Source organism: Callorhinus ursinus, unplaced genomic scaffold (assembly GCF_003265705.2).
Source record: "Callorhinus ursinus isolate GAN/ISIS: 27379988/994484 unplaced genomic scaffold, GSC_fseal_2.0 scaffold12, whole genome shotgun sequence".
Taxonomy (NCBI): Eukaryota; Metazoa; Chordata; class Mammalia; order Carnivora; family Otariidae; genus Callorhinus; species Callorhinus ursinus.
Window position 1 is genome coordinate 41,124,499 of NW_027397074.1, and position 144,179 is coordinate 41,268,677.

The 144,179-nt window shown below is 40.2% G+C and overlaps 4 protein-coding genes, 1 long non-coding RNA gene and 2 pseudogenes across 9 annotated transcripts; 2 read left to right on the forward strand and 5 right to left on the reverse strand.

Annotated features, from left to right (window-relative positions):
- Positions 1-7,338: 7,338 nt before the first annotated feature.
- CYCS (cytochrome c, somatic) lies at positions 7,339-9,933 on the reverse strand. Of its 2 annotated transcripts, none has more exons than XM_025873045.2 (3): positions 9,796-9,933; positions 8,495-8,672; positions 7,339-8,370 (listed from the first exon to the last, which is right to left on the reverse strand). In XM_025873045.2, exons 2-3 carry the CDS (start codon positions 8,661-8,663, stop codon positions 8,222-8,224), a joined length of 318 nt encoding a protein of 105 aa, XP_025728830.1. In that variant the 5' UTR covers positions 8,664-8,672; positions 9,796-9,933; the 3' UTR covers positions 7,339-8,221. The 2 variants fall into 2 exon arrangements, with proteins under 2 accessions (XP_025728830.1, XP_073755090.1); XM_073898989.1 differs by lacking the exon at positions 9,796-9,933 and adding an exon at positions 9,294-9,725.
- Positions 9,934-10,081: 148 nt separating this feature from the next.
- Positions 10,082-65,166, forward strand: LOC112824998 (uncharacterized). Of its 3 annotated transcripts, none has more exons than XR_012380251.1 (5): positions 10,082-10,219; positions 43,132-43,284; positions 52,763-52,976; positions 62,076-62,486; positions 63,628-65,166. It is a non-coding gene; the product is annotated as an uncharacterized lncRNA (long non-coding RNA). The 3 variants fall into 3 exon arrangements; XR_012380252.1 differs by having other exon boundaries at positions 62,081-62,486; XR_003208583.2 differs by lacking the exon at positions 52,763-52,976.
- On the forward strand, positions 16,202-16,643 carry LOC112824996 (ubiquitin-conjugating enzyme E2 variant 1 pseudogene; annotated as a pseudogene).
- On the reverse strand, positions 22,101-58,009 carry SPMIP4 (sperm microtubule inner protein 4). Of its 2 annotated transcripts, XM_025873047.2 has the most exons (10): positions 57,866-58,009; positions 57,039-57,196; positions 47,502-47,678; positions 40,513-40,584; positions 38,446-38,475; positions 35,224-35,405; positions 33,856-33,944; positions 26,256-26,430; positions 25,885-25,976; positions 22,101-23,151 (listed from the first exon to the last, which is right to left on the reverse strand). In XM_025873047.2, the coding sequence occupies exons 2-10, from the start codon at positions 57,170-57,172 to the stop codon at positions 22,330-22,332; spliced, it is 1,773 nt and encodes a 590-aa protein (XP_025728832.1). In that variant the 5' UTR covers positions 57,173-57,196; positions 57,866-58,009; the 3' UTR covers positions 22,101-22,329. The 2 variants fall into 2 exon arrangements, with proteins under 2 accessions (XP_025728832.1, XP_073755089.1); XM_073898988.1 differs by lacking the exons at positions 25,885-25,976; positions 26,256-26,430.
- Positions 65,167-72,633: 7,467 nt separating the features above from the next.
- LOC112825204 (protein MEMO1-like) lies at positions 72,634-73,743 on the reverse strand (annotated as a pseudogene).
- A 9,681-nt stretch (positions 73,744-83,424) lies between these two features.
- On the reverse strand, positions 83,425-86,954 carry NPVF (neuropeptide VF precursor). The gene is made up of 3 exons (XM_025873383.2): positions 86,817-86,954; positions 84,910-85,313; positions 83,425-83,476 (listed from the first exon to the last, which is right to left on the reverse strand). The coding sequence occupies exons 1-3, from the start codon at positions 86,952-86,954 to the stop codon at positions 83,425-83,427; spliced, it is 594 nt and encodes a 197-aa protein (XP_025729168.1).
- A 29,070-nt stretch (positions 86,955-116,024) lies between these two features.
- LOC112825205 (uncharacterized) lies at positions 116,025-117,181 on the reverse strand. The gene has a single exon (XM_073898987.1). The coding sequence runs from the start codon at positions 117,104-117,106 to the stop codon at positions 116,189-116,191; it is 918 nt and encodes a 305-aa protein (XP_073755088.1). The 5' UTR covers positions 117,107-117,181; the 3' UTR covers positions 116,025-116,188.
- Between the last annotated feature and the right edge of the window lie 26,998 nt (positions 117,182-144,179).

The following is a 144,179-nucleotide window of genomic DNA, read 5'->3' on the forward strand; positions in this document are numbered from 1 at the left end:
CCTTGGCCTCTACCCACTTGATGCCAGCCAACAGCATCCCTGCACAGTGGTAACAACCAAGGATATCTCCAGACATTTGCCAAAGGTCCCCCTCCTCTGCCCAAGGTGGCACATTTACCCCCAGTTGAGAAACATTGTGCTACTATAATACAGATGGAAGATAATGCAGACAAATTAGGAACTGATTTGAATGACAGTTAATACATAGAAATGAAAATACAAAGTGATGAGTGAAGGATGGTAAGAGTGGGGCAAATCTAGGTTATAAGACTAACTTTATATATTTCATATTTTGGATGCTATAATACTCAAGATAGGAAATATAAAAGAATCAGGTTTTGGGGGAAAGTTAATGAATTTATTTTAGGATATGTTAGGTTTGAGGTGCCTGTATCAGTTTCTTATTGCCATTGTAACAAATTACCATAAACTTTATATCTTATAGTTCTGGAGGTCAGAATTCCAAAATGGGTCTCAGTGGGCTAAAATCAAAGTGTTGGAAGGGCTGGTTCCTTCTGGAGATTCAAAAGGGGAATCCATTCCTTGTCTTTTCCAGCTTCTAGAGGCTGCCGGCATTTCTTGGTTTGTGGCCACATCACTCCAATCTCTGCTTCCATTGTCACACTGCCTTCTTCTCTGACTCATCAAGCCCATCCAAATAATTCAGGATAAATTCTCCATCTCGGATCCTTAACTTGATCACATTTGTAAGGTCCCTTTTGCCATATAAGGTAGCATTCATAGATTCTAGGGATTAGGGCATGGACATATTTGGGTGGCCCTTTTTCAGCCTACCACAGTGCCTAGGGAGAAATCCAAATAAAGACGTCTAAAAGGCAGGTGAGCATATGGCTTTTGAACTCGAGAGGGATTTGGACTGTAGTTATAGATATGAAGTCACTGGCATGTGTGTGGATATGCCAAAGGGGGAAATGTAAAGAAAAATATCAAAGACGTAACTGTGGGGGGCACTGACATTATAAGGGGTAGGCATCCGTTAGGATTAGAATCAGCTGCATATAACAGAAACTTAAGTAACAATGGCTTAAATAAAAATGAAGTTTATTAGACTATTAAAGAAGTCTGGGTTAGTATGGCACTTTGGCCACATCACCAATGTGCTAGTTCCCTCCATCTTTCTGCTCCACCATCCATCATCTTCAATGATGCAACATAGTCAAAAATGGCTGCCAGGGTTTTGCCATCTTATCTAGTTTCTAGGCAGGAAGAAGAGAAGGGGTGTGGGCACCTGGGTGGCTCAGTTGGTTAAGCGACTGCCTTCGGCTCAGGTCATGATCCTGGAGTCCCAGGATCGAGTCCCGCATCAGGCTCCCTGCTCGGCGGGGAGTCTGCTTCTCCCTCTGACCCTCCCCCCTCTCATGTGCTCGCTCTCTCTCTCTCTCTCTGTCTCTCAAATAAATAAATAAAATCTTTAAAAAAAAAAAAAGAGAAGGGGTAAAAGGGCAATCCTTCTAGCTGAGTCAGATCTCTGTAGAGATTTCTTGTTAAGTCCCACCCAACTGACCTCCACTTGACCCACTGACCACACCTAGGGAAGTTGGAGAGTGTAGTCTTTTATAGGTATATTGTCACCCTAAAAAAAAAAAAAGAAAAAGAAAAAGAAAAGAAAGAAAAGAAAATCAAGGTTCTGTTACTAAAAATGAAGGGGAGAATGGGTATCAAATAGGCAAAGAGCAGTCTCTTTGAGAATGGACAACACACACACACACAACCAAAAATCTCTACAAATGAGGCTGAGAAGGAATGATCAGTGAAAGAGGAAACAAACAAAGGGCGAGGAGTTTGGAGCTGTGTCCTGGAGGGCAGTTCCCTGTGAAAAAGTAGCTGGATTCAGAAATTGCACCTACATGTAAAAGGCCAAGGGTAAAGTCATTAGCTGTCTACTTTCAAGATATTCTGCTGGAGAATGAATAAGGGTAAAGGGGACAACTGCTCCAGCTAAGAGGGTTTTAGAAAATCACACACCTTACCTGAATTCTCTTGTATCTTCCAATAGAGGCCTTCGTTGTGAACTGCTTCATCAACTTTAGGATGGAGAATAGAAAGAAAGCTATCACAATTTTCAGGTAGGATATCTACAAAAAGAATTTGGCATATGCAGGCTACCTTTTGTTTTGTTATGCTATAAAAGAGCACTGGAGTCTTTACCTTACCTTGATTTACAGTACTTTATCTTGAGAGATATCATGTTGGGAGGGGGCAAAGTGAGCAGGCCCTTCCTGTTTTTCCACTAAACACGTTCCTTAAAATCCCTTTCCCCCCTAACCTTATGTACATACCAAGAAACCAAATATCTTAACCTACTCCGATTCAGGAGACTCACAAATTAAAAATCTTTCCCACAGGGATGCCTAGTGGCTCAGTCAATTAAGTGTCTGCCTTCGGCTCAGGTTCATGATCCCAGGGTCCTGGGATCGAGTCCCGCATTGGGCTCCCTGCTCAGCGGGAAGCCTGCTTTTCCCACTGCCTGCCACTCCCCCTGCTTGTGCACGCTCTCTCTCTGACAAATAAACAAATAAAAATCTTTAAAAAAATAATCTTTCCCACAGATCTCTTCCCATACTGTCTCTAACCTGGGTACGTGTTTGTTTGGCTAAAATAGTGGTATTTTCTTACATCACACATGACCCATCCAAGAATTATACAAGGTGCTGGTTTCCAGACTCAACAGTCTTTAAAAATACACCTACTGAATATTGCTCGTGACAAGTTGTAACCACTGTGCCAAGACAGGAAACTGAAGCACTAGTTCTTCACAGGCAAGGGACTTGCTGGTGGTATCCTACTATGACCTGGATTGCGCCTCCAGATAAATCCTGGGAGGTAGAACAGTGGAGGGCTGGAGTCAGCCTCCTAAACATTGTCCTCTAAGCTGCCTTTGTTATTATCACTTATTTGAGAGAGAGAGTTAGCAGAAGGGAGAGGGAAAGAGAATCCGTGCTGAGTGCAGAGCCCAACGTGGGGCTTGATCCCAGGAGCGAGACGTCATGACCTGAGCTGAAACCAAGAGTTGGATGCTTAACCGACAGCCACCTAGGAGGCCCTCTAAGCTGCCTTTAATGCACATGGTCCCATCTTGATTTGTCTCCTTCCTTGTTGAAATTACCTTTAAAGATTCAGAAGTTGGCAGACTGGCATAATCCCAATAAGTAGGGCATTAACAACTTTGTCTTTATTAAGTTGCTGGAAAAACTAGACACACAAGTGTATGAAAATTAGGTGCCCATTTAATCCTTTGACCACATCTCAGACCTCCCTCCAAAAAGGTAAATGGAATTGATGGACGTTGCTCTTCACTGATTCCTGTTCCTGGTCACGAATAGGGAATGAGGCATCACCCGGTGAGTGAGTTACCACAATTATGGTCTGGAGTCATGGATACAAATCTGATTCTAGGCACTTCTCTTCCATTATACCACTTCAGTTAGGAGTCCGCTTGGTGTCCCTTCCATGCAATCTGTCCAGCTATTAATTTAATAAATTGTACTGCCCATCCAATTAAAAATTAGCTATCATTTCAGTGTGTAGAGTGTCAGGCAGCATGCTAAACACATTCTCTTGTTTAATCCTTACACCAACCCTCAGGGATGTTGTAATTAATGTCAGTTTACAGATGAGTTAACTTAAGGCACAGAAGTGTTATTGTGCAGGAGTCCATTAAGCAGCATCAGCAGAGGGTTCAGATCCTTGGGCTGTCTTCCTCCAACACTCACCAAAAGTAAAATTTATCTGACAGTATGATATGCTCCAACTCAGGGCGGGTGACTTAGAAAACCTATAGATTTCCCTTATCCTCCCCGAACTGTAAAGATTTTTAATCTCTTGGTTCAGATGTATTAACCATGCCGAGCTACAATTTCATTAAACTAAGAAAAGCTGTTAACTTCCAGAACGTAAGTGTATTTGTTCTGTTGGAGTATGGGTCCCAAAGTGAAGCTCCTGCATGGAAATGAAAGCAAGCATTTACCTTTTCAAACTTCTATGGGAGAGGAAGCAGAAGACAGAGGGTTGGGAATTGGGACACATCTGGAGCTCCTGTTGATGTAATTGAACATTCTGAACCATATCTGAATTAAGAACACTGTTGAAGGTGGGGGATGGGAGACAACAAAACCCTTCCTTGTAGTCAGGAAGTAAAGAATTCGTGTATGAAATGGGAGGCAAGGTCATCGATCTACTGCGAGAGGGGAGGGGAGAGATATGCTTGAGGAGCATGATTTTATAACCATGAGGAAGACTGGGAAAGAATGGTTATATAATGACAGTTGTGCTGGGTGTCTGCTCGTTCAGTTGAATGAGAGGTTTACAACAGTGTGCCAGTTGGCAGATGTGTGTGATTTTCTCCAGTAATGCTCAGATTGGGTGTGGAAGTGGAGAAATCAGATAGCTGGGCTGCTCCCAGCCTGGGTGTGCATAGAGCGGATGCCCCAAAAAGCAACACAGATGACAACGGTAGAGGGTGCAGGCAATGCAGTGATTGAAAAGATACAGAGAAGCTGGCTAAGGAAAGCCACAAGGGAATGGTCAGGGACCGGGGTTTTGAGTTGTTCAAGGAAACAGAATAGAGATCAAGAGAGACATGGAGTAGTATGAGGCTGTATAACAGGACTTCAAATTTCAGAAGTGGAGTCGTTCTGGAGTAATGACAAGTTTAAGTTGCAACGAGGAGAAAGAAGCACTGAGTTAAAATCAAGTAAAAAATTTTGAGGTTATAGGGGTGCCTGGGTGGCTCAGCCGTTAAATATCTGCCTTCAGCTCAGGTCATGATCCCAGGGTCCCAGGATCAAGCCCTGCATCGGGTTCCCTGCTCCGTGGGAAGCCTGCTTCTCCCTCTCCCACTCTCCCTGCTTGTGTTCCGTTTCTCTGTCAAGTAAAATTAAAAAAAAATTTTTTTTGAGGTTATAGTTGCATTAAGGACAGGTCATTCATTCACTTTTATGTAGTTATTACCAGTATAATTTTTTTAAGAGTTGGAATGGAGTATGTAAATTTTCAGTTAATGTAGTGAACGTCCGGGAGTACAGAAAACAGAAGGATCCACGAAGATGTCATGAATCTCACACAGGTAGTTCTGCCTGTGAGAAGAGTAGTAACGATCTGGAAGATGCCAAGACCACAATGGCCTCTGTTGTGGACAGCGTTAAAGGACAAGCAGGCACCACCTGCAAGGACTGCAGAGGTTCAGACACCTGGAGAATGCAGTCTTTTTTTTCTTAAGATTTTGAGAAAGAGTGAGAGATACAAAGCATGAGGGGGAAAGGATGAGAAGCAGCAGACTTTCCACTGAGCAAGGATCCCAATGTGGGACTCAATCCCGGGACTCTGGGATCATGACCTAAGCCGAAGGCAGAAGCTTAACCGACTGAGCCACCCAAGCGTCCCTGGAGAACGCAGTCTTTAGTAAGAAAAGGAAGTGTGAGTTCTGTAGAGACTAATAGATGACCCGGTTTAAATGGAGATGGAGCTTTAGAAGACAGCGTAAAAAAGGCAGGGTCAGTTCATGTGATACTACTCCAAGGTAATGCCTGTGTGACCTTTGACAGAAACCTCTCTGAGCCTGTTTAAATATAAAATAGGAAAGATACTTGTTCCATACACCTTATGAGGTAGTAAAGATAAGCTGAGAACTGAAAGAACTTTATAAAGCAATCCAAGTGATAGGGCTAGAATTTGGCCAAAATGTCATGTCAAAAAAATGAATTTGGGTTAGCAACAGATTACAGGTAAGTGTGTAAAGATTTTACAATGCCTGTTTTATTCCACATTGAGTGTGAAACTACTTAAACCAAGGGAGATTAAAATAAGAGCAGTCAAGGGTGTCAAAAGTCCTAGAGATCATCAGAGCTAATTGAGAATACGAAAGAACACTAGATAGGACAATTTGACCACTGCAACCTTGAAGAGGTAAATTTTCACTGACTTTCAAGGAATTTGACATGGCTATAAAATGAAAAGTATTCCCGTGCTCACCAGTTAAGTGCTTTCACAGATGTCAATGCTCAACAGCAATCTTATGAGCCATCTATGGCTATGTAAATTTAGTCATAATTCAAGGGCTTAATCGCCAAATGTGGTTAGTGGCTACCGTACTGGACTGCCCAAGTACAATCCATCATCACAGAAATTCTACTGGACAGTGCTGTTCTAGGCAAAATTCAGAGTGTAGGTGGCACCTGGGAAACACTCCTTAAAAACCTGATTCACTTGTGATAGCACCAAGCCACCTATAATGGAGCAATAGGAATGAAAACATGGGTTAGACAGTGCTCTTGTCTTCTTTTTTAAGATTTTATCAGAGAGAGCACGCAAGAGCAGGGGAGATGGAGAAGCAGGTTCCCCACTGAGCAGGGACCCAATCCCAGGACCCTGGGATCATGACTTGAGCCAAAGGCGGATGCTGAACCGACCGAGCCACCCAGGTGTCCCTGTCCTCTATTTCTAAGAAAGCATATATACTTCATAGCTGGGACTCTCACTTCCGAATTAACTGTAGATCACTTAAACGTTATACATAAATCACCAGGGGCACTTAATGAGTACAACTGGCCTAGAACACAGCAGGTACTTAGTAATTATCTCTGCCAACATAGGCTTTAGTTGATGTAGGAGGCACAGAAGTAAATCAACTCCCTGGCCTCCAAGTCTTCCCATAATGATCTATAATTCTTAGAAACTAAATTGCTGTACCGTCTCTGAATACCACTGACTTCTGCAGTTAGCAAGTTCTCTGTTACATAGGCCTTTCCTCTGAAGAGCAGGCTTTCTTCTGCTTTCCCAAATTGTTTCTGCATGCCTGACTTCTTTGCTTACTTACATTTCTCTGATGACTGAAAATGAGATTCCTAAGTTACAAATTGCTTTGTCAAGCCTTAACAGGCTATCACCCCCATCACCTTTGAAACCATTAACAAAGCCTCTTCCCAGTCTCCTTGTCTCAGAGATGGCTCTCATCGCCACCAGATTACCTTCACTGAGAATTTCACCATCTCCATAAAACCTCCAGGGCCCCCTCTAAATCGTATGGCGTGGACCACGTATGAAATAACTTGGTACACAAATTATACAGTTATATACCTCCAAACTATGACTAGAAGCACCTTATCCTATCCACATTTGGCATAAACACTCCAGTGCTCATTCTGGCTGAGGAAACTCTAAAGATAAATTACTGATGTGTTGTTCTAGTTCAGGGTGTCCTAGAAGACTAAGTAAACACAACTGAGTACTATAACTAGTAACACTGCTCCACAAGTACTTAGAATGGTTTTACTCAAAATTTTGGCATCAGTCAGTAAATCAGGCACATGAGAAAAATCATGATCTGTGATTTTGTTTTTAATTATCTTAAGCCTCATCACATAATTTACAAATTTGTGCTGATGATAGATCTCTTTATTTTAATCCTTCTAACAAGTTGGCAAAAGCACCATTACCAATCATACATATATGGTATTTCCACAGCTGTGTCTTTGCATAGCTGTTTAGAAGACAATTCTGAATTATAACTTAGTCGTAGTACAGAATTCACAAGCCAAGTCTGCTGCTAAATATTGTCACACTGAATTTTAAAAGCATCTGACCTTATAGATCATCTATAAAATGTGAGGTGTTATCCTTTAATATTAAACATAAACCACACTAAAATGCCTTCCATTAAGCAAAAGACAACATCTTAGATGCAGAGAATTTTAATTAAATTGGCATAGTTAAGACCAAAAAGATAAAGTGGACACTGCCAGCTTATCTTCAACCCTTGCCTTTAACAGGCTAACAAACACAACTTGAAACACAGCTGAGTCTTGCTGGTTCTGAGACAGTGAAGGGATTTCTTCAGTATTTAAATATATTAATATAACCAGTTATATAAATCTAAATATAAAACCAATCTCCTATAAGTTTAGAGATGGCATTTACCATCTCTGTGAAAAGCTGAACATTACTAATCAATTCCAATCGTATTTTAAGAGGGGAAAAGTGACAGCACTTGCTGAACCAGAATTACTATCAGTGTTCAAAAAGCTGATCATGTTCATTTAACCACAAGCCAATCTTATTTAAATCAGGACTGTCCAAAAAAAAATATTCTGTCAGCCATTCATGATCTGAATTCTGGTGTATGAGATCAATTTAAATACGGTACACATAAAAAAAAAGTCATGAGACATTTCTGTTTTGCAATAAATAAGGCAATAGCCAACTATTACTCCTTAGTAGCTTTTTTGAGATAAGCTATCAAGTCTGCTCTTTCCCCTGTCTTCTTAATGCCAGCGAAGATCATTTTTGTTCCAGGGATGTACTTCTTGGGATTCTCCAAATACTCCATCAGTGTCTCCTCTCCCCAGGTGATGCCTGAATAAGGAGGGATGTATTGTTAAGTATTTTACACTCCCGATAAAGGGCTCACCATTGGTTATATTCATGCAATTTGTGCTTCTGTTATTTCAAAACTGACCCCCCGCCCCCAGCCCCTTACCTTTGTTCTTGTTGGCATCTGTGTAGGAAAATCCAGGGGCCTGACCTGTCTTTCGGCCAAATAAACCATGGAGATTTGGCCCAGTCTTGTGCTTGCCTCCCTTTTCCACGGTATGGCACTGGGCACACTTCTGAACAAAAATCTTCTTGCCCTTCTCAACATCACCCATTTTTTAAATCTAAAAAATTAAAGACAATTTATTACCTTTTTCTTCCATGTAAAGATCCAATGGAAACCAATCAGTAGTCACTCTAGTGACTTAATTACTAACCTACTGCAAACCTAGGACGTTAGTACCAGAGTGAATCTTGTTTTGCTCTGTACACTTGCAACAGACTCTTTAGTCCCAAACCACTAGGTGGAAGGAGAACTTCCTGAAACACACATCTATGTGTGTTTAAGTGATGGAATTAAACCCCAAATAAGCCAAGTGGGAACCTAGTTCTAAACTGTTTCAAAAGTTGAGGTCAAGGTCACAAAAAGTCACAACTCTAAGTCAAAACCATGATTACATTAAACCCAAACTACCAAAATGTCCACCTTTAAGAAAGCCTAATTATTTACCCATACTACAAATTGAAGAACTTCTGGCAAGTCAGAATACGTTTTAAAAAAATAGAAGTCGTGCATCCTTGATCCAGCCTGCTCAGGTCACTATAAACTGCCTTGCCGTGTGGGTGGGAGGGCAGTGGTGGGCTGCGAGGTTTCCCAGGGACCCCCATCCTCCAGTCTGGGATCTCAGGAGTCAACCACGAGGTCACCCAATTAGTCCGATTTCAGGGAAACTGATGAAACCTACCTTCCCGAGATACCTACGCAGGTTAAGGGGAAAAGCGACAGGTGACCCAGAAGGAAAATGACCCCTTTTTGGAGGAGCAGCAGCAGTTCTTGCTTCCTTTGAAGAAGAACGTGAGGCGCTACGCGCCGTCCCTCGCCTTCCCGCCCTTAATCTCGGGAAGTCTTGTCACTTCCACAGCTCCTCAGCCCCGACTACGAGAGTCTGGGTCTCAAGTCGTATTGCGTCTCAAGTCGTATTGCATCCAGGTCTCCTCCGGGACTTCCAGGACCCTGAACGAGTCATTCCCCGACTTAGTTGGGGTTCCGCCCCACCTCAAGCCGTAGCCCACCGGGTTCCGGCTGCCCACCAGCGGGGGTCGTGACTCCCGGGCCTACCGGCTCCGCGTGGGCCCCACCCGCAGAAGCCGGGCGCTGGCCTCGGCCTGCCCGCGCACCCTTCAACGCAGTCGCGCGCCCCCGTGCTCGGCTTCCAGCCCGCTGCGGCCTCCGCGCCGCGCGCTCACCGCTCTTTCGTCGCGCGCGAAACGAAGGTACCCACTCGCAAGCCGGACGTCCCGCTCTCTAAGTCCAAGGACACGCCGGTCCGCACCTAAGTACCGGTGTTGGTGCAACCGAACTCTCTCCGTCCCCTCGCGGCGGGACGTGCGGCTGCGCTGCCTAACACGTAGGAACGTCCCCGCTCCTCATTGGCTTCAGTGTCCAGGGCCTGCGACAACGACGTGCGCGTATGCCGGCTAGCAGGGTAGGGTGTATCGCGTGCGTGCCCTTCGGCTCTCTTGCCGGCCGTTACGACAGGCCGTTGGATGTACGACAACGAGGTGGTGCCGGGAAGGGTTAACATACCGTTCTGGCCTTGTGTGCATGGGTGTACCCAAGGGGAGGGTGGAGCGGAGTCTCGTGGTGGATGGAGGGCGTTATCCTGCCAAGGTAACTGCTCTTGTGCTCGTTGACGTAATGCGCTTTGAGGGGGGCGTTCTGCCTGTCCGGAGGGGAACGCCCCAGCTCTGACGCACGTAGAGGTCTCCTGGCTACCGTGCCTTCAGCTGGCGACCTTTACCCAGTTTTTGTGCTGATTCCACGGCTGGCGCCAGCCACACCCAAAATACATAGCCTGGAACCAGGAATTTTAAGAGTTGGACCCGAGCTGCCGACGTGTTCTTGTTTCACCTTCACTCTGATACTTTTAAGTCGTGTTTCAAATCTCCTCCTGATGGACGCCCCAAGACTGGGGAATGGGGAAGGTGCTTGCAGCTGCGGCAGAAACTGGATTGTAGCTCTGGCCGCACACCTGCCGGCTTTTGTGCCGACACCGGTCTCTCCCTTGCGTTTATGTATGGAACAAGGAGGATTTATAGGCAACATTAGGAAGAAACATTTTTACATGGTTAGAGAATTGTTGGAAATCTAGAGAGGATTTGCGTCTCATCCAACCTAGGTTGAATGACATGTTCAAGTAAGAGAATGCGGTTGGGGTCATATGAGAAAGCAGGTTTGATACCACAGTTTCCAGTTATACTTTTCCTCCAGAACTAGCTCCTTTTCCAGACATACTCAATTCCACTGGCAAGCTTCTTCTTGACTCCCAGTCCCAAGTTGTGAATGAATTTCTCCTCCAGTATTCTAGCACTGCCGTATTCGGTCAAAGGTTTATTGAATGCATATTATGTACCTGGAGTAAATCATTGAGGACTCTTTCTCTGATGGAGCTTACATTCTAGCAATCTTTCTCCTGCCCCCAATTTAAGCAATAGATACTATTGCCTTACACGCCTTCCAAATCACTGGTAGCATGATATCTGCTCCAGACCACCCATCTCTCCATATAACTGGATTATTTTGTTTTCTGTGTCCTGATTTCCAGTTCCCTCCTCTCTAATTGCACACGCTACTGCCACAAAAGGGTGCTGTGAAACAGCAGAAATCACACTATTCAAGATCTTCTGTGGCTTTTGGAAGCGACCAAGATAGCATTTAGGTGTACTCCTGAAGTAGGCTTATTTGGCTAACCAAGTTTTTAAAAGACCAAGTTTAGGGGCGCCTGGGTGGCTCAGTTGGTTAAGCGACTGCCTTCGGCTCAGGTCATGACCTCAGGGTTCTGGGATCGAGCCCCGCATCGGGCTCCCTGCTCGGCGGGAAGCCTGCTTCTCCCTCTCCCACTCCCCCTGCTTGTGTTCCCTCTCTCGCTGTGTCTCTCTCTGTCAAATAAATAAATAAAATCTTTAAAAAAAAAATAAAAGACCAAGTTTAGCAATAATACCTTGCAAATTTAACCTGTACTTCGGAAGCCAAGTACTTATATTCTCACCCATATCCCTCCAAGAAATACGTGGTCCTTAAATAGGTATAGTTCTATCAAAATCTGTTGTGTTATATCAGAAGTTACTGTCTTTGCTCATAGGGGAGTTGACTCATGGGGAGTATCAGCATTGTGCTGATACTGCAGATCATATAGATGTAGCATTAAATCACTTGGCCCAGTGAATTGATTGATATCATTTAAAATTTATTCCCATGAAGGGAGAATAGAAAACAGAAGTTCTTAATACTTTTAATTAAGGACATTGTGGATAAAGAGCCTTGTTGAAAGTAATGGGAAGATGGGGAAAAAGAAATAACAGCAAGAGTAAATACTTGACACATTCCTTTAGTAAAGCAGATACCGTAAGTTATGTTTTATAATATCTATGTATTCACGTTTGGAAGAGACACATAGTACTTACAGTTTACTCAAGACACCTAAGAGAATTAGTTGAGAACAATAATACTCTGTTTTTTATTCTATGTTGTGTCTGTTCTGTCTACCTCCATCTTATCCCATAGGTTTGATAGTGGCTGGTAAAGGGTAGAGTTATTATAAAGCAAATGCCTTAGATATTTCCTTCTACCAACATAATGGATGCCATATTTTTAAAGACCCTTCGGATAAAAAAGATGTAATAAGATACCCTCCCTCCAGATCAAAACATTTAACAAGGTCAGAGAAATCAGGTTAGAGGCAGGGGTGAGGTGGGGAACAAGAACTGAAAATGAACGGGGTAAGCTTAAGCTGACTTTAGGGCCACCCTAGGGACTTTTGCTGAAATAAAAGAACTTTAGGCTTTAGCAGCAGCTCAGCAGAACGAAAGTAAAGCTCATAAAAGGTGAGAGTAAGGGGGCGAGGAAATAAGCTCGGCTGAGACCCCTGCATAATGCTGAAACACTTGAATCCGAAGGATAAAATAACAGTCTGTTCACCAGCAAAAGGAAGAACCAGGTTAGTTGGCTTGGCTTGTCTGGCTTGGCCTTAGATGATGTAGGAAGGAACATTAGGGTTTGAAGCCGATGACCAACAAAGAATTCTTGAGATGTCTTTGGTGCAAAAAGGTGGTTTTACAAAGCATGGGGACAGGACCCGTGGGCAGAAAGGGCGGCACTGGGGTCATGAGGAGCGGCCCATTATATACTTTCAAGTTGGGAGGGGGGTGGGGATAGCCGAAGTCTCTAAGGAATTTGGAAGCGAGGTTTCCAGGACCTTGAGGGGGCTAGCTATTGCTGGGAAAGGTCATTTATTACCGTCAATAAAACCTTAGTCATGAGACCCTTCAGATGTATATCGGTGGGCCATATGCTTGGGTTTGGGGTGATTGTCAACACGTATCTTGGGGGATTTAGAGATAAAGGAAGTTTCTAAAGGAGTTTTCATATGTTACAAGTAGATTTACAGGATCCTGGGGGTGGGGGGTTACAGGATCCTGGGGGTGCAGGTGGGGCTAGGGTTGTCTTTTGCACTTAGCAAAGTATTAACATTGAGGCAGTTGAGTCCCTAGAGGACTGTCACTCTGCCTATTTCAAGGACTTGTCAATGAGCTGTAGGTAGTAAGGAAATTTAATACTTTTTCTTCTGCCTTTGTTTTCCACATCATTAGGTACTGAGTGGAAGGAAAAAGTGTTCCCTGAGAATTCATAACTGCAGGTTGGCCCTCATGCAGTTTTAGGGTTTGATTTTACTCTACCTGCATGGTCTGGGGGAACCTCTAGCTGAAAAATTAACACAGTAGTTGTCGATGGGCAGTGTGTTCTGGTGTCTGGCAGAAGCAAATGTAAATCTGCAAAGGAATATTTTAACCCAGGCTCTCAGGATTCCCACACTTAAGAAATGCCAGGCATGAGATCATTATGAAAAACAACAAAGAGCAAAATTACACCCACAAAGGGCCATAGGAGTTGGAATTATTAGATATCATTGGGGAAGTAAGAAACTTACCAAGAAAGAGATATATATACTTTACTATATTATGAAAGTAAGTTTGTTCTGTTATTGAGTTAAGCACAATAAAGTGGTTGTATATTGGTAGTTCACAAGAAACTACCCAATCAGAATAAAATCTCACACAGTTTATACAGCTAAATTAATTATAATGCTTTTATACCATGCAATTTTTAGCTAGCATGTAACAAACCTGAGGCTTTAGGATCAATAGTAGCCTGTTTCCCTTTTGGCAGCACAATTATTGCTTAGTATTTGGATTAATGGTAACCAGTTTTCTGTAGGAGGACTGTCATCACAGTTTGTGGCCAGATCCTTCTTGGTTGAGTTTTGTTTTTTTCACATTCTCTCACCCTAAGTTCACTCAGGAATTGGAATTGGGGTAGCCATTTGTTTAATTAGTTGTCCTCATCCTAAAGAATAATAAAACTTATTTTCCCTAGAAACAAGTAGATATACCTACTTTAAGCTCCTGAGGTGAAGCTCTGTCTTCCTAGGTGTTTACATACCAAAAGGGATAAAGCCCAGACCACTGAGAGAATCTTTCACATTCTTAAAAGGCTGGAGTGAGGAGTTTGGCCTTTTGGATTTTTTTTTTTTTTATTGGATTTTCAAAGGAAACACTCCTAGAAGAGGGAAACAAGAAAATGGTGTCATTTTCCTTTAAAAACAGAGAAAATTTTTTATTTACCTCTTGAATGTGTAATATGAAATGACATTTAAAACATTTAGACAAAGCAGAAAACAAAAGCATTTGCAATGAACAAGAGACTATCAAAAACAACCAGGCAGATATTTTAATTTTTTTAAAGATTTTGTTTGACAGAGAGACAGAGAGAGAGAGTATAAACGGGGAGCGGTGGGGAGAGGGGAGAAGCAGGCTGCTGCTGAGCTGAGAGCCCACTCGGGGCTCTATCCCAGGACCCTTCCCGAGCAGAAGGCAGATGCTTAACTGACTGAACCACCCCACCTGGGTGCTCCAACTAGGCATATTTTTAAAAAAGGCAAAGCTAACTTGTAGACATAAAAATTATGATCATTGAATTAAACTGCATATTGTATGATAAGCAAACATTTATCTTACAGCTTTTATGGAAGCAGCTTAGCGGGGTTTTGGTTCTGGCTGTGTTTGCAGTCAACTGTTGAACAGAGATACAATTATCTGAGGTCTCAAACAGGATTGGAGAATCCAAGTCTGAGCTTACATGGTTGTCAGGTCTCAGTTCCTTATTGGCTCTTAGCTGGAGGCCTGTGAATGGGACTGCTTACCACATGGAAGTTTGCTTCCCCAAGACAGAGAGAAGCTAAGACAGATGCCAGTCTTTTATAACCTTTTATAATCTTAGAAGTGACATACCGTCACTTTTGTTATTGGTCACTGATCCTGGTACAATGTAATAGGCACAAGGGTGGAAATACTAGGCTGCAGGGATCATTGGACACACTGTTTGTCTTTAGATATATACATATCTGTATCTCTATATAGAAATGTATGTGTTTCTATCTATAATATCAGTTCAGGGCTTGCAGAGGTTGTAGAACCAGGTACCTGGTAAACAACCCTTGCTTTAGGTCAGCATTTCAAAGAGCTATATCCTGGAAGTGAGGGTGAACTGGAAGAAACACTGATCATACAAGGTCTGCAGCCTGATTTCTTTAGTGGTTGGCCAAGGGAAACCTCAGATTTTGGAATAGGAATTCTGTTGCCTTTAGGCACCTGGTAGAACCAAATGAAAATTTTCTCTGGAAGAAGATAATATCAGCCTAAATCTCAAATTATTCCTACAAATAAAGTTTTTAAAGTTTTCAGCAAAGGAAGAAAGATAATTAGATCCACTATATGAGTGAGAACTAGCAGAAGCAAGAATGAGGTCATGGGGATTCCAGATTTTAAAATTATCAGATAAACTATAAAATGTTTGCTATGTTCTAGACATAAAAGCCAGGCTTGAACATTTTAGAATGGAACTGGAAAGTGTATATACATACATACATACACATATATATATATATAAATGTATATGTATATATATATATAATAAGAGTGGATTTGAAGAAGAATCAAATAGAAATTCTAGAACTGAAAAATAACCAAAATGAAGAGGATACTGAGACAATATATAATATACTTTTAAGTGGAGTCCCAGAAGAAGAGAAGAGAGAAGGGGTAGAAGCAGTATTTGAGTGAAAGATACCAGTCCATAGGTTTAAGAAACCAAATAATTCCTAATACAGTAAAAAAAAAAAAAAAAAGACAAAGACAGTAATAATGTAAAAGCAAATTGAGAAAAATACTGACATTCAGACTCAGACTGACCACTGAGTTCTCTACATCAATAGTGGAAGCCAGAGGTCTGTATATGGATATTCTCAATGTACTGGAAGAAAATAACTGTCAAATTCTTTATCTGGCAAAATATTTCTTAAGAAAGAAAGAAAAAAAGACATTTCAAACAAAAACTGAGTTTGTCACAGCATATCCACAATGAAGGAAATTCTAAAAGGTGTTTTTTGTACAAAAGGAGTATTACAGATTAAGAGATCAAAGATGAAGGAAAAAATCAAGAGCAACAAAATAGGTAAATACATCGTTCAATCTAATGGACATTGTTCAAATAATGATAATGTCTTTTGTAGCTGAAATATATTCAGAGCAATGCAAGATGGCAGCCACCATTGACTTGGGGGTAAAAGTCCCCTGCAATGTTAGACTGTTGGAAGAACTGGAAGGAGGCCAGAAAGGAGTAGGAGATGGCACAGTTAGCTGGAGTCTGGAAGATGTGATGTCATGACACTTATAAGATGGGCAGGGATGATAATTGGGCCTCCAAGAACAATTTACGAAAACTGTACATACAGCCTAAAAATAGGATGTGATCCTAAATATCCAGAAGACCCCCCCATTTGTAAGATTTGTAACAAAAATTAATATGAATGGAGTTAATAGTTCTAATGGAGTGGTGGAGCCAAGAGCCATATCAGTGCTAGCAAAATGGCAGGATTCATATAGCATTAAAGTTGTCCCGCAAGAGCTCTGGCACCGAATGATGTCTAAAGAAAACATAAAACTCTCAGCCGCCCAAAGGACAGTGTTATAGCAATTAATCAAAAAGAAAAACCACAGGACCTCCTCCCCCCCCCCTTCGATTTAAGCAGTCTTCATTTTCCATAGTAGTACATTTTCTAGATAACGTCTTATAAACCTCAAAATACTGGGAAGGACGGTCCCATTCAAAGGCAGTTTATCTTAAGATACTGTAAATGATACTAATTTTTTGCCCATTTGAAATATGTAAGTTGTGGTATAACAAATCTTCCTGTCAGGTGTAACTACTGTCCACATAATTGAACTTGTGGGATCAAGAAAGTATATTTAAATTGATTCCCATAACCAATGGGGCACATCTAAGTCAACTATGAAAAGACACATCACATAATCACCTTGCTACTGATTACATGGCCTGGGTTCTCTGCCTTCTACCCTTCTCCCCACCTGCCTTCTCCCTCCCTCCCTCCTTGCAACAGCCCTCCAGCTGGGGTGACTTGCTAGAGTAGGTGAGAGGTTTCAGGTCACAACCTGTGGGACTACTGGTGGGTGGGCGGAGGTACCCCATCTGCACCCCTGGTTTCTTTCTCTTAAGTCTTAAATGATGCCCTCTCCCTTCCTAGCCATTGTCCTTTCTTCACTTCCCACTACCACTCTTGGCCAAAACATAGATTGTAACCCCCTCTGCTCCCCTCTGAAATTGGCCTTTGATGAGGAATTCAGGGCTTTCCCCATATCTTCTCCCCCACCTTAATCAAGGGGTACTGCTTTTTCCTTCTTCCTCCTCACAGCCCTTTTTGTACCATCACAACCCAACACTTTTCATGATACTTCCTTGCTTTGGCCAGAAGCCATCAGGTAAGGTTGGAAAGAGCTTCTGACTTCCTTCATTTAGTTTTGGAACCATTTATTCCACCAGCCTGGGAATGAATATTGGGTCCTCAGCCCTGCCACCCTCTGCTGTCATCATCAACTGATGCAGTTTTTTTTTTTTTAAGATTTTATTTATTTATTTGATAGAGAGCATAGGCAGAGCGGCAGGCAGAGGGAGAGGGAGAAGCAGGCTCTCCCTAAGCAGGGAGCTCCCTGACGCAGGTTCGATCCCAGGACCCTGGGATCATGACCTGAGCTGAAGGCAGCTGCTTAACCGACTGAGCCACCCAGGCGCCCCTGACGGCAGTTTTTTAGCTCAGGTTTTGATAAAGTGAAAAGAACAGTCACCAGGGGTACTCAGACCTTCCAGCTCTCAAAATTCTTGGTGGTGAAACTTGGAGAAAGGCCACAGAAGACATTTGTAAGCAAGCACACACAATCCCTCTGAATGAATTGTTTTCTTTTCCTGTAAATTGCCTTTGCTTTTAAAACTTGAAGAAGTTTTAAACAGGGTTCTCATTTGGTCATCTTGCAATCCATTTGGGTCTAGTTTGGAATCTGACAACTGGGACAAAAAGAACCTTGAATTTGGTGCATATTTTGGTTTTGGTGCTGCTGTTTCTCATGGTCCTCAGCAGAGATTAAGAAAGAACTCAGTTTGCACAGCAGATCCCTGAAATTGGTGGGCTTGACTCGCTGGCAAATTGCTGCGTTTTTCCACTTTTCTGTTCAGGACCACTAAATGCTGAGATATAGATGCATACCGAAATAAAAGGGCATTTCATTGTGTTCTGAAGTTTCTTGTTTTTTTTTTTTAATTTAGTGTTTGTGTAAAACCACTTTTGAAGCAGCAGCTATCAAGTCTGAAAAGCAATTGATGTTTCCATTAATCTTTTTCTGGGGGAAACCTTAATTCTAAGGATTTAATACCCTGAAAGTAAAGTTTAACATAACAGTATTCCATAAGCAGCTTTTTTATTGTCAGACCATTTTAATACAATAAAAAAGTATACGTTAATATTAGAAAAAAATATATATATATACATAACTGTAGCATATAAATCAGAAAAAAACACAGTACAGTGGTCATGTATGACAGATTTAAGCCGCTCATACAGATTTAAACCGCTCATACAGTTCAGGTTACAGTATGGTTGGGGTTTTAACGCCAGCTGTCTCCAGTACAGATCTTCATCTTTTTAGTATCCGTGATTTTTGGAAATGTTTTTATGTCACAAATGTTAGATCTTTTGTTGGGTAATGAGGTGGGGATGCATAGGTAGATAGCAAGCTTTATTCTTGCTTAATCTTGTATTCTGGATGTTTGTCCTTTGTTAGATATGTGGTTTACAAAATATTTTCTCCCAGTCCGTGGCATAGCTTTTCATCCTCTTAACAGGCTCTTTCACACAGCAAAATTTTTTAAGTTTGATGAAGTATCAAGTTTTTTCTTTTATGTAATCACATTTTTGGTGTCAAGTGTAAGAACTCATGTCTGAATGAAGCGCATCTAACAAACATTTTCTCTGTAAGGCGCATCAAAGACTTCTTGCTCTTAGGGATATTAGATAGCACTTCAGCACTATGCTTGAGGACCATCTTAAACAGCAAAATTACCAACAAAATTATAGAAAAATGTGAAAAATGTGGCACGAAGCAGACTGTGAAAAGGATACTTTTTAAAATTTATTTTTATTTATTTTTAAAGATTTATTTATTTGTCAGAGAGAGAGCGAGCACAAGCAGGGGGAGTGGCAGGCAGAGGGAGAAGCAGGCTCCCCACTGAGCAAGGAGCCCGTTGTGGGACTCAATGCGGGACTCTATCCCAGGACCCTGGGATCATGACCTGAGCTGAAGGCACACGCATAACCAACTGAGCCACGAGGCGGCCTCCCACCCGCAAAGGACACGTTTAATATGAGAACTAAAATAAGGGAATAGAGGGCAGTGTGTAGCCTTGTTCAACCTCAGCTATGAATTCTCTCTTTCCTGGAGAGTTGATATTTGTCCGTTTGCTGGAAGCCTAGTGTGGAAGGAAGCTGCATGTCTCAGCACTGAGGAGTTGGTATTTACAAGATCACTGTTCTGGTTATTTTCTTCTTGCCTGTCTACATCCATTTTCCACCTTTCTTTGCCTTACATTGGTATCTAAGGACTACATCACCTCAGTCTCCTTGCTCTCTGGCTTCTGGTTGGGTATATTAGTGGGAGGCACTGTAACACTGGACCCTCACCTCTCCTAAAGGGTTGGGAGTGGTAAGGCTTCTTGCTGTTGCTGATTCCTGGCTGCCTCACTATTGGAGGTTCCCTGCCCACATCTTTGTAAATTGTTCCTTTACTAAACTCCTCTCAGTGGAATCCTTTGAGGGTCTGTTTCCTGCTGGGACCTGACTGATCCAAGTACTTTTTCCTCCTGGTTTCAGAACAGCATCCACTTCTCAGCTATGCCTGGTATTCTCCATGCCAGAAATCCTGTTTTACCCTTCTCCAGAAAATTATCCTCTGAACTTCTGCCAGGGTGAGGGAAGGCAGTTGCCTAGCACTGTGGAGTGGGACAGGGCAGGGAGAGGGTCTAGGGAGCCAGCTGTGTCTTAGCTTTTGTCCAGTCTTCCTTATTTAGCAACGTCTCACTCCAACCCCACCCCTGGCCTTTACTCCCAGACCCAGAAACTCTAGGTACTGATTTCCTAAACCTTTTGAGGAGTCTGCTGTGTAAATCAGGCTGTTTTCCCCACTGCCGGTTTAGAGTTCCTAGTGTCTTCAGCTGGTTAGGATCTATCTTTCATTTATCTCCTTTCCAAATATTCCTAATGTCTTGGCACTATTCCCCTTACTGACCTGGCTGGTTTATAGTTTTGTGTGTAGGATAAAACAAACAAAAATTACAGTAAAAAACCAAAATAATTTACCAAAGTTTTAATGTGCTTTTTAGAGTGAGATTAAATGCATGGATTCAATATATCTTAATCTGGAAGACTCCATAAATATTTTTCAAAATTGAGCTTATGATGAGCATACTTGGAGGGTAGGTATTCACCGTCACCTAGTAAGGCCTTAACAACCAGAGAGTTAGGAGTAGGTCTGACATCCTCTTAGGAGTATTGAGGAGGGTGGCTAACACCGATGTGTGAAGAGAAGCCTGTGTCACTCCTGCATAGAGGTGGGTGGAGTGAATGCTCATGGTCCTAATGCAATTCTGTGTCCCTGCAACCCAGGGGAAAGTGTGCAATTAAAACCCACAATTCCTATACTGCAGAATTGCATCTTCCAGGGTTCTTCAGAATTGTAGTCTGATGATAACCTCTAAGATAAAAGAATCAAATTAATTTGAGAAATGTGTATATTCCCCCCCCATTCCCAAATATGTTTCATATTAAAGGCTACGGAGAATCCTGTGTTTAAGTAATGGGATTGGTTTTGTTACCCTCAGTTTTCTCCAATATTATTTTACCGTGTAACTTTTTGCATCCCATATATCCCAATACTAGTGCTCTAACTATACTGTAACTAGTGCTTTAAAATAGAGTTTGGAAAAAAATTCCATAATTGTAGTCCAGAGTAGTTTTAAAGGAAGTGTAATTAAATGACATGGTCATGAAACATAAAAATTAAAAGAAATCTCAACAAAACACTCCTTAAAAATTCCTTATGAACTTTCCATGATAAACTATGTCTAAAATGTGCCTCTTGGCTCATTAAATGAGTTGACTTGCATTTGAGGGTTAGCCAGACTCTTGGTAGACAACTTCCAAAAATATTTGGCTTTAGAGTAATTGATATCAAGCCATCTGCTATGATGTGCATATTTATGCCCTCCTAAAATTCATGTGTTGAAATCCTAACCCCTAAAGTTTATTAGGACCTTTGGGAGGTGATTAGTTCATGAAGGTAGATCCCTCATGAATGGGATTAGTGCCCTCATAAAAGATGCCCGGAGAGATCCCTTGCCCCTTCCACCATGTGAGGTGGGAGATGTTGGCCGTCAGTGGGAAGCTGACACCAAATCTGCCAGTGCTATGACCTTGGATTTCCCACCCTCTAGAACTGTGAGAAGTAAGTGTTGTTGGTAAGCCACCTAGTTTATGGTGTTTTGTTTTAGCAGCCCAAACAGACTACGATACCATCCTTTCTTGCCACACTTATAACTTACCAGTTACTAATTAAAGCCATTGTTAGATCTTCACAATAAAATCATTTGTTTTTCCTGCATGAAGGAAATGGTTATGTTTCTCTATCAGAGGGCTAAATGTAAAGAAACATCCAACTTTGTGTGCATGCAAAGCATTTTCGGTTTCATTTTTTTCTACCAATTTATTTTGTCCACATGTTTACATAAAAAAGGCCCATAACTTATTAAGTTAATGTAATTTATAGAGCTGTCTCTCAGTTAACTAGGCATCTGAGTTTTGTCTTTTGTATTTGGTGTTATTTTGTACAAACATTTACAGGAGGGGACATTGTTCACATATTTATTTTATTAGGGTACTATAGTTTGTATAGACATCTGTCAATTATTGGGCATATAAATTTCAAATACTCATTTTTATAAAATAATGATGTAAGCTTTGTCATACACATTGTTTTTCAAGATTTTGGAAAATTTCCTTGGAGTATAATTTGAAAATGAGATTAAAGACTATAAATTTTTCTGATTCTAATATTTATTGAAATTGTTAAACTTCTCAAGAAGTAAGAACATCCCCTTTTCTGGGTTCCTCTGACCAGATCCTGACTTAAGTTCCTGAAAACAAACTTCATTAGCAAGATCATCATGGCTCTTCTAGAAAACAGAATCCAACAACATGGAAGAAGTTCTGTTATATTTTTACTTTCCTTGCAAGAAGCTGGGTTTTGAAGGAAAGGATGAATATCTCAATTATAGAAATAATAGGAATTATGGCCATAGAATTGGTGTTTCATCCCTGAATACTCCTTATCCCTGAGGTCTTTATGGTCTTCTACAATTGATTTATGGAAATGTTTTTGTGCACCAGTTTTTGAAAAAGAGTTCTTAAGCTCCAGCAGGTCAGTTTGAGGGTTGGCCACTCCAGCTCTAGGAATCCAACCCAGAATAGGTCTTGTTTCCTCGTTGTTTTCTGTGTTCAAGGACATCTGTTCTTTTCGCTTACTTAAAAAATGGTCTAAATCAAAAGCTTCCAAGTCTGACTTACTTTCTAAAATACTAGGCTTACTAAGGCTAACAGAGTTTTGACACATAGTACAGTGGTCACGTATGACAGATTTAACCCGCTCATACGGAATGTAATGGTTCGGGTTACAGTAAGGTATATGTTGGGGTTTTAACGCCAGCTGTCTCCAGTACAAATCTTCTATCTTTTTAGTATCCGTGATTTTCGGAAATGTTTTTATGTCACAAATGTTAGTCAGCTCTTTTGTTGAGTAACTAGGTGGGGATGCATAGGTAGATAGCAAGCTTTGTTCGTGCTTAATCTTGTCTTCAATTTCCTGTTTTTTATGGGTGACACCCGCCACTTTGTTATCACGAAGTGCCATCATTTCTGTAGAACTGGGTACAAAGGTATGAAAAGTACACAAAACCCTAGGGGTACAATCTGGACAGGAAGGTGGTCTTTGCTGGACAGTAGCCTCCAGAGGACGTCGGTTCTGAATCAGTCGAGCAATTCGTCCTTCCAGGGGTCTGGGAGGTTTTAAGACAGGATGGAATTTTTCTTGCTGTAGTGGTGGGATAAAAAGGAGAAAATCAGTTAATCTGGCATTATTAAGTTTATCGCTACAAATGTCAGGTCAAAATTCATACCCATTTTCACTGAGTAAACATGGGATGGGTGTAGGAGTGCATATTGCAACGTTTATTTATTTATTTATAGACATTGACATTTGTGCCCTAATAAACACATGTTTTTCTCATCTACTGGTTTTTGCTAATGAAGGGGGATAGATATTTTTACTTGGCTGTAGAAAAATTCCTCCATCTAGGAACTCTTTGCTTTCAAACTTTCAGAGATATTGAAAGAATCTCAGGAGCAAGACTTCTGCCATCCCCAACAGATGATGTTAACAGTTATGTGCAGTTATTTAAATCTCAGTGAAAGCCTTCCTTATTGCCCAACCCAAGGGTTCTTAAACCTTGGTTGAATCAGAATCAGCTTTGGAGCTGGGAGAAAATGAGATTCCTAAGTTGGATCATCTGAGATTGTGTTTCAGAAGTTCAGACTTAGGAATCTGCTTTTTTAACAATCATCTTGGATGATGCTGAGGCCAGTGATGTGTTTTGCTTAGAGAAACACTGGTGTGTGGGGAGCTAGTCATATCTGTGCTTTTTGAGATGTTTTACAAACATTGTGAATTATGTCTGGCAACTTCAAAAGTAGTGTGTGTATTTAAAGGGTTATTAATAGACATGTCTGTGGTTGGGGCACAGGAGGAAGATGGGGGAGTTGATGAGGAAAGGGCATGTGGAAACTTTCTGGGATGATGTTCAGTATATCTGTAGGTGGTTGGGTAACAAAAGTGTGCATTTGTCAAAACTCACTGAACGTATACTTAAAATTTGTGCAATTTCATTGAATGTGTATTTTGCCTTAAAAGAAAAACTGCAACAAATTGAACTCTGTTTAATGATATGCGTGCTGAATGTTTAAGGCTGAAGTATCGTGTTTTCTGCAATTTACTCTGAAGTGCATAAAACAGCAAGTGTATTAATGGATGGTTGGAGGGATGGAAAGATGGATAGATTATGTGATAAAAGAAGTACAGCAAAATGCTAATGGTAGAATCTAGGTGGTGGATATATGGATGTTAATTGCAAAATTATTTCAGCTTTCTATATGTTTGAAAATTTTTATGACAATATGTTGAAGAAAAACTAAAGAATGGATGGGTGGTGAGGAGAGAATTGATAGCAGAGGTAAGATAAACGAGAATGGTGAGGAGATCGTAACTGTAGTTTGGATTTAGAAACAAAACGGACTGAGGAGTGTCTTCTTGGATCCTAATTTGCTCAGAGTTGGAGGAATTTCCATCTGTTATTAACAAATCTGTTATAACCTTTAGCCAGTCAGGTTTGAGTAGATACTATGAAGAAAAAAAGAAACCCCAGCTCTTTAAAATACTGCGTTAAATTTGTCATAAAGTCTAGGGTGTATCATATCATACTTTATAGTATCCTTTTATGCAAGAAGCGGTTTTTAGTGTCTTTATTTCATGCTACTACAACAAAATATTTCAACACTATTACCACTAAAACATGCCTTTCCAGAGTCCATTATTTGTGTTTTAGAAACCAGCAAGATTCACGAAAACTTACTTTTAAACTTTAACTATTTTAGGCATATTTTATCTTGTTATTAATAAAATTTTAGTTGATTTGCTTGCAGAATAATTTTGCACGTAATATACCTGACAAGCATCCTTTGTATTACTGTACATATATTTTTTTGTAAACATGATAAAGCTGCTTCCTGAGGGGCTGGACCCTACGGGGTCAAATCTGTGGAAGTCTGGACAGCTTCTGAACATGCTTGACAATGTCAGTATAGGTATAATGTTTTCTAGGATTAGATAATATTTGCTGCAAGTGAAACATAAAGAAAAAAACCCTTCTATGAATGATAAAGCACAGTCTGTGGAACTACTTCAGGTGTCATGATTTTTTTTATTACCTTGGGAAATACTGAAGCTAATGTAAAATGAATGAGTCCAGTCTAAAAAGAGTTCATACTGAAATATCTTACAGTCACTTTTTATGGGTCTTTCCACAATTTATATCTTTGAAAATACTAATTTTGTTTTAAAAACTTCGTAGTTTTATAGGATAAAATCTAGACCCTAAATAAAACACCATATATGTATACTATTATTTCATTTTATTTCATGTATATAAGTAAGCCAACAGATGATAATTTCTGTCACTAAGGTCTTAATCATTTCTTTCAGGCCATTTCACATAATCAGTTAAGAAATCTGTATTGATATTTGCAGAGAATTTATTGGCTTTCAATTGTAATTCAGCCAACTCTCAATTATTATGGATATCAGGAAGAAGCCTTTATCTCTTCAAAAGCAGTGATAATGTACAAGATATACAAATCTATAAGGATTTTGTAGAATTTATTGAGAATCTCATTAAATTAAAGGGTAAACATTTGTAAACTGACGCCTTTGTAAATTTTAGAAGAGTAGCATAGTAGAAAATCTGTTTTAAAAAAACAACACCAGCACTGTGAATAGGAAAAGAAACCTGCCCTGTTCTTTGAAATAGTGGACAAGGATATTCAAACCGGTTCAAATCAATTCAGAATTAACTTCTAAGATGAGTTAAATTTTCCCTTTGCTAGCTTGGTCACCACCACTCATGAAGCAAAGAAAAAGTGGGCAAAACCAGAAGGAGCCTAACACCTGGATACTTTCCCCCTAAGTAACTGAGAGTTGACTGCAATTACTTACAGGCTCTGGGTCAAATCCTATCTGTCCAGTTAACTCTGCTACCTCCTTTTCATGGTAATCATCCAGTTCAAGGGGGTTCATGGGCCCCAGACCTTAATGGAAACATCACATCTTATTACTTTGTTAGAGTAAATGAAGGATGACAGTTAAATGACCTTTTATAGAAAAACTTACCCATTTCCCTTTGTAATATGATTAGAACAAATAAATTGAAAATGAATTTTACCTCCCAGTTTCTTACCACCCACCCTAACTTCTATTAGTACTTAGATTAAGAAACAGGGAAAAACACTAGAAGATGCAAGCTTGTAACAGCATTTGTCAAATATTCTAATTTTGTTCTTTTTACTTGGATTAAAGTAGACTCATACCTGTAAAATCATGAGTGTATGAAGTGATCCAGTGGGACCTCTCAAGATTTCTTTGTATGTTGGCTTCTTTTAGAGAGCTAATAGGGTCCCAGGAATTTAAAGAAGTGTTAGGAGCGAAGGTTTTAGGAGGTTTTGGGTAGAATACGGGCTTGTTTCTCTCAACGCATTTAGGAAACTAGAACATGAACATAAGTTTATTATCGTTAATGTTATCTAGTAGAATAAGGGCTGATTCACTATGTCAGCAGGAAGGAGGGTAAAGGAAATTCCAAGCTGAAGTCGGATACTTATTTTTTTCTTCATTAATTACTATCATTCTGCAACGTAACCATATATAGAGTTAAACAATATTTTACCAAAGGAATGGTGAGGTCTTTTCTGAAAGTTTTTTGCTTTAGTAAGGACGCTGTCTGATAATGTACATTGGAGAAATGTCCCTGGGAATACTCTGCCTCCAGTAACCTTTTATTAGAGACATAAAGGGCTCTGAGGTATTCCTTTGGCTAAGTACAAAAGTTCTGTGCCTCCCACTTCTCTTTCCTTGCCTGAAGTGGCACCATTTGATATATTTTATGGATTTCTTTCTTTTTTTTTTTTTTAAAGAGAAGGGGAGAAGGGAATGAGGAGAGGGAGAGAGATAGAATCTTAAGCAGACTCCACGTCCAGGGCAGAGCCCGACACTGCTCAGTCATGACCTTGAGATCATGACTTGAGCCGCAATCAAGAGTCTGATCCTTAACCAAATGAGCCATCCAGGCGCCCCCATTTTATTGATTTCTGATGAAGTTTAAGTCACTCAAATTCAAATAAAAGTTTTTATTCTGTTGACATAACTATTTACTATGGAGTTTATTTTGTATTTTCAAAAGGAGGTATAAAAGTAAATGAATGAATGAGTTTCATTACAGGCTTTTTGGCAGTTTAGAAATTCACTTTTTCTCAGGTTGATGACACTCAATAAATATTTACTGAGTACCTATATGTGCAAGGTAGTAGTAGGGAACAAGGATGGCTCAGAAACAAGTCATCCAGGAATATTGACTAGAGGGGAGATAAGGCATGAACATAAATGACTATAAGATGGAAAGTAACTCTTTGTTATAAAAGAAGTTAAGAAAGAATTATTTGTTAAAAAAAAAAGAAGAAAGAATTATTTGTAAATTCAGGGGAGGAAGAGATTGATTCCAGCTGAACAGGGAAGTAGGGCTGGGATCAGAGAGGAAGGGGGGAGACAAGAGACCATGTTATGTCATATTACAGAAATAGGCCTTTGAGGACATGCAGAGTTGGGGAAGCCGAAGGAACAGTAAGAGCAGAGGTATGGATGGCGGTGGAAAGTATGGGATTAACTTTCTTGAACACTATGCACTTGTCCTGACAGTCAGGCTCACCCTTAACATTTGCAGATTTTGGGGCTAGAGTATAGTGAGAGCCCACATTCCACTAGTCTAACTAGTTTAATTTATAAATGAAGCAAATAAGCTGTTAAAGAAATAAAGTGTGTTCCTTTCTCCTACCTTGACAGAATACCTTCATGACAGCTTGGAAGACCAAGTTCAAATTTAGACTTCTTAGACTATCCTAATTGCATATTGGGACATGGTAGTTCAGAAAGAGCTAGTTGCTGGCCCTTGGCCTCAGCATCCCTTACTACTTTCTTCCTACCCCCAATTCCATCCCAAATTATGAAGTGTCTTGGATATGAGGGTACCCTGGCCCTCAGGTTCAAGCTCCGTTATACCTATTATCTCTGTTTCCAGCAAACAGCCATCACTTGGCCACCCCTTTGACCTAGAGGTATATACTAGCTTGGAAGCAGTGTCAACCCCTGGGAGGATGGACCTGAGGAAGAGACCCCATGAACTGAGTTCAAAGCCATTTTGTCAAGGATTTCTGCAGTCCAGCATCAGGCTGGGGTGGGAGACTGGGGAGCATGGGCTCTTGATAGATATAGCCTCTTGTTCCCACAAACATCCTGTGCCATAGGGAAGGGTCTAGCCAGAGGAAGGCCAGAGCTGGGCAGAAAGGCATGGGACCTTCTAAAGTTCCTGGATCTAAGGGTGATGCTGATTATAGCAACACTGTGAAGTTGGAATGATCCCCATTTTCCATGTATGGAATAGTCATGGTAAAAGGCACTTGACAGAAGACTATCAAGTATTAAGTAACCACGTCTATAAACCTTTAACGAATATGTGGCTTGCTTATTCTTTGTTCTTTTTATCATGATTTGCAAAGCCAGCTTAGAAATAAGGACTTTTTTTCAAATATTGTTCCAAGGGGCTGGACTAATCCTGTGTCTTAATCTAGTTTAAATAACAGCAATGATCTACTGAAATGGCAGGCAAGGGCGCAGAGGAAGAAAATAGGGGATGTGAGATTTTACTGTAACCTGTGGTATCTTGAGAAGAGTTTATTATTTTTATTTTTTTTTTAAAAGATTTTATTTATTTATTTGACAGAGAGACGCAGCGAGAGAGGGAACACAAGCAGGGGGAGTGGGAGAGGGAGAAGCAGGCTTCCCGCGGAGCAGGGAGCCCGATGTGGGGCTCGATCCCAGGACCCTGGGATCATGACCTGAGCCGAAGGCAGACGCTTAATGTCTGAGCCACCCAGGCGCCCCCTCTTGAGAAGAGTTTAAAGAGTCAGGAATATTTGAGAGTAGAGAGCTCACCAATTTTCAGTATGTTAATAAGCTAATGGTATTCTGAGAGGATAGTGAGAGAGGGGCTGCTGGTGATCATCCACTCAATAGGAATTAATTAGTTAAATGTACTATTCACAAGGTGAAGTTTGTGTCAATATATGCAAGATAAGTACAAAAGCAGGAAGGGATTCTGGTTCCTGAGATGTCAGTATCTAGGCAGATACTCCAGTCTACAAAGGAATGATGTTAGTTGTTTTAAATTGGGAATACATTTTCAGAGGAGTAGGGCCATATAAATTGTAGTTACATTCCCCAGTAGCCCATAAAATTTATGTAATTCATAAATTGCTTCATAAACATTTACTGAATACTTGTTACATGCACAACTATGTGCAAGCTTCTAAGGGCCTGTGGTAAGCACCCAAATTCCGTTAGTTGCCACAAAATAACAGAAATTAATACTATTGTAACACATTAAAAAAAACCAAGAAATTAAGTATAGTTTTTTGTTCTTAGTCTTGAATGATGGTGCTTAACCAGGCTTAATAGGGGAACAAGAACAGGTTTATTTTGGAGACCACTTTGCCCTTTGGAGAGCTTAATACTGGGTACGGTGGTTCCTTAGTGGATCATGTTTCACTTAATTCTTTTGTTATCAGCATCATTTTTACATAAGAAGTTGTGATTAGGAATTTTTTCATTTACATATGAAATGAATAGAGAGAGTGTTTGTAAATAAGAGATGAGAGACTGGCAGAGATATATTTTCCTTTGGTATCTAGCTAGGACTTGGGAAGAGAGAGTTGAAGGGAGAAGAGCATGCACAATGGGAGGAAAGGCTGCCTGAGATGGAGGAGGAAAAGTGGAGGGGAGGGGCAAGACCATAAATGGGGAAGCATGCAGGGTAGAGAAGAGAGAGCCTACCAGTTTATTTCACATTCTGGATACATTGGTTGTTGCTGGAAATGAGCAGGTGGGAGGATGGGGCCTAGCGTGCTGGTGGTGATGGAGAGGTGAACTGTGGGCAGCCAGTTATTTGGGGACACATTCCTGAAGGACGTACCTGTGTCCTTGCCAAATCCATTGTGGTTACTGGAGGATGAGTGTGGATTATGGGTGTTCTGGTGGAGAGACAGAACTGTCCTAGGAATGAGGAATGTATCTCTAGGAGGGGCATGGGCACTTCAGATTAGAAAGGTGGCAAGATGGTTCAGGAAGGAAACCACACTCCTCTGTAAGGGTGATATGAGTGGATGCTCTTTACAAGGGAAGCCAAAGGTCTTTCCAAATATTTACAGTTAAGGAAAATTGGATAGTAGGCTCAGTTTGGCTTTGAAAATGGTTTGTTAAAATATTTCAAATAGGCAAAGGTTAGAGAGGTTTATGGCACTTGACCTCTGTGGTTATTATATCTCATCTTACTCAAAAGATGATTACAAGGGACGCCTGTGTGGCTCAGTTGGTTGAATGTCTGACTCTTGATTTTGGCTCAGGTTATGATCTCAGGGTCGTGAGATTGAGCCCCTGCATTGGATTCTGAGCTGAGCATGGAGTCTGCTTAAGATTTTCTCTCCCTCTCTTCCTCTGCCCCTCCCCCATCTCAAAAAAAAAAAAAAGATGATTCCATGGTAGATTTTATCCTAAAGAATATTTTTGTATTGCAAAAGCTAAGACCAGACGCTTGAGTTCTTGAGAAATAGAACAAAAATCTTCGGCCATTTGAGGAAGTAATGACAAAAACAGTCCAGAAGAGTCAAATATTTTAACCTATTTGTTTGCCAGTTATAAGAGGAAAAGGAATGTTCTGACTGGCTTGGTGATGGCTAGAAATGGCCAGTGGGAAGAGGTCACCAAGGAAAGAGAGTGGTTCGGAGGAGAGGTCTTGGCTAAGGTGAGGGCAGCGCAATGGTCAGCGGCCCTGGTGGGGAAAACTGGACCAGGCCAAAGAGGCAAGAAGGGAGGACAGCTCTGGGGCCGGGGTGGGAAGAGGCACCTGGAATTTTGCGATGCCTGAGTAAAAGGATGGGAGCAAAATGAGGTTATAATACTGTTAAAATTAAGGCCCAGAACTGAAAAGGTTAAATTTTTTTAAAGAATATTCCCCTTTCTAAGACTACCCATTTCTTTCTTTCTTTCTCTCTTTTTTTAAAGATTTTATTTATTTATTTGACAGAGAGACACAGCGAGAGAGGGAACACAAGCAGGGGGAGTGGGGGAGGGAGAAGCAGGCTTCCCGCGGAGCAGGGAGCCCGATGCGGGGCTCGATCCCAGGACCCTGGGATCATGACCTGAGCCGAAGGCAGACGCGTAATGACTGAGCCACCCAGGCACCCCTACCCATTTCTTAATCTTCTAGGTCGACAAAGTGCTATAATTATTGGAATAATAGCACTGGCAGAAGCTAACACTTAACTCTAAGCTTTCTGTCTGCTAATATGGTGCTGAGTGCTCTTACATGCATTTCATTCTCAAGACAACCCTATGAGGTAGAGTGCATTATAACTGCTGTTTTATCTATGAGGAACTTGAGGTATTAATGGGTTCAATATATTATTCAGAGCCATACAATTGATAAATATTAGAGCCAGGAGCTGTGCCACCTTAAAATTTATACTCTTTCCAAATGTTACACATGTTGTCTTATTGGCTTGGATAGAAACTACTAAAATCTGGCTTCTGGGTTTTCTGTTCTGTAGCCAGGAGATATATTTTTGGACCTACTTATTTGTGTCCCTCCATCTCCTCCTACCCTCAGAGAATGATGATTATAATTATGTCATCAGTTATGATGTGGGTGGGGTACAGCCTGAGAATTGGGATTTCTAAAAGCACCCCAGGTGATTCTAATATGCAGCCAAGGTTGAGAACCACTGTTCCAGCAATAGGAAAGGTAAGTACTATAAAAATATTCTCCTTTAACAAAAATAGAACATGACAGATAAGGTTGGCCACTTCCCCCGGTGAAGTGGTAAAAGGCAGGGGAGGACAAGTATAGGTATTATCCTGAGCGGGGGTGGGGTGGAGGGAGATGAGTCATGAGATACTCCCATCAAGCTCAGTATCAATTTTATTTTTATTTTTTTTGTCCAGCAAAGTGCAAAACTTGATTAGAATTAGGGATAAACCAGAAGAATAATTGAAAAGTTGAAAAGATTAGAACAGATTAAGAAAGATTGATCATTGGAAGAAGAGTCAGATAATCAGTCAAAAATATTTAAGTACAAAGTGCTGTGGGGAATATACATATTATAAAATATTCCATTTTTAAAGAGCTTGTGATTTAGTTGACGAGATATAAAATACATGTGAAAAGTTATTGGTTATAGTGAGTGTTATAGAAAGTCAGAAGAGGGGAAATAATTTCTATTGGAGTAATAACACTTATAAATTATAGCACTTTCTATTTTTCAAAGTGCTTTTATATCTTTCATATCCTCATATCCTGTGAAGTTTATAGGACAGATTTTACTGAAATCCTATAGGTACATTTTATTAGTCAAAGCTCAGAGAAGAGAAACAATATCTCTCATATCACCAAGAGAACAGATGGCAGATATAGGAATAACTAGAACACAGGTCTCCTGATTTGGTTCACTTTCTGCTCTGTAGCGCAGAGAATTAGAGTTGAGCTGAGGCTTGAGGAACGAGCCGGTTTGAGATAGGCAGAGAGGCCGTGAAAGGAGAGCACTCCGGGAGTGGGACATGGCCGTCCACCTGTTCAAGGACCAGTGAGCTGAGCCAGGCTGTAGGAAGTAAGGAAGGCCAGACTCTGAAGGGTTTTCAGAGCTCAGTTAAAACCTTGGGATTTACACTTAGGTAAAGGGGAGCTAGTCAAGATTTTTGCAAAGGGGTGAGATATGGGGACACCAGCGTTTTCCTGAGCAGGACGAAGGGAGGGAGATTGAAAGAAGAAACTGAGCCACAGAGCTGAAGACTTCGGCTATAATGTGTAATGATGGAATGGTCTCGAGAATAACTTCTCATATTTCTGGGTTGCTTTGATATAGATTTTGCTTGAAAGAATGAAAAAGGTCCAGTAAGATAAATGATTCTTTAAGGATTTTTCTTGATGTGTAACTTTACAAAGAACAAACACAAAATTGCTTCCTTTGGAGATGACCACGTGACACTGCAGGGACCACACTCCGGCTTGCCACAGTGGTCATCCCAAGTAAAATTCATATGTTTCTAGCCTTGCATAATTATTTCTTGCCTACCTCATAGATTCGTAGATGCAAGAGGATAATATATGGAAAACGCTTGCCACTGCCTCTCACAAACTAATTGGTCAATGAATGTCAGCTGTTACAATTTTCAAATGTGTGGTTCTTTTCCTTCATGATTTAAAATTTTTCTTCCTATCTATGTGGAGTCCTGGTACAGAGGTTAAGAGCAGAGACTGGAGCCTGACAAGCTTGAATGCTATGATTATAAGGTAGCCACAGACTCTCTTGAGTCTCAGAAATGAGAATGATGATACTAACCTTTTGGAGTTATTATAAGGGCTAAGTGATCTACTGTATCTAAAGTGCTTAGTGTGTAGCAGTTGCTCAGTGCACAGTGGCCATTGTTTTATTTTTGATTCTATACAAATACAATGGTTGGGACAATAAATTGTAAATCTTTCTGAAAAATTTTCATTTACTCTGTATATTTGGAGTTACTTAATATACTATTAATTTTAAGAATATAGTTGGGGATACACAGTGAGTGAAACGCAACCCTCCACCTTCTTTCAGTGGGGAACCTTTTAGTGTAATCGTGGAAATGTTACATAACTGCCCAAGGTTTGTGAAATCAGCTAAGAAAACAAAAAATGTGAATCATGGTCAAAATCTCAAGTTTTTTAACCAGATAGAAAACAAAAGAATCCATCTTTTGGGTTTTTATAAATGTATACAGTAAAAACATTTTTTTACTTTGTTTTAAACACACATTTTAAAAGATACTTACATCATAATATATATCCTGGCCTGGCCAAATCAAGGCTTTCTTCTTTGAATCCATTGGAAGATCAAGCAGTTCATATCTGTAAGGATTACCTGAAATTTTTCAGGAAGAGCGCTGTTATCCCGAATATTCAAGAACAGTTTTCTATGAATGGGGTTTTGGGGGTGCAGTGGATAGAAACTAGATGATAGGAGGTAGAGAGCAATGCAGGTGCTACTGTTAATAAGCTACTGTTTGAGCTACTGTTAATAGCTGTGTTTGAATTCTTGCTCCCCTTAATGAGCAGCACATGGCCACACACAGTGAGACTATCTAACCCGAGGTGCGGCCCGCAGCATGAGAGAGCCCTGTACTGCACCTCTCTGATTAATGAAAGGGATTTGTAGGTAAGTTGTAACTTTTAAATTTAAGTTTTCCTGGATCCTCTTTCTGGTTTCTGAACGCTTAGCAAATACATTTCTATATCACCTGATTTGGGCTTTCCCTGACCAAATATCAAGACATAGAATTAGTACTTGCTTACCAAAAAGGTATTGAAAGAGAACATTTTAAAGACTCTAGCTTCTTAGGTATTAGTGGTAGTTTGATAAGCTTTATCAAACACAGCATGGCCTCCTCTGGTCCTATAGTAAGGTCCACATTAAAATCCATCTTCAGGGGTAATAAGAGTGAAGGTTGGCATTTAGTGAACATTTACCATGTGCCAGTACTGTACTAAGTATTTTATATCTATCATCACATTATTATGAGGAAGGTACTATTACTTCCACTTTAACAAATGAAACTGAGGCACAAAGAAAAGCAGTTTGCCTGAGAGCACACAGCTGGTAAGTGGAGCAATTCAGACTCAGGCAGTTTGGTACTAGGGCCTGCACTCTTAATCCATATAGTATTGATTTCTATTAAAGAAGAGTTAAGGTAAGTGTGAAAAAAGAGTAGAAAACCTAATGCAATAGTAGTTTTTGGAAAGGTCTTTTATAAGGGTTATTACAATATACTCATCTTTCTAAAGTCCTCTAAGAGAGACTTTGGTATGGTCCATGGTAAGTGGCAGAGCTAGAATTCTACCCATGCAGTCTGACTCCATAGCTCTTAAACACTCCACTATTCTGTCTCTCAAAATGCTACTATCTCCTAATAAGGTACTGAAGCTGATACTGATGATGGCAAACATTTGGGCCTCAATATTTATGTACAGAGGAACCGCATTATAGGACAGTTCTTGGGTCTTACCTTCCTCACAGCCTAAATTTGTTCAACAAGTGTTTTTCTCTGCCAACCATGCACCTGTTCTGTCACCTTCAGTTACCTTTTCTCTAGGTAATTCAAATATGAGAAGAATCAATATTCTTATATCAAATCACATTTTACCTCTTGTTTTCAAAATCATTGTATCATAAGCCTTCGTTGGCACAGTGGGAGGAAATGGCTGTTGGCTTCGGGCTTTAATGCCTGTGTAGAGATCCTTAGGTGATGTAAAGGTCGGGAACATGGCACCGCGGGAGATGTGTGTGTGGTATGGGTGTTCAATCGGATATGAGCAACAGATTTCTCTGAGATTTAGTTGAGCAAACAAAATAGAATAGAAAGAAGTGCAATTGAAAAAAATTAATCATCGGTTATTTATTGGGATCCTTCTTTGTAGCAGGTACTGTTCTAATCCCTGAGGATATGACGGTGAGCCAAAGTCCCTAGACTCATGGATTTAGCTTTCTGGTGGAATATATTCCATTAAACATGAGATTTTCTTAATTTTGCTAGACAAATTAATTTTTAAAATAAATCATACTGAATTCTTTATCAGGGAATAACTTTCACAACTAATGCAGAAGATACATGAAATTTGTAGTTTTTAGAATGCTATAAGAAGAATTTCTAGTTGCTTTCAATTCCTGCCTCTTGTTTTAAGAGGATCCCAGTACTTTATTTTATGGGATCATTTTGGGCATTCAGTATGCGAAGTGATCTCTCACCATCTTGCATTGAACTTTCAATCCAGGCCGTCTGGTTCTTTTAAGCAGTCAGTCAACAAAAATATACTGCCTGTTTAGAGTACACAGTACTGTTTAGAAATAAAAAAAACTAGTATACTGATGGGAAAAGAAACAAGTAACCCACAGGGATAAAATTTTCCTATGATTTGAAAAGCTAGCAGAGTTCTTAAAAGAAATAGCAGAGGTTTAAAAAAATTGTGATAGCTGGCTCAGATCTGGGTCCCTAATGCTTGCTTACTTGGCTCACTGATGCAAAGCTGTACTGAATTCAGCAGTCTTGGCACCTCGATGGGCCTCTGAAATACCTAGCAGTATAAGATTTTAACAAGTTTCTGGTCTCTCCTAGATACCACAAGAAGTTAAGTTTGATTTGTAAGAGAGAAAGTTGACTCCAAGCAAAAGTCATTTATGAGGCCAGCTAGTTCTTTCTGTTTTTGTGGAAAGTGATTTGGTTTTCTTGCCCTTGTCACAAATTCTCTCAGTTGAGCACATTTTTGCCTTGGGTGTAGCATCATTTTATTGTGAATCACTAAGCACTTTTCTGTTTTATTTACTTTGCTTAAAAAGCACCACATCAGCTACTACATGGCTTGGTACAAGGCACAAGGTTGTCAACTCTGTGATGACATGAGAACATAGAATCAAGACTTTCATTCCTCAGTTCTAACTAACTCATGTCCCTCGTAGTCATAAAAACACTAGCCTAGTAACTGCTTTTCGTGAAGCAATGCTGGCTGTACTTCATTTTATAGAAGACACAATGATTACCATTTATTCTAAATAAATATTTTCATTGTCTGATTTGGTGGGTTCTCTAGTTAACTATCCCTCTCAAATTCACTTCCCCTTACATATCAGCTTGAAAATAAGTGATCATTTATTGTTTGAGCAAACTATTTGTGTGAATAAAACAGGAATGAACACATTTTTGCTCGTGGAGAGAGCATCCAGTCTAAGGAAAGGATGGAGTTCACTGAGGTCTAGTAAAAAGCCCATGTTCCAGGGGAAGTTCTTAGACATTCACAGCCTTGGGGGACTGCAGGTGGAGTGGTCAGGAAGCAGGGGACCTGGGCACGAAAGATAAGAGACCCCAGGGACAGTGAAGAATGAAATGAGAAATGCTGGGGTTCAAATATTGTCCAACAGTCAGAAGCATTTAGTAACAAAACGTACTGGAAAGAATGGCTGAGTAAATGGAGTGTAATCATTGTCTCAATATGTGCTAATTAACTTATCTGGGAAGAAGATTCATCCTGATTCTCTTGGATTTTTTTCCCAGTATGTGTCAGGTTGACCAAAGATGGAAGAATTAGTGGGAATGGGGAATCGGGAATCAATGAGGGATTAATTTTTAAACTTCCAGTACCATTTCCCACAGACTTGATGAAGTTTAAGGAAATGTGGTATGAATATTTCACAAAATGGTCACATTTGTACACTGTCCCTACAGAATATCTCTGGGTAATGTGGGAGGTCCTGAGACATCGTAACTACTGTATGAATAGGAATTGTACTCAGAGGACATTGCCTTGAAATATTTTTAACTCCCATCAATAACTACTACAAAAACAACAATAAAGCATTTATGTGCCAGGCCTTGTGCTAACTGCTTTATTTCTAATCTTTATCAGAGGATCATTCAACAAGTTAAATAAATGCTAGCATGCTCTCAGAGGCCAGGGCAGGGTGGCCCCATTTTCTACTAATCTGATGTTGGTAAGGACTTCCTGACAAAGGCCATTACCTTGGTTTTCATTGTATCTTGTTCTCATCACAAAGCCATGACCAGAAAGTAGAGATTGACTTCTTAATTAATTCTAAAGACCAAGATCATGTTAAATTACAAAAAAAGAACCACAAAAATTTCATAAGCCATTTTTTTTTCCTGGGGATTAGTCCTCTTGATAGAAAGTCAATTTGCAAAATGTGTATACATCGTTATTGGGTCCTTCTGGTTTTGTCTGTAGCCAGGGTTTTGGCTTTGTGAAGAAGGGATAAAAGGTAGAAGTTAGGAAGGCAGGGAGAGGCCCTGATTAATTTCTGATCATTTGGGATTAAGGCAGAAATTCTTTCCCCTAAGATTCTAGAAACTATTTCTTAGTTAATAGTATTGAGTTATATCTGGTAATGATTTAGCAAAACATACTTTAAGACCTGCAAGCTATGGACTCTGTGTGTCTTTAGTCTATAATACGAGATTTCATTCAATAACTTGTATATATTATAAAGGTTATTTTTGTTAAAAAAAACTGACTAAAGTAGGATTTTAGTTAATAGCAATGCAACAATATTGGCTCATGAATTGTGACAAATATACCATACTAATATAAGATGTTGTTAATAGGGAAACTGGGTATGAGGTCTGTAGGAACTTCTGTACTATTTTTCAAATAATTCTGTAAATTTAAACTGTACTAAATTAAAAAGTTTATTAAAAAAAGGTTAGCAGGGTATATAATACCAGCCTCTTCTCCCACTTGTTAAAAAAAAAAATCTTTCATGAAAAGGCACATTTATCCTCACACTGTCTGAGACATATGGATTGCCAATATTTTTTTCTTGATTGTAACAGGGAAGGAAAATGTAAGTATATACTTACCCTACTGTTGAATTAGGTGGTTTGGGCATCCTAGAATAAAAACAGGAAATAAATCCTAATTTATATTAAGAACTTTTTAAAGCATACATTCCTATTGGAAATTTGCTTAAGAATAATGATGTATCCCATTTTCAAACTACAGTGTCTTTAATATTGTTGATTGACTTTCTGGAACACTGAATATTGACCAGAGAGATATGATATCCTTATGTCTCAGTTCTTTTGATCCATCTGACTTCAGTCCCACTCGGCACTCATTTTGCATTTCCTACTTGCAGTGCAGGTGCAGGACTGACTGCTTCTAATGATAATATGGTTCTGCTTCTTATTGACATTCACCCTCATAATCAGGCAATTGCCAGAGTGCTTGGAGGCAGCCTGACACCATGTATGGGTACAATTACATGACCTAAAGTGACCTGAGTGTGGCCTGGTGGACAAGATATATAAGTACTGTGTGTACTTTGTGTGCTTTGTCCTTTTGCCCAGGATTGCTGATCTCTCATGATAGTAAATATTGCCCAGTTGACAGAAAGGCTAGAACAAAACTGAACAAGTTCCTGGAGGCATGTCTTTTCTGAATCAGTTCATTTGAAAGTTGTGTGTTTACTAATTACTCTGAGCCCTGCCTGCCAAGAAATAATACTGAAGCCCAGGAAGAAAGTCCACACTAGAGAAGGACTGTCACCTGCTTTTACTGGATTCAACACTTAGTTTCAGCCTATGAGGATATTTCTGAAGTATTTCGGGCATGAAAAATGAATACAGTGTTATCTGTTGATAGCAAAGATCCATAAAATGGAATATACTATTCAATATTTGTATGTTTATTTAGAAAGTGGTACATAAGCTATATAATTTTTTGAGTCTACAGTGTATTATAAATACATAATCCACATTAATTTTAAGAGGTTTATATCTTTCTTTATTTGGACTCCAGGTTTGTAGGCTTGGAACTAAAAAAAAAAAAAAAAAAAAGACCCAAAACATGTCTTACAGTTATATTTGTGGTTGAGTTGGGAAAGGAGGGGGCAATGAATATGAAGAATCCAAGGGGTCTTGAGTTGGCTATGAAACATTAAATAGGTTAAATCAGCATCTAAAATTTTTCTTATGCGACAAATTTAGCTATGATATTGACAAGTGTATACCTAAAATGCATTCTGATTCAAAATGGAAAAAAAAATTTAAAGGAAAGCTTTTTTAAAAATTAAAAGTTTGAAAGGTTGAATAAAAATTAAAAATGCTCAGACACTAGTTCCTTGATTTGAACCAGTCCATTATTTTACTGCTGCATTCTACATTTACTTTTCAAAGTTTACTGATCCCAAAGGAATCAACAGAGCCTAGCAACCACAAAATTCATGTCTTTTTGGCTCCCTCTTGTGGCTGAACTCCATATTAACTTCCTTCCTGTAAACTTTCCTAACGGTTCTAATAGTTAAAGAAGTGATATTTTCATTGTTACTTTAGGATTGTCAGTGTTTTATTTTTATCTGAAAATTAAAAAGTATGCTTTTGTAATATATATACCAAACTATTTAAAAGAGGAAAAAATAATTTCATATACTGGAAAATACTTCCTCTAAGCAAAGGATAAATTAAAAAGTATTCCTTATCCAAAAAGGAGACTTAGGGAGTAATTTTATTACAAATTATTTGTAGATTGTCATAATTAACCTCTGTCCTCATAAGCTCCTGATGAAAAATTTTGCTGAGGGCGCTGGGGCATTTCCTATGAATCTTTAAAGAAATTTAACAGATTCTTATTAGATAGTTAGGTCAAAAGCAGAGGAATGGACCCAGATGACTTGTGTGAATTCTTTCAAACATTACTATTCCATATTTTGTATTTTTTTTCTTGTTAAATGCCACAAAGTCTTAGTGGGTTTTGGTTTATTTTATTTCTGTTTCTTTGGTCTTGGCTTCTATTATTAATGATCTCTGTTAAAAAAAAACACTTTTTCTGAACGATCCCATTTTGGGGCTTTTTTATTTCTTATATAACTCATTTTCACTTAAAAACATTATTTGGTCCAATATAAGGAAAAGAAACCCCAAACTTACAAAGAATCATTTCCATAGATGCCACTTTTTTTATTCTGCGTCAAATAATAGAATTGTTCAATAGGAAGTTTTCTGAAAAGAAAAGATTAAATTGAACATCTTTTCAAATTAACATAGTGATGATCAGATAGTAAAAGACAAATAGGCTAATACAACCATGTATATATGGGAAATTCAGTATATGAAAAAAGGTGGCATTTTAAATCAGTGGAAAAGAATTTACTTTTCAATAAACAATGCAGGAAAAATTCACTAGCCATTTGAAAAAGAGTAGATTTCTATTTCATACTATGCATAAAGATAATTTCAGATGGATTAAAAATCTAAAGAATTGGGAAAAACATACAAATATTAAAAGAAAATATACAAGAATATGTTTTTTTCTTTGTGGTGCGGAAAACTTTTTTTTTTTCTTTTTAAGGGAGAAAGAGGGGAGGTGATGGGGAGAAGGAGAGAGAATGTTAAGCAGGCTGCATGTCCAGGGCAGAGTCCAATGCAGGCTCAATCTCACAACCCTGAGATCATAACCTGAGCTGAAATCAAGAGTCCAATGCTTAACCGACTGAGCCACCCAGGCGCCCCATGTGGGGAAAACATTTTAAATTAGATTTTTCTTTTAAAATCCAAATCCAAAAGGAATTTGATAACATCAGAAGAAAAACTTTTGAAGATAAGATGGAATAAAAAAGCTCAGATAAAGTTTGGAAGAAATTTTTGTAATAAAGATATGTAAAGGATTAATATCTAGAACATAATAAGAATCCATACCTAAAAAGACAATAAAAATGGGCAAAGAATAAGACAGAAAAGGGAATGTAAATGACCATACATAAGAAACCAAACATAAGTACTCAACCAGAGAAATGCATTCTGATAACGAAGGTAACCTTTATACATATTAGATGGGCAAAAATTATGGTTTGATAATATAACATAGTTGTCCAAGAGTATGAGGGAAATGGATACTTTTACTTACCACCACGAGAATATAAAGCATTTGGGCTATATTTCTAAAATTGAAAATATTCATATATTGTGACCCATAACTTTCACTAAGGATTTTCCCTAGAGAAACATTTTGCATGAACTCAAGGAGGCCTGTACAAGAATATTTGTTACATATAGTTAATGCCAAGAAGAAGAGGAAACAATATGAAAATGGCTAAATAGTCTATGATGCATCGATATTGTGGAACACAAAGAGAAATTAAAAAGAATTAAATAGATCTGTGTTGGGGCACCTGGGTGAATCAGTTGGTAAAGCATCTGCCTTTGGCTCAGGTCATGATCCCAGGGTCCTGGTATCGAGCCCCGTGTCGGGCTCCCTGCTCAGTGGGGAGCATGCTTGTTCCTCTCTCTCTCTCTGCCCCTCCTCCCTCTGCTTGTGCTTTCTCTCTCTCTTGCGCTCTCTCTCAAATGAATAAAATAAAATAAAATAAAATAAAATAAAATAAAATAGATCCGTGTTTACAGTCTCTAGATTATAGAGAGAAAAAAAAAACCAAGTTGCCTACTACTATATATCCAGTGATTCCACACATAAACAATATAATACATATATTTTCAATGGGTACATATATAATTATGTAATTGTGTAACAAAATGTGGGAAAGGAGACATACCAAAGGAGACATTTCCTTTTCCTTCTCACTATACTTCTGTCAGTACATCACCAGTGGACTTCTGAATACCTTCTTCATTGCATGCCATCTTAAAAAATAATACTTTTGACTAAGGAACTCAGTTTACCACCAAAGAAATAAGGCACTGATTGAATTTAAAGGACTCACTGGTCTTATCCTATTTACAGAATGTAGACCAGCCTAGTGAAGATTCATTTGTGGCTGAAGCTTGTCCCCAGGAGTATGGCACATGCTCTGAACTGGTGACCAATAAATGGTTTCTCCCATAGCCAGAATGGATGGTCTAAGAAATGAAGGGTGAAAGTGGGAGTGGTACCTCTCACTGTTATACTTACTATTACACTTGAGAGAAATTTTACTTCCTTCCTAGCCACCTTGAGTTTTGCTGGTTTTAGGTCAAGGGAGAAATTCTTCATCGGGAAACACAACGGTCCCATTGAATTGGAAGCTGAACTGATGATGTGGTAATTGGGGCTCCTTATGATTGGGGGAAACAGGCAAGGAGGGATTATACCAAGTAGATTGGGATGATTGATCCTGAATGTCAAGGGTAAGAGGATTGCTGTTATGCAATGATGGGGAAAAGGAGTATTTCTAGAATCTAAAGAATCTTTTAGACACCTCCTGGTATTGCTTCTAGTGGCATAAAGTTAATGGCATACTGGAACGGCCTCCCACAGGCAGAACCACTAATTGCTAGATCTCTCAGGAAGAAAATTGGGGGCATTCCACCAGGTAATGAACTCCTACCAGCTCAGGTGCTGGCTGAGGGCAAGGAAACTTGGATGTATGTATATAACTATATTAATATATATATATATATATAACTATGTTATATATAGTATGCTTTTATATACTATAATATATAATTATAATATAACATGTAACATGTAACATATTTATTATATTTATATGTATTAACTAGTTTTATTTTTTCATTCACCCTTTTCCCTTATTTCATTATTACTCTATATAGGGTGTTGGTGATGGTTCGCTTCATTAAGTGCATAGCTGTGGACTGTCAGGACAAGATTATGACTGAACTAGAGAGGAGAACATCACCCAGGGATCTTGGACTTGGAGCTGGATGCAGGAACTGATGAGACTCTGGATTTCCCCTCTTGGGGAGGTGAGTGCATTTTCATTTGTATGAAAAAGTCTTGCATTTTCTTACACTGGCAGCAGTTCTCAAACTTTGCTACATGTTAGAATTACCCGAGGGATTTTCTTAAAATGCGGATTCTCGCTCAGTCAATCTGGGGTGGGATCCAAGATTTGCATTCGCCATTTCCTTGATGCTGCTGGTCCATGGGCCCCATGTTGAACAGAAAAGCATATTATTGTTGTGGCTGCTGCTATTTAGCATGGCAGTCAGCTGGCTGGCACAGATGACTAACATCTTTATAACACCCTCTCTACATTTTGTTAGTTTTCCACATTTTGAAGATCCCATTTGCCTAGGAAGAATCCAGAAAATCTACTTCCCAGCCTCTTGAGCAACCAGGGTACAAATGTGTGCCCTAAGTTCTGCCACTCATCCATATCTGTACTAGACTTTGATTTGAATGTGAGTAGCCTTGAGCACACAGGCTTCTTCCTTTATGAATAAAATAATGTAACCAGGTTGTATCTCAATGTCAGTAGCTCCACTTCCGTTTTTTCCATTGGATGGTATATCCTTTTGATTTTCAGAACCAGTTCTTAATTTATTTTTTCTTTTTTTAAAGATTTTATTTAGTTATTTGAGAGAGAGACAGAGAGAGAGAGCATGAGCACGAGAGGGGGGAGGGTCAGAGGGAGAAGCAGACTCCCTGCTGAGCAGGGAGCCCGATGCGGGACTCGATCCTGGGACTCCAGGATCATGACCTGAGCCGAAGGCAGTTGCTTAACCAGCTGAGCCACCCAGGCGCCCCTCAGTTATTGATTTCAAGGGACTTTTCTTGTGTATCTCTGAGTACCTATTTCTGCTGGATTTACTTATTATTTGTTGTTTTTCTTGTTAGATGATCTACATTTGGGACATCAGTTTTCCTTATGATAAGTAATTATGCTTGTTCTTAATAGCATAGCTTTTTATTTTTATTGCTTTAATATCCTTATCTTTCCCCTCTGCCTTATCAATTTTCAGTCACATCTATTCTGTTTCTTGCTGCTTCTTTTTGGACTAGATTTGTGAGTTCTTTTGTGTAGTTGTTTTTCTCATTTTTCCCCTTAGCCCTGTGATCTCCCCTTTTATAATGTTCTACCATTTAATCATCTTGTTTTTTTTTTTTTATTTGAATCACGTACTTATTTTGTCCTTTAGAGAATCTACTTTTGTTTCCTGGGCTGTGTTTCTTCTCAGACTAGTTTCTTCATGTGTTTTATATATTAAAAAATATATAAATGTACATATGTAATATATATGTTATACATATATAACATATATATCATATTTTTTCTTTTTTCTTCCTCGTTTACAAAATTGCCTTACCATATGTTCTCGTATTACCTGTGTTTAATTGGACAGCTCTGTTTAAACCCAGCTATTTGCTATGACACAGTGTGAGTGAATTCTTGATTCCATCATCTGAAATCAGTTTGCCTTTCTGTGCTATAAGCTTGATGACTGAATATTATTGTCTCCATACGTCTTTAGCCTGATGGGATGGAGGTGGCAGAGAGTAAGTGCTGAGATTGTGTCAGATAGGATACAAGCATCTTGGGCACTATGGTCTAAGATCCTGTTAAATGTCCTCTGTAAGGCTCATTCCTTTCCGTTGGGGATGTAGCCATACCCTTGGGTTTCTGCTTATTCCCTCAAGTCATCACAGTATTCCGGAAGAGTACACATTATGCACAACTTCATCTCTCTTGAGATCTTGCTGTTTTAAAATAGAGGCTTCATGATGTCCATCGACAGATGAATGGATAAAGAAGCTGTGGTATATATACACAATGGAATATTATGCAGCCATCAAAAGGAATGAGATCTTGCCATTTGCAACGACGTGGATGGAACTGGAGGGTGTTATGCTGAGTGAAATAAGTCAGTCAGAGAAAGACATGGATCATATGACCTCACTGATATGAGGAATTCTTAATCTCAGGAAACAAACTGAGTGTTGCTGGAGTGGTGGGGGGTGGGAGGGATGGGGTGGCTGGGTGATAGACATTGGGGAGGGTATGTGCTATGGAGAGCGCTGTGAATTGTGCAAGACTGTTGAATCACAGATCTGTACTTCTGAAACAAATAATGCAATATATGTTAAGAAAAAAAAAGAAGAAGAAGATAGCAGGAGAGGAAGAATGAAGGGGAGTAAATCGGAGGGGGAGACGAACCATGAGAGACGATGGACTCTGAGAAACAAACTGAGGATTCTAGAGGGGAGGGGGTGGGGGATGGGTTAGCCTGGTGATGGGTATTAAGGAGGGCACGTTCTGCGTGGAGCACTGGGTGTTATGCACAAACAATGAATCATGGAACACTACATCAAAAACTAATGATGTAGGGTGCCTGGGTGGCTCAGTTGGTTAAGCGACTGCCTTCGGCTCAGGTCATGATCCCGGGGTCCTGGGATCGAGTCCCGCATCGGGCTCCCTGCTTCTTGGGAGCCTGCTTCTCCCTCTGCTTCTCTCTCTCTCTCTCTGTCTCTCATGAATAAATAAACAAAATCTTTAAAAAAAAATAAAAGGCCCTTTTTGGGAAAAAGAAAAATACTGTGACAGAAGTTACTCCCTACTAGGAAACAAGTAAAACCTATTCTGTAGTTGTTTGGCAAGGGATGTGCATTGTATCAGAAAATAGGACTGTGTCCTAAATATATTTTTAAGAGTTAAATATGCCGAAATGGTAACATTTGACGTAAAAAGATGTGAGGAGAACGGAACACAGGAACCTGCATTTCTGAGCCCGGGATGATGGGCGTTCTTATTGGAACAAGTACTTCATCTCCTGGTGGCCCACCCAGGGCTGCATTCAGTGAGGCAGCAAACACAAACCTCTCATTTCAAACTGGATTTCCCTTAAGAAACTCATCTTTGGCTCTCTTTTTGCACTTTGGGATTCTGTGAGTACAATTCTGATCCTTTTAGAATGTTGTGTATTTTTTTAATACATAAATTTTGAGGACAATACATGTAAACTCCATGAGGAGCTATACCTCTAGCATCTAGAACAAGCTTGCTGTACTCAGATTACTGAATAAATGAATAGCTGGAGTAAATGGTGAATGGAATAGACAGATGAAAAGAATTTGCTTGGGCTTTGGACTCAAAGAAACATGGACTCTAGTCCTTGTTCCAGAACTTCATAGTTGTCTGATCCAGGGAAAGGCACTGAATCTTCCAGGTCTCCGTGTATTGTAAAACCAGGATAACAGTAGTTTCTTTACAAAGATATTGTAAAGCTACCTATATTATATTATATTATAAAGTAAGTTCCATGAGAGTGGGGACTTAAAAAAATGTGTTGGATGAATGAATGATCTTGAGGTCCTTGCTATCTATAATGTGTTGATATTTGCATCTTTCCAGTTGGACTGACAGACCTTTTCGTTTGCCTGCTTTTTATTGCTTCACTGAGGCTTCATTAAGGTTGGCTGCCACATGTCATTAATGTGGCTGTTTCTCTTTCTACTTACAGCTTGTCTTTCCTAATTTATTTTTTTAAACTGCTTTAGCTACATTGTTATAAACTAGGTAAGCAGGATTATTAGATAAAGCAGGAGTAGGTAGGTAGGCTCTGTGTGAAGGTTTGTACTTTGAGTAAATTTTGCAGTTTTTTTTAAAGTTTCATATTTTTAGTAAATAATGTGACATTTAATTTGCTGCTCAGATTTTTTGCTTTCTCTTCAGTTTTAATGTATTTTGAATAAAGTTGCTGAAAGAGTGACTTTAAAAGTTATAAATGATTACTTCAATATTTTAATACTTGAAAATGGTGCCCAGTAGATTCTAATGAGTACAGATTGATGAACAAATTAGAAATCAAAAGTTCCATAAATCAACAACATCTGTACAAATTAAGCCAGCTATTTGCTCAAGAAAAAACATTTTTAAGTTAATGTCTCTCAGGAATATTCCCATTTGGTTTTAGATAAAATGTGATTAGTAAGGGAATTAATCAAAATTTCTGACCACAATACTTAAACATCTCTAAGGATAGCAAAGACATCCATAAACACAGATTTTTTTTTTCTGATTTCACAATTAGAAATTATATAGTTGGTTTTTCCATCTGTGTCTTTTCCATAAACAGTAAAATGTAAGTTTGGAGGTAGATTTAAGTTAACAAAGGACTCATAATAACAATAAAGAAAAATGAAAAATGAAGACCTCTGTGTGAAGGGCAGAAAGTTTACTTACCTTGGCCAGGTTTCTCCACCAAATCCATAATGCTGATGTCCTTTGCCCATGACATGAGGAGGTTCACATTTTTGCCTGTGTTCCTCAGGGAGTGAAATGGGCATTATCCCACCATATTCCCTATCAGCACCCCATCGATGTCTACATTGTTGGAGCGACTCCCTTAATTCCTGATACCTATGAAAAAAGAGAGACTTTTGAAAATCATTTCAACATGGAATGCTATGGTCAGAATGTTTTTGTCCCCAGAATTCAGATGTTGAAATCCTAATGCCCGATGTGATGGTGTAAGAAAGTGGGGCCTTTACTCAGTGACTAGGTCGAATGGAGCCCTCATGAATGGGACTAATGCTCTTGTAACAGAGACCCCAGAGAACTTGCTAGCCCCTTCCACCATGTGAGGATACAGCAGGAAGGTGCCAGCTCTGAACCAGGAGGAAGGCTTTCACCAGAATGTGACTATGCTGGCAGCAGGATCCTGGACTTCAAGCCTCCAGAACTGTGAGAAGGAAATGTTGTTTATAAGAAGCCACCCAATCTATGCTGTTTTGTTACAGCAGCCTGAACAGACTAAGACGAACAACCAAAGTTCCTATAGCTTCACAATTATTTTTGGGTTGCATTTTTAAAACACGGAATTCTCCCTGCTGGGTAGATTATGAGAGATACTGTTGCTCTAGGTGATATTTCATGCCTTCTCACCTGCCCTCTCAGAGATGCGGCCTTCCTGCCCCTATTCACTGCCCTAAACTCTGTCCCATTGGTACCAAACTACCCAGAAGACCCCAGAACGTTTCCATATTCAAAAGTGGCTGATGGTAACACAGGAAAGGGAAAGCAAGATGGAGATCACTTAAATGCCAAGCACTGTATCATGCACCTAATATATGGTATTTCACTGAATCTTCATGAGAACCCTAAGAGGTGAAAGTAATAATGATATGCCCAGATAATGGGGCAGTAGGACACAGGGGGAGCCAACTTTATTTCAAGGGTCAGCAGAATCACAAGCTCACTAAGAATGATCTGTAGACCAAATAAATAAAAACATCTTACGAATACCACACTACCGATTTTCAAATACATGTGGGCATTACATACTTAAATGAAACTTCATTGTAAAGCATTATCAAATTCATAAAAGCTTCTGGTCATTATGGCTTTTTACAATTTCAATCAATGAATCATGACACATATGTGGGAGATAAAAACTTGAAAATGAACAGGAAAACAAAGAGATCCTCATCTTTGAAAAATATTGAGAATCACTGCACTGTAGTATTATAACTACACTGAATCCACAAAAGAGTCAGTACCTTTGGAACAATGCTAAACTATTTAAAGTGGTATTCTTACCACTAAAAACCTACTTTTTGCCATCAAAGTAATTTAAAACTCTAGACAAGGAAGTCAGTACACAGATATGAAAGGCATCACCAGATTGCTGACAGAACATGGTTAAATTCTTGAGTTAAATTCTTAATCTGTTAAATAATAACAGATTATTATTATTATTATGTTTACAGTTGTAGTCCATGTGCTGATTTCTTTTAAGCATCTTTATTGAGATACAATTTATATGTCATATAATTCATCCATTTGAAGTGTACAGTTAAATGGTTTTTAGTATATTCACAGATATGTACAACCATCATCGCAATAATTTTAGAACATTTTCGTCACCTAAAAAAGAAACCTTGTACCCTTCAGCTTTCATTTCCCACTTGCCCTTCCCCACCCAAGCCCAAAGCAATCACTAATCTACTTTCTGCCTCTCTTTTTTCATACAGCCCTCCCAGTGCATGTGAAGTAGTACCTCTTTGTGGTTTTGATTTGCATTTTCCTAATGACTAGTGATGTTGAACATCTTTTCACATGCTTATTGGCCATTTGTATATGTTCTTTGGAGAAATGTCTATTATTCAGATCCTTTGCCATTTTTAAATTGGGCTTTCTTTTTATTACTGAGGTGTAAAACTACTAGATACCAGTCCCTTTATATGATTTGCAAGTATTTTCTCCTACTTTGTCTCTATGTTGTCTTTTCATTTTCTTGATATTTTGATGAAGTCCAGTTTATCTATTTTCTGTTTTGTTTCTTGTGCTTTTAGGGTCAAGAATATACTGCTGAATCCAAGATCATGAAGATTTACCCATATGTTTTCTTTTAATAGTTTTTATAGTTTTAGCTCTTACACATTTAGGTCTTTGATCCATGTTGATTTGTTGTTAATTTCTATACTTGGTGTGAGATAAGGATACAACTTCATTCTTTTGCATGTGGTTATCCAGTTGTCCCAGCACTATTTGTTGAAAAGAATAGTCTTTCCCCATTGAATGGTCTTGGCTAGAGATTGGCTTTTTTTTTTTAATATAAATTCAATTTAATTAACATACAGTGTTAATAGAGTCTCCCTCTCTGCTTTCATCTAATTTTTCCTTCCCCTTCCCCTATCTTCATTTGTTTTGTTTCTTTTTTTTTTTAAAAGATTTTATTTATTTATTTGAGAGAGAGAGAGAGCATGAAAGGGGATGGTCAGAGGGAAAAGCAGACTCCCTGCTGAGCAGGGAGCCCTGCAACTGCAGGATAATGACCTGAGCCGAAGGCAGTCGCTTAACCCGCTGAGCCACCCAAGCGCCCTCTGTTTTGTTTCCTTAACTCCACATTTGAGTGGAATTATATGATATTTGTCTTTCTCTGACTGACTTGTTTTGCTTAGCATAATACCCTCTAGTTCCACTGCTGTCATTGCAAATTGCAAGATTTCATTCTTATTGATGACTGAGTAATATTCCATTATATGTATATAAATATTATATCTTCTTTATCCATTTATCTGTTGATGGACATGGAGATTATCTTTTGATTTTTAAAAGTGGAGAGTCGTGTAAAGGAGCAGAAGCCCTTGCTCCTAAGCTTTATCTAGAGCTCCTTTAGTAGTGGTTCTCAAAGTGTGGACCGTGGACCAACAGCATCAGCATCTCTCTTTTTTTTAAAAGATTTATTTATTTATTTGAGAGAAAGAGAGCACACAAGTGGAGTGAGGGGCAGAGGGAGAGGGAGAGAGAGAGGGAATCCTCAAGGAGACTCCCTGCTAAGCGTGGAGCCTGACACATGGCTCAGTCCCAGAACCCCGAGATCATGACCTGAGCCAAAACCAAGAGTTGGCTGCTTAACTGACTGAGCGACCCAGGCACCACAATATCAGCATCTCTTAAAACTTACTAGAAATATAAATTCTCAGGCTCTCCCTCAGGGCTAGGAATCAGGATTTCTGGGGGTGGGCCCCAGTAATCTGTTATAATAAGCCCTCTAGATGATTGTTATATGTGCTAAAGTTTTAAAAGCGTTGCCCCATTCAACAGTTACCTTTCATAGGAATCCGGTCTCATCCCTTACAACTGTACCATTTAGTGGACTGGAGATGTGGAAATTTCATAAATTGGCTGGTAGGCCTTAGTCTGATTTTGAAAACTGGTAATTCAGATGACTTTTTCTGCTCTTTCTTAACAAGAGAGTGGAGGGCAGGGAGTCTATCTAGTTCACTGTTGTAAACATGCTTTGTAGGAAGTACTCAGTGGAGTCTGTTGAATGAGTGCATATATGAGTGAATGAGTGAAGCCAAAGAGATGGTTTGTTTCCTGGACTGTAGCCTGTGACATAGGAATGAAAGCTTTTTCCTTAGAAGCAGGCCTTGTTAAACACTTAAGAACATGTGGCAAAAAAATCTGCTTCCTAATTAGCAAAGATTTAATGACTTCCAGTTTCTAGTAATGGCAGTCTAGATTATTTGGAGTATCCTTCCCAGTGAAAACAACCAAAAGTGCTGAAAAGGGAGCTTCTGGTTGGTGAATACATGGAGATGTGGGGGAGAGTTAGTACACTCAGAGAGCATGGAAGCACCATGCACCTTTCCACATACCGTGCCTTATGCATCTCTTCCATCTAGCTATTTCTGAGTTACATCCTTTTATAATAAACTGGTGATCTGTCACCAAGAGATGAACAGTATAATATTGTAGAGAACAAAGAACATTGATTCGTCACAGTTTCCATAGCACAGCAAAAAGGACAAATCACCGTAGATAAGGACTCTGCCACACTCACTGTAGAATCCCCAGGATATAGAATAGTGTCTTTCAAACATATGATGCCTAACAAATATTTATTGACTAGGTAGTTTTCTTTGAGAGCAAGGAAATGTAACTCTTAAAAAGGGAATCAATTACTTTGGATTAACTTTTCTTGGAGAAGTTGGATTCTATTTCTATCTGACCTTATTGATTTACCTGGAGAAGACAGACTTAAAAACAAAAAACAAAAACACTGAAAAGAAAAACATCTTTTTATAAAAGCAACTAGTTGTTAACAAGACAGGAAAGAGTTACCAGAGCTCCATAAGAAGAAAATAGGACTCCAGAGTGGTAAACAAGCAAAGGAGACACTTTTGCCCTTAGGGCAGTGCCAATTCTTGCAAATTTTATTTCTGTTTTAAGGAGGTTTCTGGGTGAGGGATACAGAAATCAGCCAAGTGAGAAATCTAAAGGAGACCATCTCCACAATAAGTTGCAAAAGGTTACTCTCTCATATTAAAGATAAGTTAGAAATAAACCACCTCTCTTGTTGTCTTTTGCTCAAATTTGCATCTGCCCACCATCTGACCTTGGTTTTAAGTGGTCCAGGATAGATAGTATACTGCTAGGCACCTTGCAGGACCAAGATTCTTTTCTGGAGGAAGGACTCTTGGGGGAATCACTATCTAAGATGAGTTCTAAAGAATGAGTAGGACGTGTAGGTGGGGGAATAACACATCAAAAGGCCTAGAGGTCACAAAGTTTATGGAATTGAAAATCCTGACAGTGCTGGCTCCAGAACGCTTCTTTGGAAAGGATCTGTTTTGTTTGATAAGATATTTTGTTAGGCCACTTGCTGTAGAGGTTGGGATTCTGGAAGTATGGGTGTTGGTAATACACGGAGCCACCTAAGACTGATTAAGCTGCCCTGCAGAGGGAAGGATTTGGTTTTTTTACTCTTGTGAGAGGAAGATGAAAGGAAAGTAGAGTAAAGGGAGATGAAGAAGGGAGAAGCCAGCAAGGTATTAGGAGGCTGGGGACTGCACGGGTGAAAAGCCAGTGAGGAACCCCGGTGACAGCTGGGTTCAAGAACTTTTGAGAATACAGAAGTTATGGCTAAGAAGGGGCTTTAAGTTATGTGTTATATGGTGTGATGTGATTCTTCCTTTTGACCCCTAACTGATCAGGAAAGTTTACAAGGCTCACAAATGCTCTCTGTGGATGAGGTCTTTGGAGGAAACTGGAGAATGACTGTGTTTCACATCTGGGTCAAAGTGTTACTGAACAGAAGCAGCGGAAGTGGACCCAAAGGAAACCAAAGTCAGAAAGTCGTTAATGACCACCCCCACCCCTGTCCTGGGAATGTGGAAAGTTTTGAGGAAGGCTTTGGACTTCCAGAAGGTATGTAATAAAGATTTGAGTGGAACTTATCTAAATCTTAAGGACTGAGAAAATGGAGTTGAATTTTGGGCCACATTAGTAGAGATGATAAAGAATTCAGGTATTTAAAGCACAGTAGAGAAGAGCTATGGTAGGAGGTGAAGCAAGAGAGGAAAAGAAGAACAATAGCCTGTGTTGTTCAATGGTCAATTTAAATAGTTATATTTAAATTAGATGAGTCAATTTCTCAACATCTGACCTCCATATATATTACATTGTCCTAGGAAGATGAGCCAGTAGAAAATGTTAATCAATCATTTGGGTGGGCATCCGTCTAAAGCCAGTAAGTTGCAGGAAACCATTTAAAATAAAAGGCAAAAGCAAACCTAAGTCCTATTTCTCCTTTATTTTAGTGTCTCACATATGCCTTTTAGCTTGAATACTAACTGCATCTTATAGAAGGAACTAATTAAAATAAATATTGAAGTTTTAAGATTAAATAATTTGAAAGCTTAAATAATACATGTCTCCACAACAAAGAAAATAACAGTAGATTGTTAGTACTGCAGTTTGTGGCCACATAAAATTAAGTGTTTACTTGTTTTTGAGATAGATAGGTTTCCTATGGATGAACGAGCATCTTGCTTTGGAGTCAGTATGGAGTTGTGAGCATTACATTCTACTTGGGGGCTGAATTTAGCGAGTAATTATTGGAAGGAATGATTAAAGGAAAGCTCAGAACAAACATATTCTCATTTTTAGTTGGCAGAGGACTTGTAATAAAAAAAAAAAATACTCAAGAATCCTAAAGCAATGGAATAAATCCAGAAACCAAATGGGAACGTTTGATGAAATCTTAAGCAATTCTCAATGCACTGCCTTAATCGATGTTTGTTTGTTCAATGAGCTAGAGAACTTGCTAGAGGTAAGGAGATGTCAACTGAATGGAAAACAGATAGACATCTGTCCTGATTTTGAATAGCTGTATCAGCCATTCTTGAATTTTCAGTGGAAGGAATACAAAAGACTACCACTTGTTTACTGATACATATTTTTTTAGTTTTATTATGTTATGTTAGTCACCATTCATTACATCATTAGTTTTTGATGTAGTGTTCCATGATTCATTGTTTGTGTATAACACCCAGTGCTCCATTCAATACATCATTGTTTGTGTATAACACCCAGTGCTCCATTCAATACATGCCCTCTTTACTACCCATCACCAGGCTAATCCATCCCCCCACCCCCTCCCCTCTAGAACCTTCAGTTTGTTTCTCAGAGTCCATGGTTACTGATATTTTTAAAGGAGATCAAGTTAGAGTATATATAATAGTGACTACTATAATTGCTCTAAAATATACCAGTGAAGAAAGTAACTGAATGATAAAGAGTGACTCCCCTTTGGCCAGTGGGTAAGCCAGAACCATAATCCTGGTTTTCTTACTGTTTTCAGTGCTTTCTGCTAGCCTAGTAGTTCTCAAAGTAAGCTGAAAAACTTCTAAAAATGAAGATTTCCTAGACCCACCTCAGACCTTGTGAATATCTCCAGATTGAGCCTGGGAATCTCTGTTTTTAGAAAGCTGCTCATGTGGTTCTAATGTGTCCTGTCTGCATACCAGTGCTGGGTAACAGTGGAGCTAGACTGCCTATTCTGAAAAGAAAAAAGTATGCTGATGTGAGGACGTCATTTTGCATTGTTGTTGAAATGGCTGAGTTCAGAACACGTGATATTTTAAAAAAGGTATCCCCTTAAGTACATCCAAGTTTAGAAAAGTAAACTGTTGAGAGCTAACATATGCTAGGATTCATACCCTTACCAATAAGAAGGGTAATCCCTAAAGGCTAGGAGCTTTTTGTCTTGTTTTGCTCTTGAGATACCTTGAGGCTTGAGTCAGGAGCCACAGACCCTGACCTTGCTCTGAAGAAGTAAGCCTCAGCATTGACAGCAGTTCAGAAGAAAAAGAGAACTTCTGTGTCTGTAAACTGCCCAGCTGCTTTTTAAGAGGGAGTTAAAAGGAGGGGTTGTGAGAATGCATGATCATCCTGGCTTTCCCATTTGGGGACGATGATAGGAAAAAATTCACATGGATTAAAGGGAAAGAAAGTTTTAGTTATTAGGAATCAGGAACATGGTTGTACCTACCTTTTGCTTCAAGTAGTACCTTACTGTAGTTTATAGGTAACTGAACATATGTTGTATTTAATTTTATAATCAGTTAATAAAAAGCATTTTCTTAAAGATACTTCTCTTAAATTTCATGCCAGTTAAAAGGTTTTGGAACCAATTACTAACCAACCATAGGTTGGTAGGTAGAAGAGGTAAACATTTCAGTGAAAAGGCTTACAAAAGTGCTTTTGAGGGGATAGTGAATTTATTCAGATAGGATAGCCTTAAATTCCTACTCAGATTCTTTTTCGCTAAATATAAAATTTTACCTTGCTTTTGAGCCAGGGACAGTTGCCTATGCCCAAATCATGCACAATCTGCTAATGGTTCCCTTTGACTCAAGGGAAGCCATCCATAATCTGATCCCCTTGGAGCTGAGTAGTAGGACTTCAGGGCTGACAGCCACTTTTGGGAATCAGGTAACAAAAGAGCACATGCAGAAAGGACTGACTCAGGAGAATGAGCTGAGTCTTCTTTCTCACAAATATGAAAATATTCCTTTTCATTAAATGAAAATATCAGTTTATAAAAAATATGTTAAATATCTTTAAATTTTAAAAAATGGAGAAGACACATATTGAGATGTTAACGGTGGTGGTTATTCTGGATAAAGGAAGTACAGAGGTTTTTCTCCCTTGTGCTTTAATTTCATAGCTTTTCCTTTGTTAGAAAAATGGAAAATTTGCTTTCTTTATGGATGTCCATGATTTCTAAATTATAAGGAACGTGTGTTAGTTTTATCATTAGGAAAAAAAAAAGCCACCTTCTTTTTTCATATAAAAAGCATGTTTACAAACTAGACTAGATCCACGGACGTCTGATCAAGATGGTGAAAGCCTCAATGGAAGAAAGAGTGAAGTCCACAGAGAACCAGTGTTTAGTCTGGCAAAGAGAATTCTTACAGAGCCCAAGGATCTTCAGACTTTGAAGGGCTGCTGTCGTGGAGATGGTAGATGATTCTTATTTTGCGAAGCTTTGGAGAGAAGAACTAGGATCAGCAGGTGGAAATTAGGAGGAGGAAAAAGTGTTCTCAGTAGAAAGAATTACCTAACAATCAGTAGCATTCGAAATTGGGATGGATTGCCTGTGTGGTAGTGACACTCCATTTTGGAAGTGTAAACTGAGGCTGAGTGGCTTTCTGTGTGATTTCTTAAAGAAGGAATTCTTAAATGAGAGATTTGACCAATTGAAATTATCAACAAAACAAAACAAAACAACCACACAGGCTATTTTTTCACTGTCCAAGTGTTTTGAGATTTTCTTTCGCCTCAAAACGATTCAAGTAAAAACAGAAAGCTGGCACTAAGATCTTGGAAAATTACTTATTTGTACCCATTACTTCATATGTAAAATGGGGATAATAATAGTACTTACAGGGTTGTTGTGAGGATTAAAAGAACTGCTACATTCAAAGCATTTGGTTCAGTGCCCACTCACAGTAATTACTCGATATACATTAGGTGCAATTTTAATAATAATTTGTAATTAATGTGTTACAGGAAATTCGGTAAAGCAAAAATTTAGATAGCAACCATGAACAATTTTAGATTCTGGGAGTGTTTTTGAACAGATGGTGTTAGGGGATGTTAGGGAACCACTACACTATTTATAAAATAAAAAGTTTGATTAAACAGATTAATTTTCAAATGAAGGAAGTGATCATTCTGGAGTTCCAGAATGTAGTGGATGAAATTGAGGTCTGCCTTGTAAAAAAACCCACCAACTTACTTTTGATCAAGTTCCTAACGGATGTGGAGACTTTACAGTTAATTGTGATGTTATGCCATCCCTATGATGTGAAAACAGAAGAGCCCCCTAACTGAATGTTTTTTTCTCACATATATCACATATAAAAATAAACTAATGTATTAAAGCCCTTTTTAATGATTTATGTTCTCTAGTTTTTGTTTTACCTGTCCTCTGAGGCAGTTGGACGAACAGTTGTTTGTAGCGGAGTGTGCAGTTCATTAGAGTAGAAGGTATTGGACAGTATGTCAGCTCCTTCAAGCTCTCTGCAACAATAGGGCCTGCCATGAATTACCTCCATGTTTCTTGACTAAGATGGCACAGACTGGAAGAGAAGAGGGCACACTCGGTTTAGCAGTCAGCTTGATTTGGTCACTGTCACGAGGACCCTCCCTCAGGGAAGGCTGGGAACATACTTTACACTGCTGAATTGTTCAGCTCACCACTGCGTAGAAATCACCTCCCCAACAGGCTGTCTGTGGACCCTCGGATGATCAGATCAGTAATAAATAGCAACTTAAATTCTATGGAAATGAATTTCAACGGAAACAAATCCACAAGTGGAAGATGTCCCTAAGTACAATCTAAACACTATCTGGATGACATGACATGTAGGTCCATATCCATAAAAGGCCACTACTGTATGGATATCAACTGAAATTATATTTTTGCCTCAGAATTTACCATAACTATTCAAGAAAGCTCAGCTGATCCCCCACTGCCTCCCCACCCCATAATATCTCCAAAAAGCAGGGAGAATCATCCAACAGAATCAGCTGTGCTTCTAAAGGTTTCAGGGATCCGGAATGAGAGAAGCCCTTTGTAGAGGTGGAGAAGCAGGGGCGCGGCAGGAGCAGGACCCCAAAGGGGTGAGAATCCCACCCTCTCCCTCAGACTTGGAGGGGGAAGCCAAGGAGGCACCCTGGCTGGGACCGCGTGTCTCCCTGGCCATCAGCGTCCTGTCAAGCAGTGTGACTCAGGGGTTCGGACACACCTGGGACATCCGCCTGGGAGCGGCTCTGGACCGCGTCTCCCCTTCCCCGGAGCTGGTGGGCCTCTGCGGGGCGTGGAATCCCGCTGTCATCGGCACCTGCGGGTCCGGGGAGCTTGCGGGCTAGGGGCAGGTGCGGGTGGGAGAGAGGGATCGCGGACAGGCCAGGGGTGGGGTTGAGGGTGCCTGTGACGACAACCGTGACCGTGGCACTAGGTAATGCATTCTTGCGGGGCAGCGGGCGGCTCTTAGAGGTTTCGCAGGCTCGCTCCGCGACCCGTAGGAATGGGAAGTGGGACTTGAAGCGTGGAGGGAGGGCTAGACGCCCAGTGTAGAGGTGAAAGGAACTCTTCTGGCGACCCAGGCCCCTGGCCCCGCCCCCACGCCTCGCCCCGCTCTGCCCCCAGGCGTCCTCTGGTGGCGGCTTCATGTTCTACTTGAAGTGGGTTGCCTGTTCTAGGCTTTTCCCCTGGCCGAGGCGTTCGCTCGTGTGGACCGGGCAGAGGATGAGCACAGGGCCAGGATCGAGGGCCAGAGGACACCCTGGTGAGGCGGGAGCGACCCACCCATGTTCCTCCTCCACCTCCCCTTGCGGGAATGGAGAAGAGTGCCGCCACATCCAGGGTGGCTTCTCAGGACTCTGCACGCGCAGCTCGCGGAATTGCACCCTGTGAGAACCTCAGCTCTTCCTCCCCTGGGTCGGTGCGGACGTGGTGAACTGGCAGGTTGGGCTGCGGATGCCCTATGCAGTTCCCAAGGATCTAGCCTCCACCTTGATGACGTCAGTTACACGCACACCTGCCCTTGCCTTTCCCCTCCCCAGAAACAAATGTGAACCACATTTCTGCGCTTAAAGAGCCACGGAGTTTCTCTGATGACAGAACTGGGCTCCCCAGAGGGATGGGGGCGTGGGAAGCTTAGGTTTTGGGAGAGGCTAGAACCAAGCCTGCAGGAACACAGAAGGCTGTGGGGGTAAGAGTGAGCACCACCTCTGAGAAGGGAGGTGTGACAGTGTCCTTGTTCTCTGCCTTTTTTTAAACAACGTTTTCATCAGCCGGCCAGTGGGTATTCATTTTATGCTGTGCCTTCTAGGTTAATGTTAGCTGATTGTGAGGGAAAGAAAGGTACATTGGAGTAGGCAAGGTAGTCATTTTGTATTCTTGGTCAACTTTTTAGTCCCGGCACCTCTTCCACAACTCCACTAAGCTTGCAAGAGTAAATACTGCTGGAGATAGAGTTGTGAATTAGGTGGTTTGCCTATACCTTTCACTCCTTTAAATATCTTTCCCCCCAAAAAAAAACTTCTCGAGGAAGTCCAGCCTAACCTTTTTTAAAATTTTATTTTGTCCTTTTGCTGTCTAGGGTTTTCAGGATTTCCCTTTAAATTCCTTCCCATTAAATTCCCTGTCAGCTCAGCCCATTTCCTGTGCCCAGCCTTCCATTAATTTCCATAGTCCACCTTTCTCTTGTGGTTGACCTTTGTCCCTTTTCCTTATGGCTTGATTCTTCCTGGGAGGTAATGATTGAGCGTGATAGATTGAATCAGGCATATCTGCTGAAGCTGCATCACTAGCCACATGTTTGTATGTGAATGGTTGTGGTACCAGGGAAGTTAGGGCAACAATGGGTTGATTGACCAGGATATATGGTGATAGTCTACAGGTTCTACTGGGTTTGAAATTTTATTCTCTGTCAAGTGGGAGTAAAGGGTAGGAAAATATAATTACTTATTTTTAAATTTACTATTTCCAAATAAAATTTATAGGCAAGAAAAAATTCATTGTCGGGGGCACCTGGGTGGCTCAATCATTAAGCGTCTGCCTTTGGCTCAGGTCATGATCCCAGGGTCCTGGGATCGAGCCCCACGTCCGGCTCCCTGCTCAGCAGGAAGCCTGCTTTTCCTTCTCCCACTCCTGCTGCTTGTGTTCCCTCTCTCGCTGTGTCTCTGTCAAATAAATAAATAAAATCTTTAAAAAAATTCATTGTCAGATCTTTATAAAACAAGGGTTCACTTTGGAAATCCTTCCCTATCTGAAAGGTTCTTGAGGATGTCAAGACTGGGTCTACTTGACCATGCTCCTTATTCTAGGCTTTTTTAACTTAACTCACACTGCCTCAGCCATCAGGTGATATATATGTGACCCCAACAACACAAAGTAGCCACTTACGGGGGTGGGGCTCAAAATAACTGACTTCTTAGGTCTGTCGCCACCACCAGTGGAGTCAGTAGCCTCGGATCACTTTTCTACTTCTGACAGGTTGATCTCTCCTTCATCACCTCATTTACCTTAATATATTCTTCGAGTCACCACTAATCCTTCCAGCAGGGAAAATGAAATTTGGGATTGAAAAAATATTTGCATAGAATATTGTGGCTGGGTTGACAAAAATTCCAAACCCCTAAAGTTAGACCTTTAACCTTCAAGGAAATAATATATGGGAAGACTATAATAATGTAAATTATTAGTTATACTCTATAACCTTTGTTTTAAATCTGTTATCGAGACTTTTAAGTAAGTGGTATTTGTTAATGAACCAAATAAGGTTTTGAGATATCTGGTACTTCTTAGCAGATAGGAGTATTTAAAAAAATTCCCACCCCCCAGTTTTGATATAATTGACATATGACATTGTATAAGTTTAAGGTGTACAGCATAATGACTTCATATATGTGTATGTTATGAAATAATTACCACAATTTTAGTTGTTAGCATCTGTCACCATGTTTAGTTACAAAAAAGACTTTTTTTCCCCTTGTGATGAAATCTTTTAGGATTTGCTCTCTTAGTAACTTCAAATATACCATATAGCATTAACTCTAGTCATCCTGTTGTGCATTACCTCCCAGTGGTTTTTGTATTTGGAAATTTGTACTTTTTGACCACCTTCACTTGATTCCCTCATCTCTTACCCCCTGCCTTTGGTGATTACAGATGTGATCTTTTTTTCTATGAGTTTGGTTTTTTTTTTTTTTTGGATTCCACATATAAGTGAGATCATACAGTATTTATCTTTCTCTGTCTTATTTTACTTAGCATAATGCCCTCAAGATCCATACATGTCATTATGAATGCAGGACTTTTTTTTTTAAGATTTATTTATTAGAGAGAGAGAAGGAAAGAGAATGAGAGAGAGAGTGAACAAGCAGGGAGAGTGGCAGGCAGAGGGAGAAACAGACTCCCTACTGAGCAAGGAACCAGATGCAGGACTTGATCCTAGGACCCTGGGATCATGACCTGAGCCTAAGGCAGACCCTTAAGCAGCTGAGTCACCCAGGTGTCCCGAATGCAGGGTTTCTTTCTTTTAATGGCTGAATAGTTTTTGTGTGTGTGTGTGTGTGTGTGTGTGTGTGTGTGTTTGTGCATGTGCCACATTTTCTGTATCCACTCCTCCGTTGATGGACACTGAGGTTGTTCCATGTCTTGGCTATTATAAATAATGCTGCAGTGGACATGGGGTGTACAGATATCTTTTTGATATAGTTATTTCATGAGTATTTTATAAAGATTATTTATTTATTTATTTGAGAGAGAGAGAGAGAGAGAGGGAGAGGGAGAGAGCACAAGCAAGGGGAGTGGGAGAGGGAGAAGCAGTCTCCTCGCTGAGCAGGGAGCCTGAAGTGGGGCATGATCCCAGAGCCCTGGGATCATGACCTGGTTGAAGGCAGATGCTTAACTGGCAGAGCCACCCAGGCACCCTCATGAGTATTTTTTAAAGGGAAAAAGTTTGAGTCTTATTCCTTGCCTAGAAGATGGGTTGGGAAGTCTCTTTCAGTGACTTTAAAATATACATTTAAAAAAATTGCAAAGCTTAAAACCTCATTGATTCCAATGTATATATCCTACTTATTAGGATGACAATTAAAAATACATATTCTGCTGGCTTTAAAATTGAACTGATTACAAATGAGTTTAATGACACTTTAATTAATAGTAAATTGAGTTTTTTGCCTTAAGTAGCTAAGGAACTATGTAGTCATTGAAATGACGTAGATGCAGATATTTATAAAATGTGCTTATTTAGTAAATAATCCCTTATTGCCTAGAATGTGTCAGGAATTGTCCCAGTGCCTGCAGTCTCTGGGGATATGGACCCAGGGACCAGTTATAGTCCAATGTGTAGGTGCAGCATCGAGAGGCAAACACTCTTGCACTTCTAGCCTCAAGAAGTATGAAAATGAGGACTGTAGTCATGCTATATATTTTCTTCCTAGTCTAGGTGGACGAGGCTCCAAAGATGACCTCCAGTGAACCACAGCTCCTGCTATTAATGCTCACGTGTACTTCCCACCTACATTTGAATGGGCTGGTCTGTGACTCATGTTAACCACTTGAATGCAGTCGAAGTGGTGCTGTACCAATTCTAGACCTAGTCTTTAAGAGGATTGGCAGCTTCTACTTTCTCCTTCTTGGAACATTTGCTTTTAAGTCTGACTGCCTTACTGGAGAGACACTGTGGAAAGATTACATGAAGAGGGAGAGAGACCCTGTTGTCAAAATGTCCCTGTTATCTGAAGAGATGACTCCAGTCCCACCTGTCATCTGACTCAACCACATGAGAGGCCCCAGGTGAGACCAGCAGAAGAACTGCCCACATGATCTCAGTCAACCTGCAGAATCACAAGGTAATAAAACAGTTGTTCTTTAAAACCACCAAGCCCTGGGAGGGTTTATCATGCAGTAATAGATAACCAAACACTTGTTATGTAATGTTTGTACATATTGTATAATTTTTTCTTTCTTATTTTTTTAAATATTAGAATGTTTTAATACTTTAATGTTAATTAAAGGATGTTTGTTGGTGGTTGACTTTACAATGTAGTATTTAAGATGCAGAATATTTTGATGGCATTGTAACTAAACTAGGAGAGGAAATTAACATCATTCAGAAGTAGACATGGTGACTGTTAGGACCTTCTGGGGAGTGAGTGATAGTATATTCATTTGTATGAAAAATAATTTCATCATTTTAGGTGGAAGCATGCCATATTATTGCATTGATGTTTAAATATGGGTAGAGAGGTGTCTGTGGATCCCAAAGAACCAAAGGAGTGGACTCTAGGCTAGTTCATGCCACAGTAGCATATAACCCCCAAATCAAAGTGGCCTAAAATCTCAGTAGCTAGTTTCTCCTTATGCTCCAGTACTGCAGGGGGCCTCTGCACCTTGTCATCAGGGGTCTAGGTTGATGGAAAACCTACTGTCAGACAGTTCTGCCATCTCAGTATGGGGCCTCAAGACTTGGACCAGCAGAAGGGAGTGTAGATAATTAAGTACCAGCTCTTAAATGTTTCTACTCAGAAGTGATTTGCATCAGTTTCTAAACATTTCAGTGGCCACAGGAAATAACAGGACGTGGCCTGGGATATGTCCTGTTCCTATGTACCTAGAAAAAGAGGGAACTGGAAATGTTAGTGAGTTTTAGAAACATCAGTTACAGTGTTCTACTACTTTGCCTCCCTCCAAGTTTTAGCTTCATCCTATCATTCTCTACACTGCCACCGGGGAGACTTTTGTAAAATGCAAATCTGACATGTAAAATGCAAATCTTGCTTGAAAGATATGAGTTGGCCAGAGCTGGCCTTTAGAAGTGGCCTGCCATTTTGGGAGGGTATGGGCTGCATACAGCTCCTGGTGGAGAGAGAGTGGTCTAATGGCACAGCTGGAACTCTTCTTTGTGGCAGCTGGGCTCTGGTGGTGAATAATAATAAGAGAGGATCAGTACCTGAAACAGAAGTGTCTTATACTGTTATCTTTGCCTTGCAGGGTCATTCCAGTACCCTCTATTGATGAAGTTTAAAATTCTGCCACCTGACAAAGGAGAAGCTTTTGCAGGATCCAAGTCCACTCTCACAAAATGCAGGGCAAAGAAGAGTGAATTTAGAATGGAGAACCAATAAATTGATAATTTGCACACCTTAGCAAAGATAATTTAGTTAATACACACTATGTGCCAGGTGCTATGATAGAATTATGCATGTGTGTGCAGGTGTACATAATTTTAAATCCCACAGCAGCCCTGTGAAGTAGATATTATTCTCATTTGACATACATGACAAATGATCCATGTCTGGACATCAAAGCTGTGCTCTTCTCTGCTATCCTCATATTCTTTTCTTCTCTGTGGAAAGTTAAATGCACCCTCATGTCTTCCCCTTTAGTTCTTGCCTCTGTATTACAACACTTATATTGCAGTACCTATTGGTTTATATGTCTACCTCTCTCCATAATATGGAAGTTCCTAAAAAGCAGGAGTGGTGTTTTTCGATTCATTTTGGGTTCCTAATGCACAACTTTAGTACTTAGTACCTAACAGGCACTTAAATGCTCATGAAAAGAATAATTGTTTGGGTGTTCCCTCCTTGAAACCAGTGCCAGTGGGCTAAATAATTCTGGAAACACCTAGGTAGGTACCAAGTAAATCTGTTGAATTGGGTTGAATATTTGCCATTGGATTAAGCTAGGTGGGTCTTGTTGAGTCTTGAGAATAGGGAAAGCCTTTTTAGTTTTTATTTTATTTTATAGTTTGGTTTGTTTATTAATACTATAATGTGGTGGGAAACTGTCTATTTAAAATCTCTTTGATATGTTTTTGCGCCTAGGAAATCTTTGATTCCTAAAAAACACTTGGCCCATATATGATGGTACAATTTTAGTTCATACTCGTGGGTAGGTTCTGATGTTGGTCATTCCATTAAATTTCCTTTAGGTCCACATTTTACCTCTGTCACTTTTTCAAGTAAGGAACTTTGGAATCATCCTTTGGGTTATGTTATTGGTATTGAAAGAGTATTGAGTTTTTTTCTGGCAGGCCGTTAAATTACCAGCATGTATGAGACTTGGTTTTAGGTTTTATTAAGGTGGGTCTATTTCAACTTTGCCCCCGACTCTTTGCCCCTTTATAAAAGGGCCTTAGCTGCACAGCCAGAATGTTCACCGAAGTCCCTTCACTCTCCCTAGGCCTGAACTCCAGTGTGTCCCCAGCACTGTTCAGTGTCTAGAATCTTTATTCAGTTCTCGTGCTTCCAGCAGCTATTCTAGTCCTGGATTTTGCTTTGTGTTTGAGACCCTCCCTCACAGGTCAGAGTCAAGATTCATGAGCTTCCAGGACTTGGTAACCCCTAATTTATCCTCTGCTTCCCCAATTTATTGTCATTATTATTTGTTTTGTTTTGTTTTCTTTTTTTCTATTCTTGTTTTGGTCTTTCAGTACATCTCTGTCATCACTTTTCTATATTCCCTCTGCTGAAATGCCTAGTTTCGTTTCTGTTTTCCTAACTATACATATTGTATCACACATAGGAAAGAAAAACTGTTGAATAAAAAAGAAACAGAATAAGATCTAAAGCTCCATAACATTTATTTAAGTTAAACACAACTGAAAAAGTGACATAATCAATACGGTGACATAGGCCATTCTTCACTTCAGTCCCTCTATATAAGAAGACCAACTAGCAACTATCTATAGACAAGACATTGTGAAAATTGCAGAACCCAGGGGTGAGGCTGAAGCACCTCCATGTCCATCCACAGAGATTGAGAAGAACCTCATTAGGAGAGTAGGAGGATTGTATTGCCCCTCCATGCCTGGATGCACTGAAGTCCCCCCAGGGCCTATGGTTTCACAAGTGGGGAAAAATACAGAGCCCTAGGTGGACATCTAGCCTCTGAGCATTGTGAGATGCTTCCCAGGAAACCCACTTGGGTCTTCCTTCACAGAGATGGCTGGGAGAGTCTGTGGGGCTCAACCACTGGGGATAAGATAGAGATGGAGAAGAGGTTAGGGCTTACAGTAACCGAAGCTCAGAACTTGGCAAATCACATTCCTGCTTGCAGTGGTGCCTGAGCAGAGATCCTAGCTAGTGGCCCTGTCTGGACAGGGAACTTGGTTGGCAGTTCTGCTTGATTTGGGTCCCTAGCTAACAGGCTTTACCAGCTGTTGAGCCTGTTCTATGCCTCCTCACCCCAGGCAGGGAAGCAAATTTCCATCTGCACCCAATTCTTGAATGTAGCTTCCAATCGCACTTGATCAGGAAATCTAGGCAACCACAGAGTCCATCCTACAGCCATGCACAGGCAGGGAGCCAGGTCAGCAGTTTTGCCCAACTATTGAGTATAGCTGTGGCCCCACCCCACATAACCAGGGAGTGTGAACAGTGACCTTAGGAAGGCTTACAGTCAAGCCTATATTACTGCCCAGCTGTGGAGCCCAGCCTACAGCCCAACCCAATTGCTGAACCCCATCCATGGCCTTACCTAAAAGGGAACCCAGCCAGTTACCCTGCTAGACCTCAGTGTACACTATCTAGGCCCATCAAAGTACAGGATACAGCTGGAGGCCCCTCCTGACCAGAGAGCATAGCCAGCAGCCTACCTAATCATGAAGCATAGCCTGTAGTCTTGCCCAGCTTCAGGGTCTGTGGCCTTGCCTGTTCATAGGAACTAGCCTGAGGCCTCTCCAACTCTGAAGCTCTGCCTGAAGTCCCACCTGAGCACAGAGTCCAGTCAGCAGCAGCATCCGGTTGGAGAGCACAGTCTGAGATCCAATCTAACAGGAGCAATTGCAGAGCTCAGCCCATAGACTTTCCCAACTGTGGAGTTCAACCAGTGGCATCACCCACCATGGAACATAGCCTGCGACCTTGCCTGACCAGAGATGATTGCAAAGCCCAGCTAGTGGCCACATCTGACTGTGAAGCACAGCCAACAGCCTCACCCCCTGAGAGAGCCCACCCAGCAACCTTGCTTGACATGTAGGTCAGCCAGGAGGCCTACCCTGGAGCTCAGCCAGTGGCACCCTCCCCCCTTACAACCTCAGAGCATAAGCAGTGGCCTTGCTCAACTAGACTCTGATAGCAAGCCCAGTTGCTCACAGACTGTGCCAGCTGACCCATCCAGTCCAGCTGAGCTGACTAGTGAAGATCTTTCTCTGCTGAAATGAACCTGTAAAGTATAGAAGAAGAGACTGCTATTCAAATGCGTAGATACAAATGCAGGGCATCAAGGATCATGAAGAATCAGGGAAACGTGACTAAAGGAAACTAATAAAGGTTCAATAACTGACCCTAAAAAAAATGGAGATCTATGAACTGTCTGATAAAGAATTCAGAATAATCCTCTGAAGAAATTCAGTGAACTATAAGAACACACAGAAAGTTAAACAAAATTAGGGAAACAATGCATGAACAAAATGAGAAGTTCAGCAAAGAAATAGAAACTATAAAAACCCCAAACAGAAATCCTAGAACTAGAATAAAATGACTGAACTGAAGAATTTAATAGAGAGCTTCAACAGCACACTTGACTAAGCAGAAGAAAGAATCAGTGAACTAAAGGTAGGGCATTTGAAATTACCCAGTCAGAGGAGCAAAAAGAAAAAAGAATGAAAAAGAGTGAAGAAAGCCTATGGGACTTATACCATCAAGAGAAACGGTAAAATGGAAATCCCAGAAGGAGAACAGAGAGAGAAAGGGACAGAAAGTCTCTTCAATTCCCATTTTTTTGGAGAGGGTGTGTCCTGCATGGAGCGCTAGGTGTTGTATGCAAACAATGAATCATGGAACACTACATCAAAAACTAATGATGTAATGTATGGGGATTAACATAACAAAATTAAAAAAATCTCTTTATTTTTTTAAAGATTTTATTTAAGAGAGAGAGTGAGTGGGGGGAGGAGCAGAGGGAGAGGGACAAGTGGGCTTTGTGCTGAGTGTGGAGCCCCATGCAGGGCTTGATCTGACGACCCTGAGATATGACCTGAGCTGAAATCAAGAGTTGGATGCTTAACTGACTGAGCCACCCAGCCACCCCCAGAAAGTCTCTTTAGAGCAATAATGGCTGAAAACTTCCCAAATTTGGGGAGAGAAATTGACATCCAGATTCATGGGGTCTAAACAACCCCAAATAGGTTGAACCCATAAAGGGCTACACTAAGATTTATAATTAAATTGTCAAAATTTGGAACAAAGAATCTTGAAAGCAGGAAAAATGAGTTGTCATATACATGGGAGGCAGTCTGGGGGTGCCTGGGTGGCTCAGTCATTAAGCGTCTGTCTTCAGCTCTGGTCATGATCCCAGGGTCCTGGGATCGAGCCCTGCGTTGGGCTCCTTGCTCAGCGGGAAGCCTGCTTCTCCTTCTCCCACTCCCCCTGCTTGTGTTCCCTCTCTTGCTATCTGTATCTCTGTCAAATAAATAAATAAAATCTTTAAAAAAAGAAAAACTTTGCAGTCTAGGAGAGAGTGGTACGATATATTTAAAATATTGAAAGAAAAAAAACCTGTCAACCAAGAATACTATACCTGACAAAACTGTAATTTAAAAGGGAAGAGAAAGAAAGACTTCCCCTAAGAAACAAAAGCTGAGGGAGTTCATCACCACTAGACATGACTTACAAGAAATGCCAAAGGGCATTCTTCAAGCTGAAATAAAAGGATGTTAATTAACATAACAAAAAGTGAATATGTAAAAGTCACTGGTAATGGTAAACATAGTCAAAGTCAGATTTTCTAATATTGTAATGGTGGTGCATAATTTACAACTCTTGTTTAAAAGTTCAAAAACAAATTATTAAAAATAGCCATAACTACAATATGTTACTGGATACACAATATAAAAAGGCATACACTGTATCATCAATAACCTAAAATGTGAGAGTAGGGGAGAAATAAAAGTATAAAGTATCTGTATGCTACCAAAGTTAAGTTGCTATTAGCTTAAAATAGGCTATTATAAGTATAAGATATTTTGTGTAAGTCTCATGGCAACCACAAAAGAAAATCTGGATTAGATACACAAAAATTACGATAAAAGAGTCAAAGTATACTACCACAAAAAGTCATCAAGTAACAAAGGAAGACAGCAAGAGAGGAAGCAGGAATAAAAAATCTTGGGGTGCCTGGGTGGCTCAGATGGTTAAGCATCTGCCTTCAGCTCAGGTCATGATCCCAGGGTCCTGGGATCGAGCCCCACATCGGGCTCCCTGCTCGATGGGGAGCCTGCTTCTCCCTCTCCCTCTGCCTCTCTCCCTGCTCATGCTCTCTCTCTCTCTCTGTATCTCTGTGTCTCAAATGAATAAATAAAATCTTAAAAAATCTACAAAGAAGTCAGAAAAAAATGAACAAAATGGCACTAGTAAGTCCTTGCCTATCAATAATTGCTTTTAAAATAAATGGATTAGATTCTTCAATCTAAAGACATAGAATGAATGGATAAAAAAAGATCCAGTGATATGCTGCTCATAAGAGACTCACTTAAGTGTAAGGGGACACATGGGCTGAGAGTGAAGGGCTGGAAAGAGATATTTCAAGCAAATGATAATCAAAAAACAGCAGACATAGCTTTACTTAGACAAAATGGACTTTAAGCTAAAAATGGTCTAAAGAGACAAGATCATTATAAAAATGATAAAGGTGTCAATTCATCGAAAGATACAATTGTAAATATTTATGCAGCCAACATCAGAGCCCCTAAATACATAAAGCAAATACTAACAGAACTAAAAGGAGAAGTAAACAACAATGCAATAATAGCTGGGGACTTTAATACCTCTCTCTCAACAATGAATAGATCATCCAGACAGAGAATCAATAAGGAAACAGCGATTTGAACAACATTCATCCAACAGCAGCCGAATACACATTTTTCTCAAGTGCACACAGAACGTTTTCTAGAATGGATCATGTTGGGTCACAAAAGAAGTCTTTAAAAAGATACTGAATCGTTCAGTATCTTTTTTTGATCACAATAGTATGAAACTAGAAATAAATAATAGGAGGAAAATTGGAAAATTCATAAGTGGAAATTAGAACACTTTTGAGCAATGAATGAGTCAAAGAAGAAATAAAAAGGAAATAAAAAATATCGAGATAAAATGAAAACACAGCATACCAAAATACAGGATATGCAGCAAAAGCAGTTCTAAGGGTTTATAGTGATATATGCAAACATCAAGAAAAAAGAAAGACCTCAAATGAACAACCTAACTAGTTCCTCAAGGAATTAGAAAAAGAGCAAATTAAACCCAAAGTAATCAGGAGGATGGAAATCAACATTAGAGCAGAACAAACTAAATAGAGAATAGAAAAACAATAGAAAAGATTAACAAAACTAAGAGTTGGTTCTTTGAAAAGATGAACAAAAAGGACAAACCTTTAGCTAGACTAGCCAAGAAAAAAAGAGGACCCAAGTTAATAAAATTATAAATGAAAAAGGCATTATAATTGATACCACAGAAATACAAAGGATCATAAGAAACTACAATGAATAATTATACATCAACAAGGTGGACAACCTAGAAGAAATGGATAAATTCCTAGAAGCATGCAACGTACCAAGACTGAGCCAGAAAGAAGTAGAATATCTGGACAGATCAATAATGAGTAAGGAGATTGAATCAGTAATCAAAAACCTTATAACACAGAAAAGCCCACGACCAGATAATTTCATTGGTGAATTCTATGAAGCATTTACAGAAGTAACACCAATCCTTCTCAAACTCTTCGGAAAAAAACAGAAGAGGGGTAACACTCTCAAACTTATTTTACAAGGCCAGCATTACCCTGCTACCAAAGCTTGATAGGACATTACAGGAAAAGAAAACTATAGGCCAATATCCTTGGTAGATATAGTTGCAAAAATTCTCAACAAAATACTACAAAACTAAGTTCCACAACACATTAAAAGTATCTTATCAAGTGAGATTCATCCTTGGGGTGCAAGAATGGTTCAACAGATACTAATCAACAAATACGATATATCACATTAATTGAATAAAAGATAAAAATCATATGATAATCTCAGTAGATGCAGAGAAAGCATTTGATAAAATTCAACATTCATCCATGATAAAAATTCAACAACTTAGATCTAGAAGTATACCTTAATATAATAAAGGCCATATAAGCTAAAATTAACAAGTCAGGAAATGACAGATGTTGGTGGGAATGCAAGCTGGTGTAGCCACTCTGGAAAACAGTATGGAGGTTCCTCAAAAAATTAAAAATAGAACTATTATATGATCCAGCATTTCCACTTTTGAATATATGTTCAGAGGAAATGAAATCACGATCTCAAAGAGATATCTAGGCCCCTATGTTCATGCAGCAGTATTTACAATCGCCAAGACATGGAAACAACATAAGTGTCCATTGATGAATAAAGAAAATGTGTGTGTGTGTGTGTTTGTGTGTGTGTGTGTGTGTGTGTGTGTGTGTAAAATGGAATTGGTAAAAAGAATTTTGAGCATTTTGGGCATACACATATGTCACACACATACACATACACTTTACCAACATATACTACAGTTGACTCTTGAACAACACGGATTTGAACTGTGTGGGTCCATTTATATGTGGATGTTTCACAATATGATACTTTCTTATGATTTTCTTAATACTTTCTTTTCTTTAGCTTACTTTAAAAATACAGTATATAATAAAAATAACAAAGTACCTGTTAATTGATTGTTTATGTTACTTTTAAGGCTTCTGAGCAACAATCGGCTAATAGTAGTTAAGTTTTGGGGGAGTAAAAAATTATATTCATATTTTTGACTGGGAGTTTGGTGCCCCTAACCCCTGTATTGTTCAGTAATGAACTGTGTATGTATATTTGTACACAACTTTTAAGACATATTGGTGGTAAAATATGCATATTGAAATGAGAAATTTTATATGCTTATATTTATTGCTTACCAGATTTATTCTTTTTTCCATAACTTCATTTATTCTATAGATGTTAATTGAACAACTACTGTGCGTTCAACATAGGGGATGCAAAGTTGAAAATGTCTGATCCTTGATCTCAGAAAACCGCAGTTTAGTAACCTGTTGGATTCCAAAGTGGGGTGAAGCGTTACCAAGACGGCACAAGGTGATCCAATAGGGCATGGAAAAAATAATTAGAACCTCTATATTTTTTACCCAAACATTTAAATTTCTACTTTTACTTATATTTTATACTGGACTTTGTTAATTCTGTGATACACATAAAGGAAGTGTATGGGGAAATAGCCTCTCATTTATTTTTCAAGGGAATATAAATTGGTACAATATAAATGGAAGGCAATATAATGGAATATATTGGAAGGCAATTTACAATATAAATGGAATTTTCCAACATCTATCAAAATTGTGACTGGATAGCATTTTGACCTAGAAATCCCTTTTCTAGGAATTTTCCCTGCACACATGCATACCCACAGGGCTCAAGCAGTACTGAATTGTATGTAACAGGAAAAGATTTGATATAACCTAAAGTCCATCAACTAAGTTATATCACATCCATACAATGCAATACCATGCAGCCATTAAAAAGAGCGATGATACTTTTTATTTATTGTCTTCAAACAACCTCTGAGATATATCTGAAGGGAAGAAAAATCAAAGTATAGAACAGTTGTAGGGTATGCTACTATTTGTTAGTAAATGAAAGAAATTGATACATTTTCTAATAATTTTTTTTGAGTTGTGTAGCCCTTTATTAGCAACTAAAATAGAAGGTATCTGTTGTACAACACGGGTAGTAATTGACTATAACTGGAGATTTATTATATTCTAATACAGATCATTTATAAATGCAATTTCTTTATTAAAAAGCTTCCACCCTTTTTTTGTTTGTTTGTGTACAATTTGCAAAACTATTCTGAAAGCAGAATATATGTGCACAAGTCTGCAAAGAGTGCAAATTTAGGATATGGTAAATGCTTTACAAGTTACTTTCAAAACACTGTCTGCCACAATTGGGCCTTTACATTGCCATCTTTTTTGATGCCAGCCTTCCTTCCACTGCCCTAAACTATAAAGCATTTTTTAATGAGTTGAAATTAAGGAAGGACTACACCTACTAGAAAAGAAGAGAAGAAAGTTCTATTAGTTTGAGGTTTCAGAATCCCCCCAAACCAGGACCAGTATCTTGGTAAGGGCTAGGCTGGGACCCCGGACAGAGAATGAGTATGTGCAGGTGGCATCCCTGAGGATTCAGAGCTTCAGTGGACTGTGAGTGCTCCCGCTGCATAACTCACTGAACTGTCTTGCCAGTTTCTACACTGGCTTGACTGGGCATAATTCAAAAAGGAAAAGCTCATATTCATTCCATTCTTCTGGAGCTCTGTGATAGCATTTAATAACCCCCCAATGGGATGTCTTCCACATATAGTATTACGGTATTTCTTCAAGTAATTGCTAAAAGATACAGGGTCTAATTGTTCTATAATACTCATACCCATTTTATCTAGATGTTCAATGGATCTGTAAATCTCCCCCTGGGATTCATCATAGTAACTGTAACGGAACCTTTGACCCCAATGGCAGAAATCTGAAGAAACCACAAAGAGATTCCTAGGATCCGCTAGATATTTACTGAAGAGTTTTCCGAATTACTGGTTGGAGCAGTAATTAGATTACTGCTCCAACCAGTACAGGAATAATGGTAAACTCATCCTTATGGCTTTCCATGGCTTTAGCTGTATAAGGCAAATGCATTTCAATACTGTGTTCATCTTCATCTGTCTGCAGAGACATGCGTTCAAACATTCCTGTCTTCCATAGTTCTCCGTAAATCTTTTGGTCAATACGAAGGTCATACAGAGGTGTCCTATATATATCCACACTGGAAAGTGCACATCGAGAGAGGGGCACATGATGAGAAGGCCCAAGGATGAAAATTCTCCGGGTAATGGAGGGATCCACTTGTTTGTAAGCATGAGCAGCACAGGACCCACAGTACGTATATCCTGCATGGGGTGCAATAATGGCTCTAGCAGGTCTTTTTGTAGACTGTACTTGTGAGAGCCAACCTTCTAGCTGTGCATTCAGCTGCGGTCCTGAGGCTGTGTACCAGCTCCCGGCGTGACTGGCTTCCCGGCAGACCACTCAGTTGGACATCTTGGTGCCTGTGCCGCCTATGGTGCACGAGGATGAATCTCTAATAATTCTATGTATATATATATACATACAACATTTCTTATATATGCTTAGAATATTTCTAGAAATACGCACAAGAACCTGGCCACATTACACTGATTGACCTTGGGAAGGGGAAGTGGTAACTGTAACTCAGCGGAGGGAGGGAGGGGGTTTACCATATTCCCTTTTTGCAACTTTTGAGTTTTGAACCATATTACTTATTTGTTGTAGATGAGATTTTCTGGAAGCAGATGCTGAGAGGGAGTTTGGGGTACAAGAAGTTTGTTAAAGATCAACACCTGTGGAAGGGAGGAAGGGAAGCAGGGCTGGGCAGAGGGAGAAGACTGTCCGTGTCTCCAGCCTGACAAAACTTTGACTAACCCTCTGGGGAGCTTGGGAGCACAAATGGCCTGACATTACTTTTCCTAACCCTATACTTCATTGAGAATTTGGGTGGATATAAAATCACAGTGTGAGGGAAGAAAAGTTATTCTTAGATTAGTAAGTCTTGGAACAATGTATCTTCCAGGAATCTCTTTCAATTTGTTTTAAGTCAGTGATCCTCCCTACCTCATCCCTGTCTTTGAATTCAAAGGTAATTTTTAACTGATGCAAATGTATAATCATGCTTGTTTGTTTGTTTAGAAATTTGACACCATATGGAAAACTGGGATGCAGTCACTCTAATACAAATCCTGTAGAATTCTTTTGACTTCTTAAACTTTGTTCACCTATTTCTTTTTAAACATAAAATTAATCTTAAAAGAAGACTCAAAGTTTGGAAGTCAATTAGTATAACTTCACAGGCCGTGCAGAAGTGCTGTCTGTGATATTCCTGATGTATAACCATCCAGTCTTTGCTCACATTTCCATAGCTTATGTAAGTCAGATCAATTACTGGGCAGCTATAATGGTTAGACGTTCCTTTCAAACTTGCCAATTTGTAACTTCCACCAATAGGTAATAACACAGAAGCCTTTCTCTTCTCTGACTAGCCTTGATTTTAGAAGCACGTTGCTTTCATTAGTCTAAAAGAAGTGACACGACACCTCCACCATGTCCTACCCCTCAGCTTTTCTCTACCACTTTGCTGTGTTTATTAGTATTAGAGTGAACAGTGCTCATAGACCTGAAAAGTGAGAACAGGTTTGCTTAGGGTAAGAAACAAGACTTCAGAAATGATTTAGTGTCTTGAGTAAGGTCATGCATAACACTACAAGGTAAAAGCCTTATCCAGTTTGATTGGCAAGTGAAAGGCTCATGCATCAGAGAAATCGCTGACTTCAGTGATGTATAATCCCTGGCTTCACGCCTGCCCCATTCCCCTATCAGGAGAGGGCCATTGCCCTCTCGCTGTCCTATGATGTAGGACATGGCCAAGACTGACAGAGGTGGTTGAAGGGGCAGTTGTTAAAATGTCACCCACCCAGACTGAAATCCAAATGGCTTAATTTAACATGATGCATTTTAATTAATGAGAGTGAAAAAGTGAAGAGGTTGTGGTTTCTAATCAAACAGAGTAATGCTTTAATTACTGAAATGCAAATGGCTTAATTGGGAGGGAATAAAAGTTAATTAGATCAAAAAGATATATTAAGAGGAGACTAAAAACATCTTTGCCAGAAGTAGATCTATAGTCGGTTTGTGGTAAAAGAAGGTACATATAGGAATTAAAGGGTCTGGGGTGCCTGGATGCCTCAGTCGGTTGAGCATCAGACTCTTGATTTCAGCTCAGGTCATGATCTCAGTGTCGTGGGATTGAGCCCCCACTTCTGGCTCTGGGCTCAGCATGGAGTCTGCTTGTACCTCTCCCTCTGTTCCTTCTGCTGCTTGTGCTCTCTCTCCCTCTCTCTAAAAATAAATAAATAAAATCTTAAAAAGAGAGAGAAAGGCTCTAATGTAAATATTTTAATATTTGATCACTTTGTGACTTGAGTGACTATTTCAATTTTATAATAAATATAACCTTTGGATTTCATTACAGATATTTTAACACAGAACCTTGCTGATTCTCAGTGGGTGCTGTTTTTTTTTTGTTGTTGTTGTTGTTTTAAAACTACTCTGCTTTTCTGGGTGCCTGGCTGGCTCAGTTGGAGGGGATTGTGACTCTAGATCTCAGGGTCGTGTGTTTGAGCCCCATGTGGGTGTAGAGATTACTTAAATAAATGAAACTTAAAAAAAGATAAAGTACTCTGCTTTTCCTTAGGATGTACTAATTCTCTGATGCTAATCGTCCTTAACTCATAGCTAGACTGAGGCTGCAAAAATGTTTACTTTTGCCTCCTAAAAACTGTTGAATTGAGGTGATTATACATTAGTTTAAAATTTTTAAGTTGTTAACTGAGTCTTAAGTGTATAGTGTACTGTACATTATAAAACAAGAGGCTTTTAAAGACTTTTTGTGGTGGTGGTGGTGGTTATTGTTGTTTTTGGTGTAAGAATTTAAAACTGGTTAAGTACAGGGTTGCCTGGGTGGCTTAGTCAGTTAAGTGTCTGCCTTCTGCTCAAGTCATGATCCCGGAGTCCCAGGATGGAGCCCGGCATCGGGCTCCCTGCTCAGCAGGAGCCTGCTCTGCTTCTCCCTCTGCCCTCACCGTGTTCTCGTGCACTCTGTCTCTCGCTCATTCTCTCTCTCAAATAAATAAAATCTTAAAAAAAAAAATTGGTTAAGTACAAATGTGGAGCAGTTTCTGCCCTCTAGTGGCTAAAAGTAATTTTGCAATATCTGTTATATTTCAGTGCTTTAAATTACATGGGAAAGCTACATGATATTTCATATTTTAAAAACGGTTTGAAAATTACGTGGGTGCATTTCTGTAGCTAATTACTATGGTTGCATATTTTAAAAAAGACACAATAATTTTGTTTTATTAACCACAATATGCCAATTCCTAGAAATCTGGTGAGAAATAAATTTTGAGGGAATTGTTTTTCAGGATTAAAATAATACTTCTCTACCTCTATGAAGAGAGTATTAATTTGACACTGATCTCATTATAATTTAGTTCCACTCCTGATTCTAATAGTGATTTTCCTGTTTGACTCCTTTCATAGTTCCTATATGTAAGAAGACTCATGGGTGATAATCCCGTCCATTTCCTAAGCATAGGATTGGACATATTATCTTGGTGTTATAATATGAGAGGAAAACTTCCTAATAGATGAAAGACAAGAATAGGCTATTAAGAAGAATGTGTTAGAGCCCTGAGGTTCAAAGAAAAGTGCTGTAAAATAGCAAGCATATGGATGATTGTTGACCATTCTTTCTTAGGATAATTTTCATTACTTCTCTGAAATAAATGTCTCCTCATAGGTGACTGCTGATAGAGACCTTTACTGTTCCAGGTATTTCCAGAAAAGCACTAGCACTGGTCCCGGATGAAACCAATATATTATAAGCTGGTGAGATGATAAAATAGTTCAGGAGGAAAAAAGATTAGCAACAATAACCCCCTTTCCAGACAAGCTTAAAGGGAATATAAAAACAACTTAATGTTCTGGTGAAAAATGTGACATTCCTAAATAATGTAAGAGTCTGTCAGAGTCGACATCTCTAAAAACATCAGTCTTATTGTTGTTATAGGAGTTTTTTTGGTAGGCAAAATCATGCTAAGCTTTGGATGTGTTATTTAGGTATTAATAGTGTGAGTATAATTAGAGAAGAGTGCCAAACTACTTAAAAAGACAAGTGAAATGTACTTAATGCCACTGAATTGTACACTTAAAGATGCTTAAGCTGGTAAATTTTATATTGTATACATTTTACCATAATAAAAAGGATACATAAGGAAGGCAAGTGAAATCTCCCTGATTTTTTTAATACTTCTAACAACAATGAACAAAGTGTGCAACATCTAAAAAACATTTTAGGAACTCAGGGCCAAATTAATACATAGTAAGTTAAAATAAACATCGGATATAATAAAGAGGGACAGACATTCACCACATAATATTTTCCTAATTCAAGCCTGACTCCAAAAAGCAGAGTGATTAATAACAAACATCAGTCCAGGTGAGAGATAGGTAAAGGGTGCGATACCTGGATACTCCTGAGATCCATGTTGGTGGGCTGGGGCAGCCTTCCTCCTGATTTATTTTACTGCCTTTACTGCTTTTTTCCAGTTCGTGAATGAGATCTGTGTGAGGCGGCAAATAGCCCAGGGAGTTAAAGACCTATCAGGCCAACTCTACCTACTAATGCCTTTTGCCCCCCTCCACTTGCCAATGACTACATATGTTAGCAGCTCTCTTGACCAGCTCAGTTCTCCCACTGAAGCAGAAACTGATAGTTGAGTTTCATCATCAACAAGAGCACTTGGTCTGCTACGGGGAAAAAAAATTACGTTAATGTTTCTTTAGAGTTTATCCTGTGATGTTTTTATCCTTTATAATAAAGTCTTTCATTAGTGATAAGGTAGGCATCTCCTTACCTGCTCTTAAGGTAGATCCTTTAAGCAACAGCAAAGTTAGAGCTGTCCAGGCATCTGTGGTCTTTGTTTCTTCCTTCCTTCCCTCCCTCCCTCTTTGTAAGATCTGTATATAGTGTTCTAAAACACTGAAGATGTATTCCTGGGCTCCAATGCACTTGTGTTTTCTCTTTTTAAAGCTTAATTTGGCGAATGTTTCCTGAACGCTTCAAAGGTTTGAGGCCGGAGGGGAGGTGGCCGCAGGGTGGTGGGCAGGATGGCGGATGGAGGAGAAAGAGCAGGAAGGTGGAAGTCAGATCTCTGTTTTGCCCACTCCTTAGCTCGCATTTCTTCAGGAGGTTCTTTCTGAGCTTACTTCTCATGTATAAAGATGAGCACCACAGTAACAGTTACAACAGCATTAGATGTGAAACCAGACATAGTTATCATAACAATAAATCGTCACTATTACTAAGCCGGGGAGAGGTACAGAAACACGAAAGTGTGTGTTTCTAGGAATAAAGCATAGTTTCGTGTGTTCATTAAATAACAGGGTGAGTTCCAAAGGAAGAGTGTCACATAATGTCTGCAGAAAGCACTTCAGTACGAAGAGAAAACACACACGAACCAAGTGGAGGCCAGTGCTCTCACTTTTCATGCCTATTTCATTTTGTTGGTTCCACTTAGGTGAACACTGACCTTTCATTTTTCTCACTGAGAAATTGGTCCAAGTCAATACATTTTCCCCCCCTTTTTGTATTTTTCAAGGTCATTGTCATAGTATGATGTATGAAATGTGGACCTGCGATCACATGGAAGTCACTTTCCATGAAAATTGTTGGTGTTGTCCACCCCAGCTTTCCTGAAGCCCCTACACTTTGCTCACCTTTACAGGCTGACTGAGGTTTAGGTCAGGACCAGTCCAAATGGAATATCCTTGGGAAAGAAGGGAAGTGTTGGAAAAGAGGAGGGGGGATATAGAATGGGATATTTGGGGGGATGTGCCTGGGAAAGCACATCAAGGAGAAGAGCATAATTACCATGTCATTTCCATTTTATGCTACTGTAAAAAGTCAGAATTTGGAGGAAGATCAGGTTAAACCACTTGAGGGATTCTGATTGTTTTGGCATTACGTTCTCTGCACTTGATTGTCTTATCAGATAACAATATTCATTTATATACTGAATTAGATGTTAATTTAAAGTAATTCTAGAAATTAAAAAAACTTCTATTGCAGTAATTCTTAAACTTTATGGAGATCACAAACACCACTGAGAATTTACCCAAGAACTCTGAACTCTTCTTCAGAAAAATGTGCATATATGTGTAATGATTCAGAGAAAATGTCATTTTTAGCATCTGTAAGCGTTCCTTATAAGGAGAGGTAAATCATTGTTGCAAAGGATGTCAAAATGAAGTTTTAACCGAACACCAAAATCTAACAGACTTAAAATTCCAAAGTGAGATCACCATTTGCAGACTCTGAAGGAAGTGTTTGGAAAGAGGTTCCATTAGTCCTCAATCCCCTTACTTACGTGGAGACTATAAAAGGGTAGGATTTGGGTTTATGAAGAGATTTCTTTGGAGAGCTTTGTTCCCTCTCTCTGAATGACCACTTCCCATGCCCAGGTGTCAGAGATTACAGCATTTCTTATTCTTCACCAGGGAGGGGCTTCCATATGATGAAGAAATGTGTTCCATGTGGTTGAGAGAAAAAAAGGACTGGTACCCCAACTCCAGGCCAAAAAGCTAAATCATCCGGGGCGCAGCGGGATAGCAGAGGTATGTTGGAGGTGTGGAAGGTGAACCGTGTGTGACCAGACTTTGGTAAAGAGAGATTTGTGAGAGCCATCTGGAATCCTGCTGAAGAGGACCTTCAGAAGAAAAATGGGCATGCATGGTGTGGGTGGCTGTGTCCTAGGGCGGGAGCCGAGGCCAGCTTGGCGGTTAAAAGTTATTATGGGAAACAGAAGGTGGAGGGAGAGGGCCCAGCAATGGGTCCCAGAGGTGAATCCATCATTCCCGGTAAGAACTGTCCTATCCCCTTGCCTTTCATCTCAAACTGTCTTCCATCCCAGTAGAGTTCAGCAAAGCAGCCAGAGTGAGGAATTGGGTGAGCCTAGAAGAGAGGCAGAAGTTGAGTACAGTTCTGACCCCAAACTCAGTCCTATGTGGGAACAGTGGAGAACGAATGAATGGATGGCTGAACACAGACCGAAATGCTGATTGCAATGGAATTGAGACCCCATGTTTTTTACTTAGACAGACCAAGGGTCTGATGTCACTCAAGAGCTGTGAGGTTCATGGCGTCTGTCTGTATGTCCATCCAGGGCCAGGGGAATATTGCTGTATGCCCTCTTCCCTGTCCCTTAGATTTTAAAGTGGGTACTGGGATGCAAAAATAAATTTGCATTTGACCACATCTTACGAGTTGTGCAATTATATTGATACTCACTGTAGGATGTAAGCAGACTTCCCAGGCTCGTGTGACCAGCTGGCCCTTGGGTTTCATGTGGAAAATGGGAGCTGCTCTGATTAATAAACATGGGGAGGGATGGAATACTAGAAGTGTGGGAAGAGCCAGAGGGACAAGTCTGGGGAAACAGGACAAACTACATAATTTGAGGGGCCTGATGCAAAATAACAATACTGGCCCCTTATTCAAATTTACTATGAATTTCAAGAAGGCGACAGCAGAGTATGTAACCAAGCGAGGGCCCTGTGTGACTGCATGGGTTGCACATCCATGAATCTACCCTGGGGTGAGGAAGGAGGGAAACCTACTAGTTGTCCAGTTAAAGAGATACTCAGGAGAACAGGCTTGTCCAATTGAGACATTTTCAGTGAAACGCTCTGCAGTGTGATTCCCTTCCTCAGGATCCCACAAATCCTTAGCAAAATTGTGAACTCCCTTATGTGAATGGTTTCTTGTGGAAGCTGGCAAAGGGGCTGGTGAGCTGTGAGGGGCTAAAACAAAACAAGCCAAGTAGGTAAGGGGACAGCTGAGGGCTGGTTATTTACCTGACATTTCCCATATATTTCAAGGGTTTAGGTAAAGAACCCATGTTATAGGACAAGAAATTTCCCCATGTCATATAGTGTCAAGGGATCACATGGCCTTTTGTTTATTTCTTTATTAGTGTTACCAGGATGTTGTGTGATACTTCCTCTGTTGCTCAGAATTGGTGACTAGGGACCAAACCTGGATATACAAAGGTGCCAAAATACCTAACATCATAAAGAAAACTATAGATGGTGGGGGCCAGACACCCCTTCAGGGTTTACAAAGAGGTGGTAGAGCCACAGCAGTCCCTCCCAGCTGTGTATGAGAGGCTGGCCTGGGGGAGGCCCTGCTATAGCAGCTCCCCATCCTGAAGCCAAGCTAGAGAACTTTCTAGAAAATCCCTCATTGAGGGCAGGGGCATGAAGCGGGCACTGGCAGTTCACTTCTGACTGGCTGTCTGCTTAGGCAGTAGACTTACTGATCTGCCCTTGCCCCTCCTAAGCAGGGCAAAGAGGACTGGAGACAAATGGGCTCAGCATGGAGCAGCCGAAGGGCAGCATGCAGTCCAGGGCTTGGCATACAAGGATGACTGCATTTTCTATGGATCAAGTGGACACTGAGAAGGTGGTTGGCTCTAGCCTTTCTTTCTGGCAATAAGAAGCTATGGGGAGTACAAATGAGGTAATGGTAGTTGGAAGAGATCAAGTAACATCCAGGTCTCTCAGATCAGTGACCCAGGTAGGGCTTCCTGAAGAACTCCCTTGTAGAAGTGAGACTATAGTGATTATATAGAGAAGACAAAAAAAAAAAAAAAAAGGCTACTCTTGATCCCTTACCCCATCTCTCCTTTGCCCATTCGGACACCCTGGAGAAAATAGGAGAGGAGATTGTTTTCCAGAGACCTACCATTTTTGCCTCTCACCACCCTACCTTTGAGATGAGGAGCGGGGGAGGGAGAGAGGAAGAGCAGAGAGATGCCCCTTTCACCACTTCAGGTCCTTCCAGTCACTGGCCCAGCCGGCAGTTGGGGAGGGGAAACTTTGCTTTGGATATGAGGTTGGCATCTTTAACTGGACTTCATTGAGTTTTGTTTTTTTTAATTCCAGTTAGTTAACATACAGTGTAATATTAGTTTCAGGTGTACAATATAGTGATTCAACACTTCCATACAAAACGTGGTGCTCATCACAACAAGTGCACTCCTTACTCCCCATCACCTATTTAACCCATCCCCCCACCCACCTCCCTTCTGGTAACCATCAGTTTGTTCTCTGTAGTTAAGAGTCTGTTTCTTGTGGACTTGACTGAGTTTTTTAATATCTGGAAGTGACCAAGGAAGTTATAGAATCTGTCCAGGGTCTCTCATTAAGGGATCACTACCCAGCAGGGAAAGGAGATTCAACACAGCACAACTGGGGGCAGGGTAGGAGGAAAAATAACACCATTTCTTATTTGCACCCTATGGACTTGAGACTGTTCAATAAACCAGCTATATTTGATTAGGGACTTCATGTTCTTATGACTAAAGTTGAATAACTGTGCATTTGTGTTATGGTGTACTATGTTTATAAATTGTTCATTTAGGAGTGACCAGATTATTTCTGCAAATCAAAAACTTGAACTATTAACTGGGGAGAAAAGAGACACACCAGAAGGCAAACTTCCAGATAGAGGAGACACTTAAAGAGGTATCTAATATAATTGCCTTTTTTTTTAAATCTCTTTTTAGAAAAATTATAACCTATCACAGAATCACTAACAATTGATGCAATAGAAAAAATGGGTGTATAAAACATGTTTGTAAGTGATTTGTTATTCTTGTTCATTTGTCAACCATGTTACTCTTAAATTATTTAAATTTCATAATAATATTTGTCAGGCTACTCTCATATTTAATTTTTTACTTCAGTGTGGCTGTATCTATGATTTTTACATAAGATGGTGAGATGGCTTCAGCCTCCCCCGCTGCCCTTCTCTCCCTCTCTCCCCATCACCAGAGGCTTCTTAAATATTTGCCATGTTCTTTTTATTTAGACAAAAATTATTTCATCTTTACATTACAATATTCTTTAAATTGCTTTTTTAATAACTTTTAAGATACTAGCGCTAGTGACAAAGAAAAATTGTTGTCAGTGATAACCCATCAAAAGAATACAGTGACTCTTCATCCACTGGTGTCTTCACTATAGAGTTGTTTGCAGATTACAGACCACAGCTTAAATCATCTTTAGGGACTAGCTCCAGACTTCTTATTTTTCTTGTTTCAGTTCTGCATCATCTATTTTCTTGAATCCCAGTCTCCTAAAACGTAAGCAGTACAAAATGTTCTCAACCATCATAACAATGGCATGAGTACATATAAAAACACTAGCCATGATCCTAATTGCTTAATTATACTTGAGTTGAATTGTGTTGCACTTGAAATGAGTGAGATGTTGATGAGAACCTGAATTTGTAATGGCTGCATACTCAGACTTACCAACTTACCCTTGACTCATCCCTCTCCCTCATGACTGTCCCACTGCCAACATCTGGTGAGCTGCCAAATTCTACCTCCGCGTAATATCTCAGGACCTCAGCAGAAATGTCAGTGGTTCCCCTTTCCTTAATGGATAAGGTCCAAAGTCCTTTAGTCAGCCCTGAGTGCACTCTGCTCTTACCCCAGCCTCCCCGCCTTCTTTCCTTTCCTCTTCCTACCCCTGCTGCTCTTGCCAAACTGAACCCCAGCTGTGCTTGGCTCATCTTGATCATACTCCTCTCTTTGCCTGAAAGTATCTTCTCTCCTCCCACCAGTCTCTGAATATTCAAAACAGAGCCACCTTTCAAAGTCTAACTCAGGAAACATTCTCAGATTCCTCATGTAGAAATACTCTCCTTTTTTTTTCCCCCTCTTTTTTTTTTCTGGGCACTGGGGATATGCAGTGGACAAAAAGCGTGGGATTTATGGACCTGAAATTCTAGTAAAGGGGAATGGACTCTAAACATATGTCAGATAGGGATAAGAGCCATGGTAAAAAATAAACCAGGAATGTTCTGAAAACGTCTCCCTTATAAGGTGTCACAGCTTGCTGCCTTCCTTTCTACAGGCCTTAATTAAGGTGTCATGTTCTACTTTATAGAAATTTGTTGTTGTTTTTATATATACTCTATTAGAAAATAATAGGTAAGTTGCCTTTTAATTTTATGAGCCTCTTGCTTTCTGATTTGTACATAGTAGATAACTTAATACTTATTAATGCAAACAATGATTGTAATAGAACTCATTTATAAAATGAGAGCCAGAAAAAAGAAAAAAATTTTGATTCAAAGTTGAGGAAGAAAACCTTCTGAATTTGAGACTTGGCATATTGTGATGCCTTCCTTTGTACTTGCAGATAGCTCCCTCATGTGGGACCTTTCACATTAAAGAGGTCAAATGCTGGGCAATATGTCATAGGCCTAAATTCCCAATCCTGTCATCGAATCTTCTTCCTACTCAGTGTGTGGCTATAGAGTAGTGGGATTGATGCCCATGTGGGGCTTAGGGGAAGCCACCTCATTACTTTCTACCTCTGGTCATGTTTATATCTGGCCTTCTGTAGTTCTCAGTTTATTTCCCCATCTCTTTGGTTTTTTCCTTCTAAGAAACTTAACTTTCTTAAAAACTTCTTTTGAAAAGAGGTAATCCTTTTTAACATTTCTGGACCAGCTATATATAACGGCCCATGCATTTTAACTGGATTTCAGGTATTTACCATGGGTGTTTTTGATCAGGATTCTGGATTTCTTGAGGCGGGCAGTTCATGGAGTAAAGTAACTCACTGGCAGATGGTGAATGCATGGATTGTTGGAGCAAATCACTCAGTGTCTTGGCGACACCTTTGGCTGCTGTTCTGCCAAACCTTTGGGGTAGATTAGGAACATGTCTTGAGATGCTTTCTTTTATATTTCTTCCAAATCTCAGAGGCAGGTTGGCCATTACCCCAGTGCTTCTTTCTTCTTCCATGGTCCTCCCAAATCTCAATGGCAAGTTGGCTGCTGAGTGTGGCATTTTGTTGACTGTGGGTGCACTCATCTTAATGACAGTTTTTGGATGCCAATCTTTTAATTCTTCAAAATTGAGACTTCTTTCCTTTTCCCCCTTAAGGTCTCCTACAGGCTATGATTAGAAATGAATATTAAAATAAGTTATTGTTATAGGCAATAGGTTTAAACCCCAAATTAACTTAAATCCAGACTTTAGTTTGTGGAACTGGTAAAGCTAATAAACAAGGTTTGTGTTTCCATTTGCAGGATTTTTAAATAAATAGTTCGTATTCGGTTCCTTTTTTTTTTTTTTAAAGATTTTATTTATTTGAGAGAGAATGAGAGACAGAGAGCACGAGAGGGAAGAGGGTCAGAGGGAGAAGCAGACTCCCCGCCGAGCAGGGAGCCCGATGCGGGACTCGATCCCGGGACTCCAGGATCATGACCTGAGCCGAAGGCAGTCGCTCAACCGACTGAGCCACCCAGGCGCCCTCGTATTTGGTTTCTTAAAGCAATCCCGTTTCTCTGTCCCTGGACAGATTTTTGATTTTAGAGAAACCTCCCACTGCCTCTTCATGTCCCTTGTGTTCTCCTCTTTTTAAACACCAAAGTGGCGGACACATGGAAACAGAGATGCTAGCTAGGCTTTGGGGTAGAGTTAGAGGAGGCTCCCTTGTATTTCTTTTTTACCTGCTCATACTCAAGAGTTCCGCTCTAAGAAACTGATTGTATTTTTATTAGTATACAAGTTACATTTTTAGTAAAGCACTGGTTGGTTTGTGGACTACTGCACCACTAATATACCAACTTTAAAATAACCATTTAAAATGCAGCAACTATTTAATTAGATTTAGCTTACCATGAAAATTTGTCCTTATGAAGATTTATAAATGGTTGTTTTTCTGATTGTAAAAGTAATACATGCTCATTTCAGGAAATTTGGAAAATATATAAACATAAAGAAGAAAATAAAAATAACTTGCAATTCTACCATCTAAAGATAAATACTTTACTTAGATATAGATTTACCATAAACTTACCAGCTCATCATTACTAAGTAGAACATGTAATCCTTGTATTTTTGTTTGTTTGTTTGTCTGTAGTTTGAAGACAACTCAAATGTTCAGCTGAAATGTATCAGGTCTTATTTCTGCAACTATTTATTACAACTGTGTACTTCTGAGTCAATTGAAAATTATTAATGCACCTTATGCTTGCACCAAATCCTGTACATAAATTGTCATTAGAGAGGCCAGACTGCTGTTGTGTTAAAAAACACAAGTTACGGGGCGCCTGGGTGGCTCAGTCATTAAGCGTCTGCCTCCGGCTCAGGTCATGATCCCGGGGTCCTGGGATCGAGCCCCGCATCGGGCTCCCCGCTCCACGGGAAGCCTGCTTCTCCCTCTCCCACTCCCCCTGCTTGTGTTCCCTCTCTTGCTGTGTCTCTCACTGTCGGATAAATAAAATCTTTAAAAAAAAAATACAAGTTACATCAATGCACTGTCATGGAAGGCTGCAGTTGGACAAACAACAAAGCACAAACGAACTTATTCCTTACTCTTTATAAAATACAAAAGCATTAGAATTAGGACAAATATATAGTTAATGCTAGTCATGTAAGAGTTAAAAAACTTACCCCAGAATATTTGTCATACTTTTCTTTGCTGTGAAGATTGGACATCATTAATTCATCTGTACAAAAGATGTTTGATGTTAACAAGCTTGAAGTGGCCAAAATCACTAAAATAAAGCATTTTGATGAAATAACTTTCATTTTGTTCAGAATCTAGAATTAAGTTTCTATGTGCAGCCTGATGTCTACAAGGAAGGGAATCATGGTCTTTTTATACTGTCTAAAAACAAAGGAAAGTTTGATTTATCAGTGAAACCAATCCCACTTGTTTTACGTACTAATATTAATTAGAGTGTTTAACTAAACTATGGATTTAAGGAATGTGGGTAATTCATTCTGGAAAGACAGCAGTGTTCCTGTTTGCAAATTCATTAACTTTGAAAGTAATTTTCCTCACTATGAAGGATCTTCTAATTAGATAAGTTTGGGGCCATGGTAATTAAGATTCCCAACAAACAGAATGCTTCGTTTCTTTGAGCTCGAATGAAAAATATTTCAGTGTTTGCGTCAATTCTGGAGAAGGAAGAAAAATGGTATTCAATACATGCTAGCTATGTTAAAAAAATTTTTTTTTTACCCACACAAAAGAGTTAGGCATAGTATTTTCAAAATGTCAAACAAAATTCAGAATGTAAAAAGAGTTCTAAGTCACATAATACCCAAATAAAATGACATTAATTAACTTTTTGTAATGCAGTTTTGTTATTAAAAAGCGTCAGGAGTAAATGTCAGCTACAATGTGAAAGGTGGGCATAAGACCATGAGTTAGATGTTTTGACAAACCGGCTGTCTCAGGAGAAGCTGGAGGCAGTTCTAGGCCTTTTGTATCTTCCCCGTGGGCCTTATTTGGCAAAACTGTATAAATCACTGGGATTGTATTTCTGTGATGATGCCGTATCCTACCTTCCTCCTCAGAGCCCTTAAGAACCCTAGCAGAGGTTTGGTAAGTCACACGCATGCTAATTTTGTTGCTCCCCTGGCCCATATTATTTAGGTAAATCTCGCATTGCCAGAGGCATACTGACATCATGGCATAAGAAAAGAATTTATAGAAATAAATGCTTATTTCCTCAAATGCCAAAATGAGTCCCTTTTGGAGCAGATGACTGGTATTCTTAAAGACCTGCCTTATCATGAGAGTGCCTAGGTTCTAGAGACATCCTTACTTGTTCTCATTTGCCCATTCAACCCTCTCAGGAGAGAAAGACCTTACAGTGATTGATTTCTAGCTACTTCTAGACACAGACACTTAGAGGTGAATTCACAAAAGAGCAAGTCATGAAATAGCACCTTTTGTGTCAAGGACTGAACCACCTCCAGCCACTCCCACAGCCTACCATGATTTGAGGTTTGTGATGGGCAGAAGTGAAGACCCTTCTCTGTATTATAGATCTCCAGAATAAATTAGAAAAACAACAACGGGTAAACTCTTGGGTACCCCAAGGTCACACTTGCCCGCAACCTCTCTTAAGGCAGTTGACATCATTGGCCTCATTTGTTTTGGTCTGTGCTAGCCAAGAATCCCCACAGTAGGAGGCAATTAATTCAATTCATAGTCTAGGGTTAATTCTGTAACACTGTTATTGGATTATTTGGGTTTAATTTCCCCGAGGATTTAATGCATTTCTCTTTCAAATTGTTCCTTTGCAAACTGCTGATGGAACTTCCTTTTTTTGTGGTCAGTAGATCCAAACTTTTGAGAAATGGGTGAAGCAAGTTATGAGTGAGTTATGTTGGCTGAGTTCACACCCTGGAAAGAATGAGTGGAAGGGGTCAGCCTGGAGCTCTTTCAAAGTATGTTTGTTATCTGGTCATTTCAGAGGATAGCAGTGCACTAGTTTTCAATACTGCTACTTGTGGTTTTGGCACATCTAGGAGTTTTTCTGATTGCAGTCAGCATCTAGTGTAGCCGATATGACTAATTATTCCCCTGCCTCCACCAGGTTCAAACTTCCAAGTTTGGAGTGTAATTAGAGTTATTAGTACAGGGCTTGGCACTTTTCAACCATATTTTCAGTTAGCTTTGAAAACGTCGATATAAAACAACATGACCTGACATACACAGTAGGAAATCACCATAAATCTTTTGATGAAATGTGCTCCTACATATATAGCCTATTTAGGGATTCTTGATGAAACATGGGAGCGTACAAAAAAATGAAAAAATAATCTATCTCCTGGCCGTGTGGCATTTACATACATGCTTCATTTACTGAGACTTTGGAGACTTGAAGACTACTCATGTCTAAAACTCTCTCTCCAGCTTGGACACTTCTGAGCTTTAGACCCCTCAGATCCTTGGCTTCCTACCAGATGGTCCTATTGGGATGCCTTACAGGCATCTCAAGTGCTCTATGTCCAAATTGGGATTTATCTTTTTCACGCCTGTCTCTCTTCCTATGTTTCCCATTTCAGTGAACAGTACTGTTTCTGTCAGGGTCCAATCAGGAGATAGAATATACATAGTAATTTGAACAACATAAAGAATTATTAATTATAATGGGGATTAGCTATAAAATGATAAAGAATACATGAGGGCCAGGGGACAGAGTATCCAAGGAAAGGACAAGCTGATTGGAATTCAGACCATATTGGAGAAAGTATGGATGGCAGAGAAATGTGCTACTCCATGCCAGAGCCTGTCTCTAGTCACAAGAGGGAGATACTCTTCTGGGGTGCAGATGGGTCAAGGCTGGGAAGGCAACTTCTGGGATAACTCTGAGACTCACTGGGAATCTGCCACTGAAACCCCCTTGGGGATGAGTGCTACCAGATGTCCTCTACATACACCACTGGCAGCCATGTGTAGGGGCAAAAAGAAGCAAATGGAAACCCATTTGAGCCAGAACGAGATGTCCATTCCTCCTGTAGTATACCCCTGTAGTGCCCTTTACTGACAAAGCTTAAAATTGTGCCTGCTGAAAGGATAAATGCTTACGGGGTCCATCTCTATATCTCAGAGCATGATATCAAGAGTGGATTTGGAGCTGAGAGGCAATAAATAGATTAACCGGCACAGGCATCTACCTGTTTGACCAAGCCCAAATTCTTTGCGAGATCCATGACTATTTCCTCCCCATTTCTCCCTCATCCCATTCTAGAGTTAATGAAAAACTAGTTTCTAGTTTTGAGCTATTACACTCAATAATACTAGACACTATTTTTTTGACCACTTGCCACATACCAAGAACTGTCCTAAGTACTTTGTGAATTAACTTGTTTAGCTTTCATAATAATCTCATAAGCAGCTGCAATAACAACAACAACAAAAACAACTACTACTACTACTATTATTATTCCTACTTTCCGGAAAGGAAGACGAAGGTGCAGAAGGATGAAGTAACTTTCTCTACAAATGGCAGGGCCAGGATTTGAACCCAAGCATTCTGAACACGTTCTCACTCTGCCAGTCTGCCCCATCAAGCCTGGTCTCTTCTAACTTCTAATTAATCTGTTCACATCTCTCCATCCCCAGTGCCAGCTCTCGGTTCACTATTTTCTCTTGCCTAGACTTTCTCCTTGGTCTCTCCAATTCTTCCTCTATGGAGCCATCAGCAACGTTTTTACAAAGTAGAACGTATTTGTGATTTCTTTTTAAAAACCTTTCAGTGGTTTCCCATTTTTCTTGGAATCACCTAGGCCGCTTTTCGTTACTTGTAGTCTTCTTAACGTCTCCCGAGTTTTCTCTCCCACTGCTCCCTGCCACCTCTGTGCTTTATGACAAACTTCTTTCTGTTCTTCCAAATGGGTGCAATTTCTCTTGCCTCTGCTCTTGATTTTCCTGCGCGCGGAATATTCACCCACTCCCCTCTCTCTTTCTTACACCTCTTCATTGTTTGAGTCTCAGTTGAGGCATCACATGTCGTGAGAAGTCTCTCCTGACTTCCAGCTCTGATAAATGGCTCTTTGTTCTTGCCCAGTTGTGGCTTTTTTACTCAGACTTGTCCTGTACTGTACCTTGCCTCCCCACCCCCCGTACTGCTCAGGGAAACCATGTGAGGGCAGAGCCTTGCTTGTGTAGATCACAGTGACATTTCCATTGTCTAACTCACAGATGTTAAGGATACTTTATTTCTATTTTTTAAAAAGATTTTATTTATTCATTTGAGAGAAACAGAGAGAGCACAAGCAGGGGGAGTGGTAGGCAGAAGGAGAGGGAGAAGCAGGCTCCCCCTGGGCCTTATGTGGGGCTCAATCCCAGGACTCAGAGATCACGACCTGAGCCGAAGGCAGATGCCTAACCATCTGAGCCACCCAGGTGCCCCAGGACACTTTATTTCTAAATGAGTGAATACATTTTTCATTGGTATTAGGAATAAGAGTTAAAACTGAAGGTGTTTGTTCATTGTTTTTCCCAGTTTTGGCTGTTGACCCGTTTCCTCTTTACTGTGACTTAAACATTATTAGAGCTTAAGTTTGTTGGCTTATCCTGAAATCTTAACATCTTAACATTTTCCAACTGAGGATTTGCATCTAAGGCTTTCCCAGACTGAGACCTATATGTGGACAGTCAGGTATAAGTAGGTTGAATGTGAGTGTAGGTTTATCCTGTTATAGTGCAACATGCAGCTTGATAAGTTCAGTATGTTCTGATGGATCTTGCTGTGTTAATGGGTCCAAACACCAGGAAGGATGTGAAAAGGGACGATACAGCCCTAAGGAGGGCTTCCTGACGATGCTTAAGGGTCGTCCAGTAGGTGGACTTCATAGGCTTCCCTGGCTGAGGGCAGAAAAGGGTTCTCTGATTGCTCGTTATTTTTCCACATCCACTAGATGCCCGCAGCCTCTGGCAGGCAGTTAGAGTAGGGGACAAATCCTTCCTACCAATCGGGAACTGAGCTAACTTGGTTGGATTTAGGACTTTGTAAGGTTCTGGTTTATCTGCACCTCTAGGACAATATTTAAAATAAGTGGTTGTTTTTGTGCCATGGGCTGCAAATTTTTATTTAAATTTTTATGCAGCAGAGCTAGCTTCCTCCACACATTGATCCATGCCCCTTAAGGCCCTGGTGAGGTCTACCAAAGAGGTGGTGAATGTTAATATGCAGAAGAACTTTCTTATAGGACCCTATTCCTCGCCCTCAGCCCAGCAGTTGACTCCCAGGCCATTTGCCTCTTGACAGTTTCTTTCTCCCTCTCCATCCAAGCGGAGTCCAGTTGCTGCGCTCTGCAGAAGAATTTGTGGGCATCATATTTTGCATCCTCTTATTTTGCATTGGCATGTTTGCAAAGTATTTTGTAACCATTTGTTAACTAATTTCAGGCCCCCTTTAGAGGTGCGTGGTGGCATTACTGTATAAATATATTTCGGTATATTGTGTGCAGAGACAAAGAAATACCTGCCTTGGTTCCAAATAAAATCATCCCATGCATATTGTATAACACTACTATTTTAAAAAGGCGTGGTGGTGCCTTTGTTTCAAGATTTATGAGTGGCCTGTTATAATGAGCTTGTCATATTTTGATAGCCGGCTTGTATTTACTTCTCTGCTTTTGTTATGAGAGTACAATGCAAGGGCCTTGGAGGTGCTGATGTGAACGTGAGACAAGATGATTCCTACGTGTAGTAAAAGCAGTTGAAATTCAATTCTAGTTGGAGTCACTTGAAGAATCGGTTTGTACAAGAACACATATTAAATAATTATAAAATTAATTCATAAGATTTATTCTAGAAGTTTGATTAAATGGCAAGGTCCCTCTGTCTAAAGGACATATTTTAGAATAATATACTGAACAAACTTTTCAGTATTAAATCTTTCAAGCGATATGGAGTGGTAATGTTTGAAAGAATTTTTACAGCAGTTGTGCAAGGCGGATTAGGAAGCTGCCTCTCTACAGCACAGCTTTCCAATTCAAGCCTTTATGCTTTTTAATGTTTCATTTTTATTGACATTTTTTCCTTGCAGGAAAAATGTGTGATTTTTACTGGCCTGGCAGGGGGTTATGGTACCTTTTGCCAAAGTGTCAAGAAAACTCAGAATTCTCTACATAAGGGACAAAGACCAGATGTTTAGTTAAAACAACACATAGCTTTTATACAAATATAGGTAATGGAAACCAAGACCTTTCCTGGGATTTTTTTCCCCTCTTTTTTTCACCAGTTTTGCCTTTGATATTTTTAAAATAAGCAAGCAGCCGTCTTGTTATTCTAACCTGAGCAGAATAATTTAGTTCTTTACAAAGTGTGTGCCTTTTCAATATCTTGTTTTTGTTTTATCTTTGTTTTGAAGGATTCCGCTCTAAAATGTGGAATGTGCTCTTCAAATAATAATTTGCTTTTTTTTTAGAAGATTTTATTTATTTATTTATTTATTTGACAGAGAGAGCAGGCGAACACAAGCAGAGGGAGAAGTAGGCTCCCCACTGAGCAGGGAGCCCAATGCGGGGCTCGATGCCAGGACCCTGAGACCATGACCTGGGCCGAAGGCAGATGCTTAACTGACTGAGCCACCCAGGTGCCCCAATTTGCTTTAATAAAAAGAAAATTTGAGACTTTTAGTAGTTTAGGAAGGACCTAGCCTAATCCACTAGCCTGATTTTTCCACTAGCTTGAACACATCTTCACTGGGAAGGAAATTTGCTGCTTAAGCCTACACTGATATGGTTTTTGGAGGATGTTTTAAGTACAACTATTTTCCCATTTCAAATAGGAGTAAGGGCAGATGGCTAACTAATAAAAATGAATGTCATCACAAATGTGGACTTTTCTAGATGCTTTTTCATCCCTGGTGGAAAGAGATGATAAGGGGGCTACTTGAGATGTACACGTGAATGGGTTGTGGTTTGTTTTTTTTCTTTTGGTTAGGGGTCATATGTCTTCTGTGCTCCTGAGTACTACTGCTAGCAGTTTCTTGAAGGCCCACAGCAGCCATGCAGTTGCTGTTCTGAGCAGAAGCTGGCCCTTGTGTTAACACACTGGCACTTGGACTTTATTCTTCTCTGTTAGCAGTCCTTTGGCTTTGGCCATACTACCTGCCTCTCTGTTGTAGGTCTGAGCTCATGTGGGTACCTCATACCAATGGGTGCCTGTATCCCTTAGATTACAGTGGCTGGATTCCATTACTGAGGAGGGGTTTACACTTTCCTTCAATGCTGGCTTTATTGGACCCTAAAAAGGATGTGTCCATGACATAGCCAGGAATGACACCATTGCATTTCTGCTGGTTAAACTCAACCAATTCCAAGCAAACAAACAGAAAAACTCTCAGTCAAATGGTTATCTTTGGAGGAGCACTCAAAACATACTTTTAAATCTATAGTGACTTGGAGTATAAATTTAATTAAAGGAGAAGATTTTCTGGCAATCTTCTGATTCTAAGAGGTGAGATCTAGACAGAAAATTCTGTACTTACTTGAGGTTAAATGAGCTAAATAAATGTTAATACCTAAAGGATTTAATTTTATACCGGGTTTGTACCAGATGAGTTTAAGAAATCAGGTATTTACCCTTTAAGAAACAACAATAAAGAAAACAGACAAAGCTGGTAAAGGTTTTAGAACATACTTAGATGTACAAGCAGCCGTACCATCTCTAGGGACAATAACCTGTTGTAAACACAGGCTTGAATGACCCAGAGCAGTTTATGATGGTGGGCTTTGGCTGATGAGCCCTGTTGGAGCCCTCTCTGATTCATCAATAAGAGTAGCTGATGATCCATGATCTAGAAGCATCCAGCCAGGAGATTGATGTGGATCTTTCAGTGGATACTACATCTGTCCCTGCCCCATTCCCCAATATCTAGGTCAAGAGCAGGGGAACTGCTTTTCCTATGTTCCCATATTCTTTGGGTTGATTTGTTTGTTTAAATTTACCACTTCAAAACTTCCCTTAATGATTATCTTAACCCGATCTAACCTGGATAAAAATAACCGAGGAGGAGGAGCCCAGAATCCTGGCCATGGTGAGAGATGAAATAGGGAGAAATCACTGTGGGCTTACCTTGGACTTCCCTGCCCCTTGAACAGTTTCCGAGTCTTGTAAATGTTTTGTAGTTGGGGCTTTTCATATTGGCACAGCTGCAAAACTAGCTCTCCTTTACCTGATATATTACTCAGAGCTCCTTGGTTGCATGTGACTGAAATATCTATTGTGTTTAAACAAAATGGAGAATTTATCATGAGGATATGGGGATATCTTATGAATGGGGTTGGGTCCTATAGAACATCTGGAGCCTAGGAGTCAAATCACCATTGGGACTTTGTCCTTGATTTTCATTTCTTCTCTCAATGCATTGGTTTCATTATTCCTTCCTACTGCTGTCTTGATTTTTCTACCTCTCAGCCCATTTGTTAATACCTTCTGAGTTTACATATCCTCAGTTTCAGCAACCTCATGAGAATCTGCTTTATCTCAGTTCCAGATTCAAAATAACCAGGGGAGGATTCTGATTGGCCCAGTCTAGATAAGGAGCCCCACCCTGAACCAATCATTTATGGCCAGAGGTGGGTCACATTGAACTAACATTGAAAATCCTATTGCAAACCTGTGAAAGCGTTGGGGGTAAGTGTTGCTACTGGGAAGACAATGAAAAAGTGTCTAATACAGCTGGATAGATAGAGCACGAGGAAGAATCTGGACTCTTCTCTTCCTGAATCCAGTTCCCCAGGCGGAGGAAAACTGCTTCCCACGCCGGTGAAAAACTTAAGTTCTAAGTTGCAGTTAAGAGGACCACTTGACCATTCTATTGTGAGTATGTCTCTGTTTTTCTTTAAAGATGCTGAGGAACTCTCTGTCCTAGCTCAGTGATACTAGTAGACAGTGTTTTCATCTGTGCCATCTGGGTCTTTGTTTTTGCAAGCAGGTGTTCTTGTGAGATATTTTTGTGGCTCATGTGGGGCTTTGATGGTAAAAACAAAACAAAACAAAACAAATTCGAGATCTTCCTTCCCCAGGGGCAGCCGAGGGCACAATTCCCAGCTATTTCTCCATATATCCATCAAAAGCAGTGCCAACTTTGAGAGCCTGTAAGATTCCCTTTCTCCCCTGGCAGGTAAGAGGCCTGGCTCAGGTGTTTCTCTTTGGCATTTGGAGGCACTCCTGTTTCCACCATTATGCTCAGCACCAGATATGAAGCACTGTCCTGAGAATTTCAAGACCAGGTGGTTTGGTCCCTAAATGGTCCTAAACTCTTTTTAACTTGGGCCTCTTTCCTAAATGTTTCACACCCTTTATTTTGCTGTGGTGATACTGGCTTGCTTCATTTCTTCCCACTGTGTTTACTAAGGTTGAGTGAGTTCTATGACCTGGAGTAGAGTGGTTCATTGCTTTTTGAGCAAGCAAGTTTCTTTTTCTTTTTTTTAAAGATTTTATTTATTTATTCATGAGAGACAGAGAGAGAGAGAGGCAGAGAGAGAGAAAGGCAGAGGGAGAAGCAGGCTCCCAAGGAGCAGGGAGCCCGATGCGGGACTCGATCCCAGGACTCCGGGATCATGACCTGAGCCGAAGGCAGACGCTCAACCATCTGAGCCACCCAGGCGCCCAAGCAAGTTTATTTTTCTATTAAGTTGGTAGACTTGCCATTCTCTGTCTGACACTTAGGTACTCTTTGGAAACACTCCAAAATTCCCTTTCCTTAAATAATGGACTTTCCTTAATAGATTGGTAAGTGTTTATTTTGGAGATAGTAAAAATAAGACTCTTGTGTATAATTCCAAATATAAGCATATATTCTTTTGATAATTAGCTTCATTACTTCCTGTCATTTTTTTTGACAATATTTACCCTAAATTAGAAGTAGTAATAATGGGACATCCTAGTTCAGTCCTACAAATATATCTGTCTACAATAAAATATTTGCTTCAGTGACAGAAAGTATTTTAGAAGTGTTCATTAAAACAATTTGAAAACTGTGTATCCATTATTAATAACCCAAGACAGGAATTACATGTTACGTGACTCATGTAACCAATAAGGAAGCTGCCATTTCCATAATTATAAAGAATTCATACCACATCCATTTTATTATTCTGTATCATTTGACCCATTTATGGCTCATTTTGAAAGAGTAAGATTAAAAAATTTATAAAGTTTTTTGAATGAAAAATCTGCCAGGTAATTTTTCCCTTCCAACTGCTTAGAGTAGGTGCTCTCTATCTAAGAGCCTGGACCATTTAGTTCTAACCCCTCTCCTTAACTACACTAGTAAAGGAAGTTTGGGATGCTCTGGGTTATGTCGATCTTTCTCCTCACCTCCCCCACCCCAAGCCTTCTGAGGGATAAATTGTGAAAAAAGTTGGAGTCCAGGAGGATGACATGGGTTAGCCCCATTCTGGAACAAATGAAAACTGTGGGGTGAAGGGTGGCTAGTCAGTGTCCACATGCTCTCTGTTCAGCTGCCCGCAGTTTCTGAATGGCCCATTTGGGAGAAAAGTTGAGCAAATGCTCAGCAGGGCTGGCTGAGTCATCAGCCCCGAAAGTTCCTTCAAAATGTTGGTTACTGATCGCTGCTACCCCTCTGCTTTTATTCTTACTATCCTTTAGAGTTAACTGTGGGGTGGAAGGGAGATGAGAGGGATGCAGGCTGGGAGGGAGGAGAGCATCACTGGAAGCTGGTAGAAGATGAACTTTCTAGTTTCAAGGTTTTCTTTTGGGCATGGAAGAGAGAATCAGGCCTAGTGAGTGATTCTGGGCCCGTTATACTTTTCCTTTACCCCCACCCCAAATCTCAAAAGTAGTTGAATTCGGAGCTTATTGTAATTAGGGTCAAGGAGACCCCCAGATCTTTGTCACACCTGAGAACCTGGGGCAGCACTGTTCTTAATACACGGTAAATTAGTACCACGAGACTCCAACTCCTCTCCCACATGGTCCGATTTCATCACCCTCTTTCCCTTTGGTCAGGTCTGTGAACAACAGTTGCTGAAGTGATTTTGATGAGATATGACATTTGCAGACTGTGGCCACCGACCAAAGAATCTGAGCTACGGTATCCAACATTTTACAGGCTACAAAATATAAGCGGGCCAGCATTTATTGCTTGTCCTAGCAGCTCGAGCCAAGTTTCCTAAGCCTACAGAGCAGACCTCTTGCTGCTGCTAATTTTACTATCAGCAAACAAAAGGGAAGTAGGAAATAGTGCGGAACAGCTGAAGGAGAGCATTTGTGAGAGTGGTACAGACTCAGGTGATCTGAAGAGAGAGTGACTTTCTTTTTTCTAAAACCAAAAGGGACTCAATTTGCAGAGAAATAAACGGAAGAAAAGATGTAATGTAGAAAAAGTTATAAGCAGAGATTCTGCACTGGTCTCCCAGGATGGCAGTGATTTTCATATTAAGGCAGCCACCAAGGGAAATGTTAAAAACTCTCTAGGAAAATTTCCAATGTGATGGATAGAACTTTAGTATTAATATAGGATTCATCATGATAATGTAAGTCATAGATCTAAAGCTCCCTTCGTCAATTGGATCAGTCCCTTTCCAGCCTATTATACAGGTAGTAAGTACATGCTTTAAATAGTGTCATGTCACAGGCCTGGAGTCTTTCTTTATCTGCAGTTTCTGAAGTTCTGGTCACAGAAATAGTGACCCCGTGAATCATTCATCTTTTACTATGTTATCTAGACCATCTGCATTTCCCCCATTTTTATTAATATTTAGTACTTCTTAAAATATACTTAATTATACTTTTTTTTTCACAAACACAAAGAGCATAATTCAACACACACATGCAGTGAGTGTGAAGGGAAGATCTGATAGTTAATCCATTTGTTGGTCATTATACAAAGAGGAAAAGTGATTTCTGGGTTGCTATTTGGTTGAGTTATCTCAGACATAATTACCAATCAAATGCATATGTATTGCTCAGTCATTTTACTCTGGCTTTTCTGGTCTTCTTCGAACACTGAAACCAAACAAAATGGTGGCGTAGCCTCTCTAGAATTCTAAGATAATGACAACCTTCAGGAATGAGAATGATTGTAGTGTTAATGGCAATAATAATGTTAAGACTTGTCTGCTGCTTTTTCCAACAGGGATTTGAACATTCACTGGTGGAGCATTCAATCACCCTTTCTTAGTCTAAAACACACATGAAAATAAATCCACGAGTACAGACCATGAATATAGATGTAAAGTCTGTACACAGACAAGTAGACCCTCAAGTTCTATAAAGAAAATGGGACTTTCCTTAAGCCTGGGAATTACTGCATATTCTGTCCCTCCCTTCTAGATTCCTGTAATGCTCACTGATTCCACTCCACCCCCGTTTTATACCCATGGAGTAACCAATGTTCACACTTGGGTGTATCATTTCATGTATTTTGTTGGGATAAAATTTGAGGGTGTAAAGTTTCTGAGAAGTCCTGCTATAAAGGAAAATTTCATGTTGTAGAATCCAGCATTTCCTAAACTTTCTTTGACCATGGAATCCTTTTTTTTTTCCTCTCCCAAATACAATCTATAAACACATTGAGAAATGCTGGCCTAATGGAGGTATTCATAAACTTGGCCTCTTCTATTTTCAGGTTTTGATTTTCATTGGAAACTCTGCAATGAACTCCAACTTCTCCCTAAGTCCTGGCTCAGGTGTCACTTCCTCTGTGAAGGTTTTCCCACTTGCCCTAGAATAGATATGTAATTGTTCCCTTTTGCCCCCTACCTCCCTGCAGCATTTTTTTGTGTGGAAAATCTACGTTGATGTTTAGATCATGAGCTATTTATTTATTTTTTATTTTCCCCTTCCAATCTACAATATCCTCTATTTTAAGGAGTGTGTTTTTTTTCCTTTTTTTTTTTTTTTTTTTGTTCTCAGTGCCCTGTGGAGTGCCTGGATCCTTGTAAGAGTTCAACAAATATCTGGTGACGGAACGAATGAACAAGTAGAGTCTGGGAACTTAAGCAGAAACATTATCTTTCTGGTGTGTTGATATGTGATTAATGAATGAACCCTTTTGAGTTAAGTACTTTTTCTATTATAGTGACTCATTTCCATACAGTTGATTGGATTGAGACTGACTCAGATGTGAAATGGTTAATCATTTAGTCTGCCAAAAATACAAGATTGACTGTTACTCAGTCTGTTATCCCCTTGTGGTATGGGTGGTATATATAAAACATAGTATATGTATATATATAAGACATGGGTGGTATATATAAAAAATTTTAGCACCCAGTCATAACAGAGACATTTTTCTTTTCTATTCACAATCAGTCCATAACTCAGAATTTCCCAGTTTTTAACTGCTAAGGGAAAAAATGGAATTTATAGACCTTTTCACCTTTCATTACAAACCTAGCCTTATAGATTTAAAGAATTATAGATTTGACTATATTATGCCTGAGGCTTTTTATTTGTAATATATACTTAAAATATTTTTTTCCCTGATACACTCTAGGTTTCAGGCTTACAAATTTTATTGTGGTTTAGGCATGTTTTCCTCCCATTTTTCCTTCCTTCATTTTCCCCTCATTTTTAAAAAGATGTTAATAGGATGAAGATAGTAATCTCCCTCTCTGGCTGCACCCCACTCCAGTTGTACACCCATGGAGTGACCAATGTTAACACTTTAGTGTATCACTTCATGTATCCGGTTGGCATAAATTTTGCGGGGAGGCCGAGGATAGACGATACATAACCTAGAATAACTGAGGCCAGGATAGAGGTTAGAGGCTACCTTTATAACATTCTCTTCTACATTTCCTTGTTCTCTTTTGAAGATGGTTCACAAAGCTGCAAACTAGGGCATTAAGAAGAATTAATATGCCTAAGAAACTTCATTATGTTTCTGTCATGGAGACTAGGCTGGCCAATAAGCTAGGGTTAAGTCAGCTCATTCGGTGATGTTGTCCAAATGCAAAAAAGAGGCAGCACACCTGATTGGAAGAGGAGGAGGAAAAGAGGTTGTTAGACTGGGGTCAGGAACGTCCACTGTCTGTCCTCACTGCCCATCCCTTAATTTTTTTTTAGCAATGAAGGTTACCGCTGCAGATAATTGACACTCGTGGGTTCCCCTGGCACCATGGAAAGGCCTAAAACTAAAGCAAAAGCAATGAGAGTAGTTGGGGCATAGCAGAGGGGAGGGAGGAGAGGAAGACGGAGATAGAGGAAGGGGACAGTGAGACTGATGTAATGAGAAAAGCACTTGATTTGGAAAGCAGATTTCAAAAAGCACTCTATTTAGAAAACACTCAATTAGAAAATTCTAGTTTCTGGCTTCTGCATAACCTTGGGCAATTACCTAGTTCATAGTTTCTTCACAGGACAGGTTTGTGGATTGCCGGATGATCACTCAGGACTCTTTACCTCTAAAAGTCGATGTTGATGATATGAGATAGAGAATTTGAGAGAGTTGGAGAGAAGAAGGAGATATGTGTGTATGTGATTGATAAGGGTCACCCAAGTCAGGTGCCCTGGAACTTGTCTGCTCGGGAGCAGTTCCTGCTTCTGTAAATCTGGGGGACAGTTGATTAAATCTCGAAGTTTCTGTTCATTAGCTGGGGTGGAGATGAGAATCTGGCTAATAGAGAAAGCTGTTGTTTAGGCTGTTTTATATATAACCCCTGCCAGGAAGCCAAAAGATGGTGGGCAGTAGATAGAGTCCTCGTTAACCAGATAATTCTTGTACCTGCAGGTTTATCCCAGGAAACCAAGCATGAACATGGTGGCTGGATCCTCAAACTTTCATCTTTAGTTGGGTTAATTTTTGACAGAGCACAAAATTCTTGGCTAAGAACCAAAGGCTCTTGGGAACCAATCCCTGTAGCAGGCATTCGTCTCAAGACTGTTTGAAGGCCCAAACAAAGAGAATGAGTTTCACATTTTCATGAAATTCTCTCCTTGTCTGACTTCCAAAGGTGCTTTAGAAACAGAGCTCAGACTTGGACCCTTGACCATCAGAGTTCTCCCCGTGGGCCATTTCAGGGTAAGCTGGGGGACAGTCAGCTATGGAATGTTAGGAGCAGAGAGAATACATTTCCAGGGCTGTAGGTTGTTAGTTGATTTCCCAGAAAGTAGTTCTGGGAAGCCATTCTGACTTTTACATATGGCATATCTGAAAAAGGGGTGATTCCACAATTGCAACATTTTTTTGTTTTATGTGCCTCTGAAGGAGAGAGATGTTTTGTCCTCCATCAAGTCTTAAAAAATATTTATCCTGGCATCTTCCCATTTTTCTTTTCACATGGGAACTCTGATATTTTTAAGACTGGTTGTGAAATCATTCCTAGGTATGCACATTATATGGAGATCTTAGAAAAACTTTTAAGGAAAATGAGTATAAGATGGTATTTCTTTTATGTACCAGACATTACAAACCATTCTTTTTTGGGCTTTTCTTGATGAGCAAGATGTAATAAAATGATGTATATTCTCACCCTGTGGCAGATACCCTTTATCTAGTGGGACAGAATATTGAAAGCAGCATGGAAGATTAAAAAAAGGGGGGGCATTTGAAAAAATGTCCTCATGATAGCATCGTGAAAGCAATGCTATCTTCTAGTTAAATAAAGCATGAACAATAATTTTGGGTTAGGTAAGTTCTTCAATTATGCATTTGATTTTGGTAATAAAAGACACATGTTTTTCAATAATGTTTGGAATTTAAATACACTCTTCCTTTTTCCCAGTCTTCAGGAGAGTACTTACCAATGCAAAAGCTACCTCAAACCCATTCTTGTCCATTAAAAATTAAATGCTTTTACAGTAAATTATTAAAAGAGCTAGGTTGGCTGCAAATCATCAAAGGTACCATAAACCATTATGCAAGCAAGCGAGAAGTCTGATTAAATCTAAGGGATCAGAAGGCATATACATCCCTCGATATCCATCGCAAATTCTAAACTACAAAAGCAACTATAAAATGCTCCATTAAGTGACTTTTAAAAACTCTTTCAGGATTTTCAAAATTCAACAGTAACGTGCCTTTTCAATTAAGTATGAACTAAAAACCTTTACTGCAAAGCACAGATAAACCACTATTTAGAGGTTATTTCCACCTTCTTTAAACCTGCAGTAATATTAGCCTCATTTTTCCAACTGATATCACTCACTTAATGGAATTGAGGCATTGTAACAGAGTTTGCCAAAAAACTAGTTATTAATTAAGTCCTGTTTCCCCAAAGTGTCTTTGTTATCTTTTGATTATACTGGAAAAGAAAATGATGGGTCCTGAATGTTGCAAAATTGCACTGAACATGTTGGAAGTACTTAAATAAGGCATGTTTAAAGATAAAAAAGATAACTCGTGGTTTTAGTTTAAATGAGATAATATGTAGCAAATATAGGATGCCTAGCTTAGTGCCTGGCACATAGGAGACACTCAATAAATAGAGGCTTTTCTTGTTGTTAGGTCCATTTTTCATTTGAAAAACTCAGGCTCCACCAAAGCTAACTTGTCCAGTGCTCCCTGGATGGTGTGAGCCCAGCACTGGTTGATTTTGAAGCCCATGCTCTTTTCTCTGTCGGTGTTATGACCTTCTTAGTCTCTGCCCATGCAGGCAACTATCTGGCCACTCGTGTATGCATAGATTGGTCTATTGAAACAACTCCTTGACAAATAAAAAGATATAGGAGAAAGAAAAACATTAACATTGAGGTAACATTTGGCCAAATTGTGATAATTGTGGAGAAGGGGAACAACAGCCAGAACAAGCATTTATAGTTGGGTTTTAGAGCAGGGTCTGCTCCCAAGTCTCCCACCCATTGTTCCCATCTGCCAAGTGTGGTGAGAAGAACTAATTCTGCAGCTTCGCTGGGATTGGTTTGGGTGGCTGATAAATCTGAATGACTAGGTGAAAAGCAGACATTGAGGGCCAAATGAAAGTCAGGTGATTTCATTTGTCAGTGGTTCTCAAACCCTAGTGTAGATCTAAATCCCTTGGAAGGCTTATTAAAACACAGATGGAACGGGGCAACCCCAGAGTTTCTGCTTCTGTTGGTCTGGGGTGGGTCCCAAGATTTTGTGTTTCTAACTAGCTGGCAGGTGATGTCAATGCTGCAGATCAAAGGCCCTCACTTGAGAACCACCGATTTAGGTTATCTTAAATGAGCTAAGTTGTCACTGCAACACTGTGAGGTAGATGTTATTAGCCCCATTTTATAGATGAGAAAACAGGGGAGTGGTGAGTTTGGGAAACTTGTCAGAATAATGATTTGAATCCCTGTTAAAGAGAAGCTGAGATATTGCCTTCAAAGAATCTTCAGATTTTCTGGATCACTATGATAGGTGACAGAAATGCAAGACTATGGCTGTTTATTCCTACTCTCCTATCACCCTCCAGAGGCAAGGATGTCATCAGAATGAGACAAAAACTATCACAGATACATGCCCAGCACTGAATGGTCTACAGGTGACAATGAAAACTGAAGCCATTCTTTCCGAGATCCTTGAGCACTATAGATGGAGAAACTGAGGTATGGAAATGTTTAATGATTTGTTTGATTATACATAGTGTATGAGTGGCAGCATTGGGATATCAGATGTCCTGAAACCCAATCAAGGTTTAATTATAAGAGGAAAAATATGGAGCTTCTGTTTGTCATCTTGATTGCTATCTGCTGTGTCCGCCATCCCAAAAGTGACTGAATGCAGAGGCAGCATAATGAGAAGGGATAGGTACTAACACAGGACCCAGAATTCATTTATATATCCTATATTTATTGACTATCTTTCACATGCTTGGCACTTATAGGTGCTGGGGACAAAGGGGTAAACAAGATAGGTGAAATGCTTGTTTTTGCATTTTAAAAACAGTGAGACAATCCATGAAGTAAAAAAAATAAAAGGCGGGCCCTGGAAATTTAAGGCATAATAAATATTATGAAGAAAATTAAAGCCAGATAATGTCAGAGAAAATGACTACAGACTCAGGAATTTATAAGCATGGGTTTAATAGTTTACTAAAGATGCAGAAAGAAATGTGGATGATTGACTACCAGTCAGAGGTTGGGACTATCATACTGCAGTTCTCAACATTTCAGTTTTGTGGGTTCTCTTTTATCCATGAGTATAACCCAAGATTTCCCTTCCAGACTTCTCCAGAAATTATTTTAGAATCCTCAGATGAGGGAGGTTCTTGTACTCACAGGTGAACAAACTTTGAAATGCCTACCTTTCAATGTGTTTCAAAGACGAGGGCAACAATCATAGAAATAATTGATTCAAGCAACAATTATCAATGGATGGTCCAGCTAGTGTGTATGCACATTTTTTTCCAACTTTGACTTGACTGATATCACAGTGGAAGCTTGAAGTCAGCCATGAGGTAGTATTTAAGTCAGGAAATTGGCAAATGATACAATGCAGATCTCTGAAAATTACTACTTTCCCCCCAGAGGGCTGGTTGTTATTGGGAAAAACTCCTCCATAAGTTTCTCATGCTTCTGTACATCTTGTGGGTATACCAAGAATGTAAGGCCCTGACCTCTCTTTACCCAGGCTATTTCTCAGGTTTGTATCTGCAATGAGCAATTTTGAAGATTAAGGTAATGTTTCCCTCTGGGACAAAAGGTAGACTTGCTTACTGCTTGCTATAAAATTGGTAGATTCTTGAAGGTAAGTGTTTCTTTCCTACAGTGCAACACACCGCATATGTAGGCATCCATTTGGGTCATCCATGTTGTCCCCATGGGACCTGGGGACAAGGGGAACCAATGTGAGCATGCCGGTGCTCGTGGTGCTTACTGTGTTGTGAGTAACCAAGTCCATGGTCTGTGATACAAGCGTCTTGTGTTTTCTATAACCATCCATGAAACAGCAACAGGCTAACTTCATAGCTTATAAAACTAGGGTAAAATCAAATTGCAATTTGGACGGTCTGTGGGGTAAGGATGGGATACTAACAGAGATCTGACTTTCTGGAAGAAGAAGGTTTCATGAACCCAGTTCAGAGAGATGAGAAAACTTCCTTCAATCTGGTAGTGAGTATTCTTGCCCAGGTGTGGGGAGGAGGGGTGTGTCTGGGAGGTGGAGGTGGAGGAAGGGTTTCCTACTGTCCTGTTAATGAACACAAGTTGAATTAATGCTTACAGCCTAAGCAACAAGAAGGGGGACTAAACAAGCTACCCAAATGGTGCTTGATTGTTGTTTATTCTTTCCTCTTTGCGGGCAGAGGAAGGGATGTTATCATAACTCCATGGCCCTAGCTGAAAGGCAGTATGTCTGTGGTTACTGAGCCAGGAGTCCCCCCAAACCAAACAATTGGTGTCAGCAATGAGGACCTTGTTATTTCAATAGAACTTTGGGTGAACCAAAAACATTGGTTTGGCTGAATTGAAAGCACTGGTTAAGTCATAAGCAGGAGGCCACTCAGAAAGAAAAGTGAACCCAACACCTTGCCTAACAGCACAGAGACACCGCACTCATCTATCTGCGCCTTTTCACAGCTCAGCTTGGTTGATGAGAAGATGGGGCGCCAGGCACAGGGGTCATCAAAGCCCCTCAGAACAGCTGGGTGGAACTGTCGTGGCATATGTTCAGGGGCAGAAAGAAAAAGGATCCTGGGTCCTGGTGCTTGCTGGACAGCAGAAGTGTCTGAGGGAGGAAGTCATGCTGTGCTTAGGCTCTGATCCTAGGGTGAGGGGTTGAAAGGGGAGAAAAGGCCTAGCAATCAACTTCCCTTTCTGCTGCCCCTGCCATCCTACCATAGCCTAGATTCTCCTACTACCCTTTACTTCCCACCTACCCATCTGGGAAATAGTATGATTGGGAATCTTGTGTAGGCTCTGATGTGCATCAGGTTAGACTTCTTGGTGCCTGAATTCAACTTAGGGGATTTGGGCACAGTTCAAAGTGGGGAAGGGAAGCTCAGTGGCCTACTGCGTGGGGCTTCTGGGCCACTTCACTATACTATTATTGTGGTTTCCACTGCTGAATGCATAATTGGCAATGCTGTTTTATATGCTTGTACTGTAAATGCCCATAAACATCAGGGAATTTTCCTACTCGGGGACTACCACATGGACTGTCCTCTCCTGGCTGGTTCAACAGAAACAATATATAAACCTAGATGGAAAAAGAGATATCTCAGCTTTAGTTAAGGGTGCAATGATTGCTAGAGTATTGGGAGGCCCCTTTTTCGTACGATAGACCACCTTTCCGACGGCCACCAATTGGTGTTTCCCCCCACCCCCCCTTTTTAAGGTAGCTGATAATCTGCTACTAAGCTCTTGTTGAAACTGAAAGCCTCGTCAATGGAGGCCTCGTGACTCTCAGGCTGGGTATACCCATTTGGGGATGAGTCAAAATGGACTCAAGAAAACAAGAATGAGAAGGGTCTAATAAGTCTGTCTTGTCAAATGGAAATGGTGTATTTAAGAGTGTAGGTCGAGTGGCATCTGAGTTTTACATGAAAAAGTGGCAGTCATCTCTTTGGGAGAAACTTTATCCCAATTTTATCCCGCATTCCACTGGGGCATCTTCACCAAATAATGTAAGTTCATATTGCCAGGAACTGGACAAATGGAAATTGTGTGCTCTCTGAAAAGATGCAATGGGAGGAACACAACATATATAAGATTCTTGTCAAAAATATATAACTGAATCTAATCTTGAATAAACATAAGATAAACCTAAATGGAGAGACATACTACAAAATAACTGGCCTGTATTCTTTCAGATGCCAAGGTCATAAAAGATAAAGACATACTGAAAAAAAAAAGACATACTGAGGAATTGTCCTATATTAAAGAAGATTCAAGGAGACTCATGATCCTGGAATAGATCTGAGTAGCACAGATATTTTTTTCTAGACTAGATGAGTACAAATGTTTTTCTCTTTTGCTATAAAAGACATTATTAGGATAATTGATGGCAATTTTATTTAATTATCAAATAATTTTATTAGATCTGTATATTACATAGTAGCTGCATATCAATATTACTTTTCTAGGTTTTAATAACTGTACTGAGAACATGTCCTTGTTTTTTTGATAGAAATATACTCAAGTATATGTGTCTGTAACTCTCTCCCACACAGTTCAGAGGGAACACACACACCCCTCCCCGCACCACACACACAGAGAATAATCAATAAATGTGTTAAAGCATTAACATTTGGTGAATCTGAATCCAGAGTATATGGGGATTATTTGTGCTATTATTGGAACTTCTCTAAAAGTTTGAAGCTATTTCAAAATGAAAAAGTTAAAAAAGAAATGAGGAATCCTAACTGATAAGGTGAAATATCCACTGAAAGATTTAGACATAATTTAAAAAGAAAGGCAGCCACAGTGTTCCTGGTCTTTTTCAGGGGAGTAGGACTTTGAAGGAATAAAACATTAAGAATATTCTTATTCTTTGTGTTTTTAACTTTTAGAATATTTGACAAAGAGTTGTTTTGATTATGGAGGGGCCGATTTTATCCTTCGTTGTGGGAAGGAGGATGTTAGAGACTTTACCTGGGATGGTTGAACAAAGGCTCCTTGACCTGAGAAAGGATGAGCAGATAGCTTTGCATAGATGTGGGGGCAGTGACAAACTAAAGGAGCCAAGGGGCCCCTTGGTGTGCTCAAGACTCTGCAAGAAGACCACTGAGGCTGGAAGACTTACATGCTATTCCTGATTCTAATAGCTCGACTTTGAGCAAGTCATTTTACCAATTGTGATGTTACTTTCCGAATTTCTAGTGTAACCCACTCTATCAGTACATTATAGTTCCTGATGAATATGTTGACTGAATGAGTGGATGAATAAATTAATCTGAAACGAAGGCAAGATATGATATCTCTAAAGACTCTATAGCTCTAAAACTTTAGATTCATGTAATATTTATTGAATGTTTGCAGAATGCCTGCCATGGTGTCAAATGTTTTAAGTTGGAAGAAGACGGCATGAAAGATGCATGGTTCCTGCTTTTGCTATGTTTATAATCCGGTGAAACAGACATCCAGAAAAAGTGATGCAAAATTTACACAGGAGTCAACTCTCTCCTCTGTTTTTAATAGATATATTTGTCCTTTTGGCGTAAGTTAGTGTGCATTATTCTAGATTTCAGATGTGTGTAGGAAGATTCAGAGCAAAAATACACTTCCACCTGCTTTATAGGTGAGGAGATCAAATTCTACATTTCTTCAACGTAGGCAAACTTTTTAGCTGAACCATTGTGGGCTTGGTGGCTCTAGGAAAGAATTGTCTCTGCAGTGAGAGAGCATTTAGTTCTTTTCTCACCAGGCCTGCAAAATCCTACTACTAATCACCTATAGAAGGCTACTGTGTTCTAGGTGCTAGGCTTGGCATTTCTATTACAACCCTCTCAACCATGCTACGAGACCGATATTATTAGGTAGAGATTAAAAATTCCTTTTTTGGGGGTACCTGGGGATTCAGTCGGTTAAGCCTCTGCCTTCAGCTCAGGTCATGATCACAGGGTGCTGGGATCAGCCCCACATGGGGCTCCTTGCTGTGCGGGGAGCGCGCTTCTCCCTCTCCACCACGCTTGTACTCTCCCACTGTCTCTCCTTCTCTCTCAAATAAATAAATAAAATCTTTTTAAAAAAATTCTTTTTTCAAAGATGTTAACATTCTTGCCCAAGTTTCAGAGGTAGTAAGAAGCAAATTCAGGATTCAAACCTAGGTTTTTCTGATGCCACTGCACACACCTTTTCCATTGTGCAGTGCTTCTTAGGTAATTTTAAATGTTCCTTCTGGTTCAGGCCCCTTATTGCTCAATGATTCTGTGGTTCTCAGAATAAGGCTTCCATGGTCAGCCTGCAGCAGCAGATATGAACTTATGGTAGGTGGTAGGGAAGTGGGTTGACCCGTGTGTGAGATGATTTCCCATGAGTCATTGACTCCCATTTCAGACAGTGCTTCAGTCCCACAAGTGTCGAGCGCTGTGCCGTGTTGGGATAGAGCGAAAGCAGATCCTACAATACAGTGGCTGAAGGAACAAAGAACTTTATTCTCATTCTCAAAGTGGCCCAGCATGGGTAGGTGGGCCTATTTGCTCTGTGCAGTCATTCAGCGTTCCTTCCACCTTGTCTCTTCCTACCCGGTAGGGGCACTGTCCTCTACATGATTGAAGCTCGTTTGCAGGCAAGTCCATGTTCCAGTTCTTGAGAAAGTGCTAGAGCACCTGTGCAACGTTTTAAGGCTTAGCGGTGAAGGGGCACACGTCACTCCCACCTCATATTCCCAATGGGGAGAAGCGAGTCACCGGACCATGCTTAGTTGCCCAGGAGAGAGTTCAGAGGGTGGGGGGTTGGCTATTTGCTTAGCTAAAGCTCTATTAATATGGAAGAAGAGTGGAATCGATTTCGGTGAACAGCTATAAATCTTTGTCATGAGTACCCTGTGTAAATCTCTGTCATAATATTTGTAGCATAGTTTTATTTATTTATCTTCCCCCACTAGCCTGGGAGCCCACGGATGACCAAGGTCTGTGCTTTCACTTCTGAACCCTCAGTACCTAGCTCACTGCCCCTCGCAGATGAAGCACTCATTCTATTTTTGTTGAAGAATGAATAAGGCAAGTTAAGAGTGTGGGTTTGGGGGAGTAAGACAAGGGCAAAGATGAGCGATACTTTCATTACCTAGTTCAGAAAGCAAAGCTGAGCCTACCTAGGGCACTGCACACCGAGTGTGTATAAGGCATTTGATGAAAAGCTTTGCCATGAGAAGAATGAAGTAATTCAGCTGAAAGCCAAATAAAGGCAAAATTTAAATGTGACACTCTGCAGCTCAGCTCAGAAGAAACAATTGCCCGATTGTCACCAGGTGACCTCACTTTTCTCTGTAGTCATCAGCCTGGGAAGATATAAAACAGGTGAACCTGTGAGTTTACACAACTTTTAAACAGAGGTAGAGGATGTAAAAGTAGTTTAGGGGCACCTGGGTGGCTCAGTCTTTAAGCGTCTGCCTTTGGCTCAGGTCATGATCTCGGAATCCTGGGATCAAGCCCCGCATCGGGCTCCCTACTCAGCGGGAAGCCTCCTTTCCCTCTCCCACTCCCCCTGCTTGTGTTCCCTCTCTCGCTGAATCTCTGTCAAATAAATAAATCTTTAAAAAAAAAAAGTAGTTTAAAAAAAAGTAGTTTTGAAACATATGCGAGGAGCTGCATATACAAAACCTGATTTCCCAACCACAGGGTGAGATCTGAGCAGGGGCCAGGGACCTTCGTTCTTTTGTAGACCCTGCACTCCTTATAGAAGGAGGGTTTCCAGCTGGACTAAGTCAGCAGAACCCAGCAGGGCTACCTATCTTGGGGTCCTGGAGACAACAACAGATGGCAGATAGGCAAAGCAAATTAGTCAAGCCACCAAATGTTCTCAGATTTGGTTTTCAAATTCACGAGGCTATTTATACATGGCCACTGTCATTAGTGTGCATCATATTTATTTGACAGCATGGTCCAGCCCTTAGATTTCTCTCCCTTGCTCAAACTAAAGAACATGTGCATTGTATTTCAATGAGCACTTCCCCAAATTCAAGGGAATTCTGAGGCTAAAGAACCCAGTATGCCAGCAATTCATGTGCAAAGGCTATCCATGGGGGGCTGTTTCAGTGTTCTAACGTAGCCTAAAGAGCAAAGGCTTCAGCTCAGTCTTTTTGAAACACAGGTTTTGGAAAAATTCCTTGACCATGTTACAAGGCGCCCTGTTGGGATTCTTGTCCATCTTTCATGACTTTTAAGATCTCTTTCCACAGTCCCTGTGAAAACCTGGCGTATTACGGAGCAGACCATGTAACAGTCTAAGCCCCCATCCATCTCCCCCTCTCTGTGGTCCTACTCCTCCCCATGAAAGGCTTTGGATAGTGAGTAGGCAGCCACTTGTCAACATGGTACCAAACTCCGGAGACGGCACTCGTCTACATGGATAAGCGAAGGGTATGGGGTCTGCTCATACTGCATCTGGCTGTGTTGTGTCGTTCCTACAGGATATTTTTAGGATTAAAAAAAAAAAAAGCTAGGGGCGCCTGGGTGGCTCAGTCGTTAAGCGTCTGCCTTCGGCTCAGGTCATGATCCCAGGGTCTTGGGATCGAGCCCCGCATCGGGCTCCCTGCTCGGCGGGGGGCCTGCTTCTCCCTCTCCTACTCCCCCTGCTTGTGTTCCCTCTCTCGCTGTGTGTCTCTCTCTGTCAAATAAATAAATAAAATTAAAAAAAAATAAAAAGAAAATAAAAAAAAGCTTTCTGGGAAGAGCTGTCTAGAGGGCAATTTGTTATAGGCAGGAAGATAAGGAGACTGGGTAAAATTAGGGGATGGGGGCAGGCATGATGGACACATCTTTTAAGCACTATAAAAATGTTCCAGAGACATGTTATGGTGTTTGGATATAGTGACCTCAAGGCAGTGTGGCATACTGCGCTAAGAGTTAGAAGATCCAGGTTCTGGCCCTATTTCTACTACTATTTCCTGTCACCTCTCTGGGGCAGTTTCCTTCTTGTAAGATGAGAGGGTAGGACTACTTTGTTGATCCTTAATGGGCCACATCCACATGACGTGGCAGGTCTAAGCCAAAATTCATGAGGATGGAGAAGGACAAAAAAGATGAGCTGCAGGCAGGGTCCACTCTGGGAACCTCATTTTCACTAATCAAAGGATGTATTTGACACAGACTTGGCTGGGAAAACCTTAATCAGAATTTTTTGTTTGCTATCAGGAGAGTGAAAACCAGGAAAACAGTTGCCATGATATCTTTGAACCAGGGCTGGTCTTGAGATGAATTATAATACATTATTTTGTTTATATACCACTTTTCAGTTTATAAAGTACTTTTAAGTCTTCTCTTTGGGAGACAAATGGGGATTATTAATTCATTTTAGAGACAAAGTTGTGTAGATTCTGAGACCTACTAGCAAAAGTAGACAGGTTAGACCTAATGATGTAATTTAGAAGGCCAAGGCTCTCCTCATCTGTCCCAGAAAAATGTCCTTTGACACTGACAAAGTGCAAGAAGTACCCATTCATAAACCCTTTTTAGCATGGATTAGTGATCAGACCAAACTGGTTAGCTGTCATCTAATGAATGGCAAAATCCTGGGAAAGTCAAGCAGAGATGAGATAACATTTTGTTGGAGGGAAAGGTCTAGATGCTCATATAGTGCTCACGTGAGTAAATTAAGTCCGGGTTGGAGCTTCAAGGGAGACCAGGGGCAGTAGGAGTGCACTGAGAAACCTTCAGGGCTGTGGCATCAAGAGGGCTGCTTTGCGGAGGTAGGTACAGGGGCAGAGGTGGGTTTGTAATGCATGGATTTTTGATACCTTTAGTTATTCCATGGTTTTGTCCAAAGTAGGCCCTGCCTGGAATACTGCATTTAGCACAATGAAGGAAAACAGAGTAAATACTTGGAAGGGAGGTTCTTAAATGTTAGCGTGGATAAGAATGGCTGCAACTGCTCCTTATACATCTATCTTCCAAGGCTCTACCCGTGGGATTCTGACAGTATAGGTCTGGGATGCTGGCCTAGGAACCTGCATTTCAAATGATCATGCCAGATGATTCTGATTCAGTGGATTGACAGATTACACTTAGGTAAATACTCTTCTGGATTTTCATGCAAATGGACATGTGGTGTAATATCTGAGTGGTATTTAGGTCTTCCCTTACCTGTGGGTATTTTGCACACCATTGAGTTTTTGCTCCTGGGAGGGAGCAGGGCCGGCCAAATCTAGAGGCAATGGGCGGATGCTCTATGGCATTTTTACAGCTGCTATGAAAGAGGGGTTTTCCCACCACAATCCCGTGCCCCGTCCTTGGATTAGGGGTGCTATGGGGAGATCCTTCTGCGTTTCCTCAACAAAGATACAGCTTAACTAACTTGTCACACTTTCTGCCCCTGAGGCAGATCATGAAGTGGTTAGGGGGCTTCTTGGTGTGACTGGAAGGGAGTGGAAGCTAGAGAGTAAACAGGGAAAGTGAGCAGGAACCCAAGCCTCCAATACATCCATTAGAAAATGGAAAGAGCCGGCCAACTTTGAGTCATGGGGCCATAATTCCATCTCAGGATTCTGGCAATAGCATGAGCCGTGTGAATTCTTTATTGTTAGTTTATGAACACTTCCCCCTCCCCAGCCCACCCCACCTTCTGCCTTGGAAGATTAATGGCTCTGTAAATTACATTGTATTAAAATATATGCATTATATCTCAACATGAGGCTTTCATATGGGTCTGAAAAATGCCCTCAACTTACATCTCCTTGGGTGACATGTCTTGCTCTGTGCAGTAATGCAGTTTCAGTTTTGTTAAATAAAAAGGGACTTCCAGACTGACATAAGCTCCACAAAAGACTGTGGGCCTTGAGTCAGACCATTCTGGGCTGGGAAACAGCAAATGCAAAAGCATGAAGGCAAGAAGCAGATGGACATTGGAGGACACCCAGGAAGAGAAAAGTGGCTAGAAGTAGAGACCTTGAATAGGTTTAGACTATTTGTGTGTGTGTGTGTGTGTCTGTGTGAGAGAGAGAGCGAGAGTGAGATCCTGAATGTACAAGGTGTTCAGACTTTGAAGGCAATATACCTTTGAAGAGTCATACCTTTGAAGATCTATTTGAAGAAATACAGCTTTGAAGGTTTCTGTGTAGGAAGGTGGTATGATGAAAATGATATCCAGGATGGATTGGTTGCTCAGGATGGTCCTAGGGATGACAGGCTGGTTGGAATAGGGCCCTGATGGGAATGAGGAGCTTCATCTTGTGGTCACATTTGCATGATGACATTGTTTTGGATTACTTCTCTCGTGTGTGCTTGGGTGGCTTGCTGATTTGCTGGTGGACATGATGGGTAAGTTGCCCTTCTGCTTTTCTTTGAAGAAGGCAGAGGAACCCACTTTAGTGTCTTCCTGCCTCCATTTCTCTATGAAGCTGCACTTATGTCCAGATTTCTTAGTTTTCATACAAACATATTACATTCATATCATAATCCAGGGACAGGGTCAAGGCCAGTGAAACCTGTATTTCCTGATTGCTCATTCAGTATGTACTGAGCTCTCTAGATGTCATGGTATTACCCCTTAAGGTGATTATTACTTAATTATTTATTGAAACCATATTGTCTAAATTTCTTAAATCAGAATCCAAATTTTCTCCTCAGACAGAAGGTCTGCATCAGTTTCAGCCCTCATGAATGGGCTGCTAAATAATAATACTGTGGAAGGCTCTGGAAGGCAAGGAGGAAGGAAGAAGTAGATGGGAAGAAAAAGAAAGACAAAAGGAAAGAGAACAAGAGTGAAAGGGGGAAGGGGACAGAGGGGAGAGAGGTAGTAAAAAGCAGCTCAAAGGTAGGATGGTGGTCAAAAGCCATGGGTCGCTACAGATACTCTTCCGCTGAGGTAGAGAAAGAGGCTCCAGGGAAATCAGGAGCAGCCTCTTGCTTTCACCACGTGGGGGCAGACTCTGCTTATAGGAAAGGGACTCCGAAGGGAGAACAACTTTGCAAGGCTGCCAGGTGAAAGCCATCCTCCTGGTTCAGAGAGGATTCAGTATTGACCTAATCAGTCACTCCCTGTGGCCCATGGGGTCCCTCTATAGCTACAGCCCTATCTCTGGGCACCGTACCTGGGTAATTAAAGAGAAAAAAATCTAACTTTGCTTAAACTCAGATTTTCACATAATGTGGAATATAGAATTACAGTTAAACGGGTACTACAAATAACAAAACGCTTTGACATCTCCCCTTACTATTTGAAATGTACAGTTACCCAAGCTTTTATGCAACACTCTCTTTTCTGTATGTCTTTCTCTTTACTGCAGGGTTATTGCATATACAATATATGTGCATTACTATTCTGGGCATTTCAAAATGTGGGAAAGGCTCTTCATTTCTTCCAGCTCCTTCTCAATCTTTGCTTCTGTTACATTTTCAATGCAGGGTGATGGAGTGCAGGGGAATGTGTATGTCAGTTTCCAATAATAATAATAATAATAATAATAATAATAATAATAATAATAAACAATAATTTACAAACTCGGAGCCTTTGTGTTAAAACATACTTAGCACAAATATTTTTGTTTGGAGAATGGTTGGAACCAACCAAATTACTGCAGCGAGTTCTGTGGTACTTAAAAAGCAATTGTCGCATGCATCTGATTGCCTCTGAACGTAATGCGACTACCATAGTGATAGCAGAGTGAAGTGTGGACTGAGGCATTAAAGGGGAAGTACTTCATCCGCCTAAGTTGTTAAGTATTATTATCTAGATAACTGCATTCCAATGTCCATGCTGTGTTCCTTCTGGTAGGATTTGCCCTTTCTTGAACCATATAGATCAAGGTAATTCCAGTGAGTTTGTACAGTTTTCTAGAACAGACTAAGTAACCAATTAAAGAAAGAATCTTTTTTTTTTTTGGTGTTATAAACACTTTATGTTCAAGTATGAATAGCATTTCCAATAACAGAACATGAAAAGATTGATTCTGTATCTACAAAATTTGTTTCTGCTCCAATAAATGCTAGAAAGGCAAGGAATGTCATGATCTACACACCAGCCTGTGAGACTCTGGTGTTTACACGGGGCAATCGTAGACGTGAATTTCCTGGTCACCACCCACGGACACAATTTTTGAGCCATTTCCATTGTATTTTACTCCCCAGACCTGATCCTGGTGGTCGAAGAGGGTGTGGACACACGTTCTTGTTCCAACATCCCAAACTTTCACACTTTTGTCAGATGAACTGGAAACGAAGTGAGTGTCGTCAGGACAAAAGGCAACGTTCAACACCCACGATGCGTGGCCACTCAGCGTGCCGGCCAGACTGGCATGTTGTACGTCATAGATCTTGATGTAGCCATCATCTGAAGCAGTGACAAGGAGCTGGGAATCTGGGGAGAAGGGCAGGGAGCGGATGGGCATAGCGTGGCCTTCCAGCGTGTGCAGGAGTTTTCCAGTTGCAATATCAAAAATACTGATGATCCCGTCTATGGCTCCACTGGCCAGATACTTCCCGTCAGGGCTATTTGCAATACTAAGAATGAATTTTCCTCTTGTGTCCAAAGAATATTCCTTTTTCCCACTTTCCACACCAAAAATGTGTACTTTCCCCACATGAGTTCCTGGGGCCAGATACTGGGAATCGGGGGAAAAGGCCAAAGTCCAGGCATCCACAGGTCCTGCATCTATAAACTTTATCTGTTTGCCGTTTTCCAAGTCCCAGAGACGAATATGAGCATCAAGAGAACTGGAGGCAGCAATGGGCAGGGTGTGGCTGATGTCCACGGACACCACACCCAGTTGGTGTCCCTCCAGACTCCACTGTAGGTCCAGCCTCTCATCAGACCATTTCCAGACCTTCAGCAGGTCATCCAGGGATCCCGTGACCACTGTCTCAGAGTTTCCTTTCTTGTTTGTCCCCCAGGCAACTGACCAAATGGCATCATCATGGGCTTGCTCTTGTTTGAAGAGAATACTGTACTGGTTGGTCATGTCCTTAACCGAGGATGGAGGCTATAGGCCAGACGGTTCGCCATCCTGCCTGCTGCACGGCCACCGCACTTGTGACGCAAGGCCAAAGAAAGAATCTCTTAAAAATAAAAATTTTCTCTTTGAAATCGTGATTGGGCCTCTGAGATAAAGAATCCCATTTACAAGTTTAAAAAGAGTAGTAAGAACTTTCTACTATCTCCTGGTTGAGTAAGTGCTGATGAAAATGCAACTTCGCTCTTCTAAAAAAAATTTAAAAAGTAAAGGTATAGCAAATTGATCAAACAGTTGTGGAGAGTTTGGCTCCATTAGTCTCGTGCTTTTCAGTATGGCCCCAACTGGCAATAAGATCCAGTTTATATGAGTATGTGAGGTGACAGTTTTATTCAAATTGTCTGTTAAATTTGGTGGCATAAGAAGAAATGAAGCAAAGCCACTGTTCTGTAGCAAAATCTTGTCTCACAATCTCTAATCCCCAAGTATAATGAGAAGAGCGTTACCTCCCTTTAAGATTTACATAACTTTTTATGAAACACCACCACACTAATTTAGTCAATGGCCCTTTTAACATAATCCATTATAAGTGGCTGGGAGAAGATTATTTCTGGATGTGGTTTCTGTTCTTTCCTTCTATTTTGTGAGCTGCGTGCTGATGTTATGAAGCCCTTGCTAGAAAAAAAAAAAAGGTCTTCCAAAATGATTTCTTGTTCTTAAAAAACAGGAGAACTGACTATAAAAAATGATTTACTATTGATCTCTGTCCTTACAGCAGTGGGAAGTTGGGAGAGGATCAAACATCCTCTCCAATTTGGTCACCACCTGCTTGGTTTATTAGTGTTTTAACCCTGACACATCTTTGTCAGGGCTATTTGTACCTTGCAGAAATGTGATTCAAAATTTTCTGGACTACAGATCACAGAGAGGGTTTTATAATGAAGAAACATAGGGACATCTGGAATTTTCTCTGAAAGCTGATGTGCTCTCTTATCTGAAAACCAAAGGCTTTGACTCAAACTTTCAAATTCCCTCTCCAGATTAATTAAGGTAGGTAAAGAAAGTCTGACGGATACAGAAGGGCTGACAAAACTTGTGAGGTCTGTTTTTTTGCAACTAAGAGAAGTGCCAGGACTTCGGCTTTCTCTTATTTGGATCTATCCCCTGAGAGCCTTGTTTGTTTTTAGTACCTAATTTTATTGTTCATTCTTACTAACCTTCAAATCTCAGTGCATTTTTAGAAAAAAGTAAACCAAAAGTAATTACTTGGGGAACACAAAGGCCATATCTATATATGAGATCAAACATTTCCAACCTTGTCTTGCTATTTACCTCTAAATAACTACTCTTTTTTCTAGTGCTTTCTACTTGTTTTCGTGACAAACAAACAGCAGGGAATGTCTTCAGGCTAATTATACAGGACCATTTTGGGATCCCTCCGGGAGCAGGATGAAGTAGAGCTCTATCTCTGCTTGAGTTTTAGGGGAAACTAAACCCCAAGGGAGGTCAGGCCTACGCTGACTTCTCAGATGACAGGTAATTGTGGTATAAGCGTCCTTCCCCTCCACTAAGCAGGACGACCCTGAATATCCAGAGAATGACTGCTGGCCATCCTATGGACTGCTGGCCATCCTATGGTGGCTTAAAGTGGTCTAGTATTGTCATATAACCAGCCCCTTCCCTGCCCTCATCCAGAGCGTCGAGTGTGGGTGTGAAAAGGATGAGAAACAAAAAGGAGCAGAGAAGATAACATCAGTGACCAAAAATAAAGACTTCCCTTCTCTTTTGAAAAACAAATCTCAGCATAAAATCTGGTAGTCACATTGAGAATTGTGAGAATTTCTCAGTAGATCCAGTGTTCTGCCCATACTGCAAACCTAGCCTCAGGCAGCTGCCAAGCCCCGCGTGCTCTTAGGAGCTGTGCACACTGGCCTTTAAGAGAAAAGAACTCTTTGAATGGCAGATACCCAATTCTAACTTCTTTTAAAAGGAATTTCAGAGGTAGCCTCTTGCTTCAGGGATCAAATGATGTTACTGAGTCTCTGACCCTCTCTGCATCTGTCACTTGTACTTGTTTCTGCCTAGTCATTCTGTAGCTAGGTAAGTAGTATGACTGCCACATGCCCGAGACCTATAATAAGCTACCTTAGGGAGCCCGAAGCCTAGGGAAGGAACGTGAAGTCAGGTCTGGGTCATGTGCCCACACTGGAGCCAGGGGTGGATGAGGCTAGCTCCACTCAAACCACAGGGAATGGGCATTCTGCCAGAAAGATAGGTTTTACTACCAGAAGCATATGGGGAAGTAATTCTGGACACACAAAACCCAAAAATGTTCAGTATGCAGTCCTTATCTATACACACAAAGAGTGCCACTGATCCAGGATCAATACTATATTGCCATTGTCTAATAGTGTGGGTTTTGTCTCTTAGGGAAACTGTGTCACTGCTTTCTCTTCTTTTTGTGCTCCCTTGGGTCCAGTCTGAACCTGTACCTTGACTTCTGCCAATGGCCTTCGGTCTCTGCCTCTGCCCCCACATGGGACTTCTATCACAGGACATTATGCCCATCTTATCAGTGTTTCTTAACACTTGTGGATTCCTTAAGTGGTGACTTGATACCTCCTTTGGCTTCATCATGGGTACTCCCAGAATCCAGTGTCTGTCTTCTAGAGTGGACATGGCTCTCCAGCCTTGCCCTCGTGGTGACCCTGGCCTACATGGGGCATTGTTCCTTATGTCTGTCCAGACTGGCCTGGTCCCTTTTGGCCCCTTCGGCCTGCCCTGTCTCACAGCCAGACCTGACCAGGTACTGACAGGAAGATGACTTGTTACACTGCAAAGAACCTGCCAACTTTGTGCATTGACTGATCCCTGGCCAACATACTGATTTACTAGCTTGCAAATTAGGTCCTGGAGAAATGTAAGGGCATGAGCTTCTAGATGACAACACTGAACATGTGTGATGGGTGGACTTTTCCCTTTCATACGCATGGAAAGTATTAGGAGGGGAAATATTCCCCTTAGGGCATATTTTACATTGGCAGTCATGTTTTCCTGGAAATTGATTTAACTTTTAACACTTCAGAAAGGATCTGATGTAAAACACTTAATAGCCAGCGAGAAGGACTGTATTTCCCGTCTTTCAACACCACCATGGCTGTAAAATGCCTTTCTCCACTGACTAGTGTGTATTGTTCCATACATTATTATCCCACCACACTTCATTCATTCATTCCCTCATTGATTCACAAGTATTTGAACACCAGGCTCTTGGAACAGTACCTAGGGATGCAAAATGAATAAGACCATGTCCTTGCCCTCAAGGGGCTCTGCTCTCAGCAATCAAAGTCCCAATGAATAAACACAGAATTCAAACAGATGCTCTTAGGTGCATCTAAGACATCAAACCTGGACTCAGAGGAGATAAAGTTGTGGAGTGAGCTGGGGTGAGGGTGGGGGAGCCAGGGCGCTGGCAAGGCCCACCAAAGAATGAGCAGGAATTCACTAGGCGGAAACATGGAGTAAGTGTATCCCAGGAAAAGGAATGTTCCAGGAAGTGTATTCCAAGGAGGATCATGTTGGATGACATAGGGCTTGAACCAGCATGGTGGGTTTGAGAAAGAGTTAATAGGTACAGCAGAGCACAGGGTATAGGGCAGGGAAGAGAGGGAAACAGCAGGATATAAGCTTGAGGTTATAGGCACAAGCCAGGTCATGAAGCGTTTTTCAAATTATAGTAAGGAGTTTATATTTTATACAGGGGTAAGGGGAAAAATTAAAAGATTTTAAGTAGAAGTCCATCATGATTAGATTTACATTTTAGAGCCTCACTGTGGCATTAGTGATAGTGTTGCCTAGAGAGGGGGAGAATGAGGCTGGATGACCAGCTAAGAGGCTACAGTACTAGTTCAGGCCTGGAATGGTGAGGGCTTGAAATCGGGCAGTAAAGATGGGCTTGCCCAAGGAGGCAAGGGAGCAGATTAAAAATACATTAAAAAAAAAAAAGACATTGAAAGGTATCAGAAAGTGGCAAAGATTTAGGGTAAAGGCCTGGCGTTAGTGTTGGGTGATGAAGTATGTGGTAAAGCCACTAAACCAGTCTGTAGACATAGACTTAGTTTTGAAAACTAATTCAGTCTTAGATCTAACAGATTAGAATTGAAAGAGGGACATCCAGATACAGATGTTCTGTAGGTGGCTGATACATGAACCTGGAGCTCAAGAGAGAAGTCTGAGCTAAAGATATAAATTTGAGAGTTGTTTGTAATAGAAAGAGTGGCTAAACTGTTGAGAGCATAAAGTCATTTAGGGAGGACACCCAATGCCAAGGGAAGAGGGCCAAAGACAAAGCCCCAGAAAACAGAAACTTTTAATGAGAAGCAGGAGGAACTATCAGTGGACAGAGAGTTCCAAGGCAAATGAGGAAGGTTAAAAGGTCACAGCAATTTGGGGTAGAGTATATTTTAATGAGAACAGAATAGGAAACTGTGCTGTGAAGAAGAAAGGCAAGATGAAGACTGATAGATCATCACTGGATTGGTCCATGAAAATTTCCCTGGTGACTTTGCCTGAATAAAAGATCAGCAGGTTTGAAAGGCAGGAGCTTGACTGCACAGAGCTGAAAAGCCAGTGGAAGGTGGAAAAGTAGGAATAGCAACATAGGGTATTTATATTGCTGATTTAATTCTCAGTTCTCTCTCCTTGGTTATAAGCTCAGAGGGAGCAGGGGCAATGCCAATCTTGGTTAACATTATAACCCTAGTACTGAGTACAGTGCCCCATCCATGGTAGGCATTTAATAAATATTTGGTGAATGACAAGAGAGAGATACAGTGGTAGATAAGGGGCATAAAGGGAGGCTTTTTATTTCCTTCCACTAAATTTGAGGGAAAAAATAGATGAGCTTAAAAATACATGTGAAGCAAGGTTTCAGAGAAAGTATAAAGAGATTTCTGCTGTGTTACACCATAAATTTGGCATTTTCTCTAGCTTTTTCTAGAAATCATCCTAAAATACAAATGAGCATGAGAAACAAAAACACAAACTCCCAAACTCCAGTTTTGGTGAAACTAAGGAACTGTAAATTCCCAAAGCAATGGTAATGGAGGAGAGTGGAATTTATGAGAATGGGGAGAGAGGATGTAGAGATTGCAGATCTCAAAGAGCCAGTAAAGGTGAAATGGGTACCCCGTGAGGTGCAAAACCCCAAACCCTCATTGCAACAGGATGCATAGATAGGAGCCAGGGCTGCTCCTGGACTCTGCTTGCTCATAATTCTCAGAGGAGGCAGAGCCAAATAAATCAAGCAGAAAGTCTGTATAGAGGAAATGGATCATCTCCATAGCGTCAGGGGAGAAGAGAATGGGGCTATTGTGAGAAAGAGGCAGGGCTGCCAATCATCACCACTCACAAAACCTTGTAATGAGAAAATTTCAGCCAGATTGGAATGTGCCTCCAGCCCTTTCCCAACACATACCTGCAAATAGTTGGTCCAGAAAAATGTATGTCTTTCAGTAATGAGGGATCATGAAGTGAGAATATATGTATAGTTCATATATATGTGAACTACAGAGAAAAGGAAAAAGGAATGGGAAAAAATGTTAAACAGAGATATTCATGAAAAAAAATGTTGCCTTAGAGTAGATGAATGTTGTAACCAAATATATTGCATGAATTTTAAGAATAATCAATGAAACAATTGCTTTTATGAAACAAGAGCTTCAAACAGGAGTGTGAGAGCCCAAGGAAGAGATGACAAAAGGTAGGAGAAGATAAAAAAGGTAAATGGGAAAAGCTCACAGAAGGAATGTAAGAAAGATAGTAGTAAAATCATCACAGAAATGATGGCAAAATTGGAAAGAAAACAGTGAGAATAGATACTCTAAAACACAGTAGAGGACACAGAGGATTAACTAAGAAAAGAAGAAAAATAAAAAGTAAAGAAAATGTTAAAAAAGAATGAAAGAGGGCGCCTGGGTGGCTCAGTCGGTTAAGCGTCTGCCTTCGGCTCAGGTCATGATCCCAGGGCCCTGGGATGGAGCCCCGCATCGGGCTCCCTGCTCGGCGGGGAGTCTGCTTCTCCATCTCCCTCTGCCTGCCGCTCCCTCTGCTTGTGCTCTCTCTCTCTTGATCTCTCTCTCTCTCTCGATCTCTCTCTGTCAAATAAATAAATAAAATCTTAAAAAAAAAGAATGAAAGAAAGTGACACGGAAAAAACAGGCAAAGAGGATTCAATGTAGGCAAAAATATTTGAAAGACAACTTCCCTCATATTAAGAGAAATGCAAATCAAACACACTGAGAGCAAGACTTCTATTTCTAGCGGTATCCCTAAGACACAAGTAGCTTCTGCTCAGGGACAACATGGACATTGCTTAATGGTTTGAAGAGAAAGAACATCTTTTTCTATGAGACTAGAGGGAAGGAAACAGAATTGGTTCAGATGCAAGAACATCAACTTTCTGCCTTCACAAACATATTATCTCTGCATAGAGACAGTCAAGTGCATCTGCTAGGGGAGAGCGGGCGGGTGGAAAGGAAGGAAGAAGCATCAGAAGAGTCCTGGAGATCTGGGAAAACATCTGTGTGGGATGGAAGAGTGTTATTTGGAAGATGTAGAAGAATTAGGAGCAGAGTGTCTCTGAGTTGCGGTCTCTTCATTATGGTCTCCTCCAGCACGGCTCAGCTGCCTGTTCAGGGAGTGAGAACGTCAGCACCTGGGGGTTCCAGAGTAGATCAGGTGAAGAGACAAGGGGACGGAAGAGCTGGCAAAGAATGGTTGAAGTAAAAATGGAGGGGCTTCAGGAGGGTGGTGATGTATCGGATGTTAAGATTTTAGAAGCTGAGTATTCCAAGTCATGGGCCTTTAGGGGAAGGGAGGTGCCCTTACGTCCTGTGTTTCCTCCTTTCCCCAAAGTAGAAAACATGCTAATTTCCTTGGTCAGATTCCAGGATATTACTTAGGCCATATTTACTGATGGTGAAATTAATTTTTTTTTAAGATTTTATTCATTTATTTGAGAGAGAGAGAGAGAGTGAGAGAGCACAAGAGGGTAGAGGGAGAGGGAGAAGCAGATTCCCTGCTGAACAGGGAGCCCAATGAGGGGCTTGATCCCGACACTCCCAGATCATGACCTGAGCCGAAGGCAGCCGCTTAACTGACTGAGCCATCCAGGGGCCCTAATTTTTGAAAAGAGATCAGGTCATGGATGTGACTTCCTCTTTTCTGTCTTTCACTCAAGTGGCCACAGTGGTTTTCTGACCAGGGCTTATTCCAGGGACCACTGTCCATGTTTTCTTTGTCTGCCTTCCTTGTCCACTCGGCTTAAAGAGATACGCACCGTGGACTCACACCTTTGTCCTTTTCCTGCTTGCAGAAAGGAATGTGGAGGGGAGGGATCCAAGATGTAGGTTTGGGCCTCATATCCTGCTTTAATCTTGGGCTTTGTAGATTATGGGAAAAGCGTGCTCCTTATGCTCTGGGCCAACCCACTGTATTTGCTTTCCAGGGTTAGCGAGTCCTGTGGGGAAGGGTGGCTAAGACCAGTGACCCTTAGCAAATATCTTCTTGATGGCAGGGATGACTCCCTCCAATCTCTAGCAACAGGAGGAAAGAGTATAGGGTGTGTTGGGGGGCATGGGGGTCTGTGGTGAAGAGGGACTGAAGGCCACTGAAGTAGGAGAACAAATAAAGCTCCATGTCTTGTTTTAGCCTTAGAAATGTCAGAAGTACTTTTGATTCAAGTTTGTAGTAAAATGCTTTAGCAGGGAGATGACAGTTTTAAAACAGCCATCTCAAAAACCAGAAGATATGTTGTGGTTTTTATAGGAGTGAAAAGAAAAGGGGTTTAGGACTAGGTGGGCAATTACTATTGCTACTACAATAATAATAACTTAATAATAAACCGGGAAGTGCAGTAACACATGAAATGGGTACTACATAGCAATTCCTAAGCTATCACTATTTACAGCAATAGACACAAATTTTGATTTGAATGTTCATGTAAATACAGAGGTTTATATTTCAGATGAGTAAAGATAAGTTCTGTAGTAAAATAGTTTGTCATAAGGGGAATCCAAATCTCTTTATGGGGAGATGCAACAGAGAAAATCTTCCACGTATGATAGAACAGAGTGTTCGTTAGTCTTACTTGGGACCTTAGCCTTAGTCTTTGTTTGAGGTTCCTAAGTCATAACTGTGGCTTCTTTGTTAACATTGATGGATTTATAGCACAGTGTTTGAATAAGCAAAATACTTAATTTTAGATCCAAATGACGTGTTTCTCAAACAAGCATTTCCCTGGGGATAGGGATGGGGTTATCTTAAATCTCCCAGACTGGAATGGGATTGAGAAGATGCCAGCTCCTCAGTGAATGGGTCCTAAAGACTCCATAGTTGGTAAGTGGGGTGAAACTTTTGTATAGAGAGTATGAATAAAGTAGGTAGTAGAATTTGGACAATTTTTATGCAGTGTCTATCTCTTAAATAAGTAGTCAATATATACACACACATACATATGCATATTTTTTATTTTTGAGAGAGAGAGTGGGGGTGAGGAACAGAGGGAGAGGGAGAGGGAGAATCCCAGGCAGGCTCCATGCCCAGCGAGGAGTCCAAGGCAGGGCTTGATCTCATGACCCTGAGGTCATGACCTGACCTGAAACCAAGAGTCGGACACAACCCACTGAGTCACCCAGGTGCCCCTATATACATATTTTTAATAAAAGAATTGACTTTAGTGAAGGCACCAGGAGATGAGTTGTAGAAGAAGTTTTAAACAAGTTTTTTTCCATTGGTTGGGTGATCTTGAGGTGGAAGAAGAGAAAGACACCAGTACTTGGGAGTGGCTTAGCTGTCCTCCCTAAGCCAATTCTGAGACCCAACCAGCTCTGGAAACTGGCCTTCGGTAGCTCTTACCTGGGTCTGTCTGTCTAATATCTATCATCTACCTATCGATCAATCAATCTATCATTTTTATACTAGCTATAATGAGATATAATTCACACGTCCTATAATTCACCCATCTAAAGTGTACAAGCCAATGGTTTTTAGTATTTTCCAGAGTTGTGCAGTCATTACCACAATCAATTTTAGAACATTTTCACTCCAAAAAGAAATCTGTACCTTAAGCAGTCACCCTGTTTTCCCCAAGTTACCTTTCCCTCAACTCTAGGCAACCACTAATCTACTTTCTGTTTCTATAGATTAGTTTATCCTGGACATTTTCTTTCTTTCTTTCTTTTTTTTTTTTTTTTGTAAATAAGACAGATATTTATTTCCCATTTACATAAACATATGGATTTGGCTGGTAGAATGGCCCTACATTTCTCTGGGTTCCAGTTGGCTTCCAGCTTCATTTCATTTTTTTTTATTAACATATAATACATTATTTGTTTCAGGGGTACAGGTCTGTGATTCATCAGTCTTACACAATTCACAGTGCTCACCATAGCACATACCCTCCCCAATGTCTATCACCCAGCCACCCCATCCCTCCTGCCCCCCTCCACTCCAGCAACCCTCAGTTTGTTTCCTGAGATTAAGAGTCTGTTATGGCTTGTCTCCCTCTCTGGTTTCATCTTGTTTCATTTTTCCCTCCCTTCCTTTATGATCCTTAGTCTTGTTTCTCAAATTATCCTGGACATTTTCTATAAATGGAATCTTATGTGGTTTTTGTGACTGGCTTCCTTCACCTAGCATAATGTTTCCAAGGTTCATCCATGTTGTAACATGTATCAGTACTTCATTCCTTTATTACGGCTAAATAATATTCCATTGTATGACAATACATTTTATTTATCCATTCATCACTTGATAGACATTTGGGTTGCTTATATTTTTGTCTCTTTTGAGTAATGTTGTTATGAACAGCATATAAATTTTTGTGTAGACATATGTTTTCATTTCTCTTGGGTATATACCTAGGGGTGGAATTGCTGGGTCATATGGTAACTCTATGTTTAAACTTTTGAGGAACTGTCAAGCTATTTTCCAAAGTGGCTGTACCATTTTACATTCCAACCAGCAGTGAAGGCAGGCTCCAATTTCTCCACATGCATGCCAACACGTTATTTTCTGTGTTTTGATTATAACCATCCTGGTGGGTATAAAGTGGTATCTCACTGTGGTTTTGATTTGTATTTCCCTGATGGCCCGTGATACTGTGCATCTTTTCATGTGTTTATTGGCCATTCATATATCTTCTCTGGAGAAATGTCTGTTCGGATCCTTTGCCCAGTTAAAAATTGGGTTATATGTCTTTGTATTATAGAGTTGTAAGTGTTCTTATACATCCTAGATACGTTTTTTATAGGATATATAATTTGTAAATATTTTCTCCTTCTGGATTAATTTTAGTTAACAGGTTTAGCCACTGTTAAAAACCTTCTGAAAAGAATGAAAAAAAATTGCTGGGATACTATCTATATTTACAATCACTATGTGGTTCTTCTACCCAGGGGCTTTTTATATGTGGCTTTAGGTTTAGGGAGAATGAAAAAAATTCACTTGCTATGTGAAAAGTCAGCCACAAATTTCCTTTCTCTTTTCCATTTGGTGGTAATACAAGAGGGAGAGGAAATTTGTTTGTACCATATATAAGCTCCTAGTATTCTACATTATTAGCCTTAGTGTTTTCCCTCATATTTAAAGTGTAGGATCTGATTTAAAGTCACTCTGATGGAATAGCTAGACTTTGTGCTCTAGAATTGAAAGGCATTTGAAAGAATTTCAGTGTAGAATGTAAGATCTGACCTTTCCAAAGTTCACCTCTAATTTACTTCTTTTTAAAAGTCTTGTTTACTCTGGTTTTTCAACATATTCTTTTAGAGAAAATTTATTTGTTTCCAGTCATTTAAAATTGAGTTCTCAAAACAAACAACCTCTTTATTTGTTGCTTTTTAAACAGCATTACAACATAAGTTTTTGCAGTGCCAACCACAATAGCTCTGCACTTCTAAGTGTATGGGCCATAGCAATTTTATTTCCTTATTTCAGTTGCCGTGGAGATTTATATATCAAAGATGTTGCCTGGTGTGTATAGTTATTCAGCTGCTTTTTAGGATACCTTTATGAGTACTAAGAACCATGGAATGTGGGACCTCAACCTTAGAGATGGTTTCTTACAACTCCTCTTATGGGTTATAGGAATACCAGAGTTAAGCACATGTAAATATGTCATCTTTTCTTCTACTCTTCTGTATTTTCCAAATATTCTAGAATTAACATATTTTATAATTCAATAAACAATTATTTTAAAATTTGATCTTTTATTATTATACAAGTATTACTTGCTATTGTAGAAAACGTAGAACTACATATAAACAAAAAAAAGCAAAACAAATATCACTCCTATTTTTACTCCACAGAGATGACCACTATTAACATTTTGGTGTGGTTCCTTCCAGAAAAATTTAGATGATAAGGCAATACTGGTTTGTTATGTACTTTTTCTGGTAATAGTATAATGTGAACATCTTTGTATATAATAAACACATTACATGTTTAGACAAAATAACCTTGAAATCCATGTCCATGTTTGACAATTAAATAAACCTGTGAAGTAGTCAGGGAGAGTATTATTTCTTCACTTTATGCATGAAGAGTAGAGGTGAAGAGAACTTAATTAACTTGTTCAAGTGCTCAAACCAAAAAATAACAGAAATGGGACTAACATTTGAGTTTTGACTCAAAATCCAATGTTCTTTTCACTTCTATGCCGATAATAGCCTGGTGACTCTATAGACACTGAATTGTCAAGGCAGGAAATTATAGCAAATCTTAATTAAGGGCATTCTTGAGTCCGAGTAAACAGAAAAATATTAGCTTGAATTATGTTGAAAGTAATTATATGACTTTTTGTGCCTCATTAGCAGCTAATTAATTGCTACCATGTAAATACTTTAATTATGCAAACATCTTATGAATAAAGGAGAAAATAATTTATAAACAAAGGAAAGAACAGATGTGACACCACACATTAGATAATAAGATGATTATCTGAAAAGTACTCAACTAGTTGTACAGGTGAGCTGAATCTATCAAAATGTATGTAACATAGATGAAGGCCAAGTTCTCCACTTGGGACCTCCAAATCCACTGCATTATCTGTAGAAACCTTCCGTCATGACACACATCAACTTCCTTCCATGTAAGCTCAGTTATGGTGGCACTTGGGTAGATATGTGGTGGGCTGATAGCTGCTGTAGCCGTGCAGGAACTGGTAACAAGGATCCATTCTTCATTGTTTCAGCATGCTCCTCTTGGCTGCATGTACCAAGAGGGAGGTTGGCTAAACTCTGTTCTGGTGTCAATATCCTTCTTTGCACTCAGAAAGGCACTCAAATTAATGTTCTGTTGTTTAAGACGTAGCTCAATGGGAAGTATGACAAAAGACACAACAGTGTGGTGCAGCCATTGAAAAAATCCAGTGGGAGACTTTCTTTAGCGGGAGACTGTCATCTAAACCAGAGGTCAGCAAATTATGACCTATTGGTCATATCATCAAACAGATACCATCTGCTTTTGTAAAATAAAAAGATTTTATTGGTGCATAGCCATGTCCTTTCTTTGACATACTGACTATAGTTGCTTTTGTGTTACAACGGCAGAGTTGAGTAATTGCATGGAGGTTGTATGGCTGGTAAAGCTGAAAATATTTACTGTCTGGTCCTTCACAGAAAATGTTTGCCCATCCACAATCTAGAACAACGATATGGGCCAGGGAGAAAAGTATAGCTCCAATCTCAACCTCAGGCATTGCAATTTAAAGAGATAAAGTTCAGCGGAAGCATACTGTAGGAGGAAACTCATCACCATGGAGCAGGAACTCAAAATTAAGTCTCATATGGGAGGATACAGAGATTGAGATATTTTAAACCTAGAAAAGAGAAGCTTTGAAGGTGGTAGGGAGATGGAGGGGAATGGAAGCTCCTTGTCTGAATTAAAAATACTGAAATAAGCCTGAGTGGAAAGACTTAGTAGCCCCAACTAGGACCTTGGGTGACAGTTACAGGGAGACCATTTGGTGGACTTTCTAACAATGAGGAATTAAAAAACGTAACAGGCTGGTCTGGAAGGTGGGGTTTTCTTGTCAGAACTTGAAGTTCTCCTGGCTGGACTGAATAATTACATATTGGGGATGTTAGAGAGGAGATTCAGGAATAAGTATAGTTATCATTTTGGGGATGCCTACTGTCTACCATCACCTCTTTATACACATCACTTCTAATCCCTGTAAATACTCTTCCATTATTATGAACTCACTTTGTGGATGAGGAAACAATTCAGAGAGAGTAAAACATTTGCCTAAATTCACAATACTAGTAGATGTCAGATCTATAGACAAATATGTTGTCGGATAAGAGTTCTTTAAAAAAATTTTTTTTGAGGTATTTTCAAAAACAGAAAAGGGCAAGAGGCATCTGGGTAGTGCAGTCGGTTAAACGTCTGACTTTTGGTTTCAGCTCAGGTTATGATCTTAGTGTCTCTTTAAAATCAATCAATCAATCTTTAAAAAAAAACCAAAAGGGAAAATAATAACATAACTACCTTAGATATTTCTACCACCTAGAATTTACAGTTATTAACAGTTGTCAATTTTGCATTGTGAAAATATCTACAATACTTATTTTTAAGTTGGTTATAGTAATTATATAGTCATAATTACATAATTTTAAACATCCTTCAAAAATGATATAATTAACATACACCCTGAAATGTCATACTTTTAATAATATTTATAGACAGTATTTTCTTTTAAAACCACCAGAATCTCCTTGTGCCTGTTGTCCCTAATATTCTTCAGTTCCCTGTGATACTATCTGATCACAAACTGGGTTGGGGGGGCCTAAATTATATACATACTGTTTCTTTTCACTGACAAGGTAGTTATCCAATCCATTGCTTCCGTTTGCATTTTCCTGACACCCCTTTGCTTGGGCCTGCTCTAACAAACTCCATAAAAGAACAAGATCTTGCATTATTAAACAATTAAACACACATTTTATTTAGGGCACATAGAAAATTGGAAAGGACTGATTGAACATTTTTGCATCATAATCTTGTTTCATGGTTTTTTTCCTTTCTTTCCTCACTTTACATTTTTCGTCTTGAAATAGTTGTATAAGCAGTACTTGACTGGTAGTCAACATAGCTGACTGAAGTTGTTCATGTCTTCTGAACCTATTTCCTTTCATTCTCTGTGTAATCCTGCCAAACTGCTGTGTTCTTCAGGCACAGAATGATTCTGGTTAACAACTCTACCTTAATGATAGGGAAAGTGAGAGCATGCTGCTTTTCTAAGATGAACAGAGCAATCCCAGTAGAGAACTCAAAGTTATGGGTCATTTTCTTAATGAAAATGTTAATCAGTTTAAACTGGTTATTTCAGTGACATTTGCTCTTCTTGTTCATGGGGGAATTGTGCAGGAGTGCTAAGTAACGGCCCCCAATGTGCTCATGGGGGTCATATGGGGTAGGGGGCTCTCACATGCATTCCTACACAAATGGCAGCCTCAGCTTTTCCTTTTTCATTCCGTTCTGATGTCCTCCTTCTGGGATTCTTCTGGGTTCCCCAAACATCCCATTGTGCCAGCCAGTTCTGTGGTTTCCTTTGGTTATGACCCCGAGCACCACTGCTGATGAAAGGAAACTCGTGAGGTGCTGGAGCTTAATCTGGTTTGTGGCACAGCTGGGGGGACACTGACTCTTCTTTGTGTTCTCTCCATTGGAGTGACACCAATGCTACTAGGGCCCAGCACCCCTCAGAGATTTTGGTAAAGCTGGCTGTGTTAGTTTGCTGGGGCTGATGTGACAAGTACCACAAACTGGGTAGCTTAAACAACAGAAATGTAATGTCTCACATTTCTGGAGGCTGGAAATCTGAAATCAAGGTATTGGCAGGCTTGGTCTGGTCTGAGGGCTGTGAGGGACAATCTGTTCTATGCCTTTCTTCTAGCTTCTGGTAGTTTGCTGGTAACGTTCGGTGTTTCTTGGCGTATAGAAGCATCCATCACCCTGATCCTCAACTTCATGGTCACATTGTCTGTGTCCGAATCCCTCCTTTTCATAAGGACACCCGTCATATTGGATTAGGGCTCACCCTATTCCAGGATGACCTCAACTTAACTAGTTACATCTGCAGTGACCTTATTTCCAAATAAGATCATCTTCTGAGACACTGGTGGTTAGGACTTGAACATACGAATTTTAGGAGGACCCAATCAACCTATAACACTGCTCCTTTAGGGTTTTTTGAGTTTTGTCTTTGTAAGAATTAAAAGAGACACTTTGGTTATAGGATTGTAACCAAAGGGAGATACATAGGCCAACACAGATGAGTCACTTTGTAAATGAAAAAGCCCATTTCAGACGGTAGCTCTTATTAAGGAATAATGCTTTTATGTTTGCATGGAGGATCCCTTCAAGAAGTTCTGTGTGGAGAACACCAAAGAAGACTCTCCAAACCTCTTTCTCTATTTGTAGAAATATGGGGTTGGTTGCTTTATTTTTCCCCATAGGAAGTTGTTGGTGCAATAAGGAAGCTGGTGTTGAACAAAGCAAGAGACACTTCTAGCACTCATCTCCTTTCCAGTCAGAGATTGCTTCCTATCTTTCACCAAAGAAAATGAGCTACAACAGCGTTTCTGTTGTTGGGATAGAGTAAGAGCACAACAAATGTTTTTGGCGTACCTGAATGAAGGTGAGGAAGGTACCATGTATATGGTATGAGAGACTGCGGAGAAAGAAAAAAGGGGATTGCTTGTCTGCCCCTTCTGACTTCTCAGGGTGATGATGATAAAATCAGATTATTCACTAAAGGCACTTTGAAAGCTGCTACATCTTTGGCCAGTTATGATTATGTCTATTCTTTTGTCCTGAGGCTTGTCACGAAAGAAGGCTCAGGGACTGATAGATGTGGGAGCAGAGGAGACAAACCTAGTTCCCCTGCCTCTATTCTGAGGCAAAGATAGTCAGAACTCTGCACTTCCTGTCTTTCTGGTATCTTCCCCTGGCACAGGCCTTCAAATTCAGTCTATTCCTTTTAAGAGGAGAACTGACTTCTCATATATTTTTCTAATCTAACAAAATCAACCATAAATGAATAAAACCATAAGCCAAGGAAGATAAATCTATAGTTGGTTGAAAAAAATTAACCCATTTGCTTAAATGCCAATTAAATAAGAAATGATATTCATGCAATCATGTGTTCCATAGAGGTTTCCGTGAAAGCTCCTGATTAATTTCAAGGAAACATAGAAATGTGGTCTGTTTCAAACAAATTATTAAATGTAGCTATCTATTGATATCTATTGATTACTGTAACTTGTAATGCTGTTGTGTTAAGAATTCATTTATGACACATGCCCCTTTAAAAACAAAATGTTTTCTTGAGTCTGTGTTGATTCCAGATCTCTCATACCTGTTTTCCAAATCACTTGAAAGTTGGAGTGGTTGAAGACAGAATAGCTCCAAAGGAAGGAATGTGGAATCAGTGGGCCAACTACTAATAGGATTGTGGTGAAAGAAGCCGTAGAAACCAGTGGTTAGTGCTTCTTGAGAGTGAATCGGGAATAAAGCTTTGGGTAGAAAAAGAGAAGTTAATGGTGGAAAAAAAGGATGAAAGATTCAAGAGAAAGAACAATACCTTGATGGAAGCCAGGAAGGGTATACTTGGATCTCAAAGGGAAAGGCGAGCTGTAGAATGAAGAAGGGGCTTCTTTTCTTCTGAGTCAGGAAGGAGTGAAGGTGGGCAAGGAGGGGATGGTTACAATTCTACCTTGCAAACATTTAGAGACCTCATCTTCATTTCATTTTATGGAGGAAGAAACTGAAGTCCAGACAGGTGAAGTGATGTAAGGTTGCCTTGTATAAGGTAAGCCTCAGGTCTTGTCACAGGTTACAGTTCTCCTTCACTATCCATCCTATACCCTTTCATTTCTACTTCCTTACAGTCTCACTTTTTTCCCCCTAGCATATTGAACAATTGTTACTGGATATGGCTGATGGCTGTGGAAAAGAAAAAGGCTAAGAAAAAAATAACAAAGGCAAATTCAATTTAGAGGAGAAACAATTTAAATGCTTAATTGGTTGAAAACAAAATCAAGAACAGGTGGTGCTCTAGTTGGCCTGGGATCTTCAAATGAGAGTCTGCATCTTATTTTGTATTCAAAATGAAAAATGGAGGAGATGTAGAAGTCTTGGAGTATAAAGGCACATTGTATAGCATGCAAGGTATGGAGATTAAATGAAGAAATCCAGTTTGGACTGGAGAGAATATCCACTTTTTAAGAAGTGGGGGCGGGTTTCAACCACACAGGTGATATTTACGTAGATTCATACAGATTGGTATCAGTGGCAATAGTCAAGTTTCCATGAAGTCACAAAATGGTAGCCTGGAAGACTATGGCCACACGGCCACTTTTCTAACTGTGCCACACCATTATTTGTACCCCATGCTGCCAAAGGTAAAACATCCATGGTCCCACGTTACTCACTTTCATTCTAAATCTAACTATACTTCCTGTCAATGCTCTGTAGTCAAACACCACCAGGAACACACCTGTATTTGAACAAGTGCTTATTACTCATCCTGCTAAAGGAGAATGTACACCATGGGGAACCATGGCATGTCTCAGTAAGAGGGCATTAGAAAGGACTTACCATTGGACTTGAGTTTGGTTGAGTAACTTGGGGAGGATCCAAGGAAACAGGAATTCGTTTTGGATTGGGTGCTATCTGAAATCAAGGAGAATTCTATGGCTCTCTCAGTAACTCTTACCGATTGGGAAGGAAGCTGTAATTGGGAAAGAAGCAGCACTCACTCATATTAGCTGGGATTTTTGGTATTTTATGGCTTAGACAATGTTTATGCTTTGTCTCTGTTCAGATATGATTACGGAGTGGCTGTGTTTTTGATTTGTTCCACTGTGGTCACAGAGTGGCCCTTGTCTGATGTTGATTTTCTGTGAAATTGTACATGTACAACAGGACAATGTCAAGGCCCAGCTAAACATACTAGGTCAGCTCCTTGCATGTCAGGGGCTGCTTTTCTCTTTCTCAGTATGAATTTATTTAGAGAAAAAAAGGGCAAAGTTTCAGGATGTAATTTCCAAAATTGGGTGTGTGCATGTGTGTAATCACCACATCATTACAATGCAACTGAGTGGTGTGTTTTTGCTGTAAGTTTACTAAGAGTAGTAGAGCCCTTGTAGTAACCACACTCACTTTCTCACGTAGACTCCCCTCCTTTTTGTTTCAGTTAGAGGACTGCTCTGTGACTTTTGGGTTAAAGCAACTGTAGAACGAGATATTAGCACCTAAAGACTAGACTTACCACATTAGCATGTTGCCTAAACCAACTACACTCCCCAGCCCCAGCCTATACTGCCATCTCAGGATTCTCAGATCTTTGTGATTTTTAAATAGTTCAGAAGGTTTAAATGTCGAGAAGGTGAATAAATAATTCTAAAGTATAATTTCATGGTTTCATATTGCTGTGGTAGTACTTGAAGCTTCTATTTATAATTTGTAGCACTCTTCAAGCCACTTGCTAATAGACTTTAAAATGGTGGACACGAGTAGGTATCGAAAACAAAGTCATTTTTCTTGTTCCCTGCCTCATGAACTCTATTCCACAGTCCTGGAGGCACACTTAAAAATTTGGGGGAGAAAACATTGATTCGTGGCCTCTGCACAGAAGCAATTGCATGTGGGGTTGCCAATGATCACTGCAAACCAAAGGCCTTGTAAAGCTCTCATCAAATAGCTTGTGTCAAGGAATAAGATTTGGACTTATCCAATTTGGACCTGAGGAAGTTAAAGCCTCCTTCAAGTTTGTAAAATGTCATGTTTGGTCTCATCCAGCAGAAAAACGACTCAGAAGGGAGAATATAGTAGATGCCGGGAAGCCTGGGTCTCAGCCCTGGTTCTGCCCCTAACTAGGGGACTGTGCATAATTTATATGATTTTTCTGGATTTTTGGTTTTTTTTTTGGTCTAAATGGCCATGCTAATGCTTGTTTTTCCTACCTCAGAGTTACGAGGCCAAGTGAGATCATGTTTGTTAATGAAAAAAAAATGCTGTTTTAAATTCCATATGCCTCTAAAGAATTGAAGCCCCTTTAAGAAAATATGGCAATCTGCTAATGGTTCTTTCAGACAGGAGAGCACTTTGATGAGTTTTGGGAATATGAAAGTGAGTCTGGCAATAGTTTGGGAATAGAGAATGAGAGAGCCAAATTGCTCTCGATAAGCTGGGTGTGAACATAAAATTGGACTGTTGAGGGGCAGGGAGGGAGAGAAGTGGTATAGGGAGAGAAACGGGAAGGAAGGGGGAAAAGGCATGATCCGCACGAGGGTGAGAGGTCCAGAGGTATACTGGAGAGTGGCTGATGGAACTTTCAGGAATAGTGATGGGTAATATGTACTGCAGATTTATTTGCAGTGCAGCAATATCATCCTCCACTTATGACTTTCTGTAAAGGCTCTTCAAAACACAAGATCTTTATATATGCACCTTGCTTAAAATGAAGGTGGGAAGGAGCTGGTTTGGGGACAATCTAGGAAGAAAACGCCAACACCTAAAAAGTGCAAAAGGGAACAAAAATTCAGTAGAAGCAGGGGTGCCTGGGTGGCTTAGTCAGTTAAGCAGCTGACTCTTGGTTTTGGCTCAGGTCATGATCTTGGGGTCATGGGATTGACCCCGTGTCAGGCTCTGCACTCAGCATGGAGTCTGCTTCTCCCTCTCCCTCTGCTCCTCCCCCTGCTCTCTCTTTCTCTCATAAATAAATAAAATCTTAAAAAAATTCAGTAGAAGCAGAAAACTCAAACTAGAAATGACCATAGAATATAAGTTCCCTCAGGAACACAAAAAGGTCTTGGGCAGGCCTTCCAGAGAGTACAGAACAGAAGATTGAGCCAATTTTATAGACCTTGAAGGACAGGGTGTCTGAAGGTAATACGTGCGTAAGGAATATCAAAGAGTTGGGGGAAAAAAAATAAAGCAACAACAGTATAAGTTGTTACCATGATTTGAGTACTTAGAGGAAATATCTAGATAATTCAAACTAAAATAAATTACAAAATCCAAATCCCTGTGCTTCTAATATGTGGCTGATTTAGAAAAAAGTTTGATCCTTAACTTTCTCTCTTAATGTTCCCAGTCAAGAAACAATTTTACAGGACCTATACAAGGAAGCATACGTGTACCTCCCTCTTTTGGTGTCAAAAAAGACAACTAATTTGAGGTGCTTCTATGATATTCATACTACAAGGACAGATTCAGCACTTTTAAACTCAGTTTTCAGTGTTTTCTATTTGCCTAAAAACTGAACTGATATTTTAAACCTGAGGTCACATTTGGAGCTTAGGTTGCATATTCAAGTTGGAAAATTTTGAGGTTCCCAAGGCTTTTCTTGAGGTTTGATGGGCATGTAGTCTCTAGTGCTTGAGTGAGGGGGGGAGAAAGAGAGAGAGAGATATGAAAAGATAGCAGACTTGGGATCTTTGTTTTGTCTTTCTTCCTTTGAATACGGCCTGAAACAGGTGAAACTCTCTCCGTAGTAACCTCTGTCCTTGTCCGTACTCTAAGTACGGTCTGAGGTCTGGCAGCACCAACATTACCTGGGAGCTTGTTAAAATGCAGAATCTCAGAGACCCACTGAATTGGAATCTGCATTGTAACAAGATCCCTGGGTGAGATTTGCATGCACATTAATGTTTCAGAAGCCCTATCTAGGAAGCTTTATACAAATCTGTTTCTTAGGTGACAGGAGGACCCACCTATGGAAAAGGGAAAGAATGTCACTGCTGCCGCTAGACATTTCATTAGGGGTTTGGCTGTGAATTTTGCAACTTAGGGACAGAGAAGGGACTTGGCCACACCGGGGGCCCTGTAAGAGCTTACAAAAAGGCCTCATTGAGGGGCACCTGGGTGGCTCAGTCAGTTGGGCATCTGACTTGATTTCGGCTCAGGTCATGATTTCAGGGTCATGGGATCCGGCCCCGCATCGGGCTCCATGCTTGGGCTCCATGCTCAGCAGCGGAGTCTGCTTGAGATTCTCTCTCTCCCTCTTCCTCTGCCCCCTCTAAAATAATAAATAAATAAATCTTAAAAAAAAAATAAAAGGCCTCCTTGGAATGGCCTACCAGGAAACGAGGTATAGCTGATATTCCCATTATTTTGAACAGAATTTTAAAGCCGACAGAGATTTTGAGAAGTAATCTAGCTGTTATGTTCCGGGGGAAGGGCAGAGAAAAAAAGTAGCATTAGCTTCTGAGGTCAAAAAGAGTGTCTTCTATTTCCTTTGTATCATCTTAAAACTCCTGGTAGAGTGGGACCCTTACAGAATGAGCACTCGATAAATGTCATTAACAGTGATTTGCACCACAGTGGTAATATTTTTAATGTAGCTCATTCCAACAAATGTTCCACTTCCCATGTTAACTTTTATATACCCAGCAACCAAAAATGCACACTGCTGAGTGTACAGAATATTGGGCTCCAGCTAAGTGTGATTAGATATTGATTTCTGAGCCCCGCAAACATTTAGCGATGCAGAAGCTCTTGAGCACTGGATCATTATGGACTGTGGGGCTGACGTTGGCAGAATTCCAACAGTAACAATTTGTGGAAAAATTCTAGAGTTGCTGCAAGGCCCCAGCTATGGATTTGACCCTGGTGTTGGCCCTGATCTGTGCCCTGGTCCACTGATTATCCTTCTCACCCTGTCTTTGCACCTGTCTTTGCAAATGTATGCTTTTGGTCACCAAAAGTACTAGGCACAGAGAAGAGATGTATAGTACAAACTTATCATGACTGCTGGGAAAAAGAAAAATAACTCAGATTTACAGGTGATAAGCTTGCAGTGAAGCATAGCACAGTATTACTCTTCTACATTTGTATTGTACATAGTATTGCCTTTCTTTATTTGCTGTGGGAATTGCTATCAAAGAACTGTGAAGAAACATCTATTTAAAGCTCGAATATATGGTGTTGAGAATAAGAAGGACTAATCTTTTCGTAAGTTTTGGGAGATTAAAGTTGACATTCCTCTTTTGAGATATGAGGTCTGTGTCCCCTCTCCTCAAAAAGTCACAGACTCTGTGACTGCTTTGATCAACAGAATATGATAAAAGTGGTATTTGCCAGTTTCTGGGCTCAGAATTTGAGAAACTGGCAGTTTCTACTTTCTGCCTCTTAGAACCCAGTCATCATACTTTGAGACACACAGTCACATAAAGAGGCTCATGTAGGCATTCCAGTCAAAAGTCCTAGCTCAGCACCCAGCTAATGGCCAGTATTAAACAGTGATGTGAGTGCACCATATTGGATGTCCAGTCCAGTTGCCACTTCAGACGACTCCAGCCACTATCTGACCACAACTGCGTGAGAGAACCAAGGAAAATCCAGACAGCTGAGTCAGGCAACCCATAAAAGTATGAGAGAAAAAAATGTGTTTTTTAAAAAAGATTTATTATTTATGTGAAAGAGAGAGAGTGAGAGAAAGAGAGAGAGCACGAGCCAGAGGGGCCAGAGGGTGAGGGAGAGAATATCAAGCGGACTCCATGCTGAGGGTAGAGCCTGACACATGGCTCAATCTCACAACCCTGAGATCATGACCTGAGCCGAAATCAAGAGTTGGACGCTTAACTGACTGTGTCACCCAGGCACCCTGAGAACAATAAATTGTTTTGAGCCATCACATTTTTTTTTTAGTAGCTTGTTATATGGCAATAGATAAGTTACTCTATTTATCTACAGTAGGAGGCTATTCTTAAGCTATGTGAATCCATTTTTACTCTTTCAGACAATCCTAAACCTCACCCTTATAAGACTCCTTGCTGCCCAATGCAAACACTTGGCTCACCTAAGTTTGCAGCATCGTATCTTCTAAAATGCAAACTTTGAAAGGTGCCTTCTCATTGAGAAAAGCCTGTGCTTGCTTTATTAAATTATCACAGAGGCTATAACAATGTTGAAACCTTCAGGTATTCCTGGTTCTGTTCTCAAACCCATATCCAAAAGCAGCATTATGCACACTCTGTGAGCTTACATGTTTATGATTCCATTGTGGCGAGGTCCTCACCCATTTCCTCCAAGTGTGAGCTGTTCTGGCAGAGAGTCCCCCAGAGCACTACATAGTGTCCATAAAGTTCCTATGCTGTTGCCTCTTCAGCTGAAAAATGGAAGCTCCCAAGGGACTGTGACTGTGTTGATTTCAACATTTTATTTTGATATCTCTTTCTATCTGATCTGTGGCGAATTGTGTCAATACACGAGTCATGGCACATTGGGGGCTGGGATTCTTATAAAGTTTTGGTACAAACTTCCAAAGGCACATTCCAGTCTCCATGTCTGCTCTGTTCTAGCTCAGGATTCTCAATCCTAGCTATACATTAGAATCATCTAGGGAGTGCTCAAAAAAGCAAAACTACTCATGTCTGGGTCTCACCTTAGAGTCATTAAATCAAAATATCTGGGGTGGGGCACCAGCATTTATTTAAAAAATTCTCCCCAGGTGATTCGTAGATGCAGGAAAGGTTGAGAAGCACATCTAGCCCAATGACTCACTTGGCCTCTTGTTTGCGGTAGAGAGAAGAATACTGTACTTCCCAATAGTGTATCTGTATGTACAAATCTTACCTATTCTTTAAGGCTCAATATTGTTTTCTTCATGAAGCTGCATAGTCCCACAATTGGCATATTTTCTTCTTCTTTTGAATTAGTGGTATTTTATTTTACCTGTGTTTTCTACATTTGTATATTTTATCATCTCTTTTCTTCCTCTTTATACTCATGATATGTCTCTGACATATATGTATACACAGTGAGAGCTCAATAAATATTTATTAAACGAAGACATGGATGATGTCAGGAAAGCCATCCTCCTTTGTTATTGCCTTCCCTTGGACACCAAGAATGCTTCTGTATGGATGGAGGTGGAGGTGACTATATATGGCCTCCATCTATGCTCCTTGATTAGAATTGCCCCATAGCTATCCCACACACCCCACACTATGGCAGGGCTGAGCCACTGTTGCTCTTGAATCTTTGTCTCTGGTTGCTTCCTGTCCCCATTTCTCCTCTTCTTACTATTCAGTTAAGTTTTTGCTTTCTCATTTAAATGATTCTTCTTTACAAAGGTCTAAATACCTACTTTCTGCTCTCATAGGCATGGATGACCATCAGAGGGACAATAGATGCTCCACAGTGTGCTGTGGAATGAAAACCTTTTGAAAGTACCAAGACTGATAAGGCTGCCTGCTTATCTCCCCACTGGCAAAGGACTAGCTATTTACTGAGCTGAAATGATAAATATTCCAAGAGCAAGTTTTGAAGTCACCAAGCCCCATAGTACTCTTTACAGAGTCTCCGTGGTATCTATACTGATGAGGCCACTAGATGTAAATCTTAGCTGGATAGAGCCAATGGATAATTGTTTTGGGTTTTAGGGCCTCTGCTGAAATGTTACTGATTTTCAGGTTTCCCATAATCTTAGAACTGGCTTCAAAGAGATGTGTCAGCATGCTCCTTTTTCACTTTCTGTGTGTAGCATTTCTTTTGCATCCTGCTGTGTACTCATTCGTTATTTCTTTTGCTCTGAAACACAAAAACCATCTCATTTTTTCTTTAAAATTCAGAATTTTAAGAGGTTACTAGCAAAGTCCTCAAATTTGCCTGTAATCAGAGAGTTCCCCTTTGAAGTTCAGATATTTCTTAGCTCCAATTCGAGAGGGAGTTATGACTCTGTGATGGACTCATGACATTTCTTACTGGGGATATAAAAGGTCAGGTTTTAATGCCTTCTTGTGATATATGCATCTGGCCCAAGATCAGGCAGTTTTGAATGATGGAATTTAATTGTAATTTAGTGAAGGGGTAAGAGATGAGAAGTTACGGCGTTACTGCAGTGCCTGAGCTGTCCACCACTTCCTTAGCACCCTGTGTAAGGGTTTGTAGGTTAGAGCTGCTACTTAAAATAGCCTTTCAGGAACACCATGAAGATGCTCTGGGAGTAAAAGCAAAAGCTCATCTTGGCTCATGTTCCAGTGATTACCTGACATCCTGCCTTGGAAAAATAAAGAAAACTGCCAAGGTATAGATCCTTGTCTTCTGAACATTCAGATGGATATTTACCTGTCACCTCCCATTCTGTCCAACTGCCTCAAAATTCTTATGTTGTCACCTCCTTTTGTCCCCAAAAAGAATTTTTTAAAAAAATATTTTATTCATTTATATGACAGAGAGAGACACAGTGAGAGAAGGAACATAAGCAGGGGGAGTGGGAGAGGGAGAAGCAGGCTTCCCGCGGAGCAGGGAGCCCGATGTGGGGCTCGATCCCAGGACCCCGGCATCATGACCTGAGCTGAAGGCAGACGCTTAACGACTGAGCCACCCAGGCACCACCCCAAAAAGAATTTTTGAGTACACAAAGATCCCTACCTACTTCCTTCCTTTTTTTTGCATTAAAAAAAATGCTTAAGAGCAAATGAATTGAATCAGAGTTCTACCTTCCTAATCTAAGAAAATCACTTCTTTCTCTTCTGTTTTACATGAATCAAAGAAAGATCCAACTCACCTGCATTTATTGAGAACAGAGATACTATGATGCAGTAGAGAAAACCCTTCCACTGGATTGAAGCTCTCAGTCTTTATTAGCCTGAGCCTCTCTCAACTTCAGTTTCCTACCTGTAAATCACCATTAGCCTCAGTTTTCTTATCTAGTAAATTGCCTTGAGGTTTAAATAAAACTGTTGTGTCTTTGGAATGGTTCTATTATCTTATTTTCTGAGGCATGCTAACCTATTGCTCCAGGTACCTGATAATGTCCCCTTGTAGTGAATTCTGTTCTCATACGGTGTTAATTTTTGCTTGTGGGCTCATTCTCAGCTGGGATTATTTTTGGTCTGTGTGAGTTTTCTGTGCTGTGTTTGGTGGGAGGAATATCTTTACAGAGAAGTTTTATATTTACCATGGCTGGGTGTCCCAAGGTTTTCACTTGTCCAAGATGAATTTTCATAGTAATTGGTCAGTTTGAGATCCCAACATCATGTGCATGGTATTCATTTGGACTCCATATCTGCATGTGGCACAGACAAGGGCTTGGGGGCCCATCACACACTTGATGCTTCTTCGCTTTTTCTCCAGCCCTGTTGGGAAGTCTCCCATTTCCCTTATACAAAGGGGGCAGGGTTTATGGAGGAGTCTATGTTCTTAGTATCACATTTCTTCGGGGTCCAAGGACTCATCTCTGATTTTTATGGGGATTTTATGACTCTAGTACTTCACTGTTAGCACTTGCAGCCAAGTCTGCTATCCCTTGGGATTCTGATACATTTGCTCATGTGTGATGAGTTCCTTTGTGGTTTTTTTGGTAACTAGAGATTTCCCTTTCTGTCTTTGAGTTTGGCTTTTTTTTTTTCTGTTAAATTATTGTAGTTTATCCAGCATCTGTTTTAAAGAGGATATTAGCTCAATTTGCAACATTGCTGGATAATTAAAAATCAAATGTATATTCTTTACAAGTATTTTTCCCTGCTTACCCACTTTATTTTATTTCATAAAGACACCTTTGTTCACTGGCAGCAGCTTTGCTTCTCAGATACAGATGTGCATAGGAATCCCCTGAGGGACTTGTTAAAATGCAGATTCTGATTTCTGTAGGTCTGGGGTCTAGATGAGATTCTGCATTTCTAACAAGCTCCCTGTTGATGCTGATGTCCTGGCCATACTCAGAGTAGTGGGGGTTTGAAAGAGACCAGTAGTAACCACTTCCCAATTGCTAATTTATCACTTGCTGGAATTCATCTGGCATGATTGCTTGATAAAATCTCCACTCATCTGGCTGCTCTTGCAAGTGAGACTATGTGGCAAAAGCAGTCTGAAAATTGTAAAGAGCTATAAGATATTTCATTTGGAAAAAGAAATTCATAAATTCAAAATGGAATTAAGTGGAATTGATCTTTAATGCCCTTGAAAATACCCAGAAGTTCCCATCACCTTTTCTAAAAGCTCCCTTCTACCTCCCCATGTTCCTTTTATTAAGCCCATTTTTCCTCAAGTTGGAATTCTGGGCAAATTA

What these genes read in the sequence shown, in the direction of transcription:
- LOC112825205 (XM_073898987.1), bottom strand. Translation starts at nt 117,106, where the DNA reads ATGACCAACCAGTACAGTATTCTCTTCAAACAAGAGCAAGCCCATGAT.
- NPVF (XM_025873383.2), bottom strand. Translation starts at nt 86,954, where the DNA reads ATGAAAGTTATTTCATCAAAATGCTTTATTTTAGTGATTTTGGCCACT. An exon ending in AGTATGACAAATATTCTGGG is followed by an intron (nt 85,314 to 86,816) that starts GTAAGTTTTTTA and finishes TTCTAATCATAG; the next exon opens with CCTGTAGGAGACCTTAAGGG. An exon ending in CCTGATCAAAAACACCCATG is followed by an intron (nt 83,477 to 84,909) that starts GTAAATACCTGA and finishes CTTACGTTTTAG; the next exon opens with GAGACTGGGATTCAAGAAAA.
- SPMIP4 (XM_025873047.2), bottom strand. Translation starts at nt 57,172, where the DNA reads ATGGAGGTAATTCATGGCAGGCCCTATTGTTGCAGAGAGCTTGAAGGA. An exon ending in GCCAGGATATATATTATGAT is followed by an intron (nt 26,431 to 33,855) that starts GTAAGTATCTTT and finishes TTCATGTTCTAG; the next exon opens with TTTCCTAAATGCGTTGAGAG. An exon ending in TAGGATTTGACCCAGAGCCT is followed by an intron (nt 23,152 to 25,884) that starts GTAAGTAATTGC and finishes CCACCACTACAG; the next exon opens with CAAGAAAAATTCCATCCTGT.
- CYCS (XM_025873045.2), bottom strand. Translation starts at nt 8,663, where the DNA reads ATGGGTGATGTTGAGAAGGGCAAGAAGATTTTTGTTCAGAAGTGTGCC. An exon ending in AGATGCCAACAAGAACAAAG is followed by an intron (nt 8,371 to 8,494) that starts GTAAGGGGCTGG and finishes CTCCTTATTCAG; the next exon opens with GCATCACCTGGGGAGAGGAG.